This window comes from Brienomyrus brachyistius, chromosome 22 (assembly GCF_023856365.1).
Source record: "Brienomyrus brachyistius isolate T26 chromosome 22, BBRACH_0.4, whole genome shotgun sequence".
In the NCBI taxonomy this organism is placed as follows: domain Eukaryota; kingdom Metazoa; phylum Chordata; class Actinopteri; order Osteoglossiformes; family Mormyridae; genus Brienomyrus; species Brienomyrus brachyistius.
The window spans coordinates 11848429-11990504 of record NC_064554.1 but is presented as its reverse complement, the minus strand read 5'-3'; the positions used below and the strand labels follow the sequence as shown (position 1 = coordinate 11990504).

At 44.6% G+C, this 142076-nt stretch overlaps 7 protein-coding genes and 1 long non-coding RNA gene across 18 annotated transcripts; 4 read left to right on the top strand and 4 right to left on the bottom strand.

The window, feature by feature from the left end:
• The first annotated feature begins 7094 nt into the window (after positions 1-7094).
• Positions 7095-17444, top strand: LOC125717821 (cytochrome P450 2K1-like). 2 transcript variants are annotated; one of them, XM_048991112.1, is made up of 9 exons: positions 7095-7318; positions 14054-14216; positions 14384-14533; positions 14814-14974; positions 15281-15460; positions 15568-15712; positions 16131-16315; positions 16473-16614; positions 16758-17444. In XM_048991112.1, exons 1-9 carry the CDS (start codon positions 7124-7126, stop codon positions 16943-16945), a joined length of 1509 nt encoding a protein of 502 aa, XP_048847069.1. In that variant the 5' UTR covers positions 7095-7123; the 3' UTR covers positions 16946-17444. The 2 variants fall into 2 exon arrangements, with proteins under 2 accessions (XP_048847069.1, XP_048847070.1); XM_048991113.1 differs by lacking the exons at positions 7095-7318; positions 14054-14216 and adding an exon at positions 14235-14268.
• A 10442-nt stretch (positions 17445-27886) lies between these two features.
• LOC125717823 (cytochrome P450 2K1-like) lies at positions 27887-35893 on the top strand. 2 transcript variants are annotated; one of them, XM_048991114.1, is made up of 9 exons: positions 27887-28103; positions 29978-30140; positions 30365-30514; positions 32453-32613; positions 32806-32985; positions 33093-33237; positions 33670-33854; positions 34012-34153; positions 34297-35893. In XM_048991114.1, exons 1-9 carry the CDS (start codon positions 27909-27911, stop codon positions 34482-34484), a joined length of 1509 nt encoding a protein of 502 aa, XP_048847071.1. In that variant the 5' UTR covers positions 27887-27908; the 3' UTR covers positions 34485-35893. The 2 variants fall into 2 exon arrangements, with proteins under 2 accessions (XP_048847071.1, XP_048847072.1); XM_048991115.1 differs by lacking the exon at positions 27887-28103 and adding an exon at positions 28201-28421.
• A 24328-nt stretch (positions 35894-60221) lies between these two features.
• On the bottom strand, positions 60222-62564 carry LOC125718440 (cytochrome P450 2K1-like). Its single transcript, XM_048992294.1, has 6 exons — positions 62398-62564; positions 62077-62226; positions 61635-61795; positions 60944-61108; positions 60644-60785; positions 60222-60500 (listed from the first exon to the last, which is right to left on the bottom strand). Exons 1-6 carry the CDS (start codon positions 62546-62548, stop codon positions 60313-60315), a joined length of 957 nt encoding a protein of 318 aa, XP_048848251.1. The 5' UTR covers positions 62549-62564; the 3' UTR covers positions 60222-60312.
• Positions 62565-68304: 5740 nt separating this feature from the next.
• On the bottom strand, positions 68305-80732 carry fshr (follicle stimulating hormone receptor). Its single transcript, XM_048991104.1, has 10 exons — positions 80368-80732; positions 77665-77736; positions 76335-76409; positions 75990-76064; positions 74101-74175; positions 73364-73444; positions 72901-72969; positions 71217-71291; positions 70541-70726; positions 68305-70375 (listed from the first exon to the last, which is right to left on the bottom strand). Exons 1-10 carry the CDS (start codon positions 80556-80558, stop codon positions 69253-69255), a joined length of 2022 nt encoding a protein of 673 aa, XP_048847061.1. The 5' UTR covers positions 80559-80732; the 3' UTR covers positions 68305-69252.
• Positions 80733-86071: 5339 nt separating this feature from the next.
• On the bottom strand, positions 86072-94199 carry LOC125717825 (centriolar coiled-coil protein of 110 kDa-like). Its single transcript, XM_048991119.1, has 14 exons — positions 93697-94199; positions 92839-93017; positions 91636-91740; positions 90400-91234; positions 90149-90270; positions 89852-90014; positions 89463-89539; positions 89021-89137; positions 88793-88894; positions 88585-88701; positions 87686-87762; positions 87531-87596; positions 87292-87351; positions 86072-86990 (listed from the first exon to the last, which is right to left on the bottom strand). The coding sequence occupies exons 2-14, from the start codon at positions 92980-92982 to the stop codon at positions 86918-86920; spliced, it is 2058 nt and encodes a 685-aa protein (XP_048847076.1). The 5' UTR covers positions 92983-93017; positions 93697-94199; the 3' UTR covers positions 86072-86917.
• Positions 94200-97205: 3006 nt separating this feature from the next.
• Positions 97206-122574, top strand: sun1b (Sad1 and UNC84 domain containing 1b). Of its 7 annotated transcripts, none has more exons than XM_048991098.1 (24): positions 97206-97490; positions 101736-101830; positions 110516-110713; positions 110801-110967; positions 111346-111372; positions 111480-111740; positions 112051-112188; positions 112313-112468; positions 112963-113043; positions 114158-114265; positions 114849-114947; positions 115436-115529; positions 115950-116008; positions 116565-116737; positions 116891-117154; positions 117397-117489; positions 117570-117613; positions 117749-117893; positions 118257-118523; positions 118718-118802; positions 119003-119118; positions 119203-119370; positions 120482-120574; positions 120734-122574. In XM_048991098.1, the coding sequence occupies exons 2-24, from the start codon at positions 101748-101750 to the stop codon at positions 120848-120850; spliced, it is 3036 nt and encodes a 1011-aa protein (XP_048847055.1). In that variant the 5' UTR covers positions 97206-97490; positions 101736-101747; the 3' UTR covers positions 120851-122574. The 7 variants fall into 7 exon arrangements, with proteins under 7 accessions (XP_048847055.1, XP_048847057.1, XP_048847056.1 ...); XM_048991097.1 differs by lacking the exon at positions 97206-97490 and adding an exon at positions 99536-99913; XM_048991100.1 differs by lacking the exon at positions 101736-101830.
• Positions 122575-123343: 769 nt separating this feature from the next.
• On the bottom strand, positions 123344-126888 carry LOC125717826 (uncharacterized). 3 transcript variants are annotated; one of them, XR_007384629.1, is made up of 4 exons: positions 126756-126888; positions 124998-125995; positions 124585-124649; positions 123344-124506 (listed from the first exon to the last, which is right to left on the bottom strand). It is a non-coding gene; the product is annotated as an uncharacterized LOC125717826 (long non-coding RNA). The 3 variants fall into 3 exon arrangements; XR_007384627.1 differs by lacking the exon at positions 126756-126888 and adding an exon at positions 126326-126397; XR_007384628.1 differs by lacking the exon at positions 126756-126888 and adding an exon at positions 126078-126316.
• iqck (IQ motif containing K) lies at positions 126385-134861 on the top strand. The gene is made up of 9 exons (XM_048991116.1): positions 126385-126497; positions 126703-126770; positions 126862-126982; positions 127165-127262; positions 127519-127571; positions 127794-127874; positions 128610-128694; positions 133208-133322; positions 134019-134861. The coding sequence occupies exons 1-9, from the start codon at positions 126449-126451 to the stop codon at positions 134249-134251; spliced, it is 903 nt and encodes a 300-aa protein (XP_048847073.1). The 5' UTR covers positions 126385-126448; the 3' UTR covers positions 134252-134861.
• The last annotated feature ends 7215 nt before the right edge of the window (positions 134862-142076 follow it).

The following is a 142076-nucleotide window of genomic DNA, read 5'->3' as shown; positions in this document are numbered from 1 at the left end:
TCTAGTTCATTCATATACATTGTATTAAACAGAACATTTATGTTAAAGAGAATTATTTCTAGTTTAAAACATTAGTAGATAGCGACTATGTTCAGTCTTGATCCCGTACGTTCCATTGTACGCATGCGCATGAACCAACATTTACTGAGTTTTAAAATATGTTTTTGATGCTGAATGCGGCTTACTAATTCCTGTCTGGACCTACTCCCCAGAAGCGGGACATGACCGGGGACAATGTCCTGCCACCGGACTTAACTCACGACATCTGTTTTTCCAGTCATTATGCTTTGTTTTGATGTTTGGTTTCGGGTAAACAGCCGCGACTGTTTTATAACATCCTGTTCACCCCCTTCCATTTGCGGCAAATGGTCAATAGCTTGTGAAATGAGCAACTCGAAGCATATTTGGAGTTTACGCCAACAGGGGTGTATAATGCCCCGTGGAACCCCCACTGCAGTATGGCAGTGCGGCATGCTGGGACATATGCAAATAGACCAGACACTTAAAGGCTAAAACATATAAATTCAACCCTAAAACTTATTGTCTAGTATACTCACATACACTGTATTTAAAACAGTGCATTTATGTTAAAGAGAATTATTTCTAGTTTTCCCCAAAAGCAGTGTGACTAATGTTTTAATGCTGTATGCTCATTTTAGCAGAGATTGGCTGCGATATTCCTTGATTCTTCTTGTCAAAATACTTAGGGTGTTTTATTTTAAATAACACATTAGTCGAAAAGAGAATCATTACTTTAAAAACTTGAGATTCATGTCATTTGTACAACACAATAATTTCAGAGTTTTAATGTTTTTGTTAAGGCTACATGCTAGAAAGTCTGACCTGTATGTTTGTGCTAAAATGAATGTTAACAGGATGAATAAATCTCATGAACCACTGTAGAAATACTTCACAACAATTCTTTTTATTAAAACAAAGAAAATAGGATAAAAAATTCTCACTCGATTACTACGATACATCCTCAGTGCCACTCAGAGAAGGAGACACAACAGCTATTTATACTAATAAAGAAAATAGCGTGGATCTAGATTCATTTCATCATTGGCAATGCAATATTCATAAAGGAACATACCGCAGCACGTACACAGGGTTTGCAGTGCAGAAAAAAATCGTCGGGCCCAGCGGGCAAATACATTAACCCCAGACCGAAGAGCCCTAATGAAACGTTGCCAGTTGTTGGTGGCTGGCTCATGTCCTGGTGGCCCCTGCCCTCCTCCAACCCTCTCCGGGTGCTCCTCGGGAGGTTGCTGTTCTCCTCCAGCCCTCTCCGGGTGCTCCTCGGGAGGTTGCTGTTCTCCTCCAGCCCTCTCCGGGTGCTCCCCAGGTGGCCTCTGTTCTCCTCCACCACTCTTTGGGTCTGGCATAGGTCTCACCAACTCAGTATCTGACTTGGTTCGCTTAGGGACTGGTCGTCTTCTGTTCAGTTGCCTCATTGGTCTAGGCCTCTGGATCTCTGGCTTTTTCCCCACATCACTCTCAGATTTGCTCTTTTTCCTGTTCAGTCTGCCTCCATCCATGCTTAGTGTTTCTCTGTTTTGTCCAGGCAAAAGTAGACGCAACAGAAAATGCTGAGTGTCAATTTGAACAGTGTCTCCGTTGAAATGATCTCAGGACTGAAACGTGAAGGTCAAATTGGCCTTTATATACACAATCTTCTATGACCTCACTGACTGGCAAATGATGTCATCAGTTGTTGCATTCTAGAATGTGACATCAAAAAGGGCCCAGCTTCACAAACGCATCTGTAATTTTGTTGTTTTTTCAGACTAAGATAGAATTGTTGGCCAGTACGTAAAATTAATTTCAGTGATTTTTGAGAAAACATTCCTCGGGGGCGGGGGGAATATGAAAATAGCAGTGCCCTAACGAAACGTTGCCAATTCTTGGTGTCTGGCTTATGTCCTGGTGCCCCCTGTCCTCCTCCTGGTAAGTCCAAAAGGAAGAGTCAGTGGCAGAACAACTGCACACAAGGCCCCCAACTGCACACACGTCCGGAGTCATTTACAGTTTTTTGTGCGCTCATGACAGTGCAATGTTTCCCATGTAACAAGTGAAGTGTCTCCGTGTGAAGTTCACCCTGGCATTTCATACTCCCACACACAATTGTACACACGTCCGGAGTAATGTATAGTTGTTGTGCGCTCATAACAGTGCAGTCTTTTTCGCATGTAGCGACATCAGTGTTTACATGCAAAGCGCATTGTACCATCTCATAATAGATGGACATAGTAATTAGCAGTCTTTTGTGTGCTCATAACTACCCAATATTTCACATGTAGCGCAGGAAGTTTCCCTGCAAGCTGCACTGTGCCATTTTTAACAGGGTGAATGTGTGTTTTAGCACATGCCTTTATTGTATTATGTAAAATACTTGGACTTCATACGGTCTTTACACATTCTAAGTTGCAAGTTTCATTTTTCTTCATTACCTATAAAATGCTTTGTCTATTGGCACATTTATATATTCATATATCGCGTTAATGTCATGCCAGGGTAATTTTAACAACATACATTAATTAATTTGTCTTTTAGCCCTGATCAAAGTTTAAAACTGGAAAACAGATTAACCGATTGTTACAGACAGTGAAGAAATGCATGTATTTATTCTATCAAAAACTTTGGGGAAACTGAAATCGCAATTGCTGAATCAAGAGAAATGTATTTCAAATTACGATATAATAACGCATGTATTTTACGATTCCTCAGACCACACGTGTGAAAAACGTTTCTGTGCAGACCCGAGGCTGAAACCGTGAAATTCGCATTCATTTGCAAAACAATAGGTGTTGATTGGCGCTGATGAGGGGGCGGGCAGCTTGTGTGGGGAATGAGCAAGGGCTCCACCCGAGGTGCGTCCGAGAAATTTCGTTGACTTCAGTGATTCTAGTGTTGAAAGGCTAAATCACATAAATTCAACCCTAAAACTTATTGTCTAGTTTATTGACATACACTGTATTAAAAACAGTGCATTTGTGTTAAAGAGAATTATTTCTAGTTTACCCCAAAACCAGTGCCACTAATGTTTTAACGCCGTATGCTCATTTTAGCAAGGATTGGCCGCGTTATTCCTTGATTGTTGTTGTCGAAATGCCTAGGGTGTTTTATTTGAAATAACACATTAGTCGAAAAGAGTATCATCACAGTAAAAACGTCATGGTTAAAGGGACTTACTTGACATAACGGGACCACATACGGACCCGTTGGTGGTGCCATTTTCAAAAGTGTGTCTGCGTTAGTGGGCGTGTTCTCAGTGCGCATGCGCGCGCGCGCGTCCGAACCCTTGAAATTCTTTAGTCTCGCTTTATTTGAACGGAGCGGACGCCGGACCAGTTACCTCCGTTGCGGAATGATGGCGGCGTTGACTGCGCTGTTCGTGCGGCACCGACGGAGCCGCTGGCCTGCTTGGACGCCGTTAGTTGGCTAGTGGATCTTCGCGTTTGGTGATATGCCATTTCTGTTTTACATTGGAATAAACTATTAAACTGATAACGGCTTTTTCCTCCTTTTTAAAAACTCATCTTGAAATATTTGTGGTTGCTTAAACTCAGCTTTTGCTCTTTTGACAGTGTTTCGTTCGGGCGTGTTTGTACTTGTTTAAAATCCGCCTGCTCTGGCTTTTCTTTCTTTAAAAATTTAATGTGTTTTATCTTAAAACACGTTAAAATCCCTGCACAGCCCTAAAAAGTTACTGTGTTCTAACTTGAAAAACGTTAAAAGTGATTGACAACCCTAAACACTATTATAGCATAAATTTTAAAACCCTCGAAATATTACATTAAGAAATGTAACCATTGTTTTAATACAAGCTATAAAATTATTCTAATTTTAATTTTAGCTAGGGTTGTGGAGGGCGTCGAAAGGAAAGGGGAAAGGGGGGTGGCAGCTGGTCCTGTCATGGTGGAGCTACTAAGCTCCGTCCAAGGTATAGTCTGTTACTTGAAGAGAATCTTACATTCAGATTCAAAGGGCTGTGTGACCTCAGCACCCATCTCTCTGCATCGTCGTGGAAGGAGACCCACATAATGTAAGCAGAGATAAAAACCGTAGGTCCATGCCTAACCCAATTTGAATCCCCGAGTAACAACAGATCAAGCGAAATGATGGCAACTTGAGGTCCGTGTCATTTGTACAATACAATAATTTCAGAGCTTTCATGTTTTTAAGGTTACATGCTAGAAAGTCTGACCTGTATGTTTTGAGCTAAAGTGAATGTTAACAGGATGAATAAATCACATGAACCACTGTACAAATACTTCACAACAATTTTTATTAAAAGAGAGAAAAAAGGATAAAAAGATTCTCACTCGATTACTACGATACATTGTCAGTGCCACTCAGACAAGGAGACACAAGAGCTATTCATACTAGGGCTTACATCAGATAAATTAGTGCATCTAGATTCATTTCAAAGTTGGCAATGCAACATTCATAAAAGCACGTACCGCACCACGTACACATGGTTTGCAATGCGGAAAAAAATCGCCGGGCCCAGCGGGTAAATACACGAACTCCAGACCGAAGAGCCCTGACAAAACGTTGCCAGTTGGTGGCTGGCTCGTGTCCTGGTGGCCCCTGTCCTCCTCCGCCCCTCTCTGGGTGCTCCTCGGGAGGTTGCTGTTCTCCTCTGCCCCTCTCCGGGTGCTCCTCGGGAGGTTGCTGTTCTCCAGCCCTCTCCGGGTTCTCTGCAGGTGGCCCCTGTTCTCCTCCACCACTCTCTGGGTCCGGCATAGGTCTCACCAACTCAGTATCTGACTTGGTACGCTTCGGGACTGGTCGTCTTCTGTCCAGTTGCCTCATGGGTCTAGGCCTCTGGATCTCAGCCTTTTTCCCCAAATCACTCTCCGATTTGCTTTTTTTCTTGTTCAATCTGCTTCCATCCATGCCTAGTTTTACTATGTTTTGTCCAGGCAAAAGTAGATGCAACAGAAAATGCTGAGTGTCAATTTGAACAGTGTCTCCGTTGAAATGATCTCAGGACTGAAACGTGAAAGTCAAATTGGCCTTTATATACACAATCTTCTATGACCTCACTGACTGGCAAATGATGTCATCAGTTGTTGCATTCTAGAATGTGACATCAAAAAGGGCCCAGCTTCACAAATGCATCTATAATTTTGTTGTTTTTTAAGACTAAGACAGGATTGTTGGCCAGTACTTAAAATCAATTTCGGTGATTTTTGAGAAAACATTCCTCGGGGGGGGGGGGGGGGGCATATGAAAATAGCAGTGCCCTAACGAAACGTTGTCTGGCTCATGTCCTGGTGCCCCGTGTCCTCCTCCTGGTTGGTCCAAAAGGAAGAGTCAGTGGCAGAACAATTGCACACACGGCCCCGGGGCAAAACACCGATCTGGCCCCCCCTCCCCACACGCACATATGTATGTGGCAGCGCTGAAACAAGTTTTAAAGTGTAGGTGCAGGATCACAAAAAACTTAACGAGAGAATTGGACTGTGACTCACAATAACTGTATAGTTTTAGTGGCTAAATTGCATTTTCTACGCCTTTTCAGACAGTAGGAGATTTGTTTGGCTCTGCCTAGAAATCTTTTACGCAATTTAGACAGCACAGAATCATTAGCCTATTTTAACACATTTATTTATATAACCACATATTTCCCACATTTTGACATCAGTGAGGCAGTGAAGATACAGTCTCTTTATTTCTTGACACCAACCCTCCCCATTAATCCAGGCTTGGGACCGGCGCCTCGTTGAGCTGGCTTGCTCCCTTAAGGTTGCAGCAGGTGGGAGCGGGCGGCTAAAAATAGACAGCGGGTCCCAAGATTTTTGGCAGGATGGAGAATGTAACTGATGTCATTTATTTTGTGTTATATATTCGTGTTTGTTCTGAGCCATTATATTAAATTGTGATGTTCAGCTAGTTTAAATGTATTTCTTTTTACATTTATTTGCGATTCGAAGTTGAGAGATTTTTGTTGAATTTGTTTTATTTATTTAGTTCTTGTTCTATTGGAATAAAACATTTAATGCATATAAACTTATTTCATCATACAGTATATCCGTTAATGGATCTGCGGGTGCGGGCAGGATTGGACAGACATATTTTAAAAAAAATTGAAAATTATAAAGCACGAGGACAAGATATGGCTTCCAAAGTTGTGCATGCTTTGATCAGATCACTGCATTACTGTGGGAGGTCGAGGAACACACTCAGTTTGTGTCTGCCATATTCACCAAAATCTAAAGCTGATGCTCGCTGAGAATTATAGCTTTGTGGTATGAGATGCTGCTCAGGGATTTCACTGGGAGAATTCTATTTTCATTGTTTATTTCAAGAAACAAGGAGAACTGTGGACTGAGAGCGTCTGTGTTGTGATTGTCTGCAACATGACACAGCTGTGCACAAATTCCAGCAGGATGTCCTGATCTACCTACGACAGATATCCAGAATGTTTTACTTCTCAAATGGAGCTCCCTTGCAGAACAAAATCTTGTGTGTGACCGAAGAGATTTTGGAGTCAAAGCGGAGTGGCATTTCTTTGCCGCATCCCATGGCAAGACCAGGTGTTATGGTGTGGGAGGCACCACTTAAAGGAAAGCCAGTCTCCACAGAGTAACTTTCTGGACACATTCTGATATACCACTGGGATTGTATGTATGGAGGATAGGAAGTATTAAAAATATCGTATTTTTTTTCTTATCAAAGGATGATCCATCTTATGTAGCTGAACAAAGAATGCGATTCTCTATGGCCAATAGAGTACCTGGTACTTGAGAAAATCGTACAAGCTGCCGATACAAAGGCTGTGGAAACACTTTTTAAATCACTGATTTAAATTATTCTCATTATTTCTTTGTTACACTTTTTTGTGTATGTTGATATGAATTTGATTTAAGTTTACCGTTATATGTGATGCTGGTTAAGATTTTATAGGATTTAAAATGCCAGCAGCATATGTATAGGTGAAAACCCTTTCTGTTATGTTTCTATCAACTTGGACTTCTTGTTATTTCATTGGATAATCCAAAGAGAGAGCTGTATTTGTTTGCTCCGCCCACTGATAGGTTGAACCCACAAAAGGTGTGGTTTTCTCATCCAATAAATAGACAGGAAGTATTTGAGGGCTGAGAAAAAGAGCGTTATGGCACTGCTGCAGGAACTATTCCAGTCTCCCAGCACGGTCACCCTGCTTGTTGCTTTGCTACTTTTTCTTGTTTTCTGGCTTCTCTCCACCAATCGCAGCTGGGGGAAGGAGCCCCCAGGACCTAGACCTTTGCCTCTCATAGGAAACCTGTTGCAGCTGGATCTCAAGAGACTTGATCTCTCACTCTGGAGGGTAAAATTTATAGGTGTGCCGTTCCGACATTCAGATCGGTATCGATCCATACCTAATTACACGGATCGGATATCGGCCCGATCCACGTCCGGTACTTAGTTTTCGGCAGTCTGTAAAAAGACAGCTCAAGTTTCTTTTCTTTTCTTAAAAAAATCGATTTGTACAATTAACTGCACGACAGCTCATTACCATTTAGTTGTTTTTTTTCCTGTGCCATTCAAACCGAACGCTGTGACGTCGTGTCTGTTTTATTTTGTGTTGTGCATTTTCACAACATTACATGTGCAATCCTTTGCAATAGGCAGAGAGCATCAGATAGGTGGGTATCGATCTGTAAGTTTTTTTTAAAACGACAACTAGCAGCACAGTGAGTTGCAATCTTTGAAGAAACAAGATTTTGAGAGGTGAACGTAGCGTTTAGTGGAAAATCCCACATTAAAATCACACAACGCCTCTCACGCGCAGCACACACACACACACAGACTATGTTTTTAGTGATGATGGCGGCGAGAACTAATAAACGTTCAGTAGTGTAGTTACATTTCACTGGAGTCGATGTTAATGCCCAAGTAACAAGTCGTTTTGCACGTAAGGTCGTGAAAGTACATTACATGCATATATACAGAGAGATGCACAGTTTTCCACTGCCTATCTTGTAGTTTGTCTGTCGTTGCCCTATTAAAAGTAACTATTAGCAGGCTGATTTGTTAATAATAAATAATTCAGTGTATACATATGTGTATTTGTTACAGTGCGTTACAAAGTTAGGGAAACTGTATTTGAGTCAAGTATTTAAGGCTGATGTTTCCGTAAATAGAATAATCTCAGTCTCCTCCCCACAGTGAGAACTACAGGTTATTGATTAAAGACTGTTGTCGGATCGGTACTCGGGATCGGCCGATACCCGAAACCCAGATATTAGTGTAGGTTTTGGAGCTGAAAAAGTCGGATCGGTGCATCCCTAGTAAAATTACGTTGTTTCTTGGTGTGTATTTTATGTTGATTATTGTCGGTTTTATGTCACCTACTGTGTATTATTGGTAAGTGTTGCATTTGTTATTATGATTAGTTAATTTAATCAATTACCATTCCAGTTCAGTGCCATTCCACAGGATAAAGGTAAAATAGAATATTACATTAGTACATTTTGTACATATTGTGCTTGTTTATGGTAATACAAATTGTGTGGGTTCTGCATCTCCAGATTTTAATTTACTTGTGCTGTTTGGGTTAAAGGACACCTGAATGTATCTTTCATGCTCATGAGAGTGGTGAACAGAACCTTTTTTTTTTTGTTTCCACGATATTGTGTCATGGGGTGGGACAGGGAGCGGTTGAAGTCCGAGTCCGAGTGTGCGTTAGAGCGGGGTAGCGATTTCAGTCAGAAATTTCAGGGTAATAGCGGCGAAAAAATTAGAATTAAGCAATCAGAAAAATCTTGGCAAGCTTAGTAGTCTCCTGATAATCTTCCAAAGCACGACGGATTAATCGCCTCTTACCCCGGAGTTTTTCCCCGCTAAACGTAAGTATAAGTATATCACTATGGCTCCTGTCGTTTGCTCCGAGTGCAGTATGTTTAGTTATTCTTCTCCCGTCATTAGTGGTACGTTTGTCTGCGATAAGTGTCAGCTAGTTGCCAGGCTGACGGAGAAGATCGCAGACTTAGAGGGACGTATCCGGACGTTACGGGAGATTCAGGAGAGTGAGAGTTTTATTGACGCAGTGTTAGCGGCTCCGGATATGTCCGCTATAGTGAGCCAGTCTCCCCCCGCTCCGGCAGCAGGGCCTTCGCAGCAAGGCGTGTGGGTGACGACCCGGCGGCATAGCCGTAAGTCCAAACAGGACTCACACCGGCACCATTCACCCATTCACCCATTCACCCATTCACGTTTCCAACAGGTTCTCCCCACTCAGTGAAACGCCCACTGAGCCGCCTGTTGAAAGTGCTCTGGTAATCGACGATTCTATGTTAAGAAACGTGAGAGTAGCGACTCCAGCAGCTGTAGTTAATTGTCTCCCTGGTGCCAGAGCGACCGACATCTTATCAAACTTAAAAGTGCTGGCTAAGAGTAAACGTAAGTATTCGCATATTGTTATCCACGTCGGCACTAATGATGTCCGATTGAGGCAATCGGAGATCACTAAAGCAAATTTCATAAAGGTGTGCAGCCTTGCGAAGAAGATGTCCGCGTCAGTAACATGCTCTGGCCCCATCCCTGCTAGACGTGGCGACGAAATGTACAGCAGATTATCGTCGCTGCATCGCTGGCTGTCGGAATGGTGCCCGATAAATGGTGTGGGTTATATAGACCATTGGCGGACGTTCTGGGGTAGGCCTTGGCTTTTGAAGAGGGACGGTATTCACCCCTCGTGGGCTGGCGCCGATCTCCTGTCAAAAAGCATAGCTCGTAGTCTTAAGGCAGATCGCTGACTAACCAGAGCCAAGCCAAGGCGGCAGGCAAACCGGCTTAACCGACCGCCTGCTAGTCGCTTAAAGTCGTCACCCAAGGTTCATATTATTGAGACTGTGTCTGTTCCCCGCGGTTTTAATCGTGGGGGTTCATTCCACCGTAGTGCATGTCTTAAAAACCTTAGAGAAATTAGACCTAATTCACTTCTGGATAGTAGGTGTAATGTAAACCTAAAACTTGGACTCCTGAACATCAGATCGCTGGCACCTAAGACATTGCTCGTAAATGAAATCATTACTGATTTTAATCTTGGTGCCCTATGTCTTACTGAGACTTGGCTTAAACCAAACGAGTTCTTTCGCACTAAATGAATCCACTCCAGCTGAATATAGCTATAAGCATAATCCTCGACCCAATCGCAAAGGTGGCGGGGTTGCTGCAATATTTAAGACCGACCTAGGAGTGCATGAAAATAGTGGTTATAGCTTTAGCACGTTTGAAATTATTATTCTTAGTCTTGCTAGCATATCTAAGTGTAGTTCTACACCTCCAATCATCATTGCTATTGTGTATAGACCGCCTGGCCCCTATAGCAATTTTCTTAAGGAATTTGCAGATTTCCTAACAAACTTGGTGGTTACTACCGACAAGGCCGTGATTGTTGGTGATTTTAATATTCATATGGAAAACGATAGTGATCCATTAACAAAAGCATTTACAACCATTCTTGACTCTGCCGGTGTACATCAGAATGTAACTGGGCCGACTCATGCCTGTAACCACACCCTGGACTTGATCCTTAGTCATGGTGTCATGGTAGAACACATATCAATTATCCCTCAGAATCCTCTACTTTCGGATCATTACCTTTTAACATTTCAAATACAACATAACCCCCCTAAGGCCCCAGGTCAGAGGTACAATACTAGACGTTCTATAGCCTCATTATCCGCCGCAACTTTTCTCGATCAGCTCCCACAGTCCTTCAACCTTACCTCTGAAGCGTCAAGTGTAAATGAACTTGAACAGGTAACCGTGAACATGGTGGAATCATTTCGTACCACTCTTGATCATGTAGCGCCACTCAAGAAAATAAAACATAGAGATAAGAAACCTGCCCCCTGGTACTCTGACCGTACACGGGAACTTAAACAAGCTTCACGCAAGCTAGAACGCAAATGGCGGTCAACAAAACTAGAAGTTTTTAGATCTGCCTGGAAAGAGAGCCTGTCTAAGTATAGACAAGCACTAGTGACTGCTAGGTCTATGTATCTCTCTAAACTAATAGAAGAGAACAAAACCAATCCTAAATTCCTGTTTGAATCTGTATCTAGGTTAACAAAGAATCCTTCAATGTTAAACTCACAAGTCCCAGAAGCTCTTAGGAGTGATGACTTTATTGCGTTTTTTAATAATAAAATAACTACTATTAGACATACCATCACTAGCACGCCCACAGCTGCACACAATCACCAATCTTCTGTTAGTGCTAGTGCTATTAGTACTAATGGTAACACCTTTGAATGTTTCTCTCCTGTAGTACGGACAGAACTCCTTAAGTTAATTTCCTCTGGCAAACCCACTACTAGCCTTGTTGACCCAATACCCACCAGTCTACTTAAGGAAATCACACCACTGATTAGCACCACATTGTTAAACTTGTTAAACTCATCTCTTAGGCTTGGATATGTTCCTATATCTTTTAAAATGGCTGTTATTAGACCTATCCTAAAGAAGCCAAATCTTGAACCTAGTGACTTAGGACACTATAGACCCATCTCAAATCTTCCCTTCATTTCTAAAATTCTGGAGAAAGTTGTTGCTCACCAGCTGTCTTCCTTTCTTCAGAAAAATAATGCTAACGAACTATATCAGTCTGGTTTCAGACCCAATCATAGCACAGAAACGGCCTTAGTCAAAGTCATGAACGACTTGCTTATGGCTTCCGACCGTGGCTGTATATTGCTATTATTCTTACTGGATCTAACTGCAGCATTCGATACTGTGGACCATAATATTCTTCTGGACCGGCTGGAAACATTGATTGGCATTAAAGGGACAGCACTCCTATGGTTTCGTTCCTATTTAACTGATCGTTACCAGTTTGTCCATGTAAACAATGAGTCATCCAAAGCCACTAAAGTAAGATATGGTGTCCCACAGGGATCAGTGTTGGGCCCACTACTGTTCAATCTATATATGCTACCACTTGGTAACATTATTAGAAACTACGGTATTAATTTTCATTGTTATGCTGATGATACACAATTGTATCTATCTGTCAAACCTAGCGACGCATCCCAGCTCTCTTCCTTAGCTGACTGTCTGCTAGACATTCGTTGTTGGATGGCAAGGAATTTCCTCATGTTAAATACAGAAAAAACTGAGGTTCTTTTAATCGGTCCTAAGGATGCTCGTAATAAGTTTGTAAACCCCAACCCTAGCGGCCTCCCTACTCAGTTTAAAACAGTGGTCAGAGATCTTGGTGTCCTGGTAGACTCCGACCTCTGCTTCAGTGCTCACATAAATAGCATTACCAGTACAGCATTTTACCATCTACGGAACATAGCCAAGCTTCGGAAGATGCTTTCCTTTCAAGATGCAGAGGAACTAATACATGCCTTTATAACTTCCAGGTTGGACTACTGTAATGCCCTCCTTTCGGGTTGTCCATCTGGATCCTTACATAAACTTCAGTTAGTACAAAATGCAGCAGCCAGAGTTCTCACAAAAACTAAAAAATTTGATCACATTAGCCCTATACTGTCCTCCCTGCACTGGCTACCAGTGAAATCTAGGATTGACTACAAAATACTGCTATTAACCTACAAAGCTCTGAATGGCCTTGCACCACAATATCTTAATGATCTTCTGGTCCCTTACAACCCTTCTCGCCTGCTTCGATCACAAGGAGCAGGATATCTGTTAGTTCCTAGAGTAGACAGGACTACGGCAGGCTGCAGAGCATTCTCTTACAGAGCTCCGCAGCTGTGGAATGGTCTCCCGGGGGATGTGCGGGATTCAGGCACACTCTCGCTATTCAAGTCTAGATTAAAAACGCACTTGTATAGTTTAGCGTATAGGAAACCTAGTTCTAGTTCCAGCTGGTTGCTCACTCCCAGTTAGACTAACAGTATGAGGTGAAGAGCTGGGTGGGGATCGGTGCCCTTGGCTTTGGATAAACTGATGCGTCAGTGCTGTCGCTCTAGCCTTTCACTAGAGTGTTGATGTTCAGGGAGTCCCCATGCCTGTGTTCCCGCCTGTCTCTCCCTCTTTCTCATGCTGCTATAGCCAGATCTGCCGGAGCCTAGATGAATATTGCACTCTATCATTTTGCTTGCACTGCCTGTAGTTTCCTCAACTCTGGCTAATACACTATTTTCTTACTTCCTCCCCCACCCCTTCTGGGGTGTGCTGCCCGGAGAACCATAACATCGAGGAATTTATGCTTCTGCTGCCTGCAAGACCACTACCTCCACTTCCGGCAACTACCCTCCAGCCTGCCTGCCCTTGGCTCACGGATGCCTCTCCTTCCTCCCCTGCATATTAGCTTAAACTATATAATTCTTGTTTTGTTTGATTTTTCTGCTGGCCCCTGGAGGATGGGCCCCCCCTTTGGGTCTGGTTCCTCCCAAGGTTTCTTCCTCTTAGGGAGTTTTTCCTTGCCACCGTTGCCTTTGGCTTACTCACTGGGGGGTCTTTACGTGGCAGAAATGTAAAGCGCATTGAGACAATGTAATGTTGTGATAATGCGCTATATAAATAAAATTGCATTGCATTGCATTGAACACATGAGATTCACTTTGCAAAAGCAGAGCTCAAATATAAAAACCAAACTCAAACAAACGCAAAGCAACAATCAAAATTAATCAACATTATCAGTCCTGGGGAAGGCATGGTGGTGCAGTGGTTAGCACTGTTGCCTCACACCTCTGGGACCCGGGTTTGAGTCTCTGCCTGGGTCACATGTGTGTGGAGTTTGCATGTTCTCCCCATGCCGTCGTGGGGTTTCCTCCGGGTACTCCGGTTTCCCCCCACAGTCCAAAAACTGAGGCTAATTGGAGTTGCTAAGTTGCCCGTACGTGTGTGAGTGAATGGTGTGTGAGTGTGCCCTGCGATGGGCTGGCCCCCCATCCTGGGTTGTTCCCTGCCTTGTGCCATTGCTTCCACGAACCCCCCGCAACCCAGTTGGATAAGCGGTTTGGAAAATGGATGGATGGATTATCAGTCCCTGGTCACATGACTCCCCTTCCCACCAATGACCATTTTCCTTCTATACAGTAACTTGCTCAGTCTGTTGAAAGTTTTCCTTTCTTTTCTCCAGCTGTCTAAAACATATGGATCTGTGTTCACTGTCCACTTTGGCCCCAAGAAAGTCGTGGTTCTTACCGGCTTCAAGACTGTGAAAGAGGCTCTAGTCAACCATGCAGTGGAGTTTGGAGAACGGGAGATAACGCCAATATTTTATGATTTCAACGAAGGCCATGGTACGACTCAATTACATCATGATGAATTTCAACATGGTCTGTTCAATATTTAGTGAGTTTCAAGGTGATATATTGAGAGTACATCAATCCATAATAACGGGTGCATTAAATGCACATATTTACAGTAATGCTTTGAATAAAAGTGAAAGTAATCCAATCTCACACAGGAGTCCTGTTTTCCAATGGAGACTCATGGAAGGAGATGAGACGCTTTGCTTTATCCACCCTTCGGGATTTGGGGATGGGAAAACGAGGAAGTGAGGAGAAGATCATTGAGGAGATCCACTACATGTCAGAGGTGTTTGAAAACTTCAAAGGTGAGATAATGGCTGTTAACTTGCTATAACATCCGATTAATGTTAATTTAATTAAATGATTTCCTGAAAAAATTTTTTAATTCCAACAAAATGTGCATATCAGTGATGTGAGTCCTGGGAGGGCATGCAAGGGGTGCAACTTAATAAAGTTAAACAAAAGACATGATTCGGTCTTACACCTATAGAGAAGTTCTGAGGATCTTCCTCTATATACTATAGCATAATGCAAATGTTTTCAAATTGCTACATAAATGCTCTGATTCTCCTTCCTGCTTCCCAGGCGAACCCTTTGACACATTGCAGGTAGTGAACTACTCAGTCTCCAACATCATTTCCTCCATCGTCTATGGCAATAGGTTTAACTACGATGACCCACAGTTCCAAAGGATGGTCATCATGGCGAACGAAAGCATCAGGCTCACCGGATCACCTGCCATCCAGGTACTTTTCTTTTTCTACTGCATCTCACTTTTAAGGTCACTAGGGTAGAGTCTGAATGGGGCAGCTGGAGGGATGTTTGTTTAACACCAGTTCAGTTAATAGAAACTACAGACCAAGGAGGAAGAAATTCTGATCAACCAGCAAAAGCCTGGAAATCATAATCTCAATTCTAAGATGTTCATAAGCCTGCCCTCCCGGACAAATTCATTAAAAACTAGTGTTGCGTAATTAATTGAAATAAGTATCTCTCCAACATAAGGCCCAATGGTAACAAATTTAATAAGGTTTTTCAATCTCTGGTGGCAGCTGTATAACATGTTTCCAAGGCTGGGTCCTTGGCTGAAGGACTGGATCACCCTGAAGAAGGATATTGAGAGCAACAAAGAGCAGGTGAAAGGTCTGGTGAAGAATCTACAGGAGACTCTGAATGCTGAGGACAGGAGATGCCTTGTGGACTCCTTTCTTATCCGACAGCAGGAGATTAAGGTACGAAAGTGTTCAATGGGAAACATCTACACTGATCATACTTTTCTTCAACCTTTGACATGAGTTTTCTGTTGTTCTATTGTATCATGTTCTGCCATCTCTACCAGAAATCCAGGGAGCAAGAGTCCTCCTACTACCATGAGAAGAACCTCATCATTACAGTGTCCGACCTTTTTGCAGCTGGAACTGACACTACTGCGACCACACTGCGTTGGGGCCTGCTGCTTATGGCCAAGTACCCCCATATCCAGGGTGAGGACAGACACATTCACACAGGCCTTAACACGGTACCCCCATATCCAGGGTGAGGACAGACACATTCACACAGGCCTTAACACGGTACCCCCATATACAGGGTGAGGACAGACACATTCACACAGGCCTTAACACGGTACCCCCATATACAGGGTGAGGACAGACACATTCACACAGGCCTTAACACGGTACCCCCGTATACAGGGTGAGGACAGACACATTCACACAGGCCTTAACACGGTACCCCCGTATACAGGGTGAGGACAGACACATTCACACAGGCCTTAACACGGTACCCCCACTCATTGATAACAATCAGCTATGTACGGCTAAGGCATGTAATTTAGAGACTTAACACACAGACATTCACCCAAATTCCTAATAGAGATACTATCTGTTCCCCATCCATCATTAGACCGTGTACAGGAGGAGCTGGACAGGGTCATTGTTGGTCGGCAGACTCGAGTGGAGGACAGGAGGAACCTGCCGTATACAGACGCCGTCACCCACGAGATACAGAGACTGGCTAACATTGCTCCAATGAGTCTCCCTCACATCACAAGCTGTGACGTGGTCTTCCAAGGATACCACATCAAGAAAGTGAGCTCTTTTCCCTTTACCATCAGGATATTTTCCAGACCTAGTCCTTCTCTATCTTGTCTTCAGGGTATTTTGCTCACGTAATTTGAAATCTGATGTTTGCTATTGAGCATAACTGCAATAACTGACCTCAGTGGCTTTTCCATGTTCCCTACAGGGGACCACTGTCATCCCGCTGTTGACGTCTGTACTTTATGATGAGAGTGAATGGGAGACTCCCCATACCTTCATCCCCGGCCACTTCCTGGACGATCAGGGCCGATTCAGAAAGAGGGACGCCTTCATGCCCTTCTCTGCAGGTACAGCTCAGGTTCTTCTCTGGCCTTCAGTTAAATGCTTATAAAAGGAGCTCTGCTTTTTCCTCTGGCTATCTGTCTGAATATGGTTCTCCGTTACTCTCTGCTTATTAAGGGGGGTATCTCCCCATTTGTCTTTCCTCCAGGGCGTCGGGTGTGTCCTGGCGAGAGTCTGGCCAGGATGGAGCTCTTCCTCTTCTTCACCTCACTCCTGCAGAAGTTCCGTTTCACTCCACCTCCTGGGGTGTCTGAATCGGATCTGGACCTCACTCCAGTTGTAGGCGTAACACTTAACCCGTATCCCCAAAAACTGTGTGCTTTAATCCGAAGGTGAAGATCCTGGATTCTGAATGTAACCGAAAGACATGAGCTATGAGAGAAAATACTGATTTACATCAACAAGTAATGCAGCAGTTTCCTCCGGGTGCTCCGGTTTCCCCCCACAGTCCAAAAACATGCTGAGGCTAATTGAAGTTACTAAATTGCCCGTAGGTGTGCATGTGTGAGTGAATGGTGTGTGAGTGTGCCCTGTGATGGGCTGGCCCCCCATCCTGGGTTGTTCCCTGCCTCGTGCCCATTGCTTCCGGGATAGGCTCCGGACCCCCCGCGACCCACTAGGATAAGCGGTTTGGGAAATGGATGGATGGAAGTAATGCAGCATTTAAAAATGTAGTTGTAATATTATTCAGTTAACAGTATGTATGGCATTGATCACTAACCAAGCACTTTAGCTCCCATAATCTTCCGCTGCAGTCTGTGTTTATTGATATTGAATCGTTTCTCATTCTTATATTGTCTCCACTTTTCATAGTATAATAAAAATATCTGATCTTTGTTTTCCTGAAGCAAACACAACCTTTCTCTCTACTTTTAAAATGGATTCGGTTTCTGAAATCAGTTCCGGCGCCAGAACAAATCTGATGAACTGTCCACTAAATGTTTAATATAAAGTCCACGGTCAAAACGAAACACAACTACAAGATTTCTTTCTCTTTTTGCAAACATACTATAACTATTGATTACAGATATTTTCAACATTTTTGTTCATCAAAGAATGATAAATCTGAAATAATATTTGATCCAGAATAATTATGTATAGTTCAGTGTGATTGCTGACAGAATGCAGAGAAAAACTGGAGAGTTCAGAGTGACCTTTATTAATCTGAGTCATGAAGAATACGGCGAGCATCACTCCTTCATCATGCAATGCAGGTTGGCATGAGTCATTGATTGCAGCTGTTTCAACTCAGCTGGTAAAAGACCTGACCCTGTTAATAGGTTGTAATATCAGGATTGCCATGCAGCCTTTTTAGTTTTATTTTATTGTTTTTGACCTAATGGCAAATGCCCCCGCTGCAGTACAACAGTGCGGGATGCTGAGACATATGCAAATAGGCCAGACACTTAAAGGCTAAAATACATAAATTCAACCCTAGAACTTATTGTCTAGTTTATTCACATATACTGTATTTGAAACAGTGCATTTATGTTAAAAAGCATTATTTCTACTTTCTACCCCAAAAGCAGTGCCACTAATGTTTTAATGCCGTATGCGCATTTTAGCTGGGATTGGCTGCGTTATTCCTTGATTCTTCTTGTCGAAATGTTTAGGGTGTTTAATTTTAAATAATACATTAGCCAAAAAGAGAATCATTACTTTAAAAACTTGAGATCCATGTCATTTATACAATACAATAATTTCAGAGTTTTAATGTTTTTTTTAAGGCTACATGCTAGAAAGTCTGACCTGTTTGAGCTAAAGTGAATGTTAACAAGACGAATAAATCACAAGAACCACTGTAGAAATACTTCACAACAATAATTTTTATTAAAACAAAGAAAACAGGATAAAAAGATTCTCACTCGATTACTACGATACATCCCCAGTGCCACTCAGACAAGAAGGAGACACAACAGCTATTTATACTAGGGCTTACATAAAATAATATGGATTTAGATTCATTTCATCATTGGCCATGCAACATTCATAAAGGCACATACACACAGTTTGCAGTGCAGAAAAAAATCGCCGGGCCCAGCGGGCAAATACATTAACCCCAGACCGAAGAGCCCGAATGAAACGTTGCCAGTTATTGTTGGCTGGTTCATGTCCTGGTGGCCCCTGCCCTCCTCCGACCCTCTCCGGATGCTCCTCGGGAGGTTGCTGTTCTCCTCCAGCCCTCTCCGGGTGCTCCTCGGGAGGTTGCTGTTCTCCTCCAGCCCTCTCTGGGTGCTCCTCGGGAGGTTGCTGTTCTCCTCCAGCCCTCTCCGGGTGCTCCTCGGGAGGTTGCTGTTCACCTCCAGCCCTCTCGGGATCATCCCCAGGTGGCCTCTGTTCTTCTCCACCGCTCTTTGGGTCTGGCATAGGTCTCACCAACTCGGTATCTGACTTGGTTAGCTTAGGGACTGGTCGTCTTCTGTCCAGTTGCCTCATTGGTCTAGGCCTCTGGATCTCCGGCTTTTTCCCCAAATCACTTTCCGATTTGCTTTTTTTCTTGTTCAGTCTGCGTCTATCCATGCCTAGTTTTTCTCTGTTTTGTCCAGGCAAAAGTAGATGCAACAGAAAATGCTGAGTGTCAATTGGAACAGTGTCTCCGTTGAAATGTTCTCAGGACTGAAACGTGAAGGTGAAATTGGCCTTTATATACACAATCTTCTCTGACCTCACTGACTGGCAAATGATGTCATCAGTTGTTGCATTCTAGAATGTGACATCAAAAAGGGCCCAGCTTCACAAGCACATCAGTAATTTAGTTGTTTTTTTAGACTGGCAGGATTGTTGGCCAGTACTTAAAATCAATTTCAGTGATTTTTGAGGAAACATTCCTGGGGGTATATCGAAATGTCTCCACAGTGTGATAAAAACCTGTTATTTTGATTTTGTAAGGACATCAGTCCCCACAAGGGGAAACCCGATTTTGTGTGTGTGTGTTTGTGTGAAAGAGAATTATTTCTAGTTTAAACCATTAGTAGACAGCGGGTATTCCCAGTAAGACATTGTGGCATGCTGGGACATATGCAAATAGGCCAGACACTTAAAGGCTAAAACATATAAATTCAACCCTAAAACTTATTGTCTAGCATATTCACATACACTGTATTTAAAACAGTGCATTTATGTTAAAGAGAATTATTTCTAGTTTTCCCCAAAAGCAGTGTGACTAATGTTTTAATGCTGTATGCTCATTTTAGCAGAGATTGGCTGCGATATTCCTTGATTCTTCTTGTCAAAATACTTAGGGTGTTTTATTTTAAATAACACATTAGTCGAAAAGAGAATCATTACTTTAAAAACTTGAGATCCATGTCATTTGTACAACACAATAATTTCAGAGTTTTAATGTTTTTAAGGTTACATGCTAGAAAGTCTGACCTGTATGTTTGAGCTAAAATGAATGTTAACAGGATGAATAAATCCCATGAACCACTGTACAAATACTTCACAACAATTTTTATTAAAAGAGAGAAAAAAGGATAAAAAGATTCTCACTCGATTACTACGATACATTGTCAGTGCCACTCAGACAAGGAGACACAAGAGCTATTCATACTAGGGCTTACATCATATAAATTAGTGCATCTAGATTCATTTCAAAGTTGGCAATGCAACATTCATAAAAGCACGTACCGCACCACGTACACATGGTTTGCAATGCGGAACAAAATCGCCGGGCCCAGCGGGTAAATACACGAACTCCAGACCGAAGAGCCCTGACAAAACGTTGCCAGTTGGTGGCTGGCTCGTGTCCTGGTGGCCCCTGTCCTCCTCCGCCCCTCTCTGGGTGCTCCTCGGGAGGTTGCTGTTCTCCTCTGCCCCTCTCCGGGTGCTCCTCGGGAGGTTGCTGTTCTCCAGCCCTCTCCGGGTTCTCTGCAGGTGGCCCCTGTTCTCCTCCACCACTCTCTGGGTCCGGCATAGGTCTCACCAACTCAGTATCTGACTTGGTACGCTTCGGGACTGGTCGTCTTCTGTCCAGTTGCCTCATGGGTCTAGGCCTCTGGATCTCAGCCTTTTTCCCCAAATCACTCTCCGATTTGCTTTTTTTCTTGTTCAATCTGCTTCCATCCATGCCTAGTTTTACTATGTTTTGTCCAGGCAAAAGTAGATGCAACAGAAAATGCTGAGTGTCAATTTGAACAGTATCTCCGTTGAAATGATCTCAGGACTGAAACGTGAAGGTCAAATTGGCCTTTATATACACAATCTTCTCTGACCTCACTGACTGGCAAATGATGTCATCAGTTGTTGCATTCTAGAATGTGACATCAAAAAGGGCCCAGCTTCACAAATGCATCTATAATTTTGTTGTTTTTTAAGACTAAGACAGGATTGTTGGCCAGTACTTAAAATCAATTTCGGTGATTTTTGAGAAAACATTCCTCGGGGGGGGGGGGGGGGGGGGGGCATATGAAAATAGCAGTGCCCTAACGAAACGTTGTCTGGCTCATGTCCTGGTGCCCCGTGTCCTCCTCCTGGTTGGTCCAAAAGGAAGAGTCAGTGGCAGAACAATTGCACACACGGCCCCGGGGCAAAACACCGATCTGGCCCCCCCTCCCCACACGCACATATGTATGTGGCAGCGCTGAAACAAGTTTTAAAGTGTAGGTGCAGGATCACAAAAAACTTAACGAGAGAATTGGACTGTGACTCACAATAACTGTATAGTTTTAGTGGCTAAATTGCATTTTCTATGCCTTTTCAGACAGTAGGAGATTTGTTTGGCTCTGCCTAGAAATCCATCCATCCATCCATTTTCCAAACCGCTTATCCTACTGGGTCGCGGGGGGTCCGGAGCCTATCCCGGAAGCAATGGGCACGAGGCAGAGAACAACCCAGGATGGGGGGCCAGCCCATCGCAGGGCACGCTCACACACCAGTCACTCACACATGCACACCTACGGGCAATTTAGCAACTCCAATTAGCCTCGGCATGTTTTTGGACTGTGGGGGGAAACCGGAGAACCCGGAGGAAACCCCACGACGACATGGGGAGAACATGCAAACTCCACACACATGTGACCCAGGCGGAGACTCGAACCCGGGTCCCAGAGGTGTGAGGCAACAGTGCTAACCACTGCACCACCATGCCGCCCCTGCCTAGAAATCTTTTACGCAATTTAGACAGCACAGAATCATTAACCTACTTTAACACATTTATTTATATAACCACATATTTCCCACATTTTGACATCAGTGAGGCAGTGAAGATACAGTCTCTTTATTTCTTGACACCAACCCTCCCCATTAATCCAGGCTTGGGACCGGCGCCTCGTTGAGCTGGCTTGCTCCCTTAAGTGGCTGAGATAGGCTAAACGATATACATATTTACAAAGACTACAATAAAACATCCCGAAATATGTAGTCTAACAAAATGCAGTTTAAAGAAGGTAGCCTACCTGGCGAAATTACAAACAAACAAATTAAAAGGCCCACGGCATATAATTGGACGATATCCAAGCAATTTTTAAGAACGTATTAAGAACCTATATGGTAAAACTGAATTACTTTCTGGACCAACAAACGCAACCAGGCATGAACATTATGCATCTTCCTAGTTTTGATGTATGTCGGCAGACGGATGAGCTCGTTAGGCAGCCCTTAGGTACCACCCATCATGCACTGCAGTATTTTTTCAAATTCCCCAAACGGAAAACCATTAAATACAAAAGGGACAGCTTAGTTTGACTTCAAAAGTTGGTTTACAAGTTTGTTATAGCGATTTTACAGATTTATTTTCTAAAAATTACACCATACACCCACCATAATAAGAATGTATAGAAAAATGAAAGGTATATAAAATCGCAAGTCATAGGCATTGTGTTCTAGCTGTCAAGAGCTATGGGGAAATTTTATCAGTATTACTTTATGTGTAGGTTATTTAGTATATGGGAGGGTTCTCTTTTTGCTGGTCGAAGAGCCCTCTGCGATCCGGGGAATAATCTATTAAATATGAAATTATTCAAGGCAGCAGAAAAGGTCCAACCTCATGATGTCATCTACTTAGATTTCCAAAAGGCTTTTGATGTTGTCCCCCACAAGAGGCTCCTACTTAAACTCAAAGCGACAGGTATTTTAGGTACCGTAGCGACCTGGATTGATAACTGGTTAACAGATAGGAAACAGCAAGTAGTTATAAGAGGCACAATGTCACAGTGGGCCTGCGTTCATAGTGGGGTACCGCAGGGTTCGATTTTAGGACCACTATTGTTCCTAATTTACATAAATGATATGGATACCAATATATACAGTAAACTGGTGAAATTTGCAGATGACACCAAGGTGGGTGGTGTAGCAGATACTGAATTAGCGGCTCAGCAGCTACAGCGGGATGTTGATTTAATTAGTGACTGGGCCGATACCTGGCAGATGAAATTTAACATAGATAAATGTAAGGTACTCTATCTAGGGAGCAGAAATATAAAGTACAGGTATTTCATGGGTGTCACTGAGATAAAGGTTGCTGATCATGAGAAAGACCTTGGTGTGTATGTTGATGCTTCCATGTCCCATTCTCGCCAGTGTGGGGAAGCAATAAAAAAGGCCAATAGGATGTTGGGGTATATCTCCAGGTGTGTGGAGTTTAAGTCAAGGGAGGTAATGCTAAGATTATACAATTCCTTGGTGAGACCTCACCTAGAATATTGTGTGCAGGTTTGGTCACCATATCTTAAAAAGGACATTGTGGCCTTAGAAAAGGTGCAGCGTAGGGCCACAAAAATGATTTCTGGTCTTAGAGGAATGTCATACGAGGAACGGTTACTTGAGCTAAATCTGTTCAGTCTCAAGCAAAGGAGACTGAGGGGGGGACATGATCCAGGTATATAAGATTCTAACAGGTTTGGATGCTGTTCAACCAAATAGTTACTTCAGCATTAGTTTAAATACACGAACCCGTGGCCATAGGTGGAAATTAGCGGGAGAACATTTCAAGCTGGATTTAAGGAAGCACTTCTTTACACAGCATGTAGTCAGAGTATGGAATAGCCTTCCTGATAACGTAGTGCAAGCAGAATCCTTGGGTTCCTTTAAATCAGAGCTAGATAAGATTTTAACGACTCTGAGCTATTAGTTTAGTTCTCCCCAAGCGAGCTTGATGGGCCGAATGGCCTCCTCTCGTTTGTATAGTTCTTATGTTCTTATGTTCTTATGTTCTTATAAGAAATGCAAAAAGCTCTCGTATCTTTTTCTTTTTTTTTTTTTTTACTTTATTTTGAATTTTTCCAAATTTTACAACAATAAGCCACAAAAAGAGAACAAACACACTCCCCGACCCAGGTGTAACAATAACAGAGTAATTGGAAAAAGTAAATAGATAAATAAATAAATAAATAAATAATAAAAGAATAATAATAATAATAATAAAAAAAAAAACCTCCATGTTCAGGTGAGTACAATGTTGTCAACGTGTTCTATAAAGCGGGACCAAATTGCATGGAACTTTAGTCTGCATTTACCTCGGCTATATCTCAGCTTTTCGAGCAGCAGTGTAGAGAGCACAGCTTTTACCCATTGACTAAATGTTGGTGGTCTGGGGGACTTCCACATTAAAAGAATTATTTTTCGTGCTAACAGAGAAGAGAAGGCAACAGCCCTCGCCTGCAATATAGTGTAATGTTTGTCTTGTGGGAGCACAACAAAGGGATTGCGCTCTATTGTAGTGTTGCATATACGTGAGAAAGAGTGAAAAATCTGTTCCCAAAAATGTTTTAAAGACTGACAAGACCAAAACATATGACCGGTTGTAGCTGGGCTGTATTGGCACCTGGGACATCCTGTGTCTGTGTCAGGGTAAATTCTAGCCAATCTTTCATTTGTGAAATGTAAACGATGAACTACTTTAAATTGTATTAGGTTGTGTCTAAGGCAGAAAGAAGAAGTGTGCATCTGTTTAATAATATGTCGCCAATTTCCATCATTGATTTCAACACTTAGGTCTTGTTCCCAGGCTGCTCTGGTTTTATCCCATGAAGGTATGTTGATATTCTGAATGATATTGTAGATCACTGAAATCCTGCGTTTTGTATAGGGATCTGTTTCTAAAATATAATCTACTGCCGTTTTAGATGTCTGAAGAGGGGTAGAAAAGTATTTCATGGTAAAGCTACAAGTCTGCAGGTATCGGAAAAATGTGGCTTTGGAATATTATAGCTATTTCGTAGGGTATTAAATGAAACAAATGTACCATCCATTAACAAATCCCCAACAGAAAATAAGCCATTGTCCTGCCAGATTTTGAAAGCTGTGCCTATTTGAGAAGGTGGGAATAAATGATTATTAGTTAGTGGAAGAAAACTACATGCTTGGGTGAAACCAAAATGTTTTCTGAATTGAAACCATATTTTAAGGGTTGCTTTTACTACAGGGTTTACATTTTTAAGGTTGAAATTAATAGGTAGAGGGCTATTGAGAAGAGTTATTGGAGATGTAGACTGATATGACTCTAGCTCCATATTAACCCAAGCTGGGCTTTCCCTTGATTTGTGTACAGAAATCCAGTGGCTTAGTTTGACAAAATTGGCAGCCCAGTAGTAAAACATAAAGTTAGGTAAACCCTGCCCTCCAGCTGACTTAGGTAACTCCAGATAGGCTCTCTTCATATGTGGCATCGATTTGTTCCATATGAAGTTAGTAATGTAGCTATTCAACTTATTAAACCAGTTTTTGGTTAAGAGAACAGGAATCATTTGAAATACATATGAAAAGCGGGGTAGCACCATCATTTTGACAATATTAACTCGACCTGCTAATGAAAGGGGAAGCAATGACCATCTGTTAAAGTCTGAATTGGTACGTTCCAGTAACACCTTTAAATTATAGTCATAGAGGTCTTTGTATGTTTGTGTGAAGTTAATACCCAGGTACGCAAATGACCGACTCTCTAACTTAAATGTAAAAGTGCTATAATCTATGTTAGTTGCAAAATTATTTTTTAGGAAAAAGTAAACTTTTAGAAAAATTTAATTTGTATCCTGAGAAATTCCCAAATTGCTTCAGAATCTGTAACAAGTTTGGAATCGACTCTAACGGGTCGGATATGTACAATAATGCATCATCAACATACAATGATATTTTATGTATCTTACAATTCCTAGTGAGGAATGCCGCCATTGCGGGTGGCAGCCCTTCGCGGACAACTTACTCTACATGGAGCAAGCTGAGGGAGGCGTAAAGACAATTTCCCCACAGAGGGATCAATAAAGTATAAAGCATCAATTAATTAAAGGTTCAATGGCTAAATTAAACAAAAAGTGGGACAGACAGCAGCCTTGTCTTGTGCCTCTATGTAGTAAAAAGTATTCTGAGTAATTGGAGTTTGTCCGAACTGAGGCTTTTGGAGAATAATACAGAATCTTAATCCATGCAATAAAAGATGGTCCAAAACCAAATTTTTCCAAAGTTGTGAACAAATAGCTCCATTCCACCCTGTCAAAGGCCTTCTCTGCGTCAAGAGATAGTATGATTTCAGGATGGAGGGTGGAGTGGGCAGAATACAAGATATTAAGGAGCCTCCACACATTGTAAACTTGTCTTGCCTTGCCATAAGGAGATCGAGAAACGTTCTCCTCAAGACCACACGAACGACTAAAAACTACATGCTGGAAACTATGACATTCACAAGATAACTCCATGAAAAGCTCTGTAGAAGCATAAATGTGTCTATTTTGTGGTAAGATAACGTGACCTAACTGGCTAGTGAGTAGTTGCCTTCACTCCATTATCAGAGAAAAAAAGCTAGTGACGCAGTACATCAAAACATTCACATTGCAGTAACGTATGGCATGAAATAAATAAACTTGTAATTATATAATTCGGTAATACAAATAATAAAACTTAACATGTCGTTCACGTTGGCTTCTAGAACTAAGTTAGCGTTTTATTCCCCTGCACTAGAACCCTGCATTGGGACTGGGATCCCGCGGTTCCCGCTGGACCCAACGGAAATCTCGCAGTAGCGGGTGGGTTTAAGGTTGCCGCGGGTGGGAGCGGGCGGCTAAAAATAGACAGCGGGTCCCAAGATTTTTGGCAGGATGGAGAATGTAACTGATGTAATTTATTTTGTGTTATATATTCGTGTTTGTTCTGAGCCATTATATTAAATTGTGATGTTCAGCTAGTTTAAATGTATTTCTTTTTACATTTATTTGCGATTCGAAGTTGAGAGATTTTTGTTGAATTTGTTTTATTTATTTAGTTCTTGTTCTATTGGAATAAAACATTTAATGCATATAAACTTATTTCATCATACAGTATATCCGTTAATGGATCTGCGGGTGCGGGCAGGATTGGACAGACATATTTAAAAAAAAATTGAAAATTATAAAGCACGAGGACAAGATACGGCTTCCAAAGTTGTGCATGCTTTGATCAGATCACTGCATTACTGTGGGAGGTCGAGGAACACACTCAGTTTGTGTCTGCCATATTCACCAAAATCTAAAGCTGATGCTCGCTGAGAATTATAGCTTTGTGGTATGAGATGCTGCTCAGGGATTTCACTGGGAGAAGTCTATTTTCATTGTTTATTTCAAGAAACAAGGAGAACTGTGGACTGAGAGCGTCTGTGTTGTGATTGTCTGCAACATGACACAGCTGTGCACAAATTCCAGCAGGATGTCCTGATCTACCTACGACAGATATCCAGAATGTTTTACTTCTCAAATGGAGCTCCCTTGCAGAACAAAATCTTGTGTGTGACCGAAGAGATTTTGGAGTCAAAGCGGAATGGAATTTCTTTGCCGCATCCCATGGCAAGACCAGGTGTTATGGTGTGGGAGGCACCACAGGAAAGCCAGTCTCCACAGAGTAACTTTCTGGACACATTCTGATATACCACTGGGATTGTATGTATTGAGGATAGGAAGTATTAAAAATGTCGTATTTTTTTTCTTATCAAATGATGATCCATCTTATGTAGCTGAACAAAGAATGCGATTCTCTATGGCCAATAGAGTACCTGGTACTTGAGAAAATCGTACAAGCTGCAATAATACAAATAATTCTCATTATTTCTTTGTTACACTTTTTTAGGTATGTTTATATGAATTTGATTTAAGTTTACTGTTATATGTGATGCTGGTTAAGATTTTATAGGATTTAAAATGCCAGCAGCATATGTATAGGTGAAAACCCTTTCTGTTATGTTTCTATCAACTTGGACTTCTTGTTATTTCATTGGATAATCCAAAGAGAGAGCTGTATTTGTTTGCTCCGCCCACTGATAGGTTGAACCCACAAAAGGTGTGGTTTTCTCATCCAATAAATAGACAGGAAGTACTTGAGGGCTGAGAAAAAGAGCGTTATGGCACTGCTGCAGGAACTATTCCAGTCTCCCAGCACGGTCACCCTGCTTGTTGCTTTGCTACTTTTTCTTGTTTTCTGGCTTCTCTCCACCAATCACAGCTGGGGGAAGGAGCCCCCAGGACCCAGACCTTTGCCTCTCATAGGAAACCTGCTGCAGCTGGATCTCAAGAGACTTGATCTCTCACTCTGGAGGGTAAAATTTATAGGTGTGCCGTTCCGACATTCAGATCGGTATCGATCCATACCTAATTACACGGATCGGATATCGGCCCGATCCACGTCCGGTACTTAGTTTTCGGCAGTCTGTAAAAAGACAGCTCAAGTTTCTTTTCTTTTCTTAAAAAAATCGATTTGTACAATTAACTGCACGACAGCTCATTGCCATTTAGTTGTTTTTTTTCTGTGCCATTCAAACCGAACGCTGTGACGTCGTGTCTGTTTTATTTTGTGTTGTGCATTTTCACAACATTACATGTGCAATCCTTTGCAATAGACAGAGAGCATCAGATAGGTGGGTATCGATCTGTAATTTTTTTTTTTAAACGACAACTAGTAGCAGAGTGAGTTGCAATCTTTGAAGAAACAAGATTTTGAGAGGTGAACGTAGCGTTTAGTGGAAAATCCCACATTAAAATCACACAACGCCTCTCACGCGCAGCACACACACACACAGACTATGTTTTTAGTGATGATGGCGGCGAGAACTAATAAACGTTCAGTAGTGTAGTTACATTTCACTGGAGTCGATGTTAATGCCCAAGTAACAAGTTGTTTTGCACGTAAGGTCGTGAAAGTACATTACATGCATATATACAGAGAGATGCACAGTTTTCCACTGCCTATCTTGTAGTTTGTCTGTCGTTGCCCTATTAAAAGTAACTATTAGCAGGCTGATTTGTTAATAATAAATAATTCAGTGTATACATATGTGTATTTGTTACAGTGCGTTACAAAGTTAGGGAAACTGTATTTGAGTCAAGTATTTAAGGCTGATGTTTCCGTAAATAGAATAATCTCAGTCTCCTCCCCACAGTGAGAACTACAGGTTATTGATTAAAGACTGTTGTCGGATCGGTACTCGGGATCGGCCGATACCCGAAACCCAGATATTAGTGTAGGTTTTGGAGCTGAAAAAGTCGGATCGGTGCATCCCTAGTAAAATTACGTTGTTTCTTGGTGTGTATTTTATGTTGATTATTGTCGGTTTTATGTCACCTACTGTGTATTATTGGTAAGTGTTGCATTTGTTATTATGATTAGTTAATTTAATCAATTACCATTCCAGTTCAGTGCCATTCCACAGGATAAAGGTAAAATAGAATATTACATTAGTACATTTTGTACATATTGTGCTTGTTTATGGTAATACAAATTGTGTGGGTTCTGCATCTCCAGATTTTAATTTACTTGTGCTGTTTGGGTTAAAGGACACCTGAATGTATCTTTCATGCTCATGAGAGTGGTGAACAGAACCTTTTTTTTTTGTTTCCACGATATTGTGTGTGGGACAGGGAGCGGTTGAACACATGAGATTCACTTTGCAAAAGCAGAGCTCAAATATAAAAACCAAACTCAAACAAACGCAAAGTAACAATCAAAATTAATCAACATTATCAGTCCTGGGGACGGCATGGTGGTGCAGTGGTTAGCACTGTTGCCTCACACCTCTGGGACCCGGGTTTGAGTCTCCGCCTGGGTCACATGTGTGTGGAGTTTGCATTTTCTCCTCATGCTGTCGTGGGGTTTCCTCCGGGTACTCCGGTTTCCCCCCACAGTCCAAAAACTGAGGCTAATTGGAGTTGCTAAGTTGCCCGTAGGTGTGAGAGTGAATGGTGTGTGAGTGTGCCCTGCGATGGGCTGGCCCCCCATCTTGGGTTGTTCCCTGCCTTCTGCCCATTACTTCCGTGAACCCCCCGAACCCTGTAGGATATGCAGTTTGGAAAATGGATGGATGGATGGATGGATTATCAGACCCTGGTCACATGACTCCCCTTCCCACCAATGACCATTTTCCTTCTATACAGTAACTTGCTCAGTCTGTTGAAAGTTTTCCTTTCTTTTCTCCAGCTGTCTAAAACATATGGATCCGTGTTCACTGTCCACTTTGGCCCCAAGAAAGTCGTGGTTCTTACCGGCTTCAAGACTGTGAAAGAGGCTCTAGTCAACCATGCAGTGGAGTTTGGAGAACGGGAGATATTTCCATTGTTTTATGATGTCACAGAAGGCCATGGTACGAAAAACATCCACTGACCCCATGACACATTCCTGACAGACATGTTTCGGCATGACCTGTTTAGTGTTGCCCTTTTTTTATGGCTGAGTGTGAGTTGCACTCCATTCAGTAACAAAAGGGGGTGTGGTGAGACATCATGGAATCTACAGTGATCACGCACATATTTACAGTAATGCTTTGAGTATCCTGAATAAATCTGAAAGTAATCCAATCTCACACAGGAGTCCTGTTTTCCAATGGAGACTCGTGGAAGGAGATGAGACGCTTTGCTTTATCCACCCTTCGGGATTTGGGGATGGGAAAACGAGGAAGTGAGGAGAAGATCATTGAGGAGATCCACTACATGTCAGAGGTGTTTGAAAACTTCAAAGGTGAGATGATGGTTGTTAACTTGTAAACTTACAAGATCATTAAATGGTTACTGGCTGCATTGGTGATTCAGTGGAATTTTTTTTAATGCGAAATTGAATATATTTTTAAGTCAAAGCTAATAATTTTTGAGAGTCAGCTCTAGAACATTTTTGCTTTATTGCGACATAATAAGATCAAATTACACCATGCAAGACCTGATTGTCTTGCATATACAGGGAAATTTTGCAGATTTAATTGACTTGCCTAACTGTTAACCCATACTTATTATATAATGATGCAAAAAATTTCAGGATAAGAGAGTTTGTCATTGTATCAGAAATACAACAAAATTTGTTTGGTATAGCTCACAGCTCAGCAGCAAAGAGGTATACATTAATGTACCACATTAATATAAAATACAGTCTCATAGACATGGTATAAATATAAATAAACCTAATATAACTATTGGTAAAATACAATATAAAAAATATATTCTCTAGTGCAGTCTACAGTGTGCTGGATGAAAAAATCCTAAATTATTTACAGATTTAGGTATTTACAAGTCAATGTGATTTAAAGCGACTAAGTACGTACGTATCAGCAGCAGTACAGAGATGTGGATGTGACTTAATGGGAAGGGGCGTGATGGAGGCCACTGCTCTCGGGGGGAAAAAGCTGTTGGTCTTGAATCTTTTGCCCGATGGGAGGGGGACAAACAGTTTGTAACCTGGGTGGGTGGGGTCCTTGATGGTGTTGCAAGCTTTCCTACATACTCGGCTAGCATAAACGTTGTTCAGATCAGGGAGCTTGGTACCCACGATCCTCTGCGCAATCTTAACTATCCAGGCCAAGACTCTCCGGTTCTCTGCCATGCAGCTGGAGTACCACACTGTAGCCCTGTAGCAGAGAATGCTCTCTATTGTGCTCCTGTAGAAGTTAACAAGGAGCTGAGCGAGAAGTCTGGCTTTTTTGAGTGTTCTTAAGAAGAAAAGTCTCTGAGCTTTTTTCACCAAGTGAGAGGTGTTAACAGTCCATTTCAGGTCCTCTGTGATGTAGATCCCCAGGAATTTGATGCAAGTGCAGGACAAACGATTGAGATCGGTTTGGTTAAAATCTGTAACTTCACGTCGGTAATGTTTAATTTCAAGTTGTTTCATAAATGTTTTTGATCTGTGTGAAGTTGGCCGCCCATACGTTTCAGATTTTATCCAGATTTTTAGTTGTTTGTGCCATTGAAATTTTCATTTGTGTTGCTTTTAGTTTCTGAGATATAAATGTTTGTCACGCCCACACATCCCCCGTCCTACTTGCATCCCCTGCGACGTGTCCCTCATCTCTCTGGCTGGTGATGGTTTCAAGTTGCATGTTTCACTGCTTCAAGTGTTCACATCAATAAAATATATTTACAAATCTTTTAGAAAGTGTATTCATCATTAATAAAAATCATTTGCTTGATGGTATAACTGACATGTTTTAATAACTTATCAATGTATATTCAGCTCGATAGCAGTGTTTTATCGATTATAACTATATCGAGCTTGATAAGAATTGTTTCACTGACATGTTTTATTAGATTAATTGCATATATTTACTTCCACAGCGACATGTTTTATTGACTTGGTGTGACCAAGAAAAATATGCAATGTCAAGTATATGTGATCATGTAAACACACACATGTCTCGGAAATTAAAGCTGCACAAATGAGAATATCTCTGACACAAACGAATTAGATTGATTTTGGTTGAAACCGTGTCCAAAAGGCGGGGGGCAACTTCACGGTGTCGTGACCATGCAAACAAACATTTCTATCTTTAAAACGAAAGTAGCACAAACAAAAATTTCAACTGCACAAGTGCAAGACAAACGAAAGAGATCGGTTTGGTTAAAATCTGTAACATATGGGGGAGCCAACTTCACGTCTGTAATATTTTGTCCTTTCCTCATTCCTGCTGCCCAGGTGAACCCTTTGACACGACTCGAGCAGTGAACTACTCAGTCTCCAACATCATTTCCTCCATCGTCTATGGCAGTAGGTTTGAATATGATGACCCAGAATTCCAAAGGTTGGTCAACCTAGCGAACGAAAGTACCGTCCTTGCCGGTTCGCCTGCCATCCAGGTACTTTTATTTATTTATTTTTTATTAATTTTTGATGCATTGATTAAATATCACACCAATTAGCTGTAAGCCTGCATTTCCTGACACATTCAATTGAAAAGTAATGCTAAGTAATTAATTGAAATAAGTATCTCTCCAACATAAGGCCCAATGGTAATAAATCTAATATGGTTTTTGTATCTCTGGTGGCAGCTGTATAACATGTTTCCAAGGCTGGGTCCTTGGCTGAAGGACTGGGTTACCCTGATGAAGATTGTTAAGACAAACATAGAGCAGGTGAAAGGTCTGGTGAAGAATCTACAGGAGACTCTGAATGCTGAGGACAGGAGATGCCTTGTGGACTCCTTTCTAATCCGACAGCAGGAGATTAAGGTACGAAAGTGTTCAATGGGAAACATCTACATTGATCATACTTTTCTTCAACCTTTGACATGAGTTTTCTGGTTTTTTATTGTATCATGTTCTGCCATCTCTACCAGAAATCCAGGGAGCAAGAATCCTCCTACTACCACGAGGAGAACCTCATCATTACAGTGTGCAATCTTTTTGGAGCTGGAACTGACACTACTGCGACCACACTGCGTTGGGGCCTGCTGCTTATGGCCAAGTACCCCCATATCCAGGGTGAGGACAAACACATTCACACAGGCCTTAAGACGCCTTAAACTATGTACTGCTAAAGCACGTAATTTAGAGATATAATACACAGACATGCATCCATGTCCCTAATGAGGTGGTTCTGGCTGTTCCCAATCCAGGGGAGGCTTAATGCATAGGCTTGTACTTTAGTATAGGACCATGGTAAAATCAAGGACCCAGCCAGCGTTGGGGGAAAAATGGGATAGTTAAAGTTGTTATCCAAACTATCCCTTGATCACCAAATGTAACTGTAAACACCCCCCCCGTCCCAGTTGGTAAATTTTACCGCCTTGCATTCTGTCTCGTTTCTCTGTCGGCTCCAAAAAATAGCTGAAGTGGCCTGCAAGGGCCCGCCTAGCCATGTTATCTTAAGGTCCCCAGAGAAGTTAATCTGCCCCTTTCCCCATCCACCTTTAGACCGTGTACAGGAGGAGCTGGACAGGGTCATTGTTGGTCGGCAGACTCGAGTGGAGGACAGGAGGAACCTGCCGTATATAGACGCGGTCATCCACGAGATACAGAGACTGGCCAACATTGTTCCAATGAGTCTCCCTCACATCACAAGCTGTGACGTGGTCTTCCAAGGATATCACATCAAGAAAGTGAGCTCTTTTCCCTTTACCATCAGGATATTTTCCAGACCTAGTCCTTCTCTATCTTGTCTTCAGGGTATTTCACTCACGTAATTTGAAATCTGATGTTTGCTATTGAGCATAACTGCAATAACTGACCTCAGTGGCTTTTCCATGTTCCCTGCAGGGGACCACTGTCATCCCGCTGTTGACGTCTGTACTTTATGATGAGAGTGAATGGGAGACTCCCCATACCTTCAACCCCGGCCACTTCCTGGACGATCAGGGCCGATTCAGAAAGAGGGACGCCTTCATGCCCTTCTCTGCAGGTACAGCTCAGGTTCTTCTCTGGCCTTCAGTTAAATGCTTATGAAAGGAGCTCTGCTTTTTCCTCTGGCTATCTGTCTGAATATGGTTCTCCGTTACCCCCCTTAATAAGCAGAGAGTATCTCCCCATCTGTCTTTCCTCCAGGGCGTCGGGTGTGTCTTGGAGAGAGTCTGGCCAGGATGGAGCTCTTCCTCTTCTTCACCTCACTCCTGCAGAAGTTCCGTTTCACTCCACCTCCTGGGGTGTCTGAATCTGATCTGGACCTCACTCCAGCAGTTGGGTTCACCCTCAACCCCTCCCCTCACAAACTGTGTGCTATAAGCCGAGGCTGAAGATCCTGGATTCTGATGGTTTGAAAGGAACCGTTTTGTATTAAAATGGATGGGAGAGGGATATAGGGCTCTCGAAGGAACAAACAGGCACGCTTACTGTAGGTTCACCCAAAAACACTCTAATACAAGTATACTTATACAAGATAACCTCGCATTAAAATCAATATCAACATATCAATTAAAAGCAATGCAAAATAACCTTGTATCACGAGATATAGAATAGCATATCATACAAACTAATGTATATAGGAAAGAAACAATTACATAAAGAAAATGCAAATTATTATCACGAGCTGTGATGATTAATCCCCATAATCAATTAAACGCATAAGCAGCTGCAAAACTATTTACAATCGGACGTGCCATCATCACCCACCTTCACACACGGACTGGGGAGCCCCGTTCAGTCCTGGCAGGAGACCCGTGAGTCCCGAGAAAGTGCCGGGCGATGCGCACTCTATCCCACGGCTGAGCTCCGGTCAGTACTGAGTTTTCCCCCATGCTTTATACTAAAATAGGTGCTGCCTGTGGGCAGGGGACGAGCTGGCCAGGCTCACCCCTTCCCCCCAGGCAATGCGTTATCCAATTTCCCCTTTTGTCCAAGTGGTGCTGCTTGTGATAATTTTGTAAGATAGATGTCCTGGCACCATGCCTTCCTGCGCCCCCGGGAGGCAATTTAAGGTGCCGTATACTGACCCTCTCCTGTCTCCCGGAAACCAAGATTAACATCCTGGCGAAATTTATGGCGAAATAGGTTTTACGGGGGATCGGTGAAGAATAACATGTTCGTGCAGTTCAGTAACATTCGGGTTGAATCATGGATGATTGATCTGAATTTCAGGATGATCAGTCCCCACACGATCAGAATTAATCCACAATTACGATTTCCCAGAATATTATAGTAAAAGGATTAATTGTATGCCACGTGGGTGACGTAATCGTCCGTGAATTAATCGTAATACACGTTTTTATATTGCTGCATTTCGCGTGTGTGTTTGCCCGTGTCTTGTGTGTACCCGGTCCAATCCTCTCGTGTATTTAGCTTGTATAGATCTTCCACCATGTATCCGTCTTACAGTTCGGTGTCTGACAACCTTGTCTTTCCTGTGTGTAATTGGTTTGGTGCTCGTTGGGTGTCTGATGTGTCTCTCTTTGCTCCCGCAATGCTTCGGTCCGCCCGATGCCACAATGTACTATATGGCAGTCTACTTGTTGGAATAGTTACACAAGGTAAGACATCAAACTTAGCGTACTGAGAAATGCAGAAGATGGACTGAAACCACAGGAAGCACGGCAAAGCATGCTTCCTACGCAGAAGAATTTAGTTGCAGCCCCGTGACCGTATCGTTTCGTATGTCACCTTCCGCCACTGACATGTATAAATACTATAAATAAAGTTATCACTCAGGTTTGCGTTTGATTAACTTCAACTTTCAAGTTAGTGATTTTTTAGCTTGGTAGTTACCTTGCTAACCTAGCTGTGTGTGTTCAGGCTGAGCTAGAGTGGTTTTGTAGCGACGTGGTCGACACTGCAGCTAATGTTGACTTCATTCCAAAGTCCTTTGATGAAGGAGAGCAGAATTCACGAAAGTAGCTGACGGACTGTAATAAGAAAGGGCCGTTTTAGGTCATTCTGCCAGCTGCCCACACTGAGCTTCCCTCCTTTTGAAATACACCATCTGCCACTGATTCTTCACTTAGACAGATGGGGTAAGTCTGTGGTTATCCTGGTCTCGGTGAAAGTAACAGGGACTGGGGGACGGCTGTAGAGCTGGGCGTTATGGCAGAAATGATATCGCGATAAAAAAAAAAAAATCACAATTATCGTAAATGTCAAATCATTATTTCTTTCCCATCACAAGTCAGAAACAGAAGCTGAACAGGTTATTTTAGTCAGCGCCAAAGCGACGTCGCCGGTGGCATTCCTCCTTACTTTCTCAATTTTGCAGGATTACTTTTACTGAACAGGTTGCTCTAGACTTACCTGCTCTCCTGGTTAGTTGTGCCATTTTGACATAAGAACATAAGAAAGACACAAAGGAGAGGAGGCCATTCGGCCCATAGAGCTCACTTAGAGCCAATTAAACTAATTTAAAGTTGGCAGGATCTTGTGAAGTAGATTTGGAGGGATGTGCACTACCCCTCTGGGCAGATTATTCCATACTCAAATTATACGCTGTGAGAAGAAGCTCTGGTAGCATTTTACTTAAAACACTCATTATAGACTCATTATAAAACACACATTATAGACAGGGATTGACATAATTGGTATGCAAGTACGCATTCACCTTTTAAAAGAGATATGTGCGACAATCAATTAATGTAGCAGCGCAAATACGTATGTATTTTATGTGCATTTGTGCTAATATGACGAGAAATTACCATGCATTTTAACCTCTGTAGGATCACACATGCACATTTCACCAAGCTTAAACTCCAGGTGACCTGAGACAAGGCCTACCCTGGTACGAGAAGGCACACATCGGCCTAGGCCTCAAAGGGGGGTTCGTGACCCCACACACACAGACACACTTAAACATACACAGATAACAAGGGAGGCCAGCACTCTAACTTTTATTGCTCAAAGTTTTAACGACCTACAGACAGCAGAGTGGACCTCAAGGACAGGGGTCCCTCGACTTGGCACACAACCCCCTCCCCAGACATCCTGCCTTACATACCACTCACCGAACAGACCAACACCCCAAAGAAAGTTTCTTTTAAGTTTGGCTTTTGTATATCTGTATATTTATTTAGTCTTGACTACTAGTCTTAATATACAGATATGTACAGGTTATGTTCGAATGTGTCTTAACTTTTGGAGATTCTTTTTCTTTGTTTGACAAACCTTCTCCCCCCCTTTTCTTTGCCACATTCCTCGGCAACCCTTATCTGATCTTTGTATTTCACCATGCCTATCTAAGGGTAAGATGTGCTGATGACAAGAGAATGTCATATAATGTCTGTATAAAGGGTATACATCTGTTGAGGTGTAACCTATACTGTATACCATATATACCACATACTGGTGTGAGTAATAGAACATAACATAATAGCATAATATAAGTAATCATTAATTAATCATCACAGATGGTATTTGGTGTGAACCGCTAGGCTGGTATGGCATGTTTGGTATCAAACCGACGGGAAATCACTCCAGTTTCCAAATCTGGTCAATGGTTACCACAAAAGTGGATATATCAAAAGTTACACCAGCCTAATGAAAATCACCATTACCAGAGAAGTCAGTCTGGTCATAAATCCCAAAAGGACTGATACCGACCCCCTTCTGAAAGCCCGCCAAATGGATGGTCAGCCATTGGTCCAGGACTCGAATTCCTGGTCACTCCTAATCACGAACCTTATGCTATAAAACCTGGCTTCAGCCTCCGTCATTGAGTGCTCACAATAGTCCCTGCCTCTGTGCGATCTGGCTACTACGCTCTGAAACCTCTAAACTCGCCTGAAATATCGCGTGAGGGGAGCTTCGCTACCGATCGTTTACATTACCTGGTGACGCAGCTCGCTGGACGAGCCTACTAACCCAGGTTATTAAGCGATACTGGTTATTAATGAATCCCATTTAAGTCTCACATTAACAGACTCACGGGGATTCGCAATTGAGTTTGGAGGAGCCGACCATTCGGCATAACAATTGGTTACTAATCAGCATTAAATTATAATTAATTAAAATTAATTAATTTCAAAACATATTGGTGGAGATATTAAAATTTACCTGAGCTAATAATTACTATACCTCTATACCGCAAATTAAGTAGGAATTATTGTATAAAGGTCACAATGCACGATATTTTCTTGTCATATTCGGGCAAATGCACATAAAATACGTACATATTCACGCTGTTACAACAATCGATTGCCGCACGTATTGCTTTTAAAAGTGAATGCGTACTTGCATACCAGTTATGTCAATCCCTGATTGTAGATACCTTCATAATGCATTACAATGTATTTCTAAAGCATTATAAGCACAGCGGGGAGGCATGGTGGTGCAGTGGTTAGCATGGTTGCCTCGTAGCTCTGGGACCCAGGTTCGAGTCTCCGCCTGGGTCACATGTGTGTGGAATTTGCATGTTCTCCCCATGTCATCGTGGGGTTTCCTCCGGTTACTCCGGTTTCCCCCCACAGTCCAAAAACATGCTGAGGCTAACTGGAGTTACTAAATTGTCCATAGGTGTGCATCTGTGAGTGAATGGTGTATGAGTGTGTCCCCTGTTCTGGGTTGTTCCCTGCCTTCTGCCCATTGCTCCTGGGATAGGCTGCAGACCCCCCATAACCCAGTAGGATAAGTGGGTTGGAAAATGGATGGATGGCTGGATGGATATTGCCTATTATAATGCATTATGAAGGTATCTAAAGCAGCCTTGTCACATAATGTGACAATATCCCATTTTAACCAGGCTGTCGTCCCCCCATGGTAGATACCCTGCCATTTGCATACCATCAGCTGGCGACCACCCAAGCTGGTTGTTTCTCTCTCGGCTACCGCATCCATCTCTGCGCTCTGATAGTCTCACAGACTACTGCAAAAAAGACAATTTTGGGCCTGCGTTCGATGTCCTCCTGGAGTCGTATTAATCCATAGTTTAAAAAGTAATATCAGGTAACATGAGATTTCCAACTTAAGTTCAGCAGCGGAGTTTCTGGGCCGTCTTGACCAGGAGCTTCTGTATAGCTCCTGGCCACTTTCGTGTGTCGCTTCCCCACACCACAACTGGAACTGTAAACTTTATGCTAAATAAGTATGGGAGACACTAAACTTGTATGTTAAACATCACAGGTAATTCCTTACGAAAGTACACGATGGAGGACACAATTGAGGCGGGGATCGATTGTGACCAAAACTAGATACAGCCTTTTATTTATTTTTTATTTATATGACAAGTGACATGTTTGTAGTTCATTACTAAATCTGGCCAGCGGATCTTTCGTTTTGTATAAAAATCAGTGCAACGATATTCTGCTAATAAGCAGTGGCAAGTTTCACCACTGGCACTACTTAGATAAAAGTATATATTGGTAATTGATTGAATATTCTGAAGCAGAACTACATAGACAGGGAAAGCAAAGTATATTCATTAGTGCATTAAACGGAACTGACGTACAAAAATAATTCCATTTCCTCAAATTTTGCTCCGCTACTTCTCTATTTCGGCATCACAGCATAATTTTCAAGTTAGCGGCTGTGCTTGTTTTCAACCAATTAGCAAGCTGTTGCTGTAAGCGCCAACCAATCAGCAAGCTATCGCTGTAAGCGCCAACCAATCAGCAAGCTGTCGCTGTAAGCGCCAACCAATCAGCAAGCTGTCGCTGTAAGCGCCAACCAATCAGTAAGCTGTCACTGAAAGTGCCAACCATTCAGCAAGCTATGACTGTAAGCACCTCCCCAGTAGCTCCGAAAAGTATGGAGTCTAGTGTAGTACTAAAAAAAGGTCTGGAACTAAATTCAGATGAAATTTTTTCTTCTGTGATTTGCCTTAAAGTTCTGCAGATTTGTGTATTAAAAATTACATTGCAGATCTTTCATTTCCATCATTATTGCTATTTGCTACATATGAACTTGAGGATATTTTTCCCAGTATGGCTTATCTACCGACAAAGTGACAGAATGTGTCATAGACAATGGTAGCAACTTTATTAAAGCCTTCAAAGGATACGAGGTACCAAGAAGTGAAATCTGAGGAGGAGTTTGATGGGGAGGTGGCCTTCGCCGGTAATGTTCTTAACTTAGTCACCAAAGTCAGGGCTGTGTGACTACTGGAGACTGAAAAATCCCACTGGAACTCAATACACTTTGTGTAATTCCTCAAATAATGGTCAATGTTCTACGACAGATTACTGGTTAATTTCAAATAATTTGAGTAATGATATTTGTGAAGTGTGAAATCTCTGCATCTCCTCTAACAACTCATTTCATTAACTAAAGAGGGACCTCGTAATCTTATTTGGAAATTTAATAACAACTTTACGAACTCTGGCTGTAAAGCATCAGTTGATGCTTGCATACCATCTATACAGTACAGACATTGTGAAACCTGCCTTATCATTCACAAAACTCTCGGCTGTGCCATTAGAGGTGCTGAAATGTGACGTGCAAGAGGCAGTTAATCAGAAGTATCCTGCTGAAACATGTGTTCATGTAACAAACACTGTTACTTGTTATGGGACCATCTATGCAGGTGGCATGATCATGCCCTGTGGATCTACTGGAGGGCTTCCAGATTTTGTAGAGATAAAGCTCATCATTATTATTCAAGGCAGGCCTGCATTCGTAGTCAAGGGTCTAAATGCTTGGTATGATGAGCATTTTCGCAGTTTTGAAATTGCACCTTTAAGAAAATCTTTGGTTCTTGAGCAGCACGAACTTGCAGACCCTTATACTCTTGCAGCTTACGCCACTGGGTCCAGACAGATGGTCACACTAAAGCATTACATTCTTTGTACTAATTAGCTGTTATGATATTAGATTATATAAACCAAGACTTTTGCAGTTTTTCACTTTTTATTTTCCTTCTTTCTTATATATCTATCGTATATTTTGGACATTACGAAACAAGATTTTGAAACATTTAAGACAGTAGTCGTTCCCTAGGCAGGTGGACAAAACATCAATTACTTACTTAAATTTAAATTTGTCATTATACTGAATCTTCACATTTGAATGATAAGCATATGTTGTCATTTTTTCAATCGTTTTGCTTGGATTTTACAGAAAATGTCTGCCAAGTTACGAGTCATCATTGATGAGAGAATCTGCAAGCTTGCCTTGCCGTCAGGAATACAAGAAACATTTAGATTTCAATACATGGTTGCGGAATTTGATGGGTAGTTTGCTGGCAACCTCTGACATTAATGACAAAGACAATGTTAAAGTAGTTTTTGTAGACCCAGTCCCCCATGTGACCATAGCCCTACAAGAATGCTTCAGTACACATGGGACAGACGTCTCTGAACTTTATGAAAGTCATGGTAGTTTGCAGTCAGAATTGGCATCAGTTCGATCTTGTGATACAGTGCTGGTTTCCTCATCACACAGTTCCTCTTCCCTCCGCTGTTGTCCTTGGCCATCCAAATTTGAGATACCATGCTTTTCCTATGACACCGGGCTCATCCTTGCAACAGGCAATGAAGCTTTTAAAAGAGATGGAACACTGCTGAATAATCCTTCTGTAAAGTCAGACATTTTAAAACAACTGGCAGACAATATCTTTGAATGCACAGCTTATCCCACAGCTGGCCAAAGAGAACAGATGACTGAAGCCTTAGTAGAGAAACACCGCTGTTTGACGGAGCCTGGATCCTTCAAGGGTTGTCTGGATGGCACAACAGTCTGAAATACAAGATGGGAAATTTCAGAGCAAAGGTGAGAGCTATTGGATGCCCAGAACTTCACATAAGTAGTCTAAAGAGGAAATCTGCTGATGAGAGAGCACCAGCCAAGAATGTGAAAAAGCCTAAGAGGGCAGAAGTTAACTACCTCCCACCTGACCCTAGAGGTGAAACGGATGAGTCATTGGAAAAGGATGATGTTGAGCTTCTTTATGAGGTGAAAAAGAGGGCCAACCGTCAACCTGTCAATGAGAAAATGACAAAGACTGTCTCGAATCGTCGAAAAGACGTCATTCTTCAAAGTCCTCCTGTCACTGAGCTCAAAGCTCGATGGCCTGGTATTTTCTTTCTTATTTTTATCTGTTTTGTTTGCTTTTGTCTTTTCAACCCCTCCCAAGTATGTGCACATTTTGAGTCAATTTCTGCTGTATGTCTCTCTTTTCTTTTACTCCTTGTAATCTAACGCTGACTATCATTCACACAGACTGAGAAAGAATTTAGAAGGATAACAATCATGAGGCTGCTGTCAACATTCATGGGCAAGTTGAACCACTTTACACCACGGTTATTAAGTCTTTTCACAAAGGAGGGAGGCGCTGCTGGTGTGAAAATATCTCAGAATCTGGAAAGACTCCATGAGGTAAATATTTAGTATCTACAAACAGCACAAGCATCATGCATCTTGCAGTGATCATGCCAGACTTTATTTGGCTTTTTTGGCATTTATCGAACATACAGAAACAAGTCATGGTCACTAAAATACGATGGTAAGTCTTATATACAAGAGCATATATTATTGAACCAGGGTGACAGACAGGAAACACAAAGGAATTCTCACTAGGAGTACAAATCATAATCACACTGACAGTGCGATTGCTACAGTAACTAGACACAGATATCCAGACATTAACTAAGCAGGGCAGTGAGGGATTGAATGGCTATAACAGTATAAATGCATGCATACATAGTCACTATGTATAAATATGTTTAAAAAATGGCTATGTGTGACATATTCACTGATAATACAGTATTTTTTAATGTACTGTAATGTTTTGTTGTCTCGTGACAGATCAACACCAGTGAAAGCAAAAGGGACACAGTGATCCAAGGCATCATCACATACCTGGGAGAGAAGGTGGAGGACCTGATGAAGCAATATCGTGTAAGTAAAAGTAGGTTATCCTCATTTATGTCCTTTCTAAACCGGCTGTGCACAGTGTTGTATGTTCAATATTAATCCCATTATGCATGAACAGTATTAAATATGTCAGCAAGATTTACAAATATAAAACTTCATAATATGTGGTGCATTAATCTGTGATGTTCTGAATGTGGGATGATTTTCTTATTTATTGTAAACTTTTCAATTTCTTGTCTTTGTTGCTATTTTCTAACAATTAGCTAAATATAGTTCTGGTTTCATTCTTTAAGTTGTTGATGATGACGATCTCCCGCTCATCAAGGATGATCTCTCCACATTGGCGATCAAGATATTTGTGATGAATAAAGTCACAGACAGCATTGTCATCGATGGGGAAGATATCCTCACTGGTATGTGCAGTGTAGCAGAGGCATGTGTAATTCTTATGGGACTCATGCCTTAAACTTAAACTATCCCAAACAATTAAAATATACATTTGAGGTGTTTCAAAAATTGTTTTTGGAACTGGATGTGGGCAAGACCTCCTCTAAAGTCCAAGCTCTCAAGATCAAGTTGCTTGCTTAAATATTGTCCAGTTTAAGGAAATGATCCTTTGTGATTACGATTCTAGAAAATGCACATTTTCTGAACTGTAGCACTTGTATTTTTAGTTTACTCAGGTATCAATCATTAGATCACCCCTCTACCTCATCTTTTTGGGCCAAGCATTTGTTGTCAAATGTCATCACCCCGTGTATTGGTAATATTTCATATGTAGTTGGCTGTTTCTTTTAACAGAAGGATTTTATTTTATTCACATTAGAAATTCCAAATTTGATTACACTTCTGTTGATCTTGCTTTAAACTTTATCTGTGTTTATTTTCACATAATTTGTTGAAAGTTGATCATTGAGAATTTACTTATCACAGTCCAGATCTGTTCAATCTTCAGTTTGTTCTTTTCCACCTGCTGCTTAATCCTAAGCATTTATATGAGAAATATATATTGAATGTTTTTTGTAACAAAAATATTTTTGATTTTTTTTTTTTGTAAAGAGCAAAAGTGTTGATGTGCTTGAATGCAAAAACCATTTTCTTAAATTTGACTGTTTTTTGTTAGTCTATTTTTGGTGGATGTAAGTCATGTGAGTACACAATGAAATTAGATTTTTGTGGACTCCATCTTGTGTACTAAATGTGTATTTAATGGATTTTAGACGTTTAATGGTTTAAGTATGCTTTAAGTAACAAAATCATTTTACAGCTTAAATAATTTTCTTAAAGTGAACCAATATATAACACTTCGTGTCTGCAGCTGGACCCTTGTCTGTAGAGTGGAGCTCCATCACGCGTTTCCTGTGGAGATGACGTGTTTCTGGTGGAACTCCACTCTACAGGCGTCTGCAGCTGGACCTTCTTGGGGGGCCCTGCGCGGGACTGTTTTTTTTTAATCCCGCTCCCACTGAATTTATTACTATTAGCGCCCGCTCCCGCTGTATGTCTCTGTCACTCCCGCCCGCTGCCGCAATATTTCTGTCCAATCCTGCCCGCACTAGCAGATCCATTAACGGATATACTGTATGATGAAACAAGTTTATATGCATCAAATGTTTTATTCCACTAGAACAAGAAGTAAATAAAACAAATTCAACAAAAATCTCTCAACTTTGAATCGCAAATAAATGTAAACTGAGCCCAAAAACTAATTAGATGTGCAAATATCTGCAGTTATTTAAAAAAACAATAACGAAATCTATACAACAAATGTTTAAATATCACATTATTATAAACAAACAAGAGCAGCTTAAAAACAGAAGAGAACTCTGAACCTTATTTTAAAGAAATACATTTAAAGTAGCTGAACATCACAATTTAATATAATGGCTCAGAACAAAAAATGAATATATAACACAAAATAAATGACATCAGTTACATTCTCCATCCTGCCAAAAATCTTGGGACCCGCTGTCTATTTTTAGCCGCCCGCTCCCGCCCGCGGCAACCTTAAAGTCGCTCGCTACTGCGAGATTTCCGTTGGGTCCAGCGGGAACCGCGGGATCCCAGTCCCAATGCAGGGTTCTAGTGCAGAGGGATAAAACGCTAACTTAGTTCTTGAAGCCAATGGGAACGACATGTTTTATTATTTGTATTACCGAATTATATAATTACAAGTTTATTTATTTCATGCCATTTGTTACTGCAATGTGAATGTTTTGATGTACTGCGTCACTAGCTTTTTTTCTCTGATGATGGAGTAAAGGCAACTACTCGCTAGCCAGTTAGGTCACGTTATCTTACCACAAAATAGACACATTTATAGTTTTACAGAGCTTTTCATGGAGTTATCTTGTGAATGTCATAGTTTCCAGCATGTAGTTTTTAGTTGTTCGTGTGGTCTTGAGGAGAACGTTTCTCGATTTCCTTATTGTTATGCCCGGCTAGTCCGCTCCTCGTGTGTGCCACGCCCCCTGATTACCCACGTGTGCTTCCCTGATCGTCTCCTGCTTTGTCCGCTTCCTTTGATAAGTCTTTACATTTACATTTACAGTATTTGGCAGACGCCCTTAGCCAGAGCGACTTACATAGAGAGATAGAGAGAAAGCTGGTTGTAGACTGTACGTTTGAGGATTTTTGAAAGGAAGGAAAGAAGCGATACTGGTCGGTAGTTGAAAGTGTCCGAGGGATTTAGAGTTGGTTTTTTTAAGATGGGAATGACCCTGGCTATTTTGAATACTGTTGGTACATGACCGGAAGTTATGGAGCCATTAATGATAGTGGCGATGAAGGGGAGAAGGTCTATAGAGATTGTCTGAAGCAATGTGGAGGGGATTGGATCAAGTGGGCAGGTGGTAGGATTGGAAGATGAGATGACTTTCATGATCTCATCTGCCGTAAGACTGGAAAACTGGGCCAGTGAGGGGGGAGGGAAATCCTTAGTGTGTAGTGTAGTGGATGAGCGAGAGAATGTCTGACAGATTCTGTCAATCTTCTCGGCAAAGAAGTTGGCAAAATCTTCAGCAGTCAGGGAGGAGGGAGCAGAAGGTGGTGGAGGGTTGAGTAGTGATGAAAAGATGTTATGGAGTTTGCGAGGATCTCGTGAGGATAATTCTAGTTTTTCTTTGTAAAAGGTAGTTTTAGCTGCAGTCACGTCTGAAGAGAATTTGGATAGCAGAGTAAGGTAGGAAGACAGATCTGCATCAAGCTTAGATTTCTTCCACGTCCTCTCTGCTACCCGCAATTCTCTTCAGTTGGTGCGTAATGCAGCTGACAGCCAAGGAGCAGGGCGAGTTTTCCTAGGTTTGGAAGACAGCGGGCAGAGTTAGTCCAAGGATGTGGAAAGTGAGGAGATGAGAGTATCAGTTGCAGACTCCAGTGCCAGGGAGGAAAAGAAGTCAAGGTCAGGAAGGTAAGACAGGGTGCAGGAAGCAACAGAAGAAGGGGACACAGAGTGGAGGTTTGGTCTAGTGGGCAAGAAATGTTGAAAACCGGGATTGGGCAAGACGGGTAGGGCAATGGTAAAGGATACAAAGTGGTGATCAGAAATATGTAGAGGAGTAGAAGTGATGTCAATAGCTGGGGAGGGACGGCTGAAAACCAGGTCAAAGACGTTACCTCCTTTGTGTGTGGGAGAGCAGTTGTTGGATGTTAGAGAGAAGGAGTCGAGAAAAGGGAGAAGACCAGAAGAGAGGAGCTTGTCATGGGGGAGGTTGAAGTCACCAAGGAGAATGAGAGAGGTGTCGTCAGTGGGGAAGAGACTGAGGAGAGTATCGAGTTCCTCTAGAAAGTAGCCTAGGGGGCCAGGAGGGCGGTAGACAACAATGATCAGAATATTGAATGGAGAGGAAACAGCAACTCCATGGAATTCAAAGGATGAAATGTTGAGATGGGGCAGAGAGAGGGGTGAGTAGCACCAGTTCCGAGATAGCAACAGACCTGTGCCACCGCCCCTGCCAGTCTGGCGAGGAGAGTGAGAGAAAGCATAAGCAGACGAGAGAGCTGCCGGAGTAGCCGAGTTGTCAGGGGATATCCAGGTCTCAGTCAGAGCCAGAAAGTCAAGAGAGTGGTGTGAAGCAAGGGCGGAAATGAAATCAGCCTTCTTTACAGCAGACTGGCAGTTCCAGAGACCACCCAACACGCTTCACTGGGACTGGGGTGTTATGGGAGGGTAGACAAGATTACTGGGTGTGCGGCGCCTGGATGTTGGATGAGATCTTCTAGATCTAAAAGATAAGTGGACTGGGATAGGTCTAAGGCACATGTCTACAGTGACGGTGTGAGAGAAAGAGGATTGGATAGAGTAGGAAAGAAAGGATTAGAAGTAGTAGTAACAACTACACTGTTAGTCTTTGTGTATTTAAGTCCTGGTCTGACCTGTTACCCTTGTCCGTCATTGTGAATTGTGTGGATCTTCTGTGGATTGATGGTGTGATTCTATGTTTCTGCTTCGTACCCCGAATAAACCCCAGTTTGAAAAAAAAAACTTTTAAAATTGCTTAAAAAATCCAAAACATTTGATGAAAAGTGCAGTATGTCATGCCCAGCTCATCCACTCGTTAACCTCCTACGGAATCCCGATGTCATTCGCATATCAATGCAATCAAAAGCATATGTCATTCAGCTTACGCTGCAATTTTTGAGGGACGTTCCTGCAAGATGCTTGGCTCGCGCTGAACTCTGACTCTGATAAAATCACGTTTTTCCGATCATGTGCTTTGTATACCAGCTCCAGGGACAGATTACGGACCGGGCCAGCGGGGCCGCTGCCCAGGGGCCCTTGGGATGCAGGGGGCCCGTGGGACCCCTAGCCCAAAACAATTTGCAACGCTTATCAACAATGTATTTTCGTTTGTCTATTATAGAGGGCCTACATTCTTTGATCCTCTGCCTACAAGGGCCCCTGACCCTATAGGGAGGGCGTTTGGCTGCCAAGGGCCCTTGAATTGTGGTGGTGGGGGGCCCTCGCGAACGTTTTGCCCAGGGGCCCACACAACCCATAATCCATCCCTGACCAGCTCCCAATAACAACTATTCTAATTGGATCTACTTTAGCCAGGAAATAAACTTGTCTTAGATGAACTGTCCCACGTTACTTGATGTCCCACAATACCTGAACAATTCCAATTCCATGTCACGTGACAATAAATATTGTGGAAAATGTTTTTGAATTGTACTGAATTAATTTGATATTGCAATGTTGGTACAACTAATAGGCTACTTAAATATATATCATACTAAATAGTAAGACATTATGATCTACCGGACCTTTGCCTTTTTTTCTCTAACTGGACCCCTTTTAGTTGAATACCCCTGTATGCGAACTTCAATGGTTTTGATTGGATCTCGTCTCTGGCAAACATTTTTGTCTCGTTTTTATTCGTTGATGAAAGTGTCAATACACTTCATCATGATCTTAGGCCTCGCGAAATCATTTTTATGTAGTTATCGTTGGTTTATGTAGGTCATTGACGAAAACTATGATGAAAAATTTTCGGCAGCAAAATCAGTATCTTAAAATACTGCAATGCTAAAAATTCTTAATAACTTAGAATGTAAAGTTTAAGAGCGCAACTAAATATTTTTATGTTGTTCATTTTATAAAGATACAACAGCTTTTTGCATTTCTTATGAGGTTGGACCTTTTCTGCTGCCTTGAGTAATTTCATATTTAATAGATTATTCCCCGGATCGTAGAGGGCTCTTCGACCAGCAAAAAGAGAACCCTCCCATATACTAAATAACCTACACATAAAGTGATACTGATAAAATTTCCCCATAGCTCTTTACAGCTAGAACACAATGCCTATGACTTGCGATTTTATATACCTTTCATTTTTCTATACATTCTTATTATGGTGGGTGTATGGTATAATTTTTTAGAAAAGAAATCTCTAAAATCGCTATAGCAAACTTGTAAACCAACTTTTGAAGTCAAACTAAGATGTTCCTTTTGTATTTAATGGTTTTCCGTTTGAGGAATTTGCAGAAATACTGCAGTGCATGATGGGTAGTACCTAAGGGCTGCCTAACGAGCTCATCCGTCTGCCGATATACATCAAAACTAGGAAGATGCATAATGTCCATGCCTGGTTGCGTTTGTTGGTCCAGAAAGTAATTCAATTTCACCATGTAGGCTACGTTCTTAAAAACTGCTTGGATATAGTCCGATTATATGCAGTGGGCCTTTTAATTTGTTTGTTTGCAATTTCGCCAGGTAGGCTACCTTCTTTAAACTGTGTTTTGTTAGACTAAATATTTCAGGATGTTTTATTGTAGTCTTTGTAAATATGTATATCGTTTAGCCTATCTCAGCCACTTAAGGGAGCAAGCCAGCTCAACGAGGCGCCGGTCCCAAGCCTGGATTAATGGGGAGGGTTGGTGTCAAGAAATAAAGAGACTGTATCTTCACTGCCTCACTGATGTCAAAATGTGGGAAATATGTGGTTATATAAATAAATGTGTTAAAGTAGGTTAATGATTCTGTGCTGTCTAAATTGCGTAAAAGATTTCTAGGCAGAGCCAAACAAATCTCCTACTGTCTGAAAAGGCGTAGAAAATGCAATTTAGCCACTAAAACTATAGTTATTGTGAGTCACAGTCGAATTCTCTCGTTAAGTTTTTTGTGATCCTGCACCTACACTTTAAAACTTGTTTCAGCGCTGCCACATACATATGTGCGTGTGGGGAGGGGGGGCCAGATCGGTGTTTTGCCCCGGGGCCGTGTGTGCAGTTGTTCCGCCACTGACTCTTCCTTTTGGACCAACCAGGAGGAGGACAGGGGGCACCAGGACAAGAACCAGCCAACAACAACTGGCAACATTTCGTTAGGGCACTGCTATTTTCATATGCCCCCCCCCCGAGGAATGTTTTCTCAAAAATCACCGAAATTGATTTTAAGTACTGGCCAACAATCCTGTCTTAGTTTTAAAAAACAACAAAATTACAGATGCATTTGTGAAGCTGGGCCCTTTTTGATGTCACATTCTAGAATGCAACAACTGATAAGATCATTTGCCAGTCAGTGAGGTCATAGAAGATTGTGTATATAAAGGCCAATTTGACCTTCACGTTTCAGTCCTGAGATCATTTCAACGGAGACACTGTTCAAATTGACACTCAACATTTTCTGTTCCATCTACTTTTGCCTGGACAAAACAGAGAAACACTAAGCATGGATGGAGGCAGACTGAACAGGAAAAAGAGCAAATCGGAGAGTGATGTGGGGAAAAAGCCTGAGATCCAAAGGCCTAGACCAATGAGGCAACTGAACAGAAGACGACCAGTCCCTAAGCGAACCAAGTCAGATACCGAGTTGGTGAGACCTATGCCAGACCCAAAGAGTGGCGGAGAAGAACAGAGGCCACCTGGGGATGACCCCGAGAGGGCTGGAGGTGAACAGCAACCTCCCGAGGAGCACCCGGAGAGGGCTGGAGGAGAACAGCAACCTCCTGAGGAGCACCTGGAGAGGGGCAGAGGAGAACAACAACCTCCCGAGATGCACCCGGAGAGGGGCGGAGGAGGACAGGGTCCACCAGAACACAGGCCAGCCACCAACTGGCAACGTTTTGTTAGGGCTCTTCGGTCTGGGGTTAATGCATTTGCCCACTGGGCCCGGCGATTTCTTTCCGCATTACAAACCCTGTGTACGTGCTGCGGTATGTTCCTTTATGAATATTGCATTGCCAATGATGAAATGAATCTAGATCCACGTTATTTTCTTTATTAGTATAAATAGCTGTTGTGTCTCCGTCTTGTCTGAGTGGCACTGAGGATGTATCGTAGTAATCGAGTGAATTTTTTTTTTATCCTGTTTTCTTTGTTTCAATAAACAGTATTGTTGTGAAGTATTTGTACAGTGGTTCATGAGATTTATTCGTCCTGTTAACATTAACTTCAGCTCAAACATACAGGTCAGACTTTCTAGCATGTAGCCTTAACAAAAACATAAAAGCTCTGAAATTATTGTATTGTACAAATGACACGGACCTCAAGTTGCCATCATTTTGCTTGATCTGTTGTTACTTGGGGATTCAAATTGGGTTAGGCATGGACCTACGGTTTTTATCGCTGCTTACATTATGTGGGTCTCCTTCCATGACGATGCAGAGAGATGGGTGCTGAGGTCACACAGCCCTTTGAATCTGAATGTAAGATTCTCTTCAAGTAACAGACTATACCTTGGACGGAGCTTAGTAGCTCCACCATGACAGGACCAGCTGCCACCCCCCTTTCCCCTTTCCTTTCGACGCCCTCCACAACCCTAGCTAAAATTAAAATTAGAATAATTTTATAGCTTGTATTAAAACAATGGTTACATTTCTTAATGTGATATTTCGAGGGTTTTAAAATGTATGCTATAATAGTGTTTAGGGCTGTCAATCGCTTTTAACGTTTTTCAAGTTAGAACACAGTAACTTTAGGGCTGTGCAGCGATTTTAACGTTTAAGATAAAACACATTAATTTTTTAAAGAAAGAAAAGCCAGAGCAGGCGGATTTTAAACAAGTACAAACAAGTCCCGAACGAAACACTGCCAAAAGAGCAAATACTGAGTTTAAGCAAGCACAAGTCCTAAACTTTTATTTCTTAAAAGAAAAGCCAAAGCATGCCGAACTTTTAAACAAGTCCCGAACGAAACACTGTCAAAAGAGCAAAAGCTGAGCTCAACCACAAATATTTCAAGATGAGTTTTTAAAAAGGAAGAAAAAGCCGTTATCAGTTTAACAGTTTATTCCAATGTAAAACAGAAAAGGCATATCACCAAACGCGAAGATTCACTACCCAACTAACGGCGTCCAAACAGGCCCGCGGCCTCGTCGGTACCGCACGAACAGCGCGGTCAACGCTGCCATCATTCCACAAAGTAGGTAACCGGTCCTGTGTCCGCTCCGTTCAAATAAAGCGAGACAAATGATTTTCAAGGGTTCGGACACGCGCGCGCATGCGTACTGAGAACACGCCCACTCACGCAGACACACATTTGAAAATGGCACCACCAACGGGTCCATATCTGGTCCCGTTATTTCAAGTGAGTTCCTTTAACCATGACGTTTTTACTGTGATGATACTCTTTTCGACTAATGTGTCATTTAAAATAAAACACCCTATTCTTTTCGACAACAACAATCAAGGAATAACGCGGCCAATCCTTGCTAAAATGAGCATACGGCATTAAAACATTAGTAGCACTGGTTTTGGGGTAAACTAGAAATAATTCTCTTTAACACAAATGCACTGTTTTTAATACAGTGTATGTGAATAAATTAGACAATAAGCTTTAGGGTTGAATTTATGTGATTTAGCCTTTCAACACTAGAATCACTGAAGTCAACGAAATTTCTCGGACGCACCTCGGGTGGAGCCCTCCCTCACTCCCCACAGAAGCTGCCTGCCCCCTCATCAGCGCCAATCAACACCTATTGTTTTGCAAATGAATGCGAATTTCACGGTTTCAGCCTCGGGTCTGCACAGAAACGTTTTTCAAACGTGTGGTCTGAGGAATCGTAAAATACATGCGTTATTATATCGTAATTTGAAATACATTTCTCTTGATTCAGCAATTGCGATTTCAGTTTCCCCAAAGTTTTTGATAGAATAAATACATGCATTTGCTTACTGTCTGTAACAATCGGTTAATCTGTTTTTCAGTTTTAAACTTTGATCAGGGCTAAAAGACAAATTAATTAATGTATGTTGTTGAAATTACCCTGGCATGACATTAGCGGGATATATGTGTTGAGTGCTGTGATAATGATGAAACTTGGTGCGGAGCTGAACTTAGTTCCTTTTTAATAGCAACAACCGGAGCAGACAGATATCACAGTACATTTGTAACACGTTCAGAGAGAGAGAACTTAAACACTGCGCAGGTATAAAATAAAGACTACGGTGTCTGAGAAGGTTCAATATTACTGCGTGAACAGTCAATATTCTACAATATGCATATATAAATGTGCCGACAGACAAAGCATTTTATAGGTAATGAAGAAAAATGGAACTTGCAACTTAGAATGTGTAAAGACCGTATGAAGTCCAATTATCTTACATAATACAATAAAGGCATGTGCTAAAACTCACATTCACCCTGTTAAAAATGGCACAGTGCAGCTTGCAGGGAAACTTCCTGCGCTACATGTGAAATATTGGGTAGTTATGAGCACACAAAAGACTGCTGATTACTATGTCCATCTGTTATGAGATGGTACAATGCGCTTTGCATGTAAACACTGATGTCGCTACATGCGAAAAAGACTGCACTGTTATGAGCACACAACAACTATACATTACTCCGGACGTTTGTGCAATTGTGTGTGGGAGTATGAAATGCCACGGTGAACTTCACACGAAAACACTTCACTTGTTACATGGGAAACATTGCGCAGTTATGAGCGCACAAAAAACTGTAAATGACTCCGGACGTGTGTGAAGTTGGGGGTCTTGTGTGCAGTTGTTCCGCCACTGACTCTTCCTTTTGGACCAACCAGGAGGAGGACGGGGGGCACCAGGACATGAGCCAGCCAACAACAACTGGCAACGTTTCGTTAGGGCACTGCTATTTTCATATGCTCCCCCCCCCCCCCCGAGGAATGTTTTCTCAAAAATCACTGAAATTGATTTTACGTACTGGCCAACAATTCTGTCTTAGTCTGAAAAAACAACAAAATTACAGATGCATTTGTGAAGCTGGGCCCTTTTTGATGTCACATTCTAGAATGCAACAACTGATGACATCATTTGCCAGTCAGTGAGGTCATAGAAGATTGTGTATATAAAGGCCAGTTTCACCTTCACGTTTCAGTCCTGAGATCATTTCAACGGAGACACTGTTCAAATTGATACTCAGCATTTTCTGTTCCATCTACTTTTGCCTGGACAAAACAGAGAATCACTAAGCATGGATGGAGGCAGACTGAACAGGAAAAAGAGCAAATCGGAGAGTGATTTGGGGAAAAAGCCTGAGATCCAGAGGCCTAGACCAATGAGGCAACTGAACAGAAGACGACCAGTCCCTAAGCGAACCAAGTCAGATACTGAGTTGGTGAGACCTATGCCAGACCCAAAGAGCGGTGGAAAAGAACAGAGGCCACCTGGGGATGACCCCGAGAGGGCTGGAGGAGAACAGCAACCTCCCGAGGAGCACCCGGAGAGGGCTGGAGGAGAACAGCAACCTCCCGAGGAGCATCCGGAGAGGGCTGAAGGAGGACAGCAACCTCCCGAGGAGTACCCAGAAAGGGCTGAAGGAGAACAACAACCTCCCGAGGAGCACCCAGAGAGGGTCGGAGGAGGGCAGGGGCCACTAGGACATGAACCAGCCAACAATAACTGGCAACGTTTCATTCGGGCTCTTCGGTCTGGGGTTAATGTATTTGCCCGCTGGGCCCGGCGATTTTTTTCTGCACTGCAAACTGTGTGTATGTGCCTTTATGAATGTTGCATGGCCAATGATGAAATGAATCTAAATCCATATTATTTTATGTAAGCCCTAGTATAAATGGCTGTTGTGTCTCCTTCTTGTCTGAGTGGCACTGGGGATGTATCGTAGTAATCGAGTGAGAATCTTTTTATCCTGTTTTCTTTGTTTTAATAAAAATTATTGTTGTGAAGTATTTCTACAGTGGTTCTTGTGATTTATTCGTCTTGTTAACATTCACTTTAGCTCAAACAGGTCAGACTTTCTAGCATGTAGCCTTAACAAAAACATTAAAACTCTGAAATTATTGTATTGTATAAATGACATGGATCTCAAGTTTTTAAAGTAATGATTCTCTTTTTGGCTAATGTATTATTTAAAATTAAACACCCTAAGCATTTCGACAAGAAGAATCAAGGAATAACGCAGCCAATCCCAGCTAAAATGCGCATACGGCATTAAAACATTAGTGGCACTGGTTTTGGGGAGAACTAGAAATAATTCTCTAACATAAATGCACTGTTTTAAATACAGTTTAGTTTTAGGGTTGAATTTATATGTTTTAGCCTTTAAGTGTCTGGCCTATTTGCATATGTCCCAGCATGCCGCAATGTCATACTGGGAATACCCGCTGTCTACTAATGGTTTAAACTAGAAATAATTCTCTTTCACACAAACACACACACACACAAAATCGAGTTTCCCCTTGTGGGGACTGATGTCCTTACAAAATCAAAATAACAGGTTTTTATCACACTGTGGAGACATTTCGATATACCCCCTGGAATGTTTTCTCAAAAATCACCGAAATTGATTTTAAGTACTGGCCAACAATCCTGTCTTAGTCTTAAAAAACAACAAAATTACAGATGCGTTTGTGAAGCTGGGCCCTTTTTGATGTCACATTCTAGAATGCAACAACTGATGACATCATTTGCCAGTTAGTGAGGTCATAGAAGATTGTGTATATAAAGGCCAATTTGACCTTCACGTTTCATTCCTGAGATCATTTCAACGGAGACACTGTTCAAATTGACACTCAGCATTTTCTGTTGCATCTACTTTTGCCTGGACAAAACATAGTAAAACTAGGCATGGATGGAAGCAGATTGAACAAGAAAAAAAGCAAATCGGAGAGTGATTTGGGGAAAAAGGCTGAGATCCCGAGGCCTAGACCAATGAGGCAACTGGACAGAAGACGACCAGTCCCGAAGCGTACCAAGTCAGATACTGAGTTGGTGAGACCTATGCCGGACCCAGAGAGTGGTGGAGGAGAACAGGGGCCACCTGCAGAGAACCCGGAGAGGGCTGGAGAACAGCAACCTCCCGAGGAGCACCCGGAGAGGGGCAGAGGAGAACAGCAACCTCCCGAGGAGCACCCAGAGAGGGGCGGAGGAGGACAGGGGCCACCAGGACACGAGCCAGCCACCAACTGGCAACGTTTTGTTAGGGCTCTTCGGTCTGGAGTTCATGCACTTACCCGCTGGGCCCGGCGATTTTTTTTCCGCATTGCAAACCATGTGTACATGGTGCGGTACGTGCTTTCATGAATGTTGCATTGCCAACTATGAAATGAATCTAGATGCACTTTTTAATTTTATTTAAGCCCTAGTATAAATACCTGTTGTGTCTCCTTCTTGTCTGAGTGGTACTGAGGATGTATCGTAGTAATCGAGTGAGAATTTTTTAATCCTGTTTTCTTTGTTTTAATAAAAATTATTTTTGTGAAGTATTTCTACAGTGGTTCATGAGATTTATTCATCCTGTTAACATTCACTTTAGCTCAAACATACAGGTCAGACTTTCTAGCATGTAGCCTTAACAAAAACATTAAAACTCTGAAATTATTGTATTGTATAAATGACACGGACCTCAAGTTTTAGCGGAAACTCCAAATATTCTTTGAGTTGCTGAATTGCCAAGCTATTGACCATTTGGTCAAAAACAACAAAATAAAACTAAAAAGCCTGTATGGCAATCCTAATATTACAACCTATTAACAGGGCCAAGTCTTTTACCAGCTGAGTTGAAACAGCTGCAATCAATGACTCATACCATTATTCTTCATGACTCAGCTTAATAAAAGACACTCTGAACTCTCCAGTTTTTCTCAGCATTCTATCAGCAATCATACTGAACTATACATAATTATCCATCCATCCATTTTCCAAACCGCTTATCCAACTGGGTCGGGGGAGTCCGGAGCCTATCCCGGAAGCAATGGGCACGAGGCAGGGAACAACCCAGGATGGAGGGGTTCACTCATCACCTTGCTGGTGTTGTTGGTCCTGTATCTCCTCTCCAGCACCCATAACCGGGGAAAAGAGCCCCCAGGACCCAGATCTTTGCCTCTCATCGGAAACCTGCTGAAGCTGGATCTCAGGAGGCTGTATCTCAGCCTCTGCCAGGTACAATGTGTTCCCAGACTCTTATGTTTAATGGCACAGGACTGCATGTTCTCACATTTAGTTAATGTTTAAAAGTGCTGCGTGATTTATTTCTGGTTATTTTGTATTTCGTACCTCATACGGACAACCTCCTGTACCTGTGTTAGTCTGATCACATAAGACGTAGATGCTGGAATCAATTAAAACAAGACCTTGTTTAATTCACAAATCTATACACTCATTATGTTCTAATCTCAGTAATCCCAGTCAGTCTCAGAACCAATTTTATGATATAGCAGTAACCACAACTGGCTGATCAAATCTACTGAAGGGGAGCCCCCCCAGTTGGATAAATCTACTGAGGTGGACCCTCCCCCGATCAGATTAATGTACTGAGGGACACTCCCAAAAATTATTATTTTCAGGGTCGTGGGCTGGAAAGTTTGGAAACCGCTGCTCTGAAATACAGGAAATAAGTGGGTAATAGAGCATGTTTTTGGACTGTGGGGGGAAACCGGAGTACCCGGAGGAAACCCCACGATGACATGGGGAGAACATGCAAACTCCACACACATGTAACCCAGGCAGAGACTCGAACCCGGGTCCCAGGTAACAGTGCTAACCACTGCACCACCATGACGCCCCTATACGTAATTATTCTGGATCAAATGTTATTTCAAATTTATCATTCTTTGATGAACAAAAATGTTACAAATATCTGTAATCAATAGTTATAGTATGTTTGCAAAAAGAGAAAGAAATCTTGTAGTTGTGTTTCGTTTTGACCGTGGACTTGATATTAAACATTTAGTGGACAGTTCATCAGATTTGTTCTGGCGCCGGAACTGATTTCAGAAACCGAATCAATTTTAAAAGTAAAGAGAAAGGTTGTGTTTTCTTCAGGAAAACAAAGATCAGATATTTTTATAATACTATCAAAAGTGGAGACAATATAAGAATGAGAAACGATTCAATATCAAGTAATAAACACAGACTGCAGCGGAAGATCATGGGAGCTAAAGTGCTTAGTGATCAATGACATACATACTGTTAACTGAATAATATTACAACTTGTATTGGGATGAATTCACGGACGATTACGTCGACCACGTGGTATGGAATTAATCCTTTTACTGTAATATTCGTAATGGTGGATTAATTCTGATCGGGCGGGGACTGATCGTCCTGAATTCAGATCAATCGCCCATGATTCACCCCAAGTGTTGCCGAACTGCACGAACATGTTGTCCTCTACCGATCTCCATGCCATAAAACCTATTTCGCTGTAAATAACTTCGGTTTATAAAAGACACTAGGATGCTTATCTGAGCCATTAGATCGGCATTCAGAATGCTTAGGCTACTTAAAAAAAAAATTGGTTCTCGTCCTTTTTTTTGGAGGGGGTGGGTCGGGCGGGAGGGATTTTTTTTTTTTTTTTTTTACAAATTTTGATTGACTGTTTGGACTTTCAAATATGTAAGAAAATACTAGGAATGTAATGGTATTGTAAATACCGTCGTACCGCAATAGCAATTTTTTTCGATACTACCGTGGTCGCATGACTCGATAAAACGCTAGGTCTTCTGAGAAAAGTTTGCTCAGGCTAATGGAGCGAACGGGAACTACAATTCCCATCAGCCCAAGCGTCGCCATCATCCTTTGCGGTCTGTTGTCGCTACAGATCCAGTAATGCTGTAATGGTGAGTGCTGTTAGTAGCGGCGAAGGAAAAGAGACGGAAATGGTAGAACCTAAAGCGGGTTTTAAAGTTTTCAAGAATACTAAATTGAAACTTTAATATTTTTCTAATTAAAATTGAAAAATTGAAGTTCCTGTCAAAGTTTACAGATAGATGGCTAATTTGTATGCCATTGATGTTCAGTGTTCATGTGAACTGTTTAATAAACACTTCTGGCACTTTTTTCAAGTCTCTTCATTAGTTTTGTTTTTCCTGTAAATTATTCAATAAATACCGTACCGTGCCATTCATACCGAGGTATTACCGTACCGTGAAGTTTTGATACTGTTACATCCCTAGAAAATACATATTTGAAAATACATACCGAAGAGAGCAGACTTACTTAGTACGCCTCCTCAGTTCTTCCAGTTTGTTGCGTTTCAAGTATATTAAATGTAAGAAAATACAAGAATGTAAATTCCTTGATCCATGTGTATCTCATAAATGCCTTCCCAACTTTGGATTTGGATACTTTATGCTGATGTTTCATTCGTGAATATAAAAATGATACTATTTGAAACCAATATTCTGTTTGTCATTCCCATTCTTAATGAACAACCAAGATTTTAAAATATATATCTAGAAAGAAAGTGTATTAAAACATGTTAAAACACGAGGAATTTACAAAATACAGGAACCTGAATGGTTGAACAAGGAAATGCAACTCTACAAACAAGTACTTAAGAACATGTACCACATCACTTCCCCAGATTTAAATCTTTGCACCAGCCCATCTCAGGTAGAGACAAATTTGGGTTCATGAAACCATTCCAAGACTAGGATTACACAATGTGGATCAATCGTCGATGTGAAATGCGCGGGAAATTCAAATTTCGTCATTCTTGGGCATTTTCCATGCGATTTTTACGAAATAAATTAAAAAAAAAAAATTCGGATCGGAGGTATTTCGGCGGGTTGGGCGGGGACGAGAACCAATTTTTTTTTCAAGTGGCCTTATCTTGGTTTCAGGAGACAGGGGAGGGTCGGTATACGGCACCTTAAAATGCCTTTAGGGGGGACAGGGAGGCGTTGCACAAAGACACCTGCTGCCAGGACGCCTATTGTATTACGTTATCGCAAGCAGCATCACTCGGACAAAGGGGGGAATTGGATAACACCTTGCCCTGGGGGGAAGGGGTGAGCCTGGCCAGCTCGTCCCCTGCCCACATGCAGCACCCAATTTAGTATAAAGGATGGGGAAAACTCAGTACTGACTGGAGCTCGGCCGTGGGATAGAGCGCGCATCGCCCGGCACTTTCTCGGAACTCGCGTGTTGGTCTCCTGCCAGGACTGAAAAGGGCTCCCCAGTCCGTGTGTGAAGGTGAGTGATGATGGCACGTCCAAGTGTAAATAGTTTTGCAGCTGCTTTTGCGTTCAGTTGATTATGGCGATTAATTATCCCTGCTTGTGATAATAGTTCGCATCATCTATATTGTTAATGTTGCTTTCCTATATATATATATATATATATATATATATATTTTTTTTTTTCTTTTTTTTTTTCTTTTTCGTATGATTCATGTTATTCCATATCTGTTGTGGTACAAGGTTATTTTGCATTGTTTCAATTGATATATTGATATTGATTTTATCTTGTTATGATATTGGTTATCTTGTATCACTTGTATTAGTGTTTTTTTTTTTGAGTGAACCTAAGCGTGCCTGTTTGTTCCTTCGAGAGCACTATATCCCTCTCTCATCGATTTTAAGACACAACTACATTTTTAAATGCTGCATTACTTGTTGATGTAAATCAGTATTTTCTATCATAGCTCATGTCTTTTGGTTATTTTCAGAATCCAGGATCTTCACCTTCGGATTAAAGCACACAGTTTTTGGGGATACGGGTTAAGTGTTACACCTACAACTGGAGTGAGGTCCAGATCAGATTCAGACACCCCAGGAGGTGGATTTAAACGGAACTTCTGCAGGAGTGAGGTGAAGAAGAGGAAGAGCTCCATCCTGGCCAGACTCTCGCCAGGACACACCCGACGCCCTGGAGGAAAGACAGATGGGGAGATACTCTCTGCTTATTAAGGGGGGTAACGGAGAACCATATTCAGACAGTTAGCCAGAGGAAAAAGCAGAGCTCCTTTCATAAGCATTTAACTGAAGGCCAGAGAAGAACCTGAGCTGTACCTGCAGAGAAGGGCATGAAGGCGTCCCTCTTTCTGAATCGGCCCTGATCGTCCAGGAAGTGGCCGGGGTTGAAGGTATGGGGAGTCTCCCATTCACTCTCATCATAAAGTACAGACGTCAACAGCGGGATGACAGTGGTCCCCTGTAGGGAACATGGAAAAACCACTGAGGTCAGTTATTGCAGTTATACTCAATAGCAAACATCAGATTTCAAAATTACATGAGTGAAATACCCTGAAGACAAGATAGAGAAGGACTAGGTCTGGAAAATATCCTGATAGTAAAGGGAAAAGAGCTCACTTTCTTGATGTGATATCCTTGGAAGACCACGTCACAGCTTGTGATGTGAGGGAGACTCATTGGAACAATGTTGGCCAGTCTCTGTATCTCGTGGGTGACGGCGTCTGTATACGGAGGACCTTTGACATGAGTTTTCTGTTCTTCTATTGTATCATGTTCTGCCATCTCTACCAGAAATCCAGGGAGCAAGAGTCCTCCTACTACCATGAGAAGAACCTCATCATTACAGTGCCCAACCTTTTTGCAGCTGGAACTGACACTACTGCGACCACACTGCGTTGGGGCCTGCTGCTTATGGCCAAGTACCCCCATATACAGGGTCATGACAGACACATTCACACAGGCCTTAACACGGTACCCCCACTCATTGATAACAATCAGCTATGTACGGCTAAGGCATGTAATTTAGAGACTTAACACACAGACATTCACCCAAATTCCTAATACAGAGATACTGTCTGTTCCCCATCCATCATTAGACCGTGTACAGGGGGAGCTGGACAGGGTCATTGTTGGTCGGCAGACTCGAGTGGAGATTCTAAGGCTTTTGCTGGTTGATCAGAATTTCTTCCTCCTTGGTCTGTAGTTTCTATTAACTGAACTGGTGTTAAACAAACGTCCCTCCAGCTGCCCCATTCAGACTCTACCCTAGTGACCTTAAAAGTGAGATGCAGTAGAAAAAGAAAAGTACCTGGATGGCAGGTGATCCGGTGAGCCTGATGTTTTCGTTCGCCCTGATGACCATCCTTTGGAACTCTGGGTCATCGTATTTAAACCTACTGCCATAGACGATGGAGGAAATGATGTTGGAGACTGAGTAGTTCACTACCTGCAATGTGTCAAAGGGTTCGCCTGGGAAGCAGGAAGGAGAATCAGAGCATTTATGTAGCAATTTGAAAACATTTGCATTACGCTATAGTATATAGAGGAAGATCCTCAGAACTTCTCTATAGGTATAAGACCGAATCATGTCTTTTGTTTAACTTTATTAAGTTGCACCCCTTGCATGCCCTCCCAGGACTCACATCACTGATATGCACATTTTGTTGGCATTAAATTTTTTTTTTCAGTAAATCATTTAATTAAATGAACATTAATTGGATGTTATAGCAAATTAACAGCTATTATCTCACCTTTGAAGTTTTCAAACACCTCTGACATGTAGTGGATCTCCTCAATGATCTTCTCCTCACTTCCTCGTTTTCCCATCCCCAAATCCCGAAGGGTGGATAAAGCAAAGCGTCTCATCTCCTTCCACGAGTCTCCATTGGAAAACAGGACTCCTGTGTGAGATTGGATTACTTTCACATTTATTCAAAGCATTACTGTAAATATGTGCATTTAATGCACCCGTTATTATGGATTGATGCACTTTCAATATATCACCTTGAAACTCACTCACTAAATATTGAACAGATCATGTTGAAATTCATCATGATGTAACTGAGTCGTACCTTGGCCTTCGTTGAAATCATAAAATATTGGCGATATCTCCCGTTCTCCAAACTCCACTGCATGGTTGACTAGAGCCTCTTTCACAGTCTTAAAGCCGGTAAGAACCACGACTTTCTTGGGGACAAATGTGGACAGTGAACACAGATCCATAAGTTTTAGACAGCTGGAGAAAATCAACATTTAAAAATCAGATGCTGGAGTTTGACTGACCGACACAGAGATTGTATCAAGTAACAAAAAAGGATACATATATTATAGAAATACATAAAGGTCATACTGTTTCATGTTTATGGTAACGGCTGAATCCCAAAAGATTAATCTATATTAAATGGCATTGCAAGAAAATTAATTTGTGTAAAATTCAAAGTAAAATTTAAATTTGCAATGCTAAGACTGAAAAGTCGGTTATGAGATCTTAATATGGAGCATTACTATAGCGAAATGCAGTAAGACGGCTGTTTGTGTCGATCTGTTTGCCTGACCTGTATATGTATCGGTTTTTGATGGATGTCCTCCAAACCAACCAAACTCAGGGGAATGTGTCCTAAGCACTCGAACTTTATTTCCCGCTGGCTCACACTGTTTTTACACGCTAATTACATACCCCAGGGACAGCTATGAACATCTTATTCCGCTTCTTGTGTTTACAACTGAGGTGAATTTTCATAGCATTGTGTCAAACCCTTTATGTGAATGAGATTATCGTTCTTTCTAAGGTTACCAAGGAATTCCTTTAAGCACCCAACACTGCAATGGAGCTTAAATCCCGGTTTGTCCTGTTCTGCCAGAGGGATCTCATTCACAACAGCGCAGAAATGTGGCATTACAGAGGAGTAACTCTGCAAATTCTGCATGGCTTTTATGGAAACCAGAATCATTGGATTTTACATGAAAGGTGAAAAGCTTAAGACTAATTTCTGTGTGTTAAATTGTTGAGGTTATGTAGTGTTGTTCATACTGGCTGCAGAAGTATTTTGGCTGCTGAGCCAAATTGGGAGTTTTGGAGCCCCCAGTAACACTTGGGGCTGCTAATGGTGCGCCCCACCCACGTTTATTTCATACTCGTTTTACTGGTTAATGCTTGTTAGGGTAAGACTGGGGCTAATTGCACAGGAAAATTGGTATGTGTCACTCATGTGTATGAACATCCATACGAAGTGAACGTTGATAAATCACAGGCTTTGTAAATGTGACTGCGGGTGCAGAGCAAAGCTAATTCAACCTTCGTCCTGTGTTAGCTTTCTGTTCCGATCTCTTATGTTAAACGTGCTGGTGCCGACTCGTGATTGGTTGTAATAATTTTGGTGTGGCTTCTGGACATGTGTTATAATAGGGAATTGATTTACATCTACAAGTGGCTGTAATATTGTTTAATTCAGAGTAATTAGACAGGTCAGATGTGGATTTGGTCGTCCTGGTTGTATGAAAGGGTTAGGGTTTGGGTTAGAATTGGGACTAGGATTAGTATTAGGGTTAGTGTTTTGAGTTGTCTCTATATTCTAATAGGGTTAAGATTAGGAATAGGATCAGGGTTAGGGTTAGGAATAGGATCAGGGTTAGGATTAGGGTTAGTGTTTTGAGTTGTCTCTATACATTTAATAGGGTTAGGATTAGGAATAGGATCAGGGTTAGGATTTGGGTTAGGATTAGTGTTTTGAGTTGTCTCTATACATTTAATAGGGTTAAGATTAGGAATAGGATCAGGGTTAGGCTCGCACATAAAACACGTTTATCTTATTTAGTTGAGAAGAATGAAATTATTGGAATATTTTAGTTATTAAAAATCAAAAGTTCATTGTATGTGTTGAACTAAAATGAGTCATTTACAAGAGTATTTATGTTTTTGCTTAGTATGTCTTTTGAATACGGTTGTTTATACTGTTGAGGAATTTGGCTGCTGCTTCCTTAAATGAACACCAGATGGCGACAAAGGCTTCACACTCAGCTGTTTTTTACCTTATTGCCATCTTCCCGTAGTGCATCCTGGCACTATCTCTCCCTCAAACGCCACACGCGCATGTTATGGCTGAACGGTGTACGCTTCAGTTCCCTCAAGTTTCATTATGTCCGATAAGAGCTTAGAAGCAGTGACTCTTGCCACTAGATGTCAGACTCACACTCAGGAATCTCTGAGGTTTCTGGTGGCAGTCAGGCTCTTCAGCACATGCACTCCTTGTCTGATCGAGCTTCAAAGACAGCAAATAAATCAGGTGACCAGGAAACACACACTTGTCAAACTTAATTATATTACATAATATTATAGTTAATATAATACATGACTATGGAGACTGGTTTTACTTATAGTAATGGTGGCCTATTTAATTTGTGCATTTCATATCCTTTCTTTAATAATACATAACAGTTGTATTCCACTAGAGAATCTTCCAAACCACAAAAAGTTCCAAATAAATGACCGATGTGTTGTCGCATCTCCTGAGTGCATTTCATTCCCCGCAGTGTCTTCCGGAATTCCGTTTGGCGGTCACTGTGGCCTTGGATGCACAGGATAAGGCCAGAGTAACAGGGATCTTCTCTGTGCTACAATGGAGATCCCTCCCTGCAGTATCGCTCTGCCCACGGGCGCATACAGTACATGGACATACAGGAGAAGGGGAGTGAAATATGCAGGAAACTGGCAGAATAAAAGTAATATGTGATACTACTGGTCACTGACTGTTTTTTTGTTTTACTTTGCTTATTGTGATTTTCAAACACAACAATCGATTGTCCAATACAGAGGATAAACAACAACGGTGCAACAAATCAATCAGATTGAATAGCAGAGACACGGACAAAGCAATAAAGAAAAAAGGAGTCGAATAGTTTGATCCCACATGATCTGTGTACGTATGTAACTTACATCCAATCATACGATCTCCTTTATTGCACTGAAATCACAATCTACCAGATCGATCTTTCAGTCTGGATCCTTTAGAAGGTTAATGGCTTTTACATGTTGGAAGTGGAGGTGCCATGTTTTCCAAATTTTTTTGGAGGACGCCTTTAGTATAAGCCTAAGAGATACAGGAGGTGGGGCGGAGGAGTCTTTGATTTCTAATGAATTATTTAATATTAGGATGTCAGGGTAGCAGAGGCTGTGGGATCTTTCTGCACTGACGAAAGACAAGATGAAGAAGACATCCCAAGAATAGCAGTAGAAGGATTTGGTGCAGGTTCTCCAGTAATGTTTGATATGGCTTGGAAAAGTAGCATTGAGATTGGCAGAACATGTGAACAAGACCTGCAGGACAATGCCAAACCCTGGCACTTCCAGGATCAGGGCTACCTACCCCTGTCTTAGAGTCTTTCCGTGATGTAATAAGTGCAATGAACACATTTGTATTGTAAGAGGCCACGTCCTGCCCAGATAGAGAAATTACAGGCACAACTTAAAATATCCATCCAGAGATAATCTGATATTTTCTCTCCTGAGTCCCGAAGTTTGAAGGCACAGAAGATGAGCTGTGTTAGGCCTTTCAGAAAAACAGCTGCAGTAAACAAGAAGTGATCAAGATGCGTATCCTTCACCAAGTAAAGGAATCTGGGGAATTCGGCACAAACAAAACTTTGAACTTGTATCTAAAAAAAAGCTGCTCAGGAAGAGAATACTTATCTGAGGGTGGGTGAAAAGAGGCAAACGCGTTGTGAGTATACAGATCTTTTAACTCTCACACACCTAATCTAAACCAAAGTCAGAAAGCCTTGTATGCAGGCGGGGTTGGGGGGCGTGATTGGCCACCAGAGGTGTGTAAATGGAGCGTGACTGCGAGACAAAGGGGCATTTAAACTGAACCCAGATCGTGAAAGAAATCCTGAGAATTACATTGTGAAGGATAAGATGAGGCACAGTGAGTGAGGGGCTTAAAACATACTGGATTTGTCTCCATGGATACCCATTTGGGGGGAAAGTTAACGGTCTCGAATCTAAGCCAGTGTTAAAAATTTTAATACTACAAGCCAATAATAAAGTCTAAAACTGGGTAAAGTTAATGCTTCCAATATCTTTGGTTTTTGCCGATATTGCTTACACACTCTTGGTATGTTTTTCCCAGACAAATTCCAAAACTAAGCTGGCAACTTTGCAAAAAAAGACCTGATGAATAAACACTTTGACATGGAGAACATTCATTTTCATTTCTGAACGTGGTAGAACATTAGTTTTGATACCGTTAAGTCTGCCTACTAGATAGGGACTCAAAACAGACCAGTGCTTGCGATTATGCTGAATCCCAGTCAACAGTGGGATAGTTATCCTTGAAGAGATTTTGGAATTTATGTGTAAGAGTTAAGCTGAGATAAGTGACGTTATCATCTGCCTGCAATCTTTAAGGGGGAGGGGGGGGGGGGTTATGTAAGCGGTATCTCTCGGCAGCTTTTTTTATATTAAATATTTCACTGTTGCCCAGATTCGACATATAACCAGATATCTGGACAAACGAACAAAGAACAGAGAAGGCAGCCAGAACGGAAATATCTATGTTGGACAGCTACAGTTTGTGGACATTGGCAGTGAGGGAGGCCTTAATGTCTACAGCAGTGTCTCCCAACCCAGTCCTCGGGCACCCAAGATAGTCCACGTTTTTGCTACTGGGTGCTGGGAGGGAGCAAAAACATGGACAGTCTGGCAGGGATCTGGGGACAACATTTTTTTATAGAACCTTGATGGAAATCCGTCCGATGTTGGACATTTACCACTTTGCAGAGCGGACACAGCTGTGGTAAGTCTGGACAAAGCAATAGATGTATCTGAAGTGTTAAAAGTCCATTGTTCCAGTGATGTAATGACCAAAGCTACCGGAAACTATCGGAATCTGGGGAATATGACGTATAGCCGTACGTCTTCCAGACGTGTAGCGCAGCCTGAGTCGGTTTGAATCTGGAATTTGATGAGATAAAGCAACGTGTCGCAGCTGATGTGCCAGTAATTTGCTGTTTGTCACTGTGCTCGTAATAGTGGTACCTTTTTTGCATTAGGAGCTCAGCAGTGTATTGCGATATGAGAACGTCACACTCTGCCTGTGCCGCCCTTACAGACGTCAGCAGATTGCTAAGTACGGTGTTAAAAATACTGATTTCTCCTTCCAGAGTTTTTTTTCTAATAGCGCATATGAAACAGTTTCCCCTCTGATATAAGCCTTAGGTGTTTCTCACAGCATTGAAGCAGACACATCTGGGGGGGTTTATTTAAAAACAGGAAAATATCCATTTGTTGTGAGATACGTCTCCATCAGAGAGCAGCCTTGTATTCAGTCACCAAGGAGAGCATGTCCTAACACAATGTTTTATGTTGTCACTATCGGTCAAAGTGTGAAGAACATGGGGGAAAAGAATAGCTACCCTTTGGTGGGATTAAAGAATTGGCAAACATCCGAAACCCTGAATTCGTACAGCAGTTGCTCATTTTGGCCAGATCTGAAGACTGAACCATCTTGGAGAATGAAAGACGAAGTCGAGCTACAACCCGCTACATGCGCATGCTCTTCTGCATTCCACATCAGCCAGCTGTTTCATTTCCGGTGCTCGTACAGTGTAACACAACAAGTGACTAATTATGACGTTTTTCATTCATCCAGGTGTCATGCCATACATCATCTACAAAAAGAGCATCAAGCTATACGTCTGAAGCAGAGGCTGCACGTACTTTCTCATTCTCCTAGGGAATAATTGTGACATTTGCTTTCTACAGCCAGAATACTTTCTGTATTGTGTTGATGCTTCTCTTTGTCTCCTGCCCCTGGTGTTTTTTGCAAAGCAAATGTGTTCACTCTGCATTGTCTTTCACTTTCACAGGCAGAGTCATACAAATTTCATTATAATCTATTATTACCTGTCATTTTGATTTTAATCTTCTAATAATTTCATTTTCATTCATTAATTTTTAATTTTGAAAATGGTTAATATACAGAACAAGCTTATTGATTACAGAGAGAAAAGATAAACACAGACATCGTCCGTTCAGTTGTGTTTCATTGGGACGCCACAGATGAATGATTTTTTTCCCCCACAATGACAAGGCAATTAAATTAAATGACAATGCAATTAAAAACACTGTAGCCATTGTGCCTAAACAGGCGCACATGGACAATGCAGTTTTACAAAATCAGACAACGACAACTAAACCATTTTGTCCTGTAACATTAGCTGCCGCTAGCTGATAAACGTTATCAGTATTACTTTAGCTGGCTGAAATTTTACCGAAAATACGTCAGCACCACCATATGCATATCATCAATACAGGCACCACTCGAGAACAAACCATGAACTAATATAGTTTCTGAATGAAATACATGTACCGTCATGATTGATTAATGATGAACGAACATGGGATCAATATGTAACATTAATTACTGGTTAATTAACGCATTAAGTAAGAGTGTACTACTACATTTTTTGTGCACCCTCAAGTGTTACCGAACCAACTAACTCTAGGCTAGAGTACACCCCTTATTTGTAACACTACAGGAACACTTTGTCTTTGAAGTCTATTAAGAGCTGCACAGCCCCATGAAAATGCTGAACCATTCCACCATAAGAACATGCATTTAATGTGCCAATACACGTCCCAAATACAAGAAATCAGCAATGATAGAGCATCACAGGTCTCAAGCTTCAGATAATGTGTGGGTGTAATCTGTAGGTGGCCATTTTGTTTTGCTTCTAGTTTTCTATTTTAACTTGACTTCTATGGAGCCGTTGAATCAGTGAAAACCTGAGATAAATATACAGATCATCCTCTTAAAATCCATACTGCTACAGAGATGATATCAGAAAGTCTTCATATAACCATTGGCATGAAAAACATGTATTCTCATAGGGTGTAGAAAAGTGTGGCCTTTGTTGCTTATGTGTATAGCTCAGTGTGAATGGTTGATGGGCACCAGTGAATAGAGGGTACCGTCACATGCTTTGGGGGTGGGAGTCGAGCCACCATTCTGTAACAAGGATGTTTCTGTACGGTACATCTGCGCCCGGGCTTTGAAGCAGCCAAAACGGCTTGCCAGGATGAAGAAATCCCTCTTGAAGGTCTTAGTGCAGAAGGCGTAGAGGAACGGGTTGGCGCAAGAGTTGATTGGATAGAAGAGAACCAGCAGCACTTTAGCATGTGAGACGGTGATGAGCGGCAGCTTCAGGGCAGCCGAGATGGCGAAGAAGGAAATGGGAGCCATGCACAGGAAGTCGGTAAAGATGAGCACAGCCATCCTCTTGGCTACCCGCATGTCGGCACTGGCGGGCACGAAGGTACGCTTGCGCACTGACAGGTAGATGAACAGGTAGCAGACGCAAACTACCAGGAAGGCGGCCACGTTGAGCAGGAGGAGCGCCACCACGTAGACCTGAGAGGCCACCGTTTCTACATCCATGGGTAAGCAGATGCTCACCTTGGAAAAGCTACTGACACCGGCGATGGGCAGCAGGGCAGCTATCGAGGCGAAAAGCCAGCCGGCGGTCATCACGGCACAGGCGTGGCGCACCCTCAGGCGCCGGTCCAGCCGCAGGGCGAAGGTGATGGTGTACCAGCGCTCCAGGGTGATGGCAGTCAGCGTATACACCGACAGCTCACTGGCAAAGACGATGAGGAAGCCGGCAATTGAGCAGCCGGACCCTGTTTGCCAGTCCACACCGTAGTTGTAATAGCGTCCGCGAGTGTGGACATCGACGCTGGCGATGAGGATCAAGTAGACGCCCATGCAGAGGTCGGCGAAAGCCAGGTGGCACATGAGGAAGCGCGGCACGGTTAGCTTGTAGCGACTGCTGAGCAGCACCGTCAGCACAGCCAGGTTGCCTATGATAGCGAGCACGCTGATGAACCAGATAAGTATGCGCAGGTAGGTAAAGCCCATGATGTCCTCACAGGGGTTGAAGGCATCCGGCTTTGGGAAACACATCACCTTGTTAGGGTTCCAGCAAAAATCCCGGAAGAAATAGGGCTCATCTTGCTGGATCTGAGGGAGGTGGCACAGTGAGCTTGCCATGGACCTGGAGCGTGCAAACACAAGTGATACACACACATCATCTGAGGGTAAACACAGGTCTTGTGAGCACATAAACAAATTCTTACGCGGCCATATTGGCCAAGCATGCAAACTGGCTCCAGTGCAGGTTTCCACCTGGGTACTTCGGTTGCTAACAGCGGCCACCTACGAGTTTTTCCTGGAGCTGGCAAAGGCGCAGCAGTGGCTGGGAAAAGTGAGGTTGGCCTCAGTCAGCTGGGTGAAGAGGTCCGGCCTGGGCAGCTTCTTCAGCCTTTCTGCCGCTTTTGCTATCAGGACCTTGATGTCCTTCAGGATCTTCTCAGGTAGGACACTGACTGCAGTGTGTGAGACGTCCCTGCGCCACAGTTACCATGGAGCAGAGATCACACACCAGCAGAATGACGTATTTGTGGCACTATCGCAAACAGCAAAGCAAGGTGCCAAATGCTTGAATCTATAGTGTGCTGTACACTTACAGTACCAGTCAAATGTTTGGACACACCCACGCATAGAAAGCTTTATGTGTACTATTCTCTACATTCTAGGATAATTACAAAGACATTTAGGTCAGGTGGCTAGGTCATGTGATGTGACACTATCACTTTCCACATTTTTGACTGGTTCTGTATTTTCAAATTTGATCAACTGTCATTTTGGAGCAATCTGGCATATTAGAGAAACAGACAGTATAGAAACAACAAATAAGCCATGGGCAGGGCATATTGACAGCAGACTAAAGCTGCAGCTTTCAGTGATGAGGAGTTCACTGGTGTTACCCCTGTCCCAGTAAAGGGCATGTTGGGTAGCGGGCTATGTGGGAAGAACCAGGCAGAAACACTGCTTACAGCACGACAGGGCCCTGGGCTCCTACAAAGGCTTGGCTATGGACGTGTTTCAGCAACTGATTTCCCATGAGAGACCTGGTGTAGGAAAAGAGGAAAGCAGAGAATCAGCTCATATCTAATGAGCCACAAATGGCCCACCTGTCCCACACGTCACACCTGTCTCCTCTGTCCCACCTGTCCCACACGTCACACCTGTCTCCTCTGTCCCACCTGTCCCACACGTCACACCTGTCTCCTCTGTCCCACCTGTCCCACACGCCACACCTGTCTCCTCTGTCCCACACCCCACACCTGTCTTCTCTGTCCCACCTGTCCCACACACCACACCTGTCTCCTCTGTCCCACCTGTCCCACACGCCACACCTGTCTCCTCTGTCCCACACCCCACACCTGTCTTCTCTGTCCCACCTGTCCCACACGTCACACCTGTCTCCTCTGTCCCACCTGTCCCACACGCCACACCTGTCTCCTCTGTCCCACACCCCACACCTGTCTTCTCTGTCCCACCTGTCCCACACACCACACCTGTCTCCTCTGTCCCACCTGTCCCACACGCCACACCTGTCTCTTCTGTCGCACCTGTCCCACACCCCACACCTGTCTCCTTTGTCCCACCTGTCCCACACCCCACATCTGTCTCCTCTGTCCCACCTGTCCCACACGCCACACCTGTCTCCTCTGTCCCACACCCCACACCTGTCTTCTCTGTCCCACCTGTCCCACACACCACACCTGTCTCCTCTGTCCCACCTGTCCCACACGCCACACCTGTCTCCTCTGTCCCACACCCCACACCTGTCTTCTCTGTCCCACCTGTCCCACACGTCACACCTGTCTCCTCTGTCCCACCTGTCCCACACGCCACACCTGTCTCCTCTGTCCCACACCCCACACCTGTCTTCTCTGTCCCACCTGTCCCACACACCACACCTGTCTCCTCTGTCCCACCTGTCCCACACGCCACACCTGTCTCTTCTGTCGCACCTGTCCCACACCCCACACCTGTCTCCTCTGTCCCACCTGTCCCACACCCCACATCTGTCTCCTCTGTCCCACCTGTCCCACATGCCACACCTGTCTCCTCTGTCCCACCTGTCCCACACCCCACACCTGTCTCCTCTGTCCCACCTGTCCCACACGCCACACCTGTCTCCTCTGTCCCACACCCCACACCTGTCTCCTCCGTCACACTTGTTCCACACGTCACACCTGTCTCCGCTGTCCCACCTGTCTCATGTGTAGCCAAGTAAATAGCATGTGTTGCATTTCACCAAACTTCAGTGCTTCTGAAAGTTTTAGTTATAACTGTGTAATAACGTCTGCCAGTAAAAAATTTTAAAATTCTGTTATGTAAAGAGTGTGAAGTATGTAAAAGTTTTTTGTTATAGAGTAATGTGAATTTCCCCTTATTTTGGGACTTATGGTATATTCCGTCTGTCAGCAATGTGAATTTCCCCATATTATTGGTATGTTATGGTATTGCATCTGGCAGCTGCTTCTTATTCATCATTTTACCTTCCTGACACCGGCACGCTTCTCCCATGTGATTCATCTCCCCTTTGTTCCCCTATTTCATCACCTGCCTGGTGTGTCTCGCCTGTTTCTCCTGAATCACATGTTAAGATGGTAAGGGGTGCTGCTATAAAATGTGCAATGTGTAAATAAGCAGGAATGGGGCACTCACAGTTTTTGCATCTTTGTGCTGTTGAAAGCGTGGCTTTGAATTTCCTTGATCCCGTTTCTGGTCAGTCTCCTGCGGGGAGGTGTAGTGGAATTATTAAAAGCACCTGGTGTTCTTCCCTCTTCAGTCACTTCTTCAGGTCTGTCTATCCATCCATCCGTCCGTCCATCCATCCATCGACCCATCCATCCATCTTCCAGCCACTTGTGCTGGTCTATCTCAGGCTTCGCCAGGCCCAATGCTCGGGAATGTCCTGAATGAGATGCCAGTCCGTTGTACACACACATACAGGCAGCTCGCACCTACAGTCATTCACAACAGGCAGTTTAGAAATGGCGGTTTCTGTAACTACAAACCTTTGGAGTGCAGGAGCCACTGTATCATTCACAGGTTTATATATATATATATATAAAAATCACCCCAAGCAGGTTTGTGACGGCGAGCTGAAGTGAAGCTCTTTACTCACAGCTCCTTAATGACATCTGTGCTCAGCCCCAGGAAGGCATTTGGGGGGAGGGTTTCTATGTGCATGTTCTCCTGGAGGTCACTGCAAACAAAGCCAGTCCATACTTCATCCATTCTGCTTCAATGTCGTTACCAATGGTTACAAGAGCATCGAGTAATGGGGGACATGAATAATGTAGCAGTACATGGTTACTTAATGCATTAATTATCCAGTAACTAAGTGTTAGCTACATACTGATCCCATGCTCATTCATCATTAATCAATCAAGAAAGTTAATATATTCCATTAATAATAATAATAATTAGTTAATTAGTTAGTAATGGTATGACTACACTCAAAGTGTTACCGAATAATGCATTAATAAGCAAATACTATTACAAATAAGTGATAAATTAATATTTCTCAAGGGCAAAGGAAATTTTGGAGGTGACAGAGAAGATGTGGTGTTAGACTGCTTATGGCGTAAGGTTTAAATCCAAGGAAGGGAATGACTTATGGAAAGGTGCTGAGGACCTTTGCGATAATATTCATCTTCATACGGGATGTTTAATAACCCAGGCTTTGTACATAATTTAAGACGAAACTCTTGTTTCAGAAGTATCTCATAAAACCTTCTAACACAGAGATACAACTTAGAAGAAGAAACATTTGTGCAAATACGTTAAATAATTCTTGCTCAGAAATGACAGGACCATCACATGCATACATGCAGTACCATTAAGCATAAGGAGACATACAACAAGAAGTCAAATGCTGCAGAGTTGATCTTCGAGAAGTCGGGGAGCAGCTTGAGGCCGGTGTTAGAGATTGTTCTGGAAATGCACAAACACGTTTGTACTGAACAAATGGATGTGTCCAGACAGAAGCATAAACGCGGAGGCGTTCTCATGTCGCTTAAGGTGGAATTTTACATAATTCTTAAAAAAGACTAAGCACAAACTAACAAGCATGCAGAACATTTACTCTTTGGCAGTTTAAAATTGTAAATTGTATACAATATGTAGACCTTGCTTACAGCAAGACCAAGTATTACTCATTCTGCTGGAATTAGTTTGCTGGCAGATTTATGTAGTATACCCTTTAAACATAGAAAGTACGTTGAATATGTACGGAATATCCTTTTTTATGAATATACAAATGTATACTCCATGCTTTCCCACAGAGCAAGATGAATCTGCACCGGATCCGGGCCCGTTGTTGTTCAGCAATTGCTGCAGGTCCGTAAACCTGATCTGCCCCAGTGTCTTTTTACACAACGCACCAATACTGGTCCGAATCCGCTTTCTGGATTTATAACAGATAAGGACCATATATGGGCCGGATTTACATTGAATGTTACCCAATCTGGCCTGTATCTGCACCAGAGTCAGAAGGCAAATTTAAATCCGATCCAAACTGGTGCAGATAGTGGCTCAGTGGGCTAAGGCTCTGTGCCTGTGATTGGAAGGTTGCTGATTTAAGCCCCAGCAGCTGCTCTGTGTGTTAGGTGTCTCTGTGCCCCCCCGCCCCCCACCACAAGGCTATGCAGTATACAAAGGGTTTAGTAAAGAGAAGTGTACCAATGTACTTGCGCTAATAAAGCATGTTTCATTTCTTTGTGAAATATGACTCCAGGATTCTCCCTTAGCATATGTGAGAGGCTCAGTGTGTTAAGTCTCTGTACTCATGAGCATGAGGTCCCTAGTTCGAACCCCCGCCCTGAAGGAATGGTTGCGTGTGTGTGCATCCTTGAGCAGGGCCTCTAACTGTGCTATATGGTGTAGATGAAGTGTAGCTGTGCAATTAACAACTTAATTCTTCTCCATAGACACTTACAATAAGTACTTTTATTTGCAGAAGTACAGCTACGCATCTCTTTATTTTCCCCATCTTGCTCTCCATAGCTTTGAGGTCAGAGCACAGAGAACACCCCCGGAGCTGGGGGTTAAAGGCCTCGCTCAAGGCCCCACAGACATGCAACCACGCTAAACCACGTTTCATTAGCAGAAGCACAGGTACATTAGAATGCTTCTCATCACAGACTCCATCTTATTCTCCATAAACTGGGGGGGGGGGGGGGGTCACAGTACAATGTCAGCTAAAGTACAGAACTCTCCACTGAAGGCAGGGCTTGAACCCACAACCTTTAACAAGCTCTGAATTTAACTTTTTACTCTGGTGTAGTTATGGGCCAGACCAGCTCCAGCTTACAGATCTGTGGCGTTTTCTGAACAACATTTGGCCCGGATTGGATTCAGGCTCATCTTGCTATGTGGGGCAATTGCCCCAAAGATTTTAAGTGCATCAGTTACACACCTGGTAAGTGACTAATCATATGTATATTTAAGTAAATGTGGACGGATCTGACCCAGAATCAGCTGCTACGTGACTTGTTTTCATACACCATTCTATGGTCTGTAGATATTCATGCATACTGTACCCTTCGCAGTCGAGTCATCTATCATTTCTTGTATTTTGTAAAACTGTTAGAAGACTTTATTTCATCTGAGTCTGTTTGATCACTCTATGCTTTTCAGCTTTTAATTTTATTCTCGCTTGATATATATTAGTGACATCTTACACGTGTAAGATGGGAGAAGTAAAACTGATTTTAAAAGTCAAACTTATACAAATAAATAACACTCACAAATATTTCAATTTTGGCAGATTCCAGAAGGCATCTTTGTCAATGATGGCCAGATGTCTTGAATTAGTGATTGTTCTGTAAAAAGAAACAAATGATTGAAATCGACGCTAAGATAATATCTGGGTGCTGCACACCGTATGCTGGGCTGATTGAGATTAGGCCGGAATGGGCAGAATGCACACTCTGATAGCGCATTAGGGAAGCGTGCATGAGGGAAGCGTGCATGAGGGAAGCGTGCATCAGGGAGGCACGCATCAGGGAGGCACGCATCAGGGAGGCATGCATCAGGAAGCGTGCATCAGGGAAGTGTGCATCAGGGAAGCACGTATTAGGGAGGCTACTTACATCTCTGCCAGCTCGGACAGGTCAGCAAATGCCCAGGTTCCTATGCGCTCCAGGAATCCATTTTTGGACACTTCACTGAACAGTATAACAAGAAGACCACAAGAAATTTGTTATAAACCAAATGACATCCATCATTCCTAGCAGGACATATAGGTGCATTTTCAGTATAATTGGCAACACTTTACTTGACAAGGTACAAGTAATTACTGAAGTATAAATGATGATCTAATTTAATTACTGCATGAAATACATGGTTGGTCATGACTGATTACTAATAAACGAACATAGGATCGGTATGTAACTAGCACTTAGTTTCTGGTTAATTAATATATCCAATAAGCTACATTAATACTACATTATTTGCACCCCCTCAAGTAAAGTGTTTCCACGTGAATTTTGGCTTCTTTTAAAGGCACCATTGGTCATTACAGGATGTAGTCTGTCTTTAATGCTTTTTGGAAAACCGGAAACCTGCATGATGCATAACCTAAGATCTGAATCTGTGACTGTTATCCCCCGTAAAATATGAAGATATTTCATCATCTCCGTCAGTCAGTGGAAGAAGTTCAGTTACTATGCTGGTTTGCTATGCTGCTTTTTAATGTATATTAATAATAATAATCATGATTATTATTAGTAGTCGCAGTAGTAGCAGCAGTATTACTATTGTTGTTATTGTCTCCTGCTAGAATGTCACAAATCTGTAGCTTTACAGATAAGGTTTACGGTCAGACAATAGGCATAAAAATTCAAAGGATGTGACTTGATAATTAAGCAGCATCTTATTAAATCTTCTCAGCTTAGTAATACAGACCTCAGCAATAGTAAAAATTAAATGTACATTATAATCCTTTGGATGATGCTTCACTGGATGACTTTGCTTTGAAAATGATTCTTTGTATCTTGTCCACCTCTTAAACGTGTTGGACACAGTAAGCCAAAATACTCAGTGTTCCAGGTCAAAGACTAAACATGCTCACAAGACTAAATACTGATTTTTAAAAGTTGGGCAGCCCTAAATGTCAGCAAATTCTTTAGGTAATTTGGATGTATGTGTAATATTAATAAGTAATTTGTGATATGCAAGTTGCAAATCACCATGTTACTCATGCTAGTTAAAAGTTTAACAAGACATAAAAACCTATTAAGTATATAAATATATCTGTATTATTATAAGACCAGCCCATTGTGTGGGGTGTAACTCTCCGGGGGCAGTTTGATACAAGCGCACTGGTCTGCATTCCTGTTTCAGTGCAAATCGCGCACTGGCATGGAGATGCAGTGTGATGTTACAGTATGGAAGTGGTTAGGTGGGAGGGAGGGGGCATACATCCTGTGAAGCTTCTGAAGTGCATAGAACGCCTGGGGAGGGAGGGCTTGCAGCTTCGTCAGCTTCAGCTCACTGCAGAAAGACAGTGGAAAATCAGGTAACCCTCAAATCATCAGTCAGCCAAAGAAACAGTCCATCAGTCTGTGTTTACGGCGGAATGTCAACGGCCTGAATCTCCCTGGGATCTCACCACGACGCTAACTCTCCCTGAACACTACGCCGAAGGGTCCAGAGCCTATCCTGGAGGCTGTGGGTGCAAGGCAGGGAACAACCCAGGATGGGCCATCCAACCCAGTAGTAGATTTCATGTTTAATGTAAATACTTTATATTGTAAAGACCATCAAGCAACTGACCGTGACATTTATAGTCCAAATAAAATAGGTAATGCAGTGTGAGATCTGTGGGGGCAGCAGCCTGTTTGCAGTGTGAGATCTGTGGGGGCAGCAGCCTGTTTGCAGTGTGAGATCTGTGGCGGCGGCTGCCTGTTTGCAGTGTGAGATCTGCGGCGGGGGCAGCCTGTTTGCAGTGTGAGATCTGTGGGCGTGGCAGCCTGTTTGCAGTGTGAGATCTGTGGCGGCGGCTGCCTGTTTGCAGTGTGAGATTTGCGGCAGGGGCAGCCTGTTTGCAGTGTGAGATCTGTGGGCGTGGCAGCCTGTTTGCAGTGTGAGATCTGTGGGCGTGGCAGCCTGTTTGCAGTGTGAGATCTGTGGGCGTGGCAGCCTGTTTACAGTGTGAGATCTGTGGGCGTGGCAGCCTGTTTACAGTGTGAGATCTGTGGGGGCAGCAGCCTGTTTGCAGTGTGAAATCTGCGGTGGCGGCAACCTGTTTGCAGTGTGAGATCTGCGGCGGCGGCTGCCTGTTTTCAGTGTGAGATCTGCGGCAGTGGTAGCCTGTTTGCAGTGTGAGATCTGTGGGCGTGGCAGCCTGTTTACAGTGTGAGATTTGTGGGGGCGGCAGCCTGTTTGCAGTGTGAGATCTGCAGCGGCGGCAGCCTGTTTGCAATGTGAGATTTGTGGGGGTGGCAGCCTGTTTGCCAAAGCAGTTCTGTGATCATGAGCATCAATTCCTGTTCACTCCATTTTAACTTCAGTTAAGCTGTTTTCTTTCTGCTAATGTAAAGATGCACATGGAGCGGGCATCAAGTGGGCATCGAGCGGGCATCACAGTTTGATGGTGAATTCTCGTTTCCTGTTTCTTTCTTGTCTTTTGCTCTTGCTTATCACATGGTCCATGTAGATATCTTAGTGTTAGTACCACGGTAATGATAGCAGAGATGGGCAAAAATAGAGCAAAATGTACTTTTGATTTTAAATCCAAAATACCTTAAACATAAGTGTATTAAAACCTCAAAATACAGCAATGCAATGTATCAAGATAAACTTTTCAAATACAAAAATATATCTCACAGACTTCCATTCTACCTCGGTGTCTTTGATCTGTTCCTTCACCTGCACACTGACTCAGCTGGCGTGCATGAGAGGAACAGCTTTTCACTGTTTAACAAGGTATAATGATATGGAACAAAATACCAAATATTTTGAAGTGTGAAGATATGTCCCAAAAAGTCATGTGAACACCCAGATAAAGGCAAATCAAACTAGTTTGTAGTAAGAAGTAATAAGGACACAATCAGAAATATTTATTCTACTGTAATTTAAGTGATAAAATTGCTTCCTTACTTGCATCATAGATTTTCTTTGGTGAATCAAAGAAACAAATTAGCAATCACATTCTATGGGTGGCACATGACTAACTTTAGCTAGCTTTAGCACGTAGGTTATGCTACAATGATGAAAAGAACCTTATCCTACCAGTAACAAACATATGTAAAGGTAAGTATTAAAGTGCTTAACGTGTTTGCTGAATTTGTTGCAAACACTTTTCACCCACCAAACGCGATCCTTTGTGTACATGATGTCATCACAGATGCAGTTTTGGGCAAAGTATTTTCTGTAGTTTTAAAATACAAAAATACTGAGCACAAACATGTTTTGATACAAATTACATAATCATTTGTAAGTCGATCACATAAAAGTTACATAATATTATTTAGTATTTAAGATACATATTGTATAAATACATGTGTCTGACAGGCTGACAGTGACTGTACTACAGGATACTTTACAGGGTCATTATGAGCCAACTCATGTCAAAACGCACATCAAAATGATTCCCACAGCAATTTTTAAAAAGAATTTTAAAATGATCTCATTAAATGCAAACCTTGTTTTCATGAAGCTCACTGAACCTCGGATTTTAGTGAGAGAACTAGCTTTTGTTGTTATTACAACATATACGAGCTTTAGCTGCACAAAAAATAATCACACCACCACCTTTGCTGACAGGAAACTGAGGCACTTGCAGCCATTTCTGCTGCTATTAAATTTAGGTCTTTAATCGCTTTATCCTACTGAGGCAAATTCAGTATTGGTAAAAGCAGGCACGTAGCTACAAAATAAAATTACGAGTTTGAACCTCCCACTGCCCCCCCTCCAAAAAAAATGATTGTTTGCTCCTAATCAGACATTAACCAGGTAATAAAATTTGCTAGACTCCAACCTCCCTATCCTGAAATTCATTTCTGGGTACAGGCATGGTAAAAAAACAGTAAATCAACTTCAACGTTCCATGGAATGTGAGATTCTATTCAAAGTGATTCCCTAAAGGAAGTCTGAGTGGTTAGCGTGCTACGTGCTACTCACATGCTGGTGGTGTTCGGCGGGATTCCGGCAGGAATGTACTGAACGCCGCTCCCATGGCAGAGAAAAGAACAGCTGCTGGCGTCGCTCGTGCAGCCTGGGGTCCCCGCAGCCCCCAGGGCCCCCATCAGCAGGATGCAGAACCGAAGCGTTGCAGGAGACTGACGCGTGCTGCAGGAATCCCGGCGTGGCATCTTTGCGTGCGCTTCTACATGCCAGTGCGTTTACACATACACAGTACTCACTGGCGCACGGCAATTACATGTAGACAGTGGTCACACAGACATGCTGTGCGGATGTACACGGAGGTTACATATCAGGGGAGCTGCACGTGGATCATGACTTTACTGTGCTCACTAATGCACTGGTCGCATTTCTACAGCACTACAAGCATAGATGTTATACGTGTAAACTGTGCGCAGTGGTTATATGCACACAAAATATGCGTAACTGGTTCTTATAGTTACACTGTAAATATATGTACCATGGTCTTAGGTACTCAATGTGTGTATCTACTCCTGACGTCTTCAAGCGCCTTCACCTGTATGTCTGCGTATATGAACACAGTGTCTACATGAACACACTGATTATCTGTATGCAGTGTATGTAAATTCACATTCACGGCAGTTGCACGTATATACTTGTGTCTAAATGGTTCCTAGACATGCAGGAAAGTTTTCTACCCACGCTTTTTGGAGGCAGACTACACCTGAACAGCGGTCACGCCTGTAAGTCCCCTGGCCGTCACCTTTGCGTCCGGGGCAGCGTGCGCGTGCTGTGCTGCGGTCATTCTGGAAAAGTGCAGTGTCTCTGTGCTGGAGGAGAATGCGAGACTGACAGCAGCTGGAGTCGGGAGAAGAGAAATGATCATCAGAGACCTTGGATCCCCGGACTCCCGATAAGGAGCAAACGTTGTTTCGTGTTTTTCCTTGTATCTTTTGACACTCCACCCCCCACCCCCTGAAAGCCCCCTCCTGGGTTCGGCATGTTTCAACCTTGAAGACACGACACCTTCCCTGGGGGGCCAGGATAAAGGACGGCAGGAAAACACTTTGGTGGAAGGTTGATTTCTGACGATCCATAGCCATGAAATCTGATACGCTTTTCCCAGATGAACATGGAGGACAGTAACAGCCTCCTCCTGCTCTCTTTCTCTCAGTCTCTCTCTATGTCTCTCAGTCTCTCTCTATGTCTCTCAGTCTCTCTCTATGTCTCTCAGTCTCTCTCTATGTCTCTCAGTCTCTCTCTCTGTCTCTCTCTATGTCTCTCTCTCAGTCTCTCTCTATGTCTCTCAGTCTCTCTCTGTGTCTCTATGTCTCTCTCTCAGTCTCTCTCTATGTCTCTCAGTCTCTCTCTGTGTCTCTATGTCTCTTTCCCAGTCTCTCTCTATGTCTCTCTCTCAGTCTCTCTCTATGTCTCTCTCTCATCCTTATAATTGAGTTGGCAGAAAATTAACCAGTTGTACAAATGAAAATTAAATAGAATCTACAAATGATCCCACATACTGGTTGTCGTTGGGACAGTATTTCTGGATTTTGCTTCACGTCTGTGAGGGAGCCACAGCCACAGCAGCAGCAGCAGCAGCAGCAGCAGCAGGTTCTATGGCACTTTGTAAAGTCTCCTGTTCTTCATCATAGTCTGATTGCCTGCAAGTGGCTTCAGACCTGTGCAAACAAAAGTGTCTGTGTAGTTTTACGTGATGAAGGCAGTGCAGACTCCACCTTCTCAGGTCAAAACACAGGAGATGGATCACTGTGAGGAGCTGAACGCGGGGGTCCTGGGTCAGGAGCTGAACGCGGGGGTCCTGGGTCAGACACTGAATGCGGGGGTCCCGGGTCAGGAGCTGAACGTGGGGGTCCTGGGTCAGGAGCTGAACGCGGGGGTCCCGGGTCAGACACTGAATGCGGGGGTCCCGGGTCAGGAGCTGAACGTTGGGGTCCTGGGTCAGGAGCTGAACGCGGGGGTTCTGGGTCAGGAGCTGAACGTGGGGGCCCTGGGTCAGGAGATGAACGTGGGGGTCCTGGGTCAGGAGCTGAACGCGGGGGTCCCGGGTCAGACACTGAATGCGGGGGTCCCGGGTTAGGAGCTGAACGTTGGGGTCCTGGGTCAGGAGCTGAACGCGGGGGTTCTGGGTCAGGAGCTGAACGTGGGGGTCCTGGGTCAGGAGCTGAACGTGGGGGTCCTGGGTCAGGAGCTGGACGCGGTGGTTCTGGGTCAGGAGATGAACGTGGGGGTCCTGGGTCAGAAGCTGAATGTGGGGATCCTGGGTGAGGAGCTGAATGTGGGGGTCCTGGGTTAGGAGCTGAACGCGGGGGTCCTGGGTGAGGAGCTGAACGTGGGGGTCCTGGGTGAGGAGCTGAACGTGGGGGTCCCGGGTCCCGGATCACTTGCCAGATCTTATCTGAGCAGTTTTCATTTTCAAACACTGCTCCCACCTTTCAGGCGGGGCTTGAGTTCTATTCAACTAGCTGACAGTAATTACGTAACATTATTTTGACAATACAATGCAACTCATCCTCGGAAAGGCCTCACAATTCCCAAAAGCCATTGTTCTGGAGTCTGTTGTTCCATGGATGGATAGTATTTTAGCCAAACAAAGGATCTGCTAGGATTAAGAATACTAATAGAAAACTGGCATGTTCATATATGTTCTGTGGGAAATGCTTTCCACTTTAACTGGCCATAAAATAGATGAAATGTCTGTCATCCAGTGACAGTGACTCCCTCAGGTCACCATAGGTCATGACGAGCTGCAAGACTCCGCTTCTGGAAGGGCAAATCTCATGCCAGCCTGGGGCCGGTGTGCCTGCCCTCCCCCCTCCTCACTGCCCGCCTGAGCTCCCTGGGCCTGGGAGTTAACTGTGCAATCTAAACATTCCCCAGCCAAATTTAGACATCGCCATGCCTGCCTCCCCCTCCTCTCTCTCTCTTTCTCAACGAGTAGAAGTTGTGTGTGAACGTTCACATTCACCATAGTGAAATGGTTACCGTACACATCATTGCAAAACCTCTGAGAATCCATAACATACTCTGGAAAGGGCAGGAAAAAAAACAAAGGCACTGTAATTAATTTTATCATTTAGAAAATGACCTAAAAAAGGAGGAAATCTCAAAAATACTATATTATGTCATTAAACTTTAAAACTAGTTAAGAGGAGAGAGATCGAATCAAGAAAAAATGAAGAACCTGACGGCTCCCTACAAGGAATATCTTTGGTTCAGTCATTTCCTGTAAATATTGTAATAAAATACATTTTTTAAATTGCAATATTACTTGATGGAAATGTGGAGATTCACCATTCAAGGGCACTTGCTAATATCCACCACGAGGGGGAGCCAAACATCAGTACTTGGGAGCTTTCAGGTATTTTTTTTTTTACATTAATTGAATAATTTTATTTCATTTATTAAAAGTAAACAATGCTATTTACAAAAATCTTGTAGAGAGCTGTTAGTGCTCCTTAACATGATTAACATGAAAAAAGATTATTTTTTAAATATGAAAATCACATGAAGATTTAATGCACCCAAAGCCATTTGTCATCATCTTTTCATTTACAGTGCCAGTCAGTAGTTTGGAAACGCCACGTCACCTACTAAGGAGAGCGATAGTGTCGCATCACATGACCTGGTCACCTGACCTAAACACAGCAGAGATGGTTTTGGAGGAGTCTGACCAGAGAGTGAAGGAAAAGCGGCCAATGAGAGCTCAGCATATGTGGGACCTCCTTCAGGACAGCTGGAAAAGCCTCCCAGGAGGCCACCTCATGGAAATGGCGTAGAGGGGACAGTAGGGTCAGCCAGTCCCTACCCAGCCCGCGGAGCTGCCCCGTCCCCCAACAATTTAATTTAAAAAATAATAATACTTCTTTGTTCAGTGCATAATTCCATGTATCTTATTTTGTAGTTTTGATCTCTGTGTTTATTCTAAAATGCAGAGAATAGTATAAACAAACCTTCCTATGGGTGGATGTGTTCAAACTTTTGACTGGCACTGCACATGTTTTGATAAATCTCTCAGTAGTTTTAGCTCTGTATGAACCAAGGGGATGGAACATCACTGTTAACAGTTACACAGAAGTTGTGTCTCTTTTGCTTGACTGCTCACCTAGAAACACTCCTTTGACTGAAATGGTCACTAACCTGCCTCTCCTCACTGGCTCGTCCCCGAACAGCCGGTGGGGGTCTGTGGAAGTGTGTCACAGCTGTGACTGTGCCGTCATGCAGCATGCCTGTGTACGAACCCCAACCCCTAACGAGGCCGATCGCTGTTTCTGTCGACAGTTCGGGTGATCATTCAATAAACTGTGACCTTTCTACTGGCTCGTTTTAGCGTGTCGTTTGTTCATGTAGGAAATGTCTGTGGTAAATTACAATTACTTTGAAGGTGAAGATTTCGAGGACACTAACCTCAAGACTTACAATAAAACTAAACGTAAATTTAAACAGATAAACACAGACACACATCCACAAGACTTACATCCAAAACAATAGATTGTACTGAAGCCTCAGTTTTTCAGGTGCTTTTCAGTGTCTTGTGAAGATCAGATGATAGCCCTTTATCTGCATTGATTATCAGTTATATCAGACCAAAATATTTCCGTTATTAGTATCAGCCAATATTTCCACACCACTGCAGCACTGACTATCATGACAGGGGTGATCATTGTTAAGCTTTTCCTCTAAGAATGCTTGGTTGCTACTTTCTGATTAAACTTCCCCTCACTCGAAATGCTTAACTGAATGAAGACTTTGTTGTTTTTTTTCTAAAACGCTGAGAAAGTGCGTGAAGCATTGTCACATTATTACTGTTATAATATTTTGCTTGTGTTCTAAGTAGCAACAATGAGAGGCGCCCTTGAGACTGTGGAATATGCGAGGATGATCTGAACTAAAAAACCTTTATTGGAAAAAAACGTTTTAAACAGTGAGCTGTGCTTTATTAAATTTAATACAAAGTGTACCGTGCAGGTTTTACCGCTTTACTTTAATTAAGGACTGATGAAAGACAACGTACCATCATTTTTTATCTTTTAATACAATTATAGACACTCTATACCAGCATGCCTGCCTACAATACTGAAATTTGATAACTGATTTTATGTTTTTTATTTCTTTGCAATGAAAAATCATGTTCGTCATCAACAATGACAAACATGTTACTTATGTGTTGGCATTAGCATGCTTATATAACGAGAAATGTAACGGTAGTAGAAAAGCATAAACACTAAACATCTAAACATGGACATGATGAACAACAAAGAAAGAGAAATAAAACATTTTTAACATTATAAAAGTTCCCATGTCTTCCGTATAAAAACTTGGAAAGGAATGGCTACGTTCGATTGGAGCCGGGGCTCCGGTAATGTTTCCCTCACCGTAGTTACCACTAGGTGTCGCCAAAAGCATCCAACGGAGCAAAGGTCAGTACCGTAAAGAGGTATTATTGTTGACAGAGACCTGTTTGTTGTGCATCTGCATATGCATTTACAGAATGTAGCACTCATCGTACGGTTGTTAACAGTCAAGTAGCCAGCAGCAATGAAAGTATACAGACATGCAGGATGGACAGAACAGATCCCAAGACGACAACTGTGATCACAGCCCATTGCAGACCAAAGGAAAGCTGGTCAACAGATACACATAAGTGCCACAGATAAGGTCTACTGAGGTATCTTAGCAGAGAGGACCTCACTATACCCCCCCCCCCCCCCCCCCCCCCCCACAGACACACAGACATGCTCACTCCTCATTTCAGACTTTGAGGATAGCTCTAAGTGAGAACACCGCCGGACATTTTAATTACAATAATGTCGCTAAATAAATTCTTGTTTAGGTAATGATTCTCTGCTTTAGTATGACCAGAAAATGAACAGAACCGTGCCTGGAATCGTACGGGGCTTTTCGAGCCTCGTTCTGCCAGGGCGTGGTTCACATCGGCGGCTTTTACAGATGAACGTCCTTGTCATGTATTAGTTAGCCAACTTCACTGCAAAAAAATGTGAAAGATATGCTTTAGTAAAGATAAAGGCACTGCTGTGTCTTACAGTCATCTGGAGTGGGTGTGTTTCCTATAGTTCATATTTAGAGCAAAGCGTTCAGTTTTCTTAAGTGTTTTTTTAAGTTCTTCACCAGGATTGCCACTAAGACCAGCATAAGGGCATAAGAGCTGAGAGGCCTGGCACAGCACATTAAAACCTAAAGGGAAGAAATTTAACAGCGTACATATTTTTCTTTATAAAATATGAAGCTATGATAATAAAAACATGACTAAGAACTACAGTTTTCCTCACTGGACGGAGCTGCATGTAGTGAAAGGGAAGAGTGGAAGATTAGTGGGTGTGGCAGGAATTAGACAGGGGGGAGCTAAGAGAGACGGGGCTTTCTGTTGTCATGGAGACAGGAAGTAATTTCTTTAAAGGCATTAGCAGTGTAGGATCTTGGTTGGCATGGCAACAAGGCCCCTGTAGAGTTATGCCTTTCATGTCGAAGTGTGACGGTAGCTGCTTTGTTTCATTTCATGTATACTGAGCATGTGCATTGAAAACCTCAACTAGCCCAGCGAGTGTCGTTTCCTCATGTCCGAGTGCCTCACTCGTTCCTGTGGCATCTTTCTGTATAAGCTCCTGAGAGAGAGAGAAAGGGATCAGGAGAGGGAATGGGAACGGGATCGGGTGAGGGATCAGGAAAAGGATCAGGAGAGGTAATGGGATAAGGATCGGGTAAGGGATCAGGAAAGGAATTGGGAGAGAGCAGAGAAACCTGTTAAAGCTAAATCATAAATCTGTGTATTTTCTGTTATACTTCTTTAAAACTCTGACACGCTGATTTCCTGGATTAGACGACCTCCAGTGTAGGTAGGAAAGTACAAGTCAGAAACCAAAAAGTGAGGGAGGCAGACTGGATGGGGAGATGAAAAGAACTCACCCCTGTCGGAGGAGCTGGCCTGCAACGGGAGCATTTTGTCCCTGGCTTGGTTGCAAGATCCTAGGGGAAAAAATCATATGAGGGAGTGATGCTATCTGGTAGATAGCTACTAAGTTCTGGATAGCCACTTTTAGCTAACCCAAGCAGTCTCCTCATCTGGGTCAAGCTGGACCTAAGACCTCTTTCCACTACAGTCTGATGGATGTCAGGCATACAATCTTCACAGTGATTGCAGTCACCTGTTTGCGGGGGGGCTCTTTGGCTTTTGATGGGCCTTCTTGGAGTGTGTGGGAGTCTCCCTCACCCTGCAAGGGAAAGCAGACCGACCAGGATGCACGCAAACCTTCACGTTACGAGTGACGAGTGGCCTGAATACAGCCGATCAGCGTCTCACCTCAGCTTCCTCCTGTCCAGGGACTTCTGCGTGGCCGCAGAGAGCGTCAACCTGTCCTTGGGGCTCCTGGCTTTCTCCTGAGGAGCACGTAGAAGATAGTGATGATGGCCCTGTTTGTCATTCATACAGGATTCCAAGTTTTACCGGGGATGGTCCCATGGCACGAACACTGATGATCATTTCACTTCTTCCACAATTTCACTTCTGCAGCCCTAGGCAACTGCTTATTCCGCCTGTAGTTCAGCGGTTCACAGTCCTGTTCCTGCAGGACACCCTGACAGAATGTCTCCTTAGGGTACAGGAGTGAGAGCTACTGCTACAGTTGGAGTCAGCCCTCCACTTACGATGGAGTTAGAATCGATCGTAAGTTGAAAATATTGTCGAATATGCATATGATACGTTAAATATGTAAATGAATAACTACTCTCACCCAATAGGTAAATATTTGGACAAACCGAAAAAAACACCATCTGATACTTTGCAAAACACTGCATGAGATGCTTACGCTCACGATCTCTACAGAGACTGGAAGTGTAACTGTGTGGATGCTGCCATCGCGTGGCATCAGGAGAAAGTGTTGTACTGTGTATCGTTTGCCCGGAAAAAGATCGAAACCCAAAGTCTGATGACTAGCGAAAGTGCATCACCAAAGTCAAAATATTGTAAGTCAAACCATTACAAAGTAAGGAGCGTTTGTATAGTGAATAATTGAATAGAACTGTGTGACCCAGTCACAGGCCACAGCAGATAAACACTTGCTGAACTGCCAAATGACCAGAGCATGACTCACTGCAAGCTCCTCCCCTGCTACTGTAAAATATTACTCAGCATGTGATTGGTTGAGCCTAAGCCCCGCCCCCAGCATATGATAGGACATCGCTCGGAACATGCTCAGTTACCATCTCCCGAATCTTCCTCTCTGTGCGTAACTCCCTGTCCATCTGCAGCAGTCCCAGCCGGTCCTCCAGCGGCATCTCAAAGAAGATGTCGTGAACATCGTAGAGGGCAGCACGTAGCTGGGGGGATACATGCATGGGACATTAAGACACATACACTCGTGTACAGGGGCGCATCCTCCAGCGAGTCACAGTGCCACCATATGGTCACCTGGGCTCTGACTCGCTGCTGCAAAGCCACATCCTGCGTGGAAAGAGCTCCTTTCTTCAGCGGGGTCTCACCCCGGAATGACTGGATGAAGTCCTGTGTGTCCTGCAGACACACACACACACACATGGTCACCTGGCACCAACTCCAAGCATGCATGAAAGGTACAACCATGCCTAAAGGCATAGCCAGCCACGTATAAGTGAGTATAGTGTGTGTGTGTGTTCATACCTGCACAGTCTGCCGCAGGTGAATGACCTTCTCTGTCTTCAGCAGCCGCCGGGTGAGGAACCCGCGAGCCATGGCACTCAGGCGGCACAGCGCCCCCTGCATTTCAGGGCTCAGCATCTGCAGGGAAAGATTGAGGCATGTGGGGGCGTGAAGTGGGGGTGCGTGGGAGGGGGCATTCCCCAGATATACTGAGCACATAGCAGAAGCTCCGAGAGACACTTCGAGGTCCCGCTTACAAACCGCAAACCAGAACTTACTTATTTTTATAAATGTTACACTATGTGCTACTTGATACACGAGCCAATCATTTGTCAAAATACTGTTGAGACATTTATAATATGCTGTTTACAGCATTATGTAGCATCGAAATGAGAACCGCCTCGGAGTATGACCCAAACGGACGCAGCAGACACACACATGGACGGCAAGCACGCACACGCACTTGAATCAGCCTGTCCCGGGTCTTGCTGCTCCCCCACAGATACACAGCTGGGTGGATGTTAGGCGACGGGAGGCTTCCTAAGCAGCACAGAACATTACAGAGAGATTACTGATGTATTCAGGGAGCAGCCAATTTACCAGAGGGTCCGCCTAAAGAAACAGGCTTAGCTCATTGGCTTTTAAACTTTTTAGACCGCATGCCACTTCAGAAAACATTAGGCTGTCCACAAACCAACATTATGACCAAAGTCATAAGAGAGGATACCTCTGTATACCACCAGAGGGACCTTGCGTACCAGGAGTTTGAATACCATTGTTTCAGAATCACTGACTTATATGATACAAAATGTAACAGAAGCTTAATTGCGACGGTGCATGTATGATTGTTACCTATGCTGCCTACTGGGGACTTTTCTGCAGGAAAATTGGTGGGGTAGGAGGGGCTCAGGGGTGAGAAGCTGTCTCTCTGGTGCCCCCAGCTGGCCGCTGGCTCCCCAAGTGAAGTGAGTTCAGCACCTTGTTCCATTAGCCTCCTCTCCTTCTCCTCCAACTCCTGTGGTCACTCACATGGACACGTAGTGGGGCACCGACAGAAATCAGGAAACACAAATTCTGATTAAAACTAACCGTTTTAAATTTAAAGTTTGTTTTCTTGCTTTATTGCAGCATGATTTTTTGCATCCCGACCTGCAGGAGGCGGTGTTGTGCCCTCTCCTGCTCGGCAATCAGCACAGACAGCTGCCAGTTGCGCTCCTCCTCCAGCTGCCAGCGCATTTCCTCCAGCACCTGCACCTTGAGCTGCACGTCCCCTGAAGATCACAGACACACACACCTAGGCGCGGGCTGAGCCTCCACACAGGCATTCGGACATCCTGGCACTCAGACACTGACACACTCAGACACAGACACATGCACACACACCATTTACCCCACCCTACCGTTTTTGCTCTCTGTGACCCCCACACCGCTGTGGCCGCCCAGCAGACTCTCTGGTTCTGACCTAGGTGAGCTGTCTTGGGCCACGTGGGGATGAATTCGCAATGGAAAGGAGCCTCCGACATCATAGGGAGGAGAGCGCGGGACCATCAGGCGCGGGAGCCTCTCTTGGCTCCGGTCGATGGGTGTCCACCGGGGGCTGGGGTTCAGGTTGCTGTCCAGGGTGTGGCAGCGCCGCCGGAAGCCTGAGGGGGCGACCCCAGCACCCAGGGGACTGATACTGTAGGGTGACTCATAACCAAATGAATTTCCACGCTGGCTGCTGTCCAAAGAGGGCGCCAGAGAGTCGCCCCACCTGTCCGGCATGTTTATAGGGGAGGTAGCCAAGATGTTGCCAGTGGAGACGGGCCGGGGGCGCCGACGGTGGGGGCGGGGGCTGAGGCCTGCCCCAGTGCTGAGGGGCAGAGTGTAAGCCCCAGATGGGTCATGGAGGAGGCCACCGGATGCCGCCTCCGGGGGACATGTCTGGTGGGGGGTGTTAGCTGGGCTGGGGGGGCTTTGGCCTCCTCTCTGGTTCTCTTTGTCGGAGAGGCTCCTGGGCACCCCCCAGGGCCCCTGGCAGCCCTGCTCCTGCTCCCTGAACCTCGTCAGCAGGCTGATGTCGAGACTCCTGCTCTCCTCGACTCCCCCTCCCTGGTCCCCCAGGTCCCCCGGACCCTCTCCTTGTGTGGGGGCAGAAGGCATGGGTCCAGCCTTTTCAGGCGACTGGCAGAAGCCATTGTTGGTGCAGCTGGGGGGTGCTGCTGTCTGTCCCTGCGCTCCAGACTCCAGGTGCTCCTGCGGAGGAGATCAGGAAAGCTAAACATACCCATTTCAGCAGACTGTGTGCCCTACATGTGAATGTAAGTGCTGCTAGCCTGGAAGAGCATAAATCCTCGTGCTTAGCATAGACACAGCAAAATGCTTTGGGAAGGGAGGCACGTGTCATATGATGCTTTGAGGGGGCATTTAAAGGGGTGGACATCTGCAGAAAGCAGCTTTAAAGACCTTTTTCAGGGGGTGCCTTTCGGAGTGCCTGCGGGGGGGGGGGGGGGGGGGGGGTGGCTTTAAAGGGTATTTTCATAGGGAGCTCTGAAACTGACCTGGAACTGCCATGGGGGGGGGACACCCTTGACAGCACATTCTGATCTGTGTGGAGACGCCTTCACATGTGTGAGAGCCGTGGCCCAGTAACTTGCCTGCACACTCCCTTCCTCGCCCTGAACCCGTGCCTGCCGCCCTGCGTCCAGCTGTGCAGCCTTCTGTCTGTACTGCGCCATCTCTCTGCGCTGCTCCTCACTCAGCTGGGAAGCATGTGCCGATACACAGACAGACAGACAGACAGACAGACACAGACAGACAGACAGACACAGACATAAATACACACACACAGACACACACATACACAGACAGACAGACACAGACATACACACACAGACATACACACACAGACATACACACACATACATACACACACATACAGACACACACATACAGACACACACATACAGACACACACACACAGGACACAGCAATTCAGGAAGGATCACAGCCCACTGTAAACAAGGTGCATGTTGCACACTGACACTATTTCAGTTACATTGTGATGTTAAAATACAGTTTTATACATGTGATTCATATTTTATACCATCCTGGTGGTATTTTTAAATGGGTGATCTGGAAGTTCGGCCTAGTTAATGACACTGGGAGTTCAGCCATATCACTAGAGAGCAAATCTGTACCTATGTTAACTGTTCCTGTGAGTACACCTCACTGGCGAACCTTCATGCTACCATGTCCTCTTTAATCCTTCACACTTCTAATACTGATCTTTACCACACAAAAAAACACACAGTCTGCTGCACATGAGATTATTTAACCTGAGAACCGATGACTGAGTGATTCTGACTTTATAACCTCTCATGGGGAAGGAGGGGCACCCCCCCCCTCCACAGCATCTTCATCATAACCCACATCTGAGCCACATGCTTCATATAATTATACATGTTATTTTAATAACTTTTAATTGTTTTTTTAAACATCTATCCAATTAAACACCAAGACCTGATAAATGATATTCAATTAGCTTTACTTTAAAAGCTGAAAATTAAAATTAGTTTAAATGTCAAACAAATGACAAAATAATTAGGAAATACTGATTAGAATTTGTATACTAAGTAATTACGTGCATAAGATCCTCATCCTGTAACAAAAACTCAAAACAGACAAAACAATATATCGGTTATTTTTCCCAGACTGGAAACAGAATCCAGTACAGATACACTTTTACTTAAATATTTAGTAACAGTATGCATATCGTTTGTGTGTTTGTGTGTGTTCAGTGAGGCATGCAACCCCAGCGTTTCATTCTTACGATAATCAAATGTGTGCACTCTACTTACCACAGGGCAGAGCACGGCCCTACCATGGAACCGAATGGCAGAGAGCTCCCTCTGCTGGCCGCGGCTCGCTTGGCGGATCTGCATCTTCCCTTCCGCCTGGAGCCTGGCAAGACTTCGGGAGCAGAACTCCTTGTAGCTCTCCATCATTCGTCACCGCCCTCGCCTGACTACGGCACAGACTGAAATTAATATGTCAGATGACAAAAAACAAGTAGACCTACCTTAGAGCTCTTCCTATACGTGTTCTAATGTGCTAAATATGTCATTTATGCGATGGGCTTCTACAAAAACCTGAAGAGCAAAACTGAAAGATAAGTTTAGGGGTCTTGTTAATTTCTATTTAAAGACCGAATTCGGCATATCCCTCTACTGATTTATACATGATACATGTCGTTACATGCGGAGGTGTGTTTTAGTACTTACAGGCTGATTAAAAAAACTGCCAAACACCTTCAGCCTGTAAGAACAACCGTCCTATGTGTAGATTTTAGTATGTGAACCATGCCGTGACATTAGGTTTAGTTGTTCCAGTGATTAAATGGTTCTAGCCCAAAACTTAAACATTACCGCAATGGAATTGACACTGTCTGTGAAAGTAAAACGTACAAAAGTATAAAAGAAAGTAAAACACACAAACGTTCCGCAATTTAAATAAGTTTACCCCCTCCCTCCCCCCCAAAAAAAAAATCAAATAATACCGTTTACTACTTAGACATTGTGAATCAATCATTCAAAATAATGTGCACCCATTCATCACGACTGTCCCGTTCAATGTTAAGCGAGCATGAAAAACACACAAGGTCGAATCGCAGCTGCGGGCGTTGCGCTGACAGCTGTAATCAAGAATATTAAAATTACGGGATTATGCGGAGTCCTGGGTTGCTTTGTTCGTCTCTCTCCCCCTTTTTTCCAGAAATCTCTACACGCGGTTTATGCGCAGAGAGCGGTTAATGCACATTCTACCAAACCGCCTCCGTGTACCATCCGCAGCGGAAGCATCAAACCTTCGGTGCAACATCTGGAGCGAAACGTGTGTCCCTGAAAAATCCTTAGATGCTTAGAATAATGTAGCCATTGTCATTTATTTACCGTTATCAATTAATATATTATTTCAGCCATCACAGCCAAAAATCAATTATTCTATCAGCTAAAAACCACATGCAACGTTAAGGGTTAAGGGTCCTAGTTATAGATCTGTTCTTTCCTTTTACTATATTTCCATCTACCATAATTTAGTTTAAAACGCATCTAACGACGAAATGGTACTTGATTGTAGTATGTTATCATGTTGTACAAATTACCTGAAGCTATACCGCTCATTCGGCAGATAGCCTGTTAGCTGTACAGCATTTGACATAGCTATTCATCCCGACAGCGACCTACGGAGACATACCAAGAGTTTTCCCGTGCCGTCTAATTCAAATGCAATAGTCCAAAAATGATAACTATGTAAAAGAACAGAAAACATTCCAGGAAACCGGTTACGAGCTACTTGCATGATATATGGTACTGCGTGTCGGAGTGTTCATTAGCGCAAAGACCTTGCCTGCCTTGCCTTACCCTATTTTGGACAGTATCCACTTTTCTCTCCGAGGTTAAAATCTCGCCCGTCTTATTATATTCAGGCCTCGAACGGGCGGTTCGATGTTTCAATTCAGACCGGTGTCTAAATGTAGGGGTACCACCTCTTAGTGCACTGACCGGATTCTGTAGTGCCAACAGCGCCCCCTAGCACCTCAAACCCAGCTCAGCGGACAATTTGGAAGGGAATAAGCGGGGGGTCCTGCTGTTCCATTTACAAACCACTTCTTTTAAATTATTAGTCCCAAAGCGTAGGTCAAGGCCTGTGTAAAGAAAGTGGCATACGAACGCAGATGACTGTCATATTCGAAATCACACGAAAATAGATGAGGTTACGTATTATACCCCTGGAGACTGATTTAAAGCACTTTAAAATTAAGCTTTTTAATTTATTTAAACTTATTTACCAGATGCAAAAATACGTGATGAAGTACATATAGAACTACATAATAAGTGTAGTGTGCATGTTTATTGCATGTAAAATTAATATATTTTCATTTTAGACATGTTTCGTGTTAGGTTTGAAAGCAATCAGGAAGACAGGGGGACATCTCAGGTTTTGTTGCATGCTCCACCACCGTTTTGGATTTGGTGTATATTCACACATCTCTGCAGCTGCAGTTGGGGATGGATGGATGGAAGGTTGATGGAAGGAGGGGTGGATGGATGGATGCACATTCCATATTGTTCTGCTTCCCTCGCAGTCGTGGCGAGTCTTTACAGCTCGTCTTTCGTAGCTTTTGTGGTGTTCACACGCACAGGCCTTGCAGCACGAACATTACTTTTATTCTCCTGCAGTAACGCCTTGATATTGTCTGCCGTTACATCCGCAGTGTTGTTCTGGTGATGAAATGTAAGAAAAAAATGAAAGATCGGTGACTCTTAGCTACTTTAAAAACATACCTGGTGACATTTTCAATGCCCATAACTTTGTAAAATACAGTTAGAACTTGTGATTTAAAGAAAAGGCTAAATGGTCTGAATATGTGTCTTATTTGGCTCTTGCTTTGTTTATAGGATTCTGGGTAGCTTTTGCCCCAGTGCTGCTTACACCTTGATGTTCACCGGAGGCTCAGCCTAGCTGCTCTTATGTCTGATGGAGCCCTCGACAGCCGTACGCTTTATGTTTGCCGTTTGCTTCACTATCATATCACTTTGGACTAAAGGACCCGCGGCATTAAGTTCATGTAAGTGTAATACCTGATTTTTCAGCCGGTTTGCTCCCACACAGGTGAAAGTTTTTTCATAGCACAGCAGAATATCCAGACGCTTGGATTCTTTGCTGAGAAATGCTTCACTGAAATGCTCACCATAGATCTCTGTAACACGTATGAAGTTTGATTATTTACGAAGAGTAAAAGGTAAGTGTACACTTCATTATGCACCCCTGTGTAGTACCAATTAAGACCCGCTTTTGCTTCCAGAACCATTTCAAAGGGATGCGCACAGCAGCCTTATATGAGCTTTTATTTTTACTTGTGGATTTCCTGCTAACTTCCCTCCTCTCTATGCCACCCGTATAAAACACATGTAGACTATAAGTTATGCTAGCAAACAAAAACAAGCATCAATAATGCAAAAATTACCCAGCAGATGTTCGCAGGCGACTCTCATTTTATCATAACTTGGACCCTTTTCAAAGGGGACAGTCTTGCATGTCACAGCATCTACCATTTTTTTCACAGCTGCTTCCCTGGATTCATTTGGGACTTTGGTCAAAAGGGATTCTATTTCTGCGTAAGAGAGAAAGAATTGCAGAAGACAGACTATGGGAATTGTCTAAAGCATGTAATTACTGCCAATCATGTCGCTGTGTTGAAAATCTTACCTTTTACGGTCGTCAGACAACTTTCACAATATATGTCTGTCAAAGAAGGTGAAAGTTCATTAATGCCCAAAGCATATATTTTTTTTATTTTATATGTTTAAAGACAGGTGTGAGAAAGGGATTAATATGCGAAAGCCGTTTTAAAAATGTATTTAAAAAGTCGTGAATAAAGTTAAGTTGGGGAGAACACTTACTTCGTTCTACACCAAGATGCGGCTCAGCCAACGCCTGGAAAGTGCATAGCGTCGAAATAATATATATTGCCTTCTCGAAATCCATTATCTTCGCAGACCTGCCGAATAATTCTTTGGCATCATATAACTAGAAAAGTTATTCGTTGTCAGGAGTCTGAGTCATACTTTGATTTCCGCGTCCTTGGTAACATCCAGGTAACAGAAACAACACAACAAAACAACAGATTACATTTCACTTTATGCTTTCCACCAGTCGTATGCTACTGCGCTAATGCGTTTTTTCGGGGCTGAAACATGATTATCAGTAATTTTGGTAAATCTTTGATTAGTATATTCTTCAAAAGTCTCAGCTAATGAAAATTAAATTTTGCATCAAGGATAAAAAATCACGTTTGGAAGCTTTTAATCACTTTGACAAATAACTCCAAAATTAGAAACGACGTTAGATTTCTCAAAAGTTGTACACGGCACTAATCAGAATTATCATCACTATATTTGGAGAACAGAGTGCGGGAAAATAATTCTATTGTAATTATTCTAAAGCCATAAAGACTATCAATATTTGTACATCGTTTCTGTAACTTAAGCCCCTACATTGTTCCTTTTCTGGTTTTTATTATTAATCTTTTTATGTTCTAACTTTGTATACTACAGCGATGTGACACGCCAGAAGTACTAAAAAATTAGAGTACGGGATAAAGGCGCGATCCCGAGGAGCCGCGATACGCACTTCCGCTTTGGTGACGCCACGTGCTCGCGGCTTGTCAAGGGAAAAAAAAACAAGGAAAAAGGGCTTGGTCCGAAGGAAGGGCAGGATGTACAGAAAACCCGCTAAGCCAAGCGTCATAGGACTGCCCCACTTTATTTGGAAAGGAACGTGATTTTTAAGCAGGGCGTTTTATTGTACGTATGAGATTTGGTTTATCTACTCTTCCCAGAAACGTCGTTGTGGAAGAGGCTTAACTTATCCGAGTCTTGGCGGGTCTCGGGCCTCTCCAGAGGGGACACGTCCGTTTGCCTTCGTCTGGACTGGAAGGAGGCGGTGAACGGTATGACACTCATGCTTATTTATGGTATTTTTTTATGGTGTGCTGTTTACGCTGGTGTTTGTTTTAGAAGATAGCGGTTTCTGGCGTTTGAACCGCTAAGTATCCAGATGTTAACCTCAACTACAGCATTAGTACTAGTTCCACATTTATTATTATATTTAACAATGCTACCGGCCAGGCACAATTGCGAGCTACCAAGCATCTTAATAAAAACGCTTTTCGATTAATGTTATTCGCCATTTTACTGTATTTTTCAGCAGTCTGGTTGCTAAGCAACAGTTCGTTATTGCTTCATCCGATCGGCACATTTTTAAACGCCAGTTTAAGCAACGGATGGTGGCCTGTTTTGAAATAGCGAGATTTGTCTTTTCTCTGGTATTTCTTGGTGTATGAATATATTTTGCGTATGTGATTACTCTGGTATTTGTATTAATACTGTTTTCACTGATGTGACAGCTATTATGTTGGCTGTCCAGTTATGCCATTTCTGTGCGCCCCTAACCAGATTTGGTTATTTTACATTTCGCGGGAGCCCGCCTCCCTTAAACCGCCATTGGCTGCTGAGCCGCTAATCCGCCAAAGCCCAATGTAGTGATTGGTCCAGCTGCCGGTGACTCCCTGGTCCGTTCTGAATGTAGACATTAGGTGGCGCCAACGTATCAAATACTGTAAATCTCAGATAATTTACGACTGACATGTAGAGATGGTAATAAATAAGTGGGTCAATATGACAATGAGTAGAGTAAATATTGGATGACAAATACAAATAAATTAACAGATACAATCTGCAATCATGTGGTTTCTCTGTGGATTTTTTGAAGTGTCAGGAGAGTCAAAATCAATGAACTTCCGATCCCACCTTCCTGTCTTTAATATGTTTGTAACCCCATCATTGTAGTTTAAGCTATGTACCATCAGATACTTTATTTTCATTAATTTGAGAACTAAAAATAATATAACTTTTTCTTACCGTCAAAGTATAGAAGATATGCAGGTGATATGCAGTTACGATACAAAATGTTTGTAGTAATTACCGGTGTATTAATGTAAACCTTGATGTAGGTGATTGTGCGCTTTTGCCAAAACATCCATCCATCCATCTATCCATCCATCCATTTTCCAAACCGCTTATCCTACTGGGTCGCGGGGGGTCCGGAACCTATCCCGGAAGCAATGGGCACGAGGCAGGGAACAACCCTGGATGGGGGGCCAGCCCATCGCAGGGCACACTCACACACCATTCACTCACACAGGCACACCTATGGGCAATTTAACAACTCCAATTAGCCTCAGCATGTTTTTGGACTGTGGGGGGAAACCGGAGTACCCGGAGGAAACCCGGATCCCAGAGGTGCGAGGCAACAGTGCTAACCACTGCACCACCATGCCGCCCCTTTGCTATTTAGAATGATATTTAGCCTATAATTATTACAGGGATATTGCCTCAGTGTGTGCCTCACTTTTTAAAAAAATATATTTGTAGGAATTGTTTCTGTGCCTTAAAAGTTTATTTTTTAAAATTTCCACACACTTTTACACTGATGGTTCAGTGGGAAATCAGTGTAAGAGAAACGATCGTTTATCTAAGTTAGATTCACCTGCCACCCACGGATAAATCACTGGTAATTAAAAGCTAACCCAGAAACCAGTTCCCCAGTGCTGAATTTTTGTCATTTCTGTGGTGTATTGACTTTGTATAGCTTACTAAATAGTATCATTCACAGAGCCTTGTGGAGATATCTCCGCCTCTCCTATGGCTTAAATATGAAATGTTTCACGGATTTCTGCGATGACTTGTTTTGGCAATAAACCAAAACACTGTTAAGGTATACTGTATAGGTGGTTGGAAACATTACTGTGGAATAAGTAACGCTAACTAATAAAATGTGCCGTATACAATTAAACAGTATTTTATTAAAAACAAAACCCAGACGGAGGCTGAGGCCGTCTGCTGACGGTGCCGGATCTCCGTGATTCGCATAAAGTCGCCTTTCACGCTGAGCCGGTACTTTTTTCAATGTCATGTTTGAATAAGCGCTCCTTTCCCGGGTTTGCTCTCGTTGGATCCGCGGAGCTGCGGCGCTTTTCCTGCCCTCCAATAGATGCAAAGGGTTTCCCGTGACTGACAATAGCGACTTTGGGGGAGGACCAGGTCGCTGCGATCCCTCTGGCTTTGTCGCGCCCGGGAAGCCATTTTGGAGTTTGCTGTAGTGCTCGGGATTATCGTGCAGCCCACTAATCGTTTTCACACACCCCCTTCCCGTTTTCTATTTCTTTTTTTCTTTTTGAATAAGCGCCGTTAGCGGTTATTCAGGAATCGGGCGTCGGGATGCGGCTGGGAAGCTGCGCATTTTCGGCCGTGCTACTCATCTGGGATTAATCGGGAAAGATATAATGCGAACGGACGCGCAGTTCCTCTACGGGCAAGTGCACGCAGTCACATTTTCATGAAACGTACATTGATATTTCGTTAATATTAATTAATGTAGTTTGGAGATCTTTTTAAAAAATGTGTAGTGCTCCTCTCTTCAGAACGAAGTGTTACATGGCGAGAAGAGGCCAGGGCCTTGGTATGATGGTCTGGACCTGTTTACGGTTGCGAAACGCAGGCATGCGGCGAGACTTGTGCAGCAGAGCTCCGTGACATACGGCTGCATTGTGCTTCGGGACGCACGTATGCATTCAGTTATTAATGCTCCGATTACACGCAGCAAACATGTCACTCTAAATATAGCAGTCGCCATTCTTAGACCGGTGCTAAATCTTGCATTTGAAGCTATTAGCAGCCGTTTTAATGGGAAGAGTGGTATGGTGTGCTGTGCTGTCACAGAAACCAGATATATGTAACCCGAAAGCTCTGAATCACGACTGGTCCTAAACATGGATTACGATGGTCTCATATGTTCGCTTTACACACTTTGCTCTGCAAAGAGGAGCCGTTTAGTTATACAACCATCTGAACTGGAATTTATTTGGAAACTAACTTGGGCGCTATGGCTAGTGGGCGATTGTTCGCTGACTGTGAAAGTGGGATGCTGCCGAATTACAGTTCAGCCTGTTTACAGTGATTAAGTGCATCAAACGGTGTCCTTCTGCAGGATTGGAGACCTGTGCACGGTTACAGCTTGCGGGGGGAGGGGGGGGGGAGATGCTGTCATGGCGCTGTTTCGGAACCATACGTCAGATACTAAAGGTTTAGCAAGAAGAGTGTTTACCATTCTGCTGCAGTAAAAGCTCAGTATTTTAAGGATGGATTGAACTGTGTAGATTATGTACCCAGGGGAAACTTCCTGGGCTGATAAATGACACATCACAAGCACAAGTACACATTTCTTTGTTGTAAAATTCACCCCTTAATTTGGAGTGATTTATTTTGTTTCAAAGTGGGTCATGTTAATAGGTAATTTGCCTACATGTTGTTTTCTAGTGCAGGACTAGATTTTACTCTACCCATGCGTCCTGTTTTTGTGTCGCTCCATTTTTATTTGCTTGGCCATATTCCAGTTTTCACACCAGGAGTGCTTTACATGCCAGGGCTGTAACTCCAAACAGGTTTCTAGCCACGGCCACCCGGGCCTGTTCGGCAGGGCATGGTGAGTCTAGGTGTGGCTTGGTGTTAAACCGGAACCTGTATCTGGAAATCACCTGGGGAGGGGAGGACCGAGTTTTGGCAAAACTTGAGTAAGCATACTGCTGAATTTCCACCGGACGTAAGGAGATAATAAAACTTCAGCAATAATTACTAAGTTGTTTGTTGACATGCTAGTGGCTAATGTGTTTGCTCCGATGTAGCCCCCGACTTGCAGAGCTCATTCTCTCTGGCAAGGTTTGCCACTAATTCCTCCGTGTGGTGTGTCATGTGACGTCACGCTCCATCCCGTGAGGGAGGAGCTGCTAAGTGTCAGCTCCATTATCCTCTCAAAGCACTGACCTACCTGCCATTATGTGCTGCGGAGGTGTTGGGGGGCTTGCTGGGCATGCTAGGAGAGGAGAACGGTGCCTGCTGGTTAAACTTGACAAAACTTCAAAAAAAGGGACAGAGGTCAAGGTCAGGGGTGAACTGCAAACAAAGGAGTATTGTTAGGTGGTTTTGGGGTAGTGGATTGGGGAGCAGGCGACAGGCTGAACAGCGAGAGTGGGTGTGTGTCAAGTGAGAGTAGGAGACTAACTTAAAGATCTGTCCCAGTACCTGTGCTCAAAAGCCCCCATCTCTATTCTGCCTTTCCGTTTCCTCGACTCTTGCAGTCGGACTGAAGAATGACCATGGATTTTTCACGCCTGCACACCTACAGCCCTCCGCAGTGTAGCCCAGAGAACACAGGCTACACCTACTCCCTCAGGTGAGCAGTCCGCCTGTGCCCCAAGCACTAGTGCCACGCGTTGTTGGCCGTGAATAAATGAGTAGGAGCTCAGAGGTAGCAGTCAGTTTTTGTTTTTGTTCCGTGTTCTTTCACTCTTGTGTAATTAGTGTTTTGAAGATGGAGAGTTTTTTTGTTGGGCGATGGCCTGTTGAATCCAGTCGAGTCTCTTTTGCTTGAGGTGACTTTCCAACTGAAACCAAGTTCTAGCCGTGAAGTTTGCCGGCCTGCCCGTGTTGGGTCTCCTCTCCGTGGTCCTGTCCTGAAGATGAGATTGTTAGCATTTTTGGACATGAAAGGGCAGGCCGGTTAGTCCGAGAGGACGTATCGTGTGGGAATGTGTTTTTACAAGATGACTGGGGAAATGTGTTGGAATGCGAAGGTCGGGGGTGAAATCGTAGCATTGTTATGTGTTTGCAGAGTTAGAATTGCTTCACAGGCCTGTGCTGAGGCTCGGGGATGAAGTACATGCAAATCAAGGATGAGTTTTTTGACTCCTGAATATCAGAGTGCTCTTTTCGGCATCATTCTAGTTTCTCTACTCCCATGTAACTCTCAGGAAGCAGAGGGTATTTTCTAAGCCCCCCCTTGCCAGTATGTCCCCCGCCAGCGTGCTCTCGGAGCATTTACAATGGGTCTTAGCTTGATTAATTTTTTTCCCCAGAGAAGCAGCATGAAGGTCGGCCTCGTTATGGCACCAACCAGGGGCAGCATCTCGTCTCGTCGCGTCTGTCCAGTTGTTTCCCAAGCGTTTGTGGCTATCCGTCTGGCACGCGTGTGTTTATTTTTAAAACTTTTTTCGACCTACCGGAGCAGACCTTTCATACATTGGCCTGTTAGATTTAGGGTGTGGTAAACTTCAGCCAGTGCCAGCGGACCTCTTGCGTGTGTGTGTCTGAGAATGCATGTGCCACAAGACATGGCGTTGTTGGGGGGGACCCTCATGTTGTTTGTGACTGCACCCTTTACTGAATGGGAGGGGGCGGTGCAGCAAGGTCATGGCTCGGGTGACATTACCCCGCTGGGCCATCTGCTGTCAGAGCTCAGGATAGACAACCCCAGAGGCTTAGGCTGGGACCAGCCTGCACGGAGCAGGGAATGCTGGGTAGTCTAAGGGCAGCTGGGAGTTCAGTCTTGAAGCACAGCTGCGAGCGGAGTGTGAATACTTCAATGTCGTGTGTTTCGGGGTTGGGAGCTGGAGCGGCAGACGACAGAAGTGCTTCCGCTGCCTTCAACCAGCAGGCCAGTCAGTCGGCGGACATCGCAGTCTGATTCACGAGCTGCCTTTTCCCTCTTCATCTCTGCATCATGTGCTGCGGAAACGGACAGTCACTCCCCACACCGCTTCTGCTTCGCTCTGTGTTTTCTAGGATTCCTCAAAGTCTTTTCTTCTAGAAATGAGCACAAAAACCTGACATTCACCATCGCAGGAACATGAACACACAGAATGCTTTGTAGAGCAAACGATGTCATTCATGAAAGATAATTGTATTATTTCCTTGGCACAGTATATTTACATAATCTGGGCATCATATGCTGGATAGAATAATAATGATAAACAAATGTAGACATTATTATAATCAATTTGTTTTGGGCTTTGTTTGTAACCTTGTAATCCACTATTGTGAACTTTGCGCTGGTGGCTGGACTCTTTGATGACACATTGTTCTGGGCTGTGGGCCTGGTGTTTACATGTCCGCAATGCCGCATGGTTCTGCTGAGATCACATGCCTGGACACGGTGCCAGCCGACGCCAAGGCTAGGTCATTTCTTTGCCCTGCAGTTTTATACTTCTGCGACCGTTTGCTGTTTCGGTCCTTGGGATTCTCTCTAAGTTCAGGTTAATGATTATTTTATCGTTGTTATGTGTTTTTCAGTACATGCAATGAATGTCTGTCTCTCATTGTGCCTCATTGTTTCATTACAGTTTTTAATAAATGTTTTTTTCAGATGCTGGGTAAGGAATTTAAAGTCCTACATGTACTGCTTGTTCTCGTCATTGGGCCAGGGTCGTGGAGCGATAAGGAAAGGACCCATTGTGTTAGAGACTCGTAGAGGAAGGCAGGGCGACGCCCTGGGCCGTGTTTTACGGATGTTGGGGCTCTAGATGGCAGGCTACCACTGGGCATGCCGGCCTTTGTGTTCTCATTACCCTTCCAGGAAATGACAGCGTTGCGGTTGAGCTGCTCTGGACTGATTACTGACTCGAGAGGCAGGGAGACCATAAGACTGGAGAGGAGCTGATGCACAGCCCTGGCAGAAGAGCGCTATAGCTGGCTTGGCAAGGAGGAAGGAGCCAGGGGCTCTGCATGCTCGCATGAATGTCATCTTGGGCGCCGTGTCTGTAGGAAGTTGGAAGTGTACCCGTGTTTACTGAGCCGCTTATCTTTCTGGATGCTGGTTTCGGATGGCGCGGCTTGTCCGTAAAGTGCAGGGCTCCACGCTCTGCCATCTCCTTCCTCATACACGGCCCGGGTCAGATTTCCCCGCTCGGGCTCATTTGCACACCGCAGGGTGATTCGCAGCCCGTGTCACATCCTGCGTATGTGCAGGTGAATCCCTGCTGTGACCAGGGAGGGAGAGACACGAGCGTGGTCAGGCGTCAGTGCAGTCTGAGTCACGGCAATCATTAAAAAAAAAAAAAAACAAAAAACAATATCCAGTGATATGTAAATAAAATACACGGCTGGCAGGCAGGACTCTAAGAAAACAAATCGCTTGGCAAATGTGACACAGAAGGCAGAGCTTTGTATAAGTAAAAGTGTAAAATGTAAATATGCGGAAAACACTTTTATGGAATAGAAAGATTTTACATAAATGCCAAATTGAACATTAAATTCCACCCAAATTATGTGTGTGTGTGTGTGTGTGTGGGGACCAAATGACGTTGTGCCAGAGCCTTGTATTTTCTTTGGTTACTTATGGTTAAGGTGGGTAGGGGTTAAGGTTGTCATTGTTGGATTAGGGTTTTTCCCATAGAAATGAATGGACGGTCCCCACAAAGATATACAAACATGTTTGTGTGTGTCTTTTGGTATCTCATAGTAAACATGCCCCGCTCCTGTTTAATCAGTGTCTTTCAGAAATCCCTCATTTAATCCCTAAACAGTGCAATTAAACAGTGAGTTTTAGACAGTTGAGGCCCAGCAGTGACAGACTCCCGCCTTGATTGGCGTGTTCGACACGTCAGCGCTGGGGTGGGCAATCTTATCTGTAAAGGGCCGCTGCGTATGCGAGTTTGTGGGACGTTCAGATCAGCTGTTCAACCCCAGGTGTGAGGACTCTTCAGCCAATCAGTCCTCTAATTAGTGGTCTAATCAGGGAGCTGCAGCGAAACCCCAGATACACAGTGGCCCTTAGCTGTGGAGTGTGACCTGCTTGACCGATAAAGTGAAGGAGGTTAAGGTACCACCCCGGGGCTGGCACAGGCTTTGAGCAGTCAGCTGACCTCCTGGTGCAAATACCGCTTTCTGAGACTACAGGCAGTTGTGCTCTCAGCCTGCACACATGCTGCATCTCCTGTGTGGGGAAGCCATGCTGCAATGGCTGATGGGTAATCCCTTCCCCCTGGGAAGTGTGGGTGTACTGGGCACAGCCAGAAGCCCTCATCGCACAGGTAGGGAGGGGGGCATAGCTTGCTATAAAAAAAAAAAAAATTGCACAGGATCTGGTCTAATAATACTTACTGATTGGTGGGGGGCTGTTTCTCTAAGCACAGCACAGATTTGACCTGGCTATTTTCACATTGGTGCCTGTAAATTTCCAGCTCCCATTTACAGTGTGCCTTGCAGTGCAGGGCACTGACCCACTAATGAGTTTCAGTGCTGAACTGCCTCCTCTGCGCTCGTTTACAGAAACTCCCCACAGGATGTTTCCCATAGGTTTACAGCTTTGGGGGGGGGGTGGCAGATGGACACTGACAGGATTCATGTTGTTCATGTGTTTCTTTTAATGACAGCAGTCAATATTACAACTGAACTAAACATCAGAACATTTCTTTTTTATGACAATTATCTACAAAGTCTGCAGCTTTTGTCACTGCAGTGCAGAGGTGAATAGTTCAGATCCAGAAAGTAAAAATCCAGACCTTGAATTTGGTTTAAAATGCACCAGCGGAAGATGCTGCATTGTTCCCGTGGTTGGCTCTCGCATTACCATCAAGGCCCTGATGACATTTTACATATAGTTTTGAAATAGATAAGGGATATTATTTGTCAAGCTTTGTCAACACTGGTGTGGTACCTTCTGATTGGAAGCATGCTAATATAACACCCATATTCAAAATAGCGGATAGAAGTAATCCAGCAATCTATAGGCCAATCAGTTTAACTAGTTTAAGGTAATGGAAGCTATAATCCATGTGAAAACTGTAGATTACCTGGATTCAAATAACATTCTGAGGGATAGCCAACATGGATTTAGGAGAGGTAGGTCCTGTTTAACTGTTTATCTACTTCTGTTCTTTGAGGAAGCTACAAGAGAAATTGATCACAAGAAGTCCTACGATGTGATCTACTTAGATTTCCTGAAGGCCTTCGATATTGTCCCCCACATGGCTCTTGCTTAAGCTCAAAGCTGCAGGGATTTTAGGAACTGTAGCAGCTTGGATTGAAAAATAGTTAACAGACAGGAGGCAGTGGATCGTTTTTAGAGGCACAATGTCACAGTGGGCCTGCGTTCATAGTGGGGTACAGCAGGGTTCGATTTTAGGACCACTATTGTTCCTAATTTACATTAATGATATTGACACTGATACATACAGCAAACTGGTTAAATTTGCAGAAGACACCAAGGTGGGTGGTGTAGCAGATACTAAACTAGCAGCAGAGAGGCTACAACGGGATCTGGATTTAATTAGCGACTCGGCTGATACCTGGCAGATGAAACTTAACGTCGATAAATGTAAAGTATTCCATGCAGGGAGCAGAAATATAAAGTACAGGTATTTCATGGGTGTCTCTGAGATAAAGGTAGCTGATCATGAGAAAGACCTTGGTGTGTATGTTGATGCTTCCATGTCCCACTCTCACCAGTGTGGGGAAGCAATAAAAAAGGCCAATAGGATGTTGGGTTACATCTCTAGGTGTATGGAGTTTAAGTCAAGGGAGGTGATGCTATGATTATATAATTCCTTGGTAAGACCCCACCTAGAATATTGTGTGCAGGTTTGGTCACCATACCTTAAAAAAGACATTGCAGCCTTGTATTAAAATGGATGTGAGAGGGATATGCGGCTCTCAAAGGAACAAACAGGCACGCTTTGGTTCACTCAAAAACACTTTAATGAGTAATATAAAATAGCTTGGTATTGATGTTAATACAAGGTTATCGTATCGAAAACAATGCAAAATACCCTCATACTACAAGGGATATAGAATAGTATATATCTTACAAACAAATATATATAGAAAAGAAACAATAAAATATAGAAAATGCGAATTATCATCACGAGCGGTGATAATTAATCCCTATACTCAATGAAACGTATAAGTAGCTACAAAACTATTTACTCTCGGGCATGCCATCATCACCCACCTTCACACACGGACTTGGGAGCCCTTTTCAGTCCTGGCAGGAGACCAACACGTGAGTCCCGAAAAATACCAGGCGATGCGCGCTCTATCCCACGGCTGAGCTCTGGTCAACACTGGGATCTCCTAGTTCCTTTGTACTAAATTTAGTGCTGCGTGCGTACAGGGGAGGAGCTGGCCAGGCTCACCCCTTCCCCTCAGGCAATATGCTCTCAAATTCCCCCTTTTGTCCGAGTGATGCTGCTTGCGATAACATAGTGAAATAAACGTCCTTGCGCAATGCCTCCCTTCGTCCCCTGAAGGCAATATAAGGTGCTGTATACCGATCCTCCCCTGTCTCCCCAAAACAAGATAAGCATTCTGCATGCTGATCTAATGGACCAGATAAGCATCCTGGATTCTTTTTATGACACACAAGTTATTTGTGAAGAAGTAGGTTGTACAGGTGATCGGTAAAGAATAACATGTTTGTGCAGTTCAGTAATATTCTGGGTGAATCATGGGCAATGTATCTGAATTTCAGGATGATTAGTCCATACACGATCAGAATAAATCCACAATCACAATTTACAATAAAAGGATTAATTCTAGGGGCAGCAGGGTGGTGCAGTAGTTAACATGGTTGCCTCAAACCTCTGGGTCCCTGGTTCGAGTCTCCGCCTGAGTCACATGTGTGTGGAGTTTGCATGTTCTCCCCATATCGTCGTGGGGTTTCCTCCGGGTACTCCGGTTTCCCCCCACAGTTGAAAAACATGCTGAGGCTGATTGGACTTGCTAAATTGCCCGTAGTAGTGCATGTATGAGTGAATGGTGTGTGAGTGTGCCCTGTGATGGGCTGGCCCCCCATCCTGGGTTGTTCCCTGCCTCGTGCCCATTGCTTCCAGGATAGGCTCCGGACCCCCCGCGACCCAGTAGGATAAGCGGTTTGGAAAATAGATGGATGGATTAATTCCATACCATGTGGGCAATGCAATCATCCGCGAATTCATCCTAATACATGCCTTGGAAAAGGAGAGGTTAACTGAGCTGAATCTGTTTAGCCTCGAGCAAAGGAGACTAAGGCGGGACATGATCCAGGTATATAAGGTTCTAACAGGTCTCAATGCTGTTCAGCTAAATGGCTACTTTAATATTAGTTTAAACACTAGAACTCATGGCCAAAGGTGGAAATAAGCGGGAGTGTCATGACCCGGCTCGTCGACTCCTCGTGTGTGCCACGCCCCCTGATTACCTACGTGTGTTGCCCTGATCGTTTCCAGCTGTTTCCGATTACTTTACTCAGTCTTCTCTCATTTAAGTCCTGGTCTTGCCTGTTCTCCTGTCCGTCATTGTGGTTTGGTGATGGTGTGTCGGACGTGTCCTGTCTCTAGCACTCGTTCCGTAATAAACCCCAAGTTTTGCCTCGATTTTGGCTTGCCTGCCTGCTTCATACCCGCCTACCCGCACGATCGCTGCTGTGCCTGCCCGCGATCGTGACAGGGAGAACATTTTAAATTGAATTTCAGAAAACACTTCTTTACACAGCGTGTAGTTAGAGTATGGAATAGTCTTCCTGCTAGTGTAGCGCAAGCTAAAACCCTGGGTCCCTTTAAATCAGAGCTAGATAAGATTTTAACAACTCTGAGCTATTAGTTAAAGTTCTCCAAAATGAGCTTGATGGGGTGAATGGCCTCCTCTCGTTTGTAAGTTTCTTATGTTCTTATGTAAGCAGTCTACATTAATGGGGTGGCATGTCTGTATACAGGTGCCCAGCTGTGTAACACTGTGTTGGACTGTGTGTGAGCCTGTCTCGCTGAAGTGTCACTTACTGCGTTTAGGGTTACCTGAGGATTGTGTAAGTTTCTCAACCTGTGTGCAATTCTATTTCTTTAGCGATGTGAGGATGATCCTGTGCCTGTAGTGATGGTGTTCAGTGCGCCCTCTAGTGGGTGGGAAGCACATCTCTGCTGGAAATGAGACACATTTGCTCCTTTGTGGGTGGGGCCCACAGATGCATGCTACTGCTCACTTCCAACTTCACTTCCCCCTAGAGACCTGAGTGCTTGTGCTTTGTTTTCCCATGCTCGTCTACCATTTGGTCACCTGTGTAATGCTGAGGTGCCTGTGCAGCCAGCTGCTCTGGCACAGGCAGGGCCCAGGGAGCAGAGTCTATACTGTGCTGTGCAGCCAGCCGCTGTGGCACAGGCAGGGCCCAGGGAGCAGAGTCTATACTGTGCTGTGCAGCCAGCCGCTCCACGCCTTCCCTTTGCCATGAGCTCTCTGCTCGCCTGACCCAGGGGGTGGAACCTTTGCTTGGAAAGGATATGCTTCGTGGGGTGTGGTTCCAGCAGAAAGCAGACACCTCCCTTCTGTGAGGAAGTCAGCTGGGGGGCGGAACATGGTTGCAGAGTTTAGAATACAGGATATCCAGTCTGAAAGTGTGGGAATGAGGCATGCAGACAGTGAGTGTTCAGGAGGCGTTAACTTGTGTTTAAACGTCCGTGTATTTTGGGTTATATAACAGCCTCATATTTTTTCTGCCCCTTCTGTGCCTCTCTTTCGCTCTCTTGTTTTCAAACTGGCTCACAGCAGTGCTACCGGAGCACTGGAGCTTTTATTCTCTTTGGGTTTGGACTGTCGAGTGGCTTCCAGGGAACGCTCGCTCGCTCTCTCTCTCCCTCCCTCTCATGTTGTCCTTTGAAGGGTTCCTCTGGTGGACTTCTACACTGCTTTCCTCCTCTGCTTTTAATAGCGGGAGTTGCTGTGTGACTCACTTCCTGTCAGGGGTGCAGTGTGGGGCGTGGGCCTAGCCTGCTCGCTCCTGCTGTTCCCTGCCACTCCTGTTGCTGTTTCGTTTATGACCTGACAGCTGCCGTCTCGCTGAGGGAGCAGTTGGTTCTGTAGCTGTGAGGCCTGCCAGGTCCTAGGAGGGGCCCAGAGGTTGAGGCCCTGGGGTTTGGGGCCCAGAGGTTGTACCCTTGATCCATTACCTGTATCACTCTGGTAAATTGTCCAGCTGTGTAGGTGGCTTGGAGGAAACAAGTATCGGCTGAAAAGCATCACCAGTGATGAATTGTGACACTGCATGCCGCCGCTATGCCATGTAGCAGGGAGCCACGTGTTTGTCATTTAAGGGGCCTTTTGTTGGTCCTCTCAGCTCCAGCTACTCCTCAGCAGCGTTAGAGTACGAGAGGCAGCACGACATCGACCCCGTGTACGACTCGCCCAGGATGTCACGCAGGAGCCTCCGCCTGCAAACCGCGGCCGGCCACTACGGCGACGACAGCCTGCTAGACTCCTCCCACAGCCACAGCGCCACCTACAGCGCCGGAGGAATCAGCCGCAGACAGGCCAAGTGAGCAGGGAAGCTGCAGTTAAATTGTGCTAAATTTGTCACGAATTATGGGATCAATAATTGGATCGTCACGGTGATCATTCTCAGGACACTGAGGAGCAGGCGGACGCAGCAGCTGGTCTCCATCCCGGTGACACAACACGACTCCGGCTCTGCGAGTCTGCGCAGCTGTGCGGCGAGCGACGCTTCACTGCTGGCCAGCCTGCTGGATGAATCGTGCGTGCAGGAGAGCACGCGCATCGGCAGTTTCTGGGGTGAGTCCGGGCCAGGGCCAGAATGTGGCCACTCATTCTTTATATCACAGGGCTCAAGGTCTGTGTCCTGCTGATTTCCCAACCTGGGAGCCAGGTGTGAAGCCTCTTTGGCCAATCAGAATCAGTAATTATTAAACTACCTGGGAGAACTGAAAACACGACCTGGATTTCGAATCAAGGTCCAGATTTGAAGAGCCCTGCTATTTCAGGACCAAGAACACAGGCGTCAGGGACTCTTAGACAGTCCATGTTTTTGCTCCCTCCCAAATGTGGACTGCCTGGGGGTCCCCAAGGGCCGGTTAGGAAACACTGCTCTGTATTATTAGCTTGTGGGGTATTTTGTGCGGGTATTTTATCACTTAAATGTGTTTTTTGCAGGTTTGGAGCAGGATTCTCATCTTAAAGGTTGGTGACCTACATTACATACAGTATCTGTGTGATGGACCTTCTCTCTTTCCACCCGTTGTGATTTGGCTCACATTCCTCCCCCCTCTCCATTTGCATCTGCGCAGAGCACAGCTTCAAGATGGACCACACTGTCACGCTGGCCAACGGCGGCATCGCCACCACGCGCAAGCAGGCCGTTGCCGCTGGCAACGGCTACATCTGCAGCAACTGCAGCATCCATTCCAAAAGGAATGAGGCCCTCACTGCCTACTCCTCCAGATCCTCCTCCTCCTCCTCCTCCTCTTTTCCTCAGCCGGCCTCCGAGGCGACTTGCTCGCTGGCTTCCACCGTCTACACCCGGGACAGGGGTCAGGCCGTGAAGACAGGTAAGACCTGGCATTGCTAGGTTAATACATAAAAACATAGGACATTTACAAGTGGAGGCCATTCAGCCCATCAAGCTTGTTCGGGGACACTGAGGCTTTGGGGAGGGGGGGCCTTATGGTGCACCCTTATTGGTTTTGTTCTGGGCCTGGCACTGAGTGAGCCTGTCTGATGGATATGTCTGCTGCCCCCCTTGTGGGCTTCCTATCCTGCTGGGTGAAAAACATTCCTTTTTTTCCAGTTAAGCTCGGTGTCTCCTGCTCCTGTAAGGTACCCCCCCACCTCCTGACCCAGGCTCTGATCCCCCGCCAGGTGTCCTGGTGACCGCCTCTCGTGCCTGCGTGCGATATGCCGGCCTGGCGGTCTCCGCTGTAGCGTCTGTCGTGACGCTCCTAATGCAGCGCATTTTGTTGGCGTTGGGATGCAGGGCCCAGGCTCCCAGTGACGAAGGTATCGATGACGGGCTACTATGGGGCCATCCGTCCCACCTCCAAATGCAGATACCGATTTAATAGCTGGAGGCCATCGTTCCATTACCCCGTTTATGACCGCACACGCCTCCCCGCCACCACAGGTCCGTCGCCACATCCTGTGGTGCGTCTCTCGGACGTGTTGCTGGACTATGCCAGATGGGCGGTGACCGCTGTGATGTCCTGCATCACATCGCTGAGTGTTCTGCTGAAGATGGGCTCTGGGGCCCAGGGCCACGAGGGCAGTGTGTGTGATGGAGGTACACCCCCCCGTACTTTCGGGCCCCTGTGACCTGCCCGCTTCGCCTGTTTTCGGCCCGATCGCGCGACTCGTTCCTGGGTCGCTGCTCTCCCGGGCCTCGGTCTAACAGCCACAGCTGAGTTGTCATGGTAACCAAAGTGGCTCTTTCGCTCCCTCCGTCCAGTGCTACAGTTGGACCCAGTGGCTCCTGAGGAATGACAGGGCCCTTTTTTGCCGCCCCTTGCTAATCGCTAACACTTTTCAAGCCACTGCAGCCTTGGCCGTTATCTGCATTCTCTCCGGACCCCTGGGCCTGTTCGGGCCGCCCGGCACGTCCTCTCGCTTCTAACAATTGGGCCGCTTTCCTCCAAGCCACTCTTCCTTGACAGGGATGGTCCCCACAGGCTTTTGTTTGTTTACTCTCTGCTCTCCTCTTGCATCGCCGCGGTAATCCTGGAGCCTCGTGATAGTGGCACTGACCCAAGCCTCTCATCCCCCCCCCCCCCCCCGCAGCACACTCCAGCTACTGCGGCGGCGTGAACGTGAAGGCCCTGGCCACGGCGGACAGTCACCTGGTCTTTAACGGCTCTCTGTGTAAGTGACGCCCCACTCCGATGCAGTGCCATCAGCCAGACACAGCTTCGTTTGAGGCGTCATGTCCCGCATTGCAGCTGTCGCCTTGGGAATATTGGGGCAGGAGAACCATCCATCCATCCATCCTCAAGCTGCTTTTTCACAGGAAGTCTGCTGGCAGCGCGAGACACTAGGCAGGAGTACACCCTGGAAGGGAGTCAAGCGAGAAAGCGGTGTAGCTAATTGTAGCCAAATGGCTCATTATCTGCTCAGTGACGTGCGTTAATGGATGAACAAGGTCCCTGCCGTGTCCGACAGCACAGCCAAGGGACGGGCAGAGCCAGCAGGGACCAAATTCGCTCCTGAACTGTTCGCTTCGGTCTCTAACTCACTAACTGCTCATAACACGTGGAATGTCACACGTAGGAACTTGCACTTAACCAAATAGACTGTATTGTGTACCACATTTTAACGGCGTTCCTCGCTTTTGAGGAGCATGTAGGTTGCCAGGTAATGCATCGATAGGCCACCTTGCATATCGAGCAAGCCAAGGCAGCTATGTCTTGTCGAGCTGTGCTTGTGTTGCATCCCTGCGGCAAGCGTCGCATTTCTCGCTTTGCCAGCTAGTGAGGGTGAGCTACTTTTGTAACAAACAAGCTGGGGGTCAAATGCGCTGCCTTTAAAACTCACACATAAGGAGATGCCTGTTCATATTGGGATCCAACCCCCTCGCCTCCCTGGTTAGAGGGACGCCGCTGTTTTCCTTTATTAGACATTACCGGAAAATTATAATGAACTGACAAACGTTATTCTGTGTAGCCAAAACCCACAAGCTGTACACTGTACACTGTGCACTGCAATCTGCGTACAGGAGCAGTGGGTCATAAGACCCTGAAAGGGGACGTCAGGAAAACCTCAGATGCTGGGGGTTGTCAAGCCCATGTGGACAGAGGAGGAATGACTGGGGGGGGGGTTTCTCATGATCAGCTGGCTCTAAGAGCCCCGCCTGCAGTGTTGATGGAACTTCTGTCCTGTGTGTGCGCTGCTGCTCATTTCATGCCTTAATCGATAATTTAAAAATTACTTTTGTTGTTTGTCTTTCTGCTGCCCTTGCCCATCCCCGACTGCCTGACAGGTGACGACTGCAAAGGGAAGCAGCACACGAAGATGCTCACGGCTCACGCTCAGTCCGGCGGGAAAAGCCGCCTGCGGGGGGCGCTGTGGAGCATCATTGCTTACACAGGTCACCCCCAACGTCCGCAGTTCTCCTTCGCACACGCGGCTGACTCCCATTTTTCCGTCTGATGTTTAGCTATCGTTCCGTTCAGGATGTGAGAGTGCCCCACCAGCCTGATTATCGGGAGTCTGAGGCACTGGCTGCAGAGTAGCCACTGGCCATGTTGCCTTTTGGTTTCTTGCTGTAGCATTGATAAGCTCATTACTGTAGGGCAAAGACTAGGGGTGTTTCTCAATACCAAGAGCGCAAGGATCGTACTTGCGGTCTTGGCAACGAACTTGGGACGCAGTGAATCATGGGATTGGTCTCATTTGACGAAGATGCAACAATGCATCCTTGAAACTTGGGGTGGAGTAAGACTAACATCTGGGGATTTTTACCATACTCTGTACTTCTGTTCTTGACTATTGGAACTGGTCATCAGCAATGGGAGACGACATAAAACGGGAACGCAAGAGCACAAGTACGGTCAAGTACGCATATTGAGAAACACCCCACGGAAAAGTACAGAGATGCCTGTGTTTCTGGTTATCAGTAAAGGAGCTGTGAATATGGACTGACCCAGCGCTCCCACCTTGCTGGTCCGCAGGTTCTGCTGTGCTGCAGGCCATCCGGGCCCTAGGGGGCGCCGGCGTCTTTGTGCTCCGGAAGCTGCTGTTACTCCTCTACCTGGTTATGGTGTCCCCAGGTCATTGCAGTTCTTTTTTGCCTCCATCCCTGCATGACGGTCACTTGCTCTTTGTCCTCTTTCTTCTTTGTCCCATCGGCTGCCACTTGTTTCCCCCCCAGTAAAATGAAGGATGTTCCAGCTGCCTGTGTCTCTCTCGCCTAGCGCTCTGCTCTAACCAGATCACTACCTCCTTCAAGACTTCATTTACGTCTTCTCTCTCACTTCTGACCTGTAACCTTTCATGTTGCGAGGTTCTCAGGACCTATCTTCAGTTGTGGTGTTGGTCCGTCGTGCTGAATTGGGGGGGGGGGGTGTAGCCTGAACCCGACTGGCCCACTCAAGAACGGTCAGGACCCCCGTGTGTCTGTCCTCTTCCCTTCCAGCTGGTCTAGCTCTGTCCGCCTCTTTGGCCTAACTCAGCATGCATATGTTGCCCAGGTCACCCTTCCACTGTGATGTCCGTTCTAACCCTGGTCTCTCCCTCCTTCTGCTCTCTGACCCCGCAGGGAAGGCAGCGGCCGGCGCCTTCTGGTGGCTGGGGACGGGATGGTATCAGCTGGTCACCCTCATGTCTCTCTTGAACGTATTTATCCTAACCCGGTAAGAGAATCTCTACGATGGACCTGAGAACCGTGTGGTATGGAGGTTTGGGATGTGATGGGCTCGTGCCAGGTCCTGCTGTTACCCCTGTGAGCAAAGTACCTAACCTGGATCACAGTGAAATGTATGTCCAAGCCCCAATAAATAATCTGAATGAATTTGCATTTATGGAAATGGGCATGTCCACCCTGCTTGGCGTGTTAAATCCCGCCTTAAGCCCCTCGTTAACCTGTGCTTGTTGAATCATAACGGTGTGGTGCTGACTGAGCACTGAGCTTGGGAAGCGTCTTCCCCTGATCAGAAGCACAGGCGCGATCCGCCATGGTGACCCGCGCGGCTGATGGGCAGTCTGCCCTGGCTTAGCTCCCCGCTGGCCAGCCGTCGGGAGCAGACTGCTAACCCGCCCCTGTCACTCCTCAGGTGCCTCCCGAAACTCCTACGGCTGCTGTTGCTCCTGCTTCCCCTCCTGCTGCTCCTGGGTGAGTGTGCTGGGCTCCGCCTCCTCTCCTCCTCCCTCCTTCTCTCCCACTGAGCTGCGCTGACCCACTTTCCGCAGCCCCGCCCCCCCCCCCCCCAGACCGCAGTGACCTGGATTATTCAGGCTGATCTACACAGAGATCATGTTTCAGTGCAAACCAGAGCTGGATGTCCAGGCCTTTCTTTTGCATCCATTTGTGTTCATTTTTTTACCTGATAGATTTTTGTTTGTTTTATTATTTATTGCACAGTTTTTTTTACATATCTGCCTGTTTCTTCAGCATCTCATTTCAGGTAAAAACTACAATTAAAGTTAATGTACCTTCAGTGTGAGTTAAATGTTAATTGGCTGCACTGAGATCTTATTGAGATTTTTTATTTCCTTCATGACCCTCTACTACAGGGCGTACCAGAGTACAGTGTGCAACACAGTGCAGACAGTGCAATGTGTTATGCGGCGCAGTGCATGTCATTGCAGCCTGTCGCACAGCGCACTGCGTAACTCAGTACAGTGTGCTCTTCAGGACCAGTCTGTGAGCCTCCTTCCCGTCTCTGCAGGCCTGTGGTTATGGTTTTCGTCCAGCCTGCTGCCCTACGTGCCAGCAGTGAATCTGACAGAATGGCAGGCGGGGGCACCCATCAGCCTCCTCTTGCGCCTACCCCAGACCCTCTACGCATCCTGGGGGCAGCTCAGCACAGCGTCGCCCAGGCCCCCGGCCACCGTCACACAGGTGACAGATGTCCTCATAAAACACAGGCTTTTCCAACGCGCCCAGCTTGATTCCGATCAGTGTCCATCTCTTTCAATGTCTTTTAAATGTGTGTTTGCATGTGAGAGAGACAGGCTGTGCCCCTGCGGTAAGTGCCCTGTCCCACCCCCACAGCCCGACCTGGCCGTCACTGTGAGCCTGGAGCGCCTGGACCGGCTGGAGCAGCAGCTAGAGCAGCTGTGGGGCAGCATGAAGGCAGACGGCCGGCTGCGGGAGGATCAGCGCTCTGAGCTGCTGGGCCTCTACCAGGCTCTAGGCCAGCAGCTGGAGCAGCAGACGGACAGGAGCAGCCTGGGCCTCTGGGTGTCTGACCTGCTGGACCAGAGGCTGACCCTGCTGAGGGAGGAGCTGGGGAAGGATGCGGCGCAGAGGGAGCAGGTGTGTGTGTGTGTGTGTGTGTGTGTGTGTGTGTGTGTGTGTGTGTGTGTGTGTATAAGATGAATACAGTTTACTGTGATCCTGTTGTCATCCGTAGCCTGTGCTACAGTAATGGCTCAGGATTGTGTCCAAATAGTTGCAAATTTAAGTCCCAGAATGAGTAGAATTTATGCATAAATAATTACCAAACACCCAGCCTGTCCATAATAACAAAGGGGCCCCCGCCTTGCACCCCCCTGCAGACTCAGACGGAGTACCTGACGGAGCAGCAGCGTCACGGAGCCCAGCTGACGCAGATGGGGGCGCTGCTGAAAGCCCTAGCAGCCAAAATGGAGGTACGTGGCCCCCCCCCCCCGGAGACGGGCCCTCCTGCTGAGGGGTCGCTTACTGATGCCCATTTACTCTGACTTTTCAGGAGGTGCAGCAAAAACAGGAGACGCCCCCACAGGCTCTGGAGAGGTACGTCCGCGCAGTGTGTTAGCCGTGTGCGGTTAGCCGTGTGCGGTTAGCCGTGCAGGTCACTTGGTTAACGCCGGTATGATGAGCTGTGTCATGTTTTGCCAGTCAGGCAGTTAACACTAGTGTCCTCCCCAGTGCAAATGCAGACAGGGAAGCACGTGATGCCCTCCTGGCAGAGCTGCGGCGGTTGGAGGCAGAGATGGACCGTATCAGGCACGACCTGCAGGGGGTGCTGGGATGCCGGGGCAGATGTGAGCAGCTGGACAGCCTGCAGGATACGGTGAGGAGCATGAAGCCAGTGCAGCCTCACTCATTGAGGGCTGGTTGGGGTGCGGGTGCAGTGCTGAAAATGTGCGTGTATAGCGTACAGTATGATTGCTGTGAGAGGTGAACATAAACACTGCGGTATGGAAAGCATTTAACTAAGCATGTGGCTTTGAAGCATCTCCTAAGCAAGTGATCAGATAAACCCTGAAGCACCGTTGTCTTCTAGCCGGAGCAGAGTCTTTGCTAAAATAGTGGAGAAAAAAACGTCCTATTTTCTATACAACAGCATTGACTGTGGGGTATTTGAGCTAGAGTGCCCCCTGCTGGTCTCACATTTAGCGACAGTTCCATTCTGACAGCCCTCCCCCTTCGACAGGTGTCCGCGCAGGTGCGGCGGGAGCTACGGGCGCTGTTTTACGGAGGCGAGCAGACGGGCCAGGGCGAGCTGCCTGAGCCCCTGCTGCCGTGGCTGTCGGCACGCTTCGTGAGCGGCTCTGACCTGCAGGGGGCGCTGACGGCCCTGGAGCTCAGCATCCTGAGGAACGTCACACTGCAGGCGCAGCAGACCGGCCAGCCCCCCTGTGAGCGGAGCGTGACGGAGACGGTGGTGCACGCCGCTGGTGCAGCTGGGATGTCGGAGGAGGTAGCGAGTTTGCTTGGTATCAAGCGGGAAAGTGATCATTATCAATCGATTTGGTTCATAATAGATCATAGATAGTTCTTTGTATTTATATTACACTTTGTCTGCAGAACTCGTGAAGGTTGCATGTTAAGACTGAAACACACAGGTATATTTAACTTTCTGCTGTCTTGTTTCTTTGCTTTTGCATCTGGCAGCAAGTTAAGCTGATCGTGCAGAATGCCCTGAACCTTTACTCGCAGGATCGGACGGGCCTGGTGGACTACGCCCTCGAGTCCGGAGGTACTGATCCGCAGCACGCTCCTCTCTGTAGAGGGCTCATTTTTCTAAGCTATGTGCCAGCCGCCGGGCTAAAATGGCCAGAGATACTGAGATAAGACGGTTTTCTTGGACTGGTACGATAATCTGTGGTCCTCGGGCCGTTCGAGGCTCGGGGGGGGGCACATGGCTGACGTGGCCGTCTCACACGCCTCTGCCTGCAGGTGGTAGCGTCCTCAGCACACGCTGCTCGGAGACGTACGAGACCAAGACGGCCCTGATGAGCCTCTTCGGCGTGCCCCTCTGGTACTTCTCCCAGTCTCCCCGTGTCGTCATTCAGGTGAGCCGCACCTCTCTGTCCTTTGGCCCTCAGACTCTCCATTCCTGCCCTTCACTCTGACCCACGTGTAACTCCTCTCCCCAGCCGGACGTCTACCCCGGGAACTGCTGGGCCTTCAAAGGCTCCCAGGGGTACCTGGTGATCCGGCTCTCGCTCAGCATCCAGCCCACCGCCTTCTCGCTGGAGCACATTCCCAAGGCTCTGTCGCCCACCGGCAATATCACCAGCGCCCCCCGGCAGTTCGCCGTCTATGTGAGACATTCGTCTTTAGCTGTGACCACATTTCAGCTTCAGTTTGCATTCTGTACCTGATATTTCACTTCACGAAGTTAAGAGAGGAGCGTAAATAGAGAGGCGGTGGTCCTACCCTGCCAGACCCAGACTAGTGAAGCCTTGGTCCTAGTTGATTCTTGCGTCCTGTGCTTGAACCTCAGTTACTATAAATGTTCATCATTAACTGTAGGGAGATGGACAAACTGATGGAAAACCCACAAGAAAAGGATTATAACTTTGAAGTAATTAAAGGCAAATCATATTAAGTTGAATTCCATTTAGGGCTTTAATTTTGGAATGACTGAAGGTGGTATTAGGTTGAATGCCATTTCGCAGTATGTGGCAGGTATTAAACTGGTCTGATATTCAACACTTTCGTATGAGTTTGTAAAGCAACATGGAGCAGCTAAGAGTTTCCAAAGATGCCAGGGTCGGTGCTTGAAGGTCTCAGTCAGTAAAAGATGGGTAAATAGGACACCTAGGTGGGTAATTGCTGAATGCCAGAAGATTGTGAGCTTCATAAAGCCGGAGATTATGGCAGAGAGACCTTGTGGGAGCAGACCTGGTCACAGGCACATACACCTGGTGAGGAATAATCCTCCTCCTCACTTTTACATGGACGGGTTTACATTTGGAGATGGATTCCTACAATCCGCGATGCCTGGTATGGCCACCATCTCAACATAAACATCATGGAACCATCAGGCGAAGTTCTGGGGAATGTGTGCTTCCTGGCCCAATATGGATAGTCCAGTAATCCCAGTCCAGGCCTTGGTATGACTAATCCAAGAAAGAAAAGCTCACCTGAAGCCAAAGAACGTTCTGGCATACTCTTTCCTTAACATTCATATATTGTTAGGTTTGTCTGTTATTTTGTCCACCTCTCTGTATATATTAAACAGCAGTTGTTTACATATTATAATGAAATTCAGACCACAGTGCCAATGAATACAAAATGGGTAATGAATGGCTATAAATAATAGCTCTGTAGATGAGCATTCAGCATGTAAACATCCAGGAGATCCATGTGGGATTTTACATCTGAATGTGAATGAGCAGCTGGATGCAAGTGTCTTTTCTGTTGTGACAGGGTCTGGATGACGAGTATCAGGAAGAGGGTAAACTGCTGGGCCGCTACATCTACCAGGAGGACGGCCACTCGCTGCAGACCTTCCCTGTCACGGTAACCATAATGTGACAGAGTGGCGGGCACGTGCAGGGCTGCCAATCGGGGCCAATGAAAGGGAGACCATCTCTCAAGAGTGAAAGGCTGTGCCAGGTTTCTAATGTAGCTCGATGGCCGTTTTATAATGATTTTTACTGGGTTTTATTTGTGTTCCAGGAGGAGAATGACAGGGCTTTCCAGATCATCGAGATGCGGGTGCTGTCTAACTGGGGTCACGCGGAGTACACCTGCCTGTACCGATTTCGGGTACACGGGGAGCCCAGGACCCAATGAGGCCGTCCCTGCAGTGTCGTTACCAGCAATGTTATGAATGGCGAAGGACATTTTATAGCAGAGGTTTGTTACAGAAAGCAGACAGTCAAAGAAGCTACTTTATTATCAACACAGAAAGCCACGTAATTTAATGGAACTTAGTGGGAGGGGAGGGACTTGCATGGAACTCCTTCCACTCCTGCTGATTGCAGCTTATGTCCAGCACTGATTGGCCCTTTCTGGATGGACCCTGATTGGCTCTGCAGCAGAGGTGGCAGTAAGTGGTCTACAAGGGTCCCTTACCTGGAAACGGACAAGGCTTGATTTCTTCTCTTCGCTGTTTATTTTATTTTATTCTCTTTGGTTTGTTTCCATTTTCATTTTTGAATTCGGCTATTGACGGTGGAGTCTACTTTGTAATCTAAGGCTTATGGGTCGCACCAGAACCCCACTTGGACCTCCAGAGTTACACTTCTCTGTCCACTGGGGGTTCATCTGTTGGTGGTGTTTCCCGGTTCTGACAAGATGACAGATGATAGACACCACAGCAATGGCTCGCATTCTCAGACTGTCGTTTCAGGTGCAGCGACCAGCAACCCCTCCCAGTGACCCACCTGCCCTGTTCCGTTCCCCACATTTTGAAACATCGCATTTTGTAGATGCTTTAACACACTAGACACAATAGCCTGAGGAAGGGGGGGGGAACCACAGAACTGGTCCTTCAGAGGTGATTTGCCGGATCACTGTATTAATAGATAAAATTATGCTTCATGAGCCATTTGCTGTATTTTTTATCCCCACTAGAGGGTGCGCTTGGTTTGCTTTGGAACATGCTTTGTGAGAGCACCATCTAGTGGGGTCAAAAAATACAGCAAACGGTTCAAGAAACATTATTTTGTCCATCAATAGGTAACTGCCTCAGCCAAGTCAAGTGCAAAGCAGAGCACCCTGGGGGCCTCAGGTCAATATGCAGTGGCACTGACACAATGGACATGACCAAGAGGCAAACTTCTGAAGTCTTTTGGTAATGTGTACACCCTCACGCAGGTGTTGACACTAAATTGAGTATCAGTTCGTCGCAGTTGGGCGGCGTGAAATCAGACTCGGCTGTTTAGCCAGACGCACTTAGGATGATGAATGCCTAGCTGTTCCACAGCACTGGATTTCGAAGCTTCTACTGCTTGGCTGACAGGCTTCGCGAGCTTGCAGTATGGCGGCTCCCGCTAACAAGGACTGTGTCCTCATTTAGAGGCTGCTCTAACCAGAAACTGCACAGGAATGTGACCTGAATATTGTTAATAGCTGGTACATCAATCTGTTAATATCAGTGTTGCTTTGGGAGAATGTGGGCGGGAGCGCACCCTATAAAAAGTAATTGTTGCTGTTATTTTGTTTGTTGTGATTTTAATTCAGTTTTATTTACAGAAGTATATGCTTTTATTACCTGATAGGGGAAACAAGGGCACACGAGATCCCAGAATTTGTCTAGAAGAAAAAAAAGAACTTATGTCCAGTGAGAATCCATCTGTAAAAACATTATTGGGAATTGTTCATGCGCTATTTATTTTGTCTAAAATAACGACTTATTGAAAAGAGAGGATGTGGTGCAATTTATTTTTATAAAATGCTTTTGAGTAATTTTTTGAACGTTTTTGGGAGTTTTTTTTTATTTGTCATTTTTGCTCTTGTAAAATTTGCGAAATGCTATGGTACTGTTCAAATAAATACTTTTTAACGGCTTTTAATGCTAGTTTATATGCTTATTGAAAGACATTCTATTTTTGTTAATGCATTTAAAATTTTCAAGTTCTGGTTACGATAGTTGACAATTTATAATAGCTATACAAAAATTAGCACAGAGAGCGACATATTTTGCCTATGACGTTCTACATAGTACTCTGAAGTTAGGAAATTCTGTAGTGGGCTACATACCAAGGCGTATAATTACTGTACTACAGATTTAGGTGGGTATCAGGAGTTTGAAGGCAGCGTAAACGGGAGGTTACTGTGTCATAAAGTCACACAGAATAACAGCTATGAAATACTGCTTCATTCAGGGCCGACTAAAAGCGAGAGCTTAAATTCGATTTGAAATAAGCGGAACCAGATGTTACCGCCACTCTGGCTCCACTACGTCTGAGTTTGTGAGTCAGTGAGAGCAAATACAGATTGGTCACATGACTTAAAGTATGTGTTTTTAAAGTGAAACAGCTGCCATAATTACAGACATTTAGTATAACTGCAAGTCGTTTTAGTGTGTAGCCAGTCCATGAAAATCTCAGGTGAGCGACTTCCTTTCAATATTCCAAAAGAATAACAAATAATAAAACAAAGCGTGTTTCAGTGTATTCCTCCTTGTAAATGAGTCCTTTTGTGAAGGAATGACACATTTGTTACAGAAGCCAAGAACTTGTGTTCTGACGAGCTGCGGCTGGTATGAAGTTCTAATCGGACCGAATCCGAGTATAAATCGCTCTCCTTCCATGAAATCAAACTCACTCCTCACCGTCTAAGTCATGAGCATCATCCTTTTATTTTTATGTAGGATATTTTTAATCTAAATTAATTTTACTACTGGATATTCTGTTTAACTAAAGAAGCTTTGAGAGCCTCACTGGCTAAGATTAACTATAATAAATTACAGCATAACCAAATGTGGAGATGCGGTATTTAAGAACGTATAAATCATTTACATTTTTAAAGCACTAACATAAAAAACACCCGAACTACTCATACTGTTTGAGGCTTGCAAGGGACATTACATGTGAATGCGGATTAATAGTTTAATCTCTGGCATTGAAGCCACGCCCACCTCGTCCTGCTCTTACGTTATACTATGTCTCCATCACCTGGCAATTCATGGAATTGCAACAACATTGGACAGGCACATTCAGTCATCAGATACATTCAGATTTACGATTCAAACGTTTTTCAACACTAGGTGCATAGTACTTCCATGTTTGTGCAAAAAGGTGATAAAATCCAGTAGGTCTGCATGTAAACAGAGAGTTAACCCACAAGCGTCGATAACGCGAACGCTTTACCGACTCTACCACATTTCTCTGGCATAAGGGATTCTCAATTCTGATGTTTCCTTGAATGGCACATATGATTTGGAATTTAAATTTCATGTATAAGTGTGCAAACCAAAAACTAAACTACAAAGAATGTTTTGATAACCAAAGATTTACTTTCGCAGGTAGACATTGACATTTCTGCCGCTAGAATCTGTCAGAATTTACAGGAGAGCTGAAAGTCTGTTATGCCCATTTTAAAAATATAAAAATCCAGCAGCAATAGGACATGCGGGGTTTAGATGCTCCACTACTGGCCCAAGTACTCATAAACTCATGGTTTCCGAGGAGGTCAAGGCCAGGTGGTGGAAGAAGCACATTCTCGCGGATCTCACACTCGGCTTCCAGCCATGTCTGAGCAAAGTGAACATCAGGCAGAACAAGCAGCTAGACTTTTGTAAAACAGAGGAGAAAGTCTTCAGCTTTGGAGGTCCATCAGTGGTGAGCGAGCCAGAATACTCAACGCTGCGGATCACTACCTCCCAGCAACAACGGAGCACATCTCTCCCTTATTGCTATTGGCTGTGAGCCAGGATGCCGCCACAGGGCGGCATTGAGCGCTGATGTGTTTGGCAGACCCAGCGATCCAGGGTGAATTTGTTCCTGTAGTGGAAGATAAAGAACGTCAATATCATAACTAAGTTTTACACTAATATGAGCACAGCAGCAGTGAGTACTGACTGTTTAGCTTGGAAAGTCTAGCAGGATGCTAGGTCAATCTCCCTCTGCAGGGCTAGTCGTCAGGTCTACAAAACAAAATAACAGAGCATATATGAACATGAACAGATCATTCTGGATGATGTGAAGAGAATGTGAATTGAATTGTCTACTGAGCTTTTATAAGATAAGACAAGAAGGGATAGAGTGATGTAGACATGGTTCATTAATCACAACATCAATGACAACTTCATCTTGGTTTCCCAGCTTCTCTGACAGAAAGACCACTTCTGCATGTGAGGTTGGCTAACTCACAAATACACAAAGAGAAATTACACTGGGAAAATTACACTGAGAAATCAGACCGAGAAATTTATGGGGTGGGTGGGGGGGGGGAGATGGGACTGATTGCACAGTCAGCTTTAATTTCAACTCACCAACTCTAAAAGGCTTTCATGCATTTTCACTTTCTCCTCTGATCTCCACCAGACATCTCTCAGGGCACTTCTTCCTCCTCCTCTTCCTCAGGAGATGCTCATCTGTCCTGGCCGTGGCTGTTCCTGCTACATTCTCCTGGCTTCGGCTCGGCCTCCAGCTCTCTGCATCACCCCACTCTACCTCTTTTCCCCATAATATCTCTCTCTCTCGGTTCCTGCACCAGTGTGAGCAATTTGTACCATCCCACTCCCTCCCCAGGCACCTCCTCTCCTCCTCTGCACTTCTGGTTGGATCTTCCGCACCTCCTAAGCCACGTGCCTGGGCCCTGACTTTGCTTTCCATAATCATATCTTTCACTGCACGTGTATCACTCTCTGGCCCCTTGCTGGCTCTGTCTACCCTCTGCTTCTTCCTTTTCCTTGTTTTTTGGCCTGATGCATTTCCCCCAGTGAGCAGCTCATTAATCTCACTTTCTTCTGCAATCGTTTTTTTTGTATGTCTTTTCCCTTTTTACTTTTAGAACTCCTCTGCATACATCACTTCTCTCTTAGTGGTCACATCATATTCCATGCTGCTCTCATCCAGCCCAACCGCCTTGTCTTTCATCCGCTTTCTTCAGAGATCTTTCCCTGCTTCCCGATTGCAGTTAATCGCATCTTTCTTCCAAACCTCCTCCTCCACTACTTCCTCTTTTGTATTTCCTTCTCCAGTCTGGGTTCCCATGCTGGTGACAGTGGTGTATTTTGCTTTTTGCTTCTCTGTGCTCAGTATAATTTCCTGTTTGATGATCTTTCCACCAACAGATCTGACCTCAGTGGCTACACCTTTCTGGGAAGGCACCATTCTGTCACTCTGTTCTGCGTCCAGCTTATTTAATTTTGGAGCTGTCCGCTTCCTCTTACCTTCATTGCTTTTAAATCCTCCCCTCTTTTGAACGTTCGTCTATCCTCCAATTTTCCTGGAGAGCACATTATCTCTTCCTCACCAACACTGACATCTGCAACACATTTCACAGATTATTTTTCTTTACCTTTTCCTTTCAACGAGAACATTATTCCTCACATCAGCGTTTATTTCACCTCCGTCGTTAACGCTCTTTGTGAACCTCACGGACTTCACAGAAACAGTTGATACTTCTGTCCTCTTCCTATTACACATATCTAGTATCTGTACTTCTCGTTGTTTCTCTGTGCATTTAACTAATCCTACACGAATAATTGTGTTAATGTACAATTGCATTTAGGGCTACATGCATGGGTTCGCATGACCAAGTCAGGGTCTCTAGCAACATACTACAAACTAGTGAGAAGTTAACGAATTTACTTACCCCACTCGTGGTGTTATTCGGGTATAATAACCCGGAAGCATTAACATACGTGCTTCCTTAGCAACCGAGCGCTATCTGACGCGTCCTTAGCAACCCGTTTTTAATAACCCGTCAAATTCTACAATGGACATAGTGGCCGAAAATAAATCTTTGTGGCAACAGATATGTGAGGGTAAGCTTCATATAATAAAAAATACGCAAAATTAGCAAAGCATATTATTTAACTCTGGTGATTATTATTTTCCTTTGTAAATAAGCCTCATTGAGCGATGTTTGTCCTAAACTCCCACATGTAAATTAATTTGCTCAGTCGCAGAGACATCTACCAGTTTGTGATGTTACATTAAGTGTTTGTTTGACCATGTTATTCGGAACAGAATACGAGTCGGAGCTGCCTAGTCCGCCAGGAGCAGCCGCCCTGAGTCCTTACCGCCCGCAACACGAGGTCCTTTTACTCGTAAATGAGTTATATCGTTGCGTAGTTCTTTATGGGCATCGTTGTTTGAAAAATGTCTTTTACATATTTGCGTCTTCAGGTGGCAGTATACAGTGAGCTGGTGAAGAATGATCCTGCAAGGGCAGGCTGCTCTGCATGGCGAGGAACACCGTCACTGGATCATAATCAGCCCCAATCCCCTGATTCCGTCTTGCAGCAAAGTACATCTCATCGTATTTATTACATTTTAACCGTGTCTTCGTTGAGACAGCCGCGTTCCGCTGTGTGTCACGTGGCGTGCGTTCGGTGTTTATCCTTGCTCTGTTGCATGAAGATACAACTGAACATAATCAGCCATGGCAGTTTCGCTATGTCTGTGTGTATGTCTGCCTGGGTTTTGCAGATGCCACCACTCTCTACCTGGAGAGCGCTATATTCCCTGTGTTGCTGCCTGGACTGGAAGCTTTGCTCATAGAGGCGCAGAAAGAAGACTGTGTGGAGGTCAGCACTCGTTACAAACTCACGAGACACATAAACACCGAGAGGGGACTAGGGCAAGCCGGTATACTATGGTCTACCTCTGCTCAGTCTTAATACACCGTTGCATAATACTGGGCCGGTATCCCAGCCACTAAATGTCTTGTCAGTGCTGACCCCAGTTCTGAGACTTGCGGTGTGATAATAAGCAGACTCTACCTTGCTTAATGTTTCCATCCATTCTCTGTCTCTCTGGATGTTTGCCTCCCTCCGCTTTCAGAGGAAAAGGGCCAAATTCAACGCCTGTGACTTTTTGACGGAGTGGCTCTATAAGTAAGTGGCACAGAACCTGCCTCATACTCTTATGACCGTTTATTTTTACATTACAGTGAATGAGCTTTGTACTCATTTGTCAAGAAACAGGGCAATGTGTATTTTTGAATTACAGCTGTGTAGTTGAATTAGTGCGTGCAGATGTTTGATAGGGGCGCCGTGGAATCTGTGCCGTGAGAGACTGAAATAAACCCTCTGCTGCTGTCCTCATGTATTCTGCAGCCATAACCCCCGAAGACTGGGCAACGGCCCCCCAATAAATTTCCTGGAGATCCCGTTTGTCAAAGACTGGCTGAGCAGACAGTAAGTACTCCTACTGCACAGGTATGTGAACTGCAGCCCTCCTGCAAATCCATTGTTGTTTCATGCAACTTAACTTAATTCTGAATACTGATGCGTTGATGAGCCGGGCTGGGTGGTGCAGTGGTTACTGCTGCTGCCTCACAGCAAGAAGGGCTTGGGTTCGGTCCCCGGGTCTGGCGTTGGACCTTTCTGTGTGGAGTCCACATGCTCTCCCTGTGTTAGTCTGGGTTTCCGCTGGGGGTTCCGGTTTCCTCCCACAGTCCAAAAGTGTGCAGGGCAGGTTGATTGGCAAATTTGAGTTGTCCTCATAATCGTGTGAGTGTGTGCGCCCTGCGATGTGTTGGTTCCTGCCTGCGCCTATTGCTCCCGGGATGGGCTCCGGTCCCCCCATGTAACCCCAGTTGGGATTAAGCGGTTATGGTGGTGGATGGATAATGAGCCAGGTGGTATGCTGGTGCAGTGATTAGCACTTCTGCTTCACACCTCTACAACCAGGGATCGAGACTTTGGAATTATCAGGTTGTCTGTTGAGAATGATGCATGATCAGTGTGCACTACGATGGGTTGGCACCCTGTCCTGGGTTATTCCCTTGCCTGCTGCCTATAGGCTTTGGACCCCTGTCACATAGGACAAGTGGGCACAGAAAATAGATGGTGGTTTGAGGAGGGTGTTACCTGTGTACGGTTGTATTTTATACAGATACATCAGTTGATCATCACCTGCCTTCTCCACAGCCCCCGCCCACCAATCCCGCTGTCTCTGCTGCTGTCGGATGCCGAGGCTGCACTTCTGATCCAGTCTCATTGGCGTGGCTATAGGGTGAGTGTACAGCACCAGGCGCCAGATCCTGATTCAGCCCATTTGGGTTTAACCCAGAATTTCTGTTTGTAGCATTCCGGCCTAGACAGGGCGAAGGCTCCCCAGCCTTTATACAGTTTGCTGTTTTTTGTGGTTGTTTAGCTGTATACTGCGAGATCTTCCTTAAGCACGGCCCCTAACCCCTTTTATACTGTGAGATTAGCTCTTCCTTAAGCACGGCCCCTAACCCCTTTTATACTGTGAGATTAGGTTTTCCTGAAGCACGGCCCCTAACCCCTTTTATACTGTGAGATTAGGTTTTCCTGAAGCACAGCCCCTAACCCCTTTTATACTGTGAGATTAGCTCTTCCTTAAACACAGCCCCTAACCCCTTTTATACTGCGAGATTAGCTCTTCCTTAAGCACGGCCCCTAACCCCTTTTATACTGCGAGATTAGCTCTTCCTTAAGCACGGCCCCTAACCCCTTTTATACTGCGAGATTAGCTCTTCCTTAAGCACGGCCCCTAACCCCTTTTATACTGCGAGATTAGCTCTTCCTTAAGCACGGCCCCTAACCCCTTTTATACTGTGAGATTAGCTCTTCCTTAAACACAGCCCCTAACCCCTTTTATACTGCGAGATTAGCTCTTCCTTAAGCACGGCCCCTAACCCCTTTTATACTGTGAGATTAGCTCTTCCTTAAACACAGCCCCTAACCCCTTTTATACTGCGAGATTAGCTCTTCCTGAAGCACAGCCCCTAACCCCTTTTATACTGCGAGATTAGCTCTTCCTTAAGCACGGCCCCTAACCCCTTTTATACTGCGAGATTAGCTCTTCCTTAAGCACGGCCCCTAACCCCTTTTATACTGTGAGATTAGGTTTTCCTGAAGCACAGCCCCTAACCCCTTTTATACTGCGAGATTAGCTCTTCCTTAAACACAGCCCCTAACCCCTTTTATACTGCGAGATTAGCTCTTCCTTAAGCACGGCCCCTCACCCCTGATGGCTCCCGGCACTGGCTGACCCTGTTTTCTTAATTATCCGCCAGTTAGGATAAAAGGCTCTGCCAAATGAATAAACGCGATGTAAATGTCTCACTCATTCTTGGCCTCCATGCCAGGATTTTTACTGTCCCAGTGGGGGGAAAACGTGAAGGATTTTTAAAGAAGGTGATCAATTCATGTGGGGTCCTCATTAATGAAACCTTTCTGGTTATATTGCCCTTGTCTGTCAGAACTCCTGCCTTTTCACTTATCTTTTGCTGCAACTCAAACTGACATAATATCTGTTATTTGTAACAGTGGGAAGAAGATATACAATTTCTGATACAATGGCAAAAAGTGGCAGAAATGTTTCTTTGGAGGACGTTGGATATAATGAATGGCTAAAAGAACGATTTCATAGGTTCTGGCATTTTGAGCTTTTCTCTTGAGGCTCTTCCTGCATGTCCTTATCTCTGAGAGCAAGGGCCTGACCCAGCCAGCAGGGCTAAACCATGGAAGACCTTGGAAATGCCTGTCTAGATCTAACCTCGGCTTGCTCTAATGGAGGCTGTTAAGAGGCTCTGGAACTGGCTGTAGTCCAGCCTCTCAGAGAACCATGATTATGCTATGGCAGCTTTTCTGTGTGATTATGTCATTAATGATGTCATGTTTAATTTTGTTCTCCCTGTGTGGGTGATGTTCTCTTCTAAAAGTAGATATGCTCCACAGACACTGCTGCAGTGATTGGCTTTAATTCCAGACACAAAGAGTAATATCCTCTGTTTATTTGAGCCTGGGTGTTTGAGAAGCACATGCAAATGAGGGTCCGGTAAGATACACTGCAGCCATCCTGTTCAGTGTCCCTCTGGCTTTCTGTGTCACATGTGGACTGTGTGATCGGGACGGCCAATCGGAGGACGGGCTGTAATCTGGAACAGCAGGGGGCAGCAGTGAGCTTCTGTGGCACTCTGCGATTTCCCCGCGCTTGACAACGGTGCAGCTGACCGTGCTGCAGGCGTTTCTCTGTCCCTGCGGGGGGCGCTGACTTACACTCACAGGGTCGCGGGAGCTTCAGGGGCTGTTAGAAAAGCCGTGTCCAGCGGTTAGGCTGCGACAGCTCTGAGCTCCGACACAGCAGAGCCCTAACAACCTCTGCAGCTGCAAAGAGCAGACAGAGTGGGAGGGGGGACAGGACCCCAGAGAGTTAAAGGCCTCTCGCTGTTTTTCTGCAGTGGTCACTCGCCGTCACTGTCTTCGCTTGTGTACTAAGAGCCTTTTGGTTATTAATTGTTGTCTTTTCCTTTTGTGCCTCCTGTTTCTCCTTTTTCCTCTCCTGCTTTCTGTTTACACCACACTCTGTCCCCCCCCCCCCCCCCTGTCAGCGGTGTTATGTAACCAGGCTGACGCAGCTCACTGCAGAGCAATTGCGATGGTAATGGCCCTCTGTGTCGCGGCGCAGTCGCAACGCTGCAGCCAAGAACTTCAACGCACCGCTGAGGCGCACGTTATGCAACCGCCTGAATGCGCTGCAGTGGAACCAGTTGTCTACCAAAGATTCTCACAAGTTCGTGAAATACGATAGCGAGGACAGGGCTGATTTGCCTCCCACCCTCCCTTTCCAGTCTTCAGCCACTTGGAGGATGCCCTTCTTACCATCTCCAGCCCCCTCCCCAGGCGTATCTAAACTGAGCCAAAAGTGTAGACTGAAACCTGGGAGAAGCTGAACAATTGCCTTGTTCTGTGTTTAAAATTGTTAATAGTTTTCTCTTTAGTCCGTAGAGACCGAGTTTGGGTGAAATGGAATTAAAAACACCAAAGAAGCTTTGCTTAGCTGCCTCTGCGCAGCGTGGTGGAACATGACAGTGCTCACGTGAGAACCGCTTAATCCGCTTTGCTCCAGCGCAGGAGGCGCTTAACCCCTGAGCTGCTGGCAGTGCATTTAGATAGACCGTTTCGGATGGAGAGCGGCCATCTTTAATCGACAGAGCAGGCCGTGTTTCGGTTACAGATGTGTGGAGCTCGTTAAAATCCACCTGCTGTGGGCAGCTGGGCTGGGTGACTATGGCGACCGGGTCCGATGTTACAACCACAGCCTACTCAGTACTGTCCTCATCGTATATGTGATAATTCCCCCTGTCCCCCAGGGGGCAGAGTAGGTATTAGAGGGTAGTAGTTGCAAGTCGCTGCGACACTGGGGGTTGCAGCAGCACCATTCCAGGTCAGAGCTGGGAGCTGCAGGAAGTGACCAGGGACCTGAGTTGGTTAAACAAACGCACAGCTGCAAATGGAAATGACAGGAATTAGTTGTGGATGAAAGTGAGGGTCAGTGAGGCGTGAGGGGAGGGGGGTGGCCCTCCTGCTGGGAGTGTGGCTGCCGTGCTGCTTCCCGGTGACATGCACTGATGTGGCAGCTTGTTGGCTATGCAGATGCGGGAGGGCGGAGGGGCTCCTTTGCTGTGCTTATTTAGATGAGAGCATTTCAGAATAGCTGTCTGAGGTCCCCACACTGCACCCAGCATGCCAGCGGGGGTTTGGACGTGATTTAATAAGGAATGACAGATATGCAGATTCGTCCAGAAAGAATAGAGGTGTAAAGAAACCCGGAAAGGCTGTGTGTGTATGTGTGTGTGAGTGTGTGTGTATGTGTGTGTGAGTGTGTGTGTGTGAGTGTGTGTGTGTGTGTGTGTGTGTGTGTGTGAGAGAGAGAGAGAGAGAGAGTACCTTCCCATCATTCCAGAAGAGACACCAGCAGGGATTCTGCAGAGCCAGGCTCTCCTCTGCCTTCTGTGGTGCAGCCTGCAGTGTTTGACACGTACGTTTCTTCACACACCCCGGACAGGCTGACACCCCCCACCACCCCCCACGCACTTCAGATGCCTGTACCAGAACTGTGTGCTCCATAAACCAAACACACTAACAAGCCAGCTCTGCTACACAGACTGGTGATCCTGCCTCTTCCACATATAGAGATGGATATAGCTAGGCTAAAAACAGTGAGGAAAGATTGTGGATGAGCACACGCACAAACACACACACACACGCACACACACACACGTGTGCACGCACACACACACACACATGCGCATATACACACATGTGCATACACGTGCACACACACACACACACACACACACACTCGTGTTGCGATGCCTCCCCCCCCCGTTCCGTTTGGGCCCCCATTGCACTCACCATCACTGTCATCCCATCTTGTTTGTGATGGTTACATAAGAGGCCTGCTTTCAGCATCACCGCCCTCAGAGAAGGAGGAGGCAGATAAGGAAGGATAGAGGAACGTGGTGGGGGTGGAGCTCGGCCGGCCGCTTCTGAACACAGGCCAGTGAATGTGTCTCTGACCCTTAATAATGATGAGCTCCCCCCAGAGAGGGCCATCGGTGCTGTGAATTTACCGTCTGTCACTAACAGTGCGGTTTCACGTCAGCCGTGCGAAGCTGCTATGTGTCCACGGTGCACCGGGAAGGTTTTATTCATGGTGCCGCAGATGCTCATGGCTGCGGTGCACTGACTGCACTCTCTGCGCCCCGGGGCAGGTCCGCAGGCGCCCAGATGTGCAGGAGCTGCGGCAGTGGCAGAGAGAGCTGCGCGCACAGAGCCGCGGCGTTATGGAGACACTGCGGGAGTTCTGGGCCCATCAGGAGAGTCGAGGTGAGCAGTAGGTCCCCAGGAGGAAGGCGATCACGCTCACGGAGAGTCATTATGGATAGGAGTGTCCCTTAACCATCACAAGCAGTGTGTGTGTGTGTGTGTGTGGGAGGGGAGCGGTAGGGAACATGAGCCCACATGTGTGCTATGTGCCGAGTGGGACTGCTGGGATGGTACTCACTCGGGCTGCTTCAAAATGGGCTGAAGGCCTTTGGCATGGGGGGGGGGTGAGGGGCTGGCAAATAGTCACATGGCACAGGGATCGGTGGGGTTTAACAGGATGAAAGCAGCACATATATGCAAATACAGCTGATGTAGGCACTGGGGAAGTGTATGCAAAAAACAGCAGCGATTTTACACCGACGGGGAGTTAAACACTGGTCAACTGAGAGTGAAGTATGCACGTGGCTTAACCCAACCCCCCCCCCCCCCCAGCATTTATTTTATTATATATTTGCGTTGCTATTCTGGATGCCAGCATGAGTTACTGGATCGGGGTGATGCGTATGTGAGAATTGGTGCCCCTCTGTGACAGACACACAAAACAGGCTTATTTCATATCAACTTAATAAACACATTTCTAATCACCTGCAGTAAAACTTCAATTTTTTTCCTTAATAAATCCCAGTATTCTGGTCCGTCCCTTACTGACCGGAGCTTCACGCTGCAGTTTTGTTGTCTGTGCGACCGTGTTCACAGTGTCCCGGGAGATGGCGGAGCTGGAGGACCCCGTGCCCCCCGACGCCTCAGTAGTCTCCATCCTGGTGCTGTCGCCGACCCCCCAGAGCACCATGGTCCTCTCACCCACCGCACAGGCCCCCCTGGATGTCGGTGAAGCCGCCGACAGGATGGAGTCCCCCCCTCCGTCCATGGCGTCGCTGACCGTTCCCAAGCCGGATCTTGGCCCGGTCCCTCCTCTGCTGAATGAGTAGGCCTCACGCCCACAGCCTTGGCTACCTGGACGGCCACCACACGACTGGGCTATTTGTGACGCTTCATCTCCATCCCACACAGCGCTTCACGAGTTCCAGTCGCCCGCAATCTAACAAGCGACACAAAAAATTACGGAAGGACCCTAAGAACGAGCGAATGATTCACGCCTCCCCCGCGTCGATAAGGCGTGCCAATGCAGTCCTGTCCACCATGGGCGTCGCCACCATTAAGTCTGAGGGGGTCTGAGCGTGTCCCCCTCGCATTTCATAATCATTCGTTTGGATCCCCCCACATTTAACATAAAATATTACTTTTATGCCAGTGTGCCCCCCCCCCCATTCAGAATGCTTCTGACGCCCCTGCTGTCCACCCTTCTCGTATCCACTGGGGACATTTTTTTTTCCAGAAGCATTAGGAGGTTAAAAAAAACAATGAAAGTTGTTGCTGAGATGAAGCTTATCTGTGCAGCCCGTTTCCTGTTTGTCATGCAGCTGAATGAACCAGTTTGACCTGAGAGAGGAAAAGGAACCAGTGGGACAAATTAATGGGATTTCCAACTTTATTGCTGGTAAAAGTGACAGAAATGAAAATCATATAAATAAAATGAAAACTAATAACAGGCCTTGTTATGTAACCTGTGTTTGTTGCCTCTGTCGGCTTCTCCCTAGCAAATGCAGTAATCACACCAAATAAGGTCTTTCCAGTAAAGTAAATGTCCAAAAGCATCAGGTGGTTCATTCGGCCGCCACATGATATTTGAATGAAAACACAGATGTGTGGGACAGGGTGCAAGTTGGACCGGCCCATCAGGCTCTCGTCAGACACGGCTGTTTAGAAAAGATAATAGCACTGACTCGATTTCAGCTGGGTGATTAAGCCGACCAAGATTTTGTTTCAACCAACCAGTATGAAGAGTCACAGAGTACTCAACTGGTTGGTTGAAACAAAATATTGGTCTGGGTTGACTGTGGACCTGAACTACTCTCCTCTGCAGGTTCTGCCTGGCCTGAGTTAGCATACCAGCCCGTCGCTGCGGATGCCACCACATGCATAAACCGGCCCTGACCTTGCTGAGGACCATGAGATGGATCGTTTCATCTAGGTTTATCGGGGGCTGGGGAGCCGTTTGAAGGCTGCGGTCTCCGCAGGGCCTGATCACGTTACAGTCCTGCTGGTATATTGATTCACCGGGGCTGCAAGCTGATGGAGCTGCGAGGAGGAGGACATGAACCGAGAGGGGTGCCCTCCAGGACGTGAACCGAGAGGGGTGCCCTCCAGGACGTGAACCGAGAGGGGTGCCCTCCAGGACGTGAACCGAGAGGGGTGCCCTCCAGGGCGTGAACCGAGAGGGGTGCCCTCCAGGACGTGAACCGAGAGGGGTGCCCTCCAGGGCGTGAACCGAGAGGGGTGCCCTCCAGGGCGTGAACCGAGAGGGGTGCCCTCCAGGACGTGAACCGAGAGGGGTGCCCGCCAGGGCGTGAACTGAGAGGGGTGCCCTCCAGGGCGTGAACCGAGAGTCCTTTCTCTGCTGAGGAAGGAGGAATTTTACAGCGGCTTATTTCATTCGTATGATTTATTATCTTACCAAATTAAATATTATCCAATAATACACGAAACAATTTTTTACTTCATAAAAGAAATTCACAAATTTCATTGATAGGAAATACAAAAAAAAATATGCGCAACAGTTTGGAAAGTAAGTTAATTATTTGATTTAAAAAAAAATAATAAATTGTGCAAAATAATTTTGGGCTGTTTGATGTTCAGGTCTTATTCAGATAAAAAAAAAAAACTACATCAGCATCAATTTGCATATCCTTAGTCAGAAAGTGACCGTACCGACGTCTGAGCACCAGACCGTGAGTGTATGAGACTGTGGGCACTTTGTTATAACGCTGAATGCAGCTTAGCACAAAGTCAGCAGGCTTCCTACAGGAGCGAGACGGCTCCTTTAGACTTCATTTAACGTTACGGCATTGGCAGCATTAGCCAAATTGCCCCCCCCCCCCCCCTTTCCTGATGCATTCCGTGGTCCATACTAAGGACAAATTCATTTGGACTTTCTTCTGCCATCTAATACTAACTTACAAGTTTATTTTTTCCCTTAATTTCACTTTTTTAAATGATCGTTTAGGAAAATCTAATATTAGTCTGTCATTCAGAAACAAAACTGACGTCGGGGAATTATGGCAGGGGGGCCCAAGCCTCCGTGTTTATGCTGGCCAACGCCATTGTTAAGGAGCACTTTTGTTAAATAAGCTGCAGATGAATGAAGCACACATTTCGGGGAGGGGGGGGGGCGGGATTACCTCGCCAATGTCCGTCTCTGTCAATAGCCCTTAAAGCACGACGCGAAAGTACCCGTGCTCGTTTTCACTGACAGTGAACACAGGAAGCCTTGGGGCTGTCTGGGTCTGTACCATCTGCCCCCGCCCTCTGTGACCCCTCCCTATTTAGCCATTCAGCTTTTACCCCTCTCGGTCTTAGTTCCTTGTCTTCTCTAATGTGTTTTTGCTGTTCCCCAAATGGCCTCTCAGCATAGTGGGTTGCGTGTGTGACTCAGTCTGCAGGTTGTGGGTTCGAGACTAGCACATCCCAGTGTTGTGTGTCCTGGATTTTGTTTGACTTTTGTTCCCCAGTATTTTTAGTACTGGGTTTTGGTTTTCCTAGTATTTTCTGTCATTTCTCCCATCCGTGGTCCACCCTCCCTGTGTTAGGGCTTGTTTTTTGTACTGTATTTTGTACCAGTCTTGTATTTCCCGTGTTTGATTAGTGTTTCCTAGTTTAACCTTCCTAGTTCTGTGATCGCTCCCTGTTCATTAGTTTCACCTGCTGCTTATACTGTGTTCTATTTCGCTTGGTTTTGAAGTTAATTCTTCTCCCCTGTGTCCTCGTTAGCGCAGCCTAGTTTGTGTATTTAAATTATTGCCTTAGTTCATTTCCCTAGTTGGTCATTGTGTTAGTTTGTGTCTGTTTGAATTTTCTTGCTCGGCAGACGCCACTCAAATCGGCAAGAACGAGTCGTGACATGTTTGGCAACCTCTGAGGGTCCTTGTATTACCAGCCTTTTGAAGCCTAAGGACTCTCAAACACAACAGGAGACGAGACAGGACTGGAGATAGGGCTTAGAGACGAGAGAGGACTGGGGTCAGGGCTTGGAGTCAGGACTCTGCTGCTTGGAGGGCACCTCTCTCAAAGCGGCACAAACCAGTCAACACATGGTTGGTGTCCACCAAGGGTCTCCAGATTACCAGCCAGTGGACTCCTGAATCGAACAGAGAACAGGCCTGGCCTGGAGACAGGGATGGGAACAGGACTCCTATGACTGCTGGTCAATCCCCTCTAGGAGGTTTGGACAAGGTTGGCATTTACCAGGGGTCCCCAAAATATCAGCAGAGCAGTGACACAGGGGCTCCGGTCAATGGACAGTGCTTGGAAACGGTAGTGACTCTGTTGCTTGACATTCGCCTGAACCACAAGCTGTTCCAACATGAGTTCCAGGTTGTTAGAGGATCCCTCCTTCCTGTTATCCTTCGCTGGGATTTCCTGACAAAGCATGTAGGTGAGTTTCATTCTTCCTTATCTGGCAGCACCTGTGTGCTGGTTTCTGCTGGGTAGGCTCTCTAACTCCAGATTATTCAGTACCTCCCATACAAATAAATAACTTGGGTTATCCCGAAACAGGCCACGGCATTGGAATCACTGGTGAGAAAGTGTGGTAATGTTTCCAAGAGGATTCCTGAGGACAGAGGTCAACAGACATTGTATCCAAACAGGCAATGCTACTCCTTTAGTCCTTGGCCAGCACAGAAAGGGGGAATGCGTTTTTTTGTCAGCTATAGAAAACTTAATTCCGTTACAGTAAAACACTCATCCTTTACTGAGAGGTGATGATGCTTTGGATGGTTCCGCCTTGTTCTCCACCATGGACCTGCATCATGGGTATTGGCAAGTGGAGCTAGATAAACAGGATCAGGAAAAATGGCATTTGCAAGCGGAAGTGGTTTATATCACTTTAAGGTTATGCCCATGAGACTCACTAATGCGCCAGCAACATTTCAAAGGTTGATGAAGGTGGTACGTTAGGAGTTTCTTCGGATGACTTGTGTGGTGTATTTACTTGACGTCCTTATATTTAGCTGTACATTCACCTACCACCTAAAGCACTTAGAAGAGATATGTTCCGGATTTCAAACCAATAGTCTGAAGCAAAATCCTGCAGTAACTGAAAAAGTGTTTGAAGGATCTTTTTCAAACTTTGTGGACATATTTTACGCGTGAAGAGTTGGAACTGATCAAATTTTGAAATTACTGGGTGGTATCAGAATGATGAGTGAGAGCAATCAGCTTTTGACCTTGTGAATGTAATCAGTGAAAAAGTATTTGATGGATCTTGTTACTGTTTCACATAAACGTTACATGGATGAAGATCTGAAGCAGCGGCATCAGAGGAAGGAAACGGCAGAAGGCACTTAATCCTGTTGAACACAGTAACTCTGAAAGTTTTTATGGATTTTTTTCAAACATTGCAGACATATTATATGGGTAAAAAACTGAAAATTACCAAATTTTGGGACAAATTTCCCAAAAAATTGAAGGAGCACTACATAGTACTGATGCACGTATGGGTTTTGACATCATTCAAATTCACATGCATTCATAAATCATCCACCCACCACCCACTCAAATGAATTATTTTGTCCAATTTAGAGACCCGATCACACATTACCAGTGTTTCTCAGAGGGATATATGTAAGCATGGTGATCTGGTAACATGCTATACTGAATTAAGCTGGTTAAAAGGTTCTATTTTGGTAAAATAAAAATGCTATTTCCACAATAATCCCTTCAAATCAAAATTCTGAATGTCACTGCAACTTCTTGAACACAAACAGTTTAAATTCAATTAATGACCTTTGGCCGCTGGCAAGTCAAATAGTAAAAATTTCCTTTATAACATGGAAAGAGCATGTAACAGTGCATGTCTGGCATCCTATTAACTGGTTCTGTGGTCAAATTCTGGGTTGTCCTGTAAATTTAAATGCACTAGTTAACTGTTTCATCCCATGAAACAGAGAAGTATTTAGTGTCCTTTGTAGAGAGAATGCCTTGAATTTTCTTTGCTGTTATAACTGCTAGAGGAGGTTACTTTGATGAATCAAAGATATGACATTTTCTTGCTAATAAAGGTACCCAAAAGGAGAACATACTGTAAAATTATTTTTTGGCGAAGAATAGAGTGTATTTTTAGTAAATGTTAATTGATTAACATGCAAAACTAGAAAATCTCAGTGTGCGCAAAAACTTTTGACGGATAGTATATGACATAACCGCACTTGATGTCATCGTTAACTATTTCACTAAATAAGTCCCCCCCATATTTTTTCTGCCCTTCTTTTTTGTTTTTAATTCTCCTTGTTTGATTTTCTCTCTGATCTTGTGATCCATATATCACTACTACAAAAAAGAGGCCAGTTTCAGACACTTGATCCAGTTAGTGCAATAACTCAAAAAGTATTTGACAGATCTTTTTCCATCCATCACAGACATGGCTAACTTGCCTGGGGGCCCTAAAGGTCAAAACCCAATGTATACGCTGAGGGGCTGCTGATGGTAACTTGTGCTGTACATTGAGAAGACCCTGGGTCCCCCTGGTGGTAAACTTATGTTACAAGTGCTAATTTGCGCTGTGTATGTCAAAGGACCCTGGGACCCTGTGTTCAACTCTCGCTCTATATGCAGAGGGTCTGGGTGGTCAATTAGCATTTTATATTAGGGTCGTAGTGTTTAGCTATAAATGTTGTGACTTGCAGCCACTAGTGCTGAGAGGCCCCCTCCAGCCCGAGGCCCTGGGCCCCTGGCCCCTCTGGTCCAGTCCATAATCCAACCATGTCACCTACTCCTGCATTGACCCTTAAATTTTGAAAGAGTCACTACAACCGATAATGCATTTAATGGAAATGGAGAACAACATGTCTGCGAGACCGGGACTGCAGCAGCATAGATCGCCACCTAAACACACAGTCACACACACACGCGTGAGCCCCCACATGCATGTGACTGAACACGCATGCTACTGCCATTGAGTGGCTAGAGAAAAACACGACAGGACAGCATTCCCCTCCAAAAACAATGCAGAGTGTGTGTCTTTAAGCTAAATTTAGCACAATTACCACGCTAGAGTTGTTTTGGAAGAAATGGGAATTATTGAGGGCTAAATGATTCTTTCCATGTGCACCATATGCCATTGTAAATAAAAGACAAAAGCGAAAGCATTATGCTACAAAAAGTGCCATAGATCTGTATGTGAAAACTAAATATGCAAAAACAATCAAGGTCAAACCGCTGGAAGGACAGTAAATTTTAGCTTTGTTGCCACTGGGTAATAAAGTCAAACAAAACATCTTTTTTTCCTTTATTTTGTCTTTTAAATTTTCTGTAAGGAAAATCTAATACCAGGCTGTCATTCAACAACAAAGCTGACGTCAGGGAAATTTGGCAGGGGAAGGCAAACCTGTGTTTGGCCATTGTTAACGAGTACTATTGTTTTATAGGCTAAATGTAGCACAATTAATACGCTGGGTTTGCTCTGCAAGAAATGGAAATTGTTGCGGGCTAAAGGAATCCTTCCCTGAGCATCATATGTTTTTGTAAATGAAAGATAAAAAACGATGCTGTTATACGACAGGAAGTACTACAGAATGTAGCAGGTGAAACCTAACACCAAAAAAATCAATCAAGGCCAGACCACTGTGAAGATAAAGAGAAATTAATTTTGGCTTTGTCTATCTATCAATAAAGGCAAAATGAACGTTTTTTTCCCCCTTAATTCCATCAAGTATCCTTAAGCAAACAGATCAGCCCAGGGGAAATCCAATGATATCATTCAGGGATCTCTTGCCTCACCAGCCAAGCCTCCCGAGGGATTCCCACCAGCATGCCTCGCCCAGTCAGGGATGCCCTATTCAGCTCGGGTGCTAGATCACCAGGGTCTCCAATCATTGATCACGCCCCTTTGCCCAGATGTCATTGGCTTTCTTTGATTACCCATTATTAAAGTGACCAAGATGCGTTAGGGAGGCATGAGATCTTCTCGCTTCCTGGGAGTGCAGGGGTGGAAAGTTCTGGTTCAGAAAATACAAATCCAGACCAGGATTTTGTTCCAACCAGTTGAGTATAACGATTCACATTCACAGAACTGCTTAGTTGAAACAAAGTCTTGGTCTGGACTTTCTGAACCTGAACTTTCCACCTCTATTTGAGCATTTATTCTTGTGACTACTGTCTGTCTGTCTCTCTCAGTCCCAGTGCCATCCTATCCACTTGCCCATCTGATCACCCATCGCTTGATCTCGGCCTGCACCTCTGCTTCTGCCTGTCGACTGGATCCTGTTGCTCGCTCTGTTGATTTTGCCTTTTGGAATAAGATGCCACCGCTGGAATCTGGTCTGCATTTGCTAGTTCCATGCAACTCTAATACTAGGCTGGTATATAATATGGCAGGGGGACCTAAGCCTCTGCGTTTATGCTGGAGCAGAGGCCAACACCATTGTTAAGGACAATGTTAAGGAGCACTTTTGTTTAATAAGCTGCCTATAAATGATGCACGCATTTCGGGGAGGGGGGGAATTACCTTGCCAATGTCCGTCGCCTTCAAAACCTATTAAAACAGGACATGTAATTACCTAATTATGACATAAATGCCACACCCACGCCCAGCCACAGCCAGAGACCCCACCTACAACGATTGTCATCCCCGGAATCTAAGCACCTGCATGGCATCTCACCGGACTGCTTTGGTGTTTTAAGCTGATTACAGAAGTC

Bases quoted from the DNA above. Each gene is read 5' to 3' on its own strand.
- LOC125717821 (XM_048991112.1), top strand. From the start codon at position 7,124: ATGGCACTGCTGCAGGAACTATTCCAGTCTCCCAGCACGGTCACCCTG. The intron at 15,461-15,567 runs GTACGAAAGTGT...CATCTCTACCAG, and splicing joins TCCGACAGCAGGAGATTAAG to AAATCCAGGGAGCAAGAGTC. The intron at 16,316-16,472 runs GTGAGCTCTTTT...TGTTCCCTACAG, and splicing joins AAGGATACCACATCAAGAAA to GGGACCACTGTCATCCCGCT.
- LOC125717823 (XM_048991114.1), top strand. From the start codon at position 27,909: ATGGCACTGCTGCAGGAACTATTCCAGTCTCCCAGCACGGTCACCCTG. The intron at 30,515-32,452 runs GTGAGATGATGG...CCTGCTGCCCAG, and splicing joins GGTGTTTGAAAACTTCAAAG to GTGAACCCTTTGACACGACT. The intron at 33,855-34,011 runs GTGAGCTCTTTT...TGTTCCCTGCAG, and splicing joins AAGGATATCACATCAAGAAA to GGGACCACTGTCATCCCGCT.
- LOC125718440 (XM_048992294.1), bottom strand. From the start codon at position 62,548: ATGGATCTGTGTTCACTGTCCACATTTGTCCCCAAGAAAGTCGTGGTT. The intron at 62,227-62,397 runs GTACGACTCAGT...AATCTCACACAG, and splicing joins TGATTTCAACGAAGGCCAAG to GAGTCCTGTTTTCCAATGGA. The intron at 61,796-62,076 runs GTGAGATAATAG...CCTGCTTCCCAG, and splicing joins GGTGTTTGAAAACTTCAAAG to GCGAACCCTTTGACACATTG.
- fshr (XM_048991104.1), bottom strand. From the start codon at position 80,558: ATGCCACGCCGGGATTCCTGCAGCACGCGTCAGTCTCCTGCAACGCTT. The intron at 74,176-75,989 runs GTGAGTGTTATT...GTGCATTTCCAG, and splicing joins CTGCCAAAATTGAAATATTT to AACAATCTCTAACACCGGCC. The intron at 70,727-71,216 runs GTAAGCAGTGTT...ACTGTGGCGCAG, and splicing joins GCCCAGGGCCCTGTCGTGCT to GGACGTCTCACACACTGCAG.
- LOC125717825 (XM_048991119.1), bottom strand. From the start codon at position 92,982: ATGGAGAGCTACAAGGAGTTCTGCTCCCGAAGTCTTGCCAGGCTCCAG. The intron at 91,741-92,838 runs GTAAGTAGAGTG...CATGCTTCCCAG, and splicing joins GGGCCGTGCTCTGCCCTGTG to CTGAGTGAGGAGCAGCGCAG. The intron at 89,138-89,462 runs GTGCGTGTGCGT...CTTTCCCTGCAG, and splicing joins CCCGGGACAGGCTGATTCAA to ATGCTGAGCCCTGAAATGCA.
- sun1b (XM_048991098.1), top strand. From the start codon at position 101,748: ATGACCATGGATTTTTCACGCCTGCACACCTACAGCCCTCCGCAGTGT. The intron at 110,714-110,800 runs GTGAGCAGGGAA...GATCATTCTCAG, and splicing joins ATCAGCCGCAGACAGGCCAA to GACACTGAGGAGCAGGCGGA. The intron at 116,009-116,564 runs GTGAGTGTGCTG...CCGTCTCTGCAG, and splicing joins TCCCCTCCTGCTGCTCCTGG to GCCTGTGGTTATGGTTTTCG.
- iqck (XM_048991116.1), top strand. From the start codon at position 126,449: ATGGACATAGTGGCCGAAAATAAATCTTTGTGGCAACAGATATGTGAG. The intron at 128,695-133,207 runs GTGAGTGTACAG...GCCCCGGGGCAG, and splicing joins CTCATTGGCGTGGCTATAGG to GTCCGCAGGCGCCCAGATGT. The intron at 133,323-134,018 runs GTGAGCAGTAGG...CCGTGTTCACAG, and splicing joins GGCCCATCAGGAGAGTCGAG to TGTCCCGGGAGATGGCGGAG.